The sequence below is a fragment of the Falco cherrug genome, chromosome 7 (genome assembly GCF_023634085.1).
Source record: "Falco cherrug isolate bFalChe1 chromosome 7, bFalChe1.pri, whole genome shotgun sequence".
In the NCBI taxonomy this organism is placed as follows: domain Eukaryota; kingdom Metazoa; phylum Chordata; class Aves; order Falconiformes; family Falconidae; genus Falco; species Falco cherrug.
In genome coordinates, this window is record NC_073703.1 from 52,195,653 (window position 1) to 52,301,007 (window position 105,355).

General features: G+C 45.0%; 4 protein-coding genes across 8 annotated transcripts; 2 read left to right on the forward strand and 2 right to left on the reverse strand.

Moving 5' to 3' along the window:
- The first annotated feature begins 7,134 nt into the window (after positions 1–7,134).
- Positions 7,135–12,059, forward strand: CCDC177 (coiled-coil domain containing 177). Of its 2 annotated transcripts, XM_055715188.1 has the most exons (2): positions 7,135–7,584; positions 7,618–12,059. In XM_055715188.1, the coding sequence occupies exons 1-2, from the start codon at positions 7,135–7,137 to the stop codon at positions 9,073–9,075; spliced, it is 1,908 nt and encodes a 635-aa protein (XP_055571163.1). In that variant the 3' UTR covers positions 9,076–12,059. The 2 variants fall into 2 exon arrangements, with proteins under 2 accessions (XP_055571163.1, XP_005441208.3); XM_005441151.3 differs by having other exon boundaries at positions 7,135–12,059.
- Positions 12,060–30,857: 18,798 nt separating this feature from the next.
- PLEKHD1 (pleckstrin homology and coiled-coil domain containing D1) lies at positions 30,858–66,933 on the reverse strand. Of its 4 annotated transcripts, none has more exons than XM_055715189.1 (13): positions 60,229–66,933; positions 51,720–51,813; positions 50,691–50,780; positions 50,093–50,169; positions 45,777–45,868; positions 42,854–42,906; positions 40,920–41,014; positions 39,882–39,975; positions 38,412–38,590; positions 37,533–37,665; positions 36,161–36,305; positions 34,004–34,153; positions 30,858–33,396 (listed from the first exon to the last, which is right to left on the reverse strand). In XM_055715189.1, the coding sequence occupies exons 1-13, from the start codon at positions 60,375–60,377 to the stop codon at positions 33,236–33,238; spliced, it is 1,512 nt and encodes a 503-aa protein (XP_055571164.1). In that variant the 5' UTR covers positions 60,378–66,933; the 3' UTR covers positions 30,858–33,235. The 4 variants fall into 4 exon arrangements, 2 of the variants coding, with proteins under 2 accessions (XP_055571164.1, XP_055571165.1); XM_055715190.1 differs by having other exon boundaries at positions 33,236–33,396; positions 34,000–34,153; XR_008733048.1 differs by having other exon boundaries at positions 33,263–33,396; positions 34,000–34,167.
- A 1,399-nt stretch (positions 66,934–68,332) lies between these two features.
- On the reverse strand, positions 68,333–95,589 carry SLC39A9 (solute carrier family 39 member 9). The gene is made up of 8 exons (XM_055715191.1): positions 95,432–95,589; positions 95,028–95,145; positions 89,774–89,882; positions 80,190–80,381; positions 77,621–77,689; positions 76,414–76,499; positions 74,452–74,586; positions 68,333–72,729 (listed from the first exon to the last, which is right to left on the reverse strand). Exons 2-8 carry the CDS (start codon positions 95,121–95,123, stop codon positions 72,499–72,501), a joined length of 918 nt encoding a protein of 305 aa, XP_055571166.1. The 5' UTR covers positions 95,124–95,145; positions 95,432–95,589; the 3' UTR covers positions 68,333–72,498.
- A 310-nt stretch (positions 95,590–95,899) lies between these two features.
- ERH (ERH mRNA splicing and mitosis factor) lies at positions 95,900–103,995 on the forward strand. The gene is made up of 4 exons (XM_055715193.1): positions 95,900–96,053; positions 99,661–99,748; positions 100,891–101,011; positions 103,501–103,995. Exons 1-4 carry the CDS (start codon positions 96,051–96,053, stop codon positions 103,601–103,603), a joined length of 315 nt encoding a protein of 104 aa, XP_055571168.1. The 5' UTR covers positions 95,900–96,050; the 3' UTR covers positions 103,604–103,995.
- Positions 103,996–105,355: the final 1,360 nt, after the last annotated feature.

Consider the following 105,355-nt stretch of genomic DNA (forward strand, 5'->3'; position numbering starts at 1 on the left):
CTTCTTGGATTCTCATCTGTTCTTTCCACATGATTTTGCATTGTTTGGCTACATACAGTGATTCTGTATACCTCAAGGAAGCAGTAAATCTTCATTTTCTTTCCTTTCTATAAAAACTCAGCCCTTTTCAAGTTGCAAAGCTGCGTATTAAAACTACTGTCTGCTGACTTTCGTATTTTCAGAGGCAACATCTGGCATAAAAACCAATTGCAAATATGATCAGAGTTAAGAAGATTTCCTTTCAGCAGTCTTGCAGCTGGCTTTATTCCCAGACATCAGCCCGATGATGGAAAAGAAAAATCTATTTGGCACTGTCTCCAGTTGCAGTCCCACTCTTCAGGTAGAACCGTTTCCCTTCCCGGGGAGGTTTCAATGACATGGGATTCAGCTGACAGGATCTGAACTGCACTGGAACTGGTACAGCCTCCGGGGTTCAGGACAGATGCTCTCTGATGCCTAAGGAATTAGGAATCCCAGCTCATGCTGTAGAAGAATAATAGAGTTTATCCCTTCCAAAGTCTAAACATACAGATAGAGGTATAATTTTGAGGAATTTACATGTAATCCTATCATTATGAGTAGCAGGCTTCAGCTGCAGACATTTGCCTGTAATTAAGCAGAATTATTCATAAGGGGGTTTGGCTGTAGTCAAGGCAGACTCAGTAGCTCAGGCTATTGTTAAACAGTGTTAAAACAGCAGGGACAGCTCAGCCCCGGTGACTGCCTCGCTGGCCTACTGTGGTGCGTGATGCGACTCGGCCCGTGTGTTACCGCCCTGCCTCTGTGACTGGGGTATTTGTCTTTCAGTTCTGAATTCAGCAGACAGGTATCATGGGCTTAACGGTTCTTTGCCTTTCTCCTCAGGCCGTCACACACATCAATGCAGGCTGAGTGCAAAGCCCCCATATACTTCTTTTACACTTCATAAGCATGGGTGTACGGCTAACAAAGCGAGGAAGGGTCCAGCTCCCAGCTCTTGACCCCTCCCTCTTGCTCCCCGCTGTGCTTCACTCCTCAATAAGAGCAGAAGCGAACAGCGAATCTCTTTCTTCTGTCTACAAGCTTCTTGGCACAGCACCATCAGGCAAGACCAAATACAATCTAGGAATGGAAAGGTAGCTCATATTTAGACTGGAACACTAAATATTGTACCCTGGAAAACTATGTTTTGGCGTGGATTCTGATAAGGGAAGGAGAAGCAATGTGAGATTTTTGCACTTCTCCTAAAAATACCTAACCAATAAAAAACATGCCATGGTCAAGCTAGAAATCATATAGGAAGAGAAAGAATCTCTTACTATTCAGTTAATAAGCACCTCAGATTAAATAAAACTAAAATAATTTAAAATCTCCAGTCTTAATCTAACATCTTATTCTGTTTGATTACGCTTTGCATTTTACTTCCCCTGAAGAGTGTCACCAGCAATGTCATATTTCCCGCTGTTCTTCAATAGCTTCATGTTGTGATTTCCAGGCTGTGCTAGAATAAATAGCACAGCTTGGAAACTGAAGCGGCATGCAAGACTGATCATTTGCTCAAAACCAACAGTTTTCAAGTAAATGAATGGAACATAATTGCATTTCAACTTCAGCTTGAAAATGTAACCAGTGTTAGCACGTAATCTTCCTGTTTAGTTTACACTCGACGGCACTTGCTTATTAGAGATGATTCTGGGTCACTGCACTATTTGTATATGGATAGTAGCTCATGGAGATGTAGTCTGTAGTTCTGCACAGATCACTCCAACAGCGTACACTGACCTCTCATATAACAAAGACATCCTCACACTCACTTCTGAGTGATGCATCTATTTGTTTACTTCATCTTAAGTTTGCGCTGTCTCTGGGGCCGTATCTATTCTCCGTGATACACCATGTGCAAGGGCTCCATAACTCCCTCATGACCCATGAGCTCTACGTAAGAAGCCAAGCCTGACCAGAAGAACTGAGCACATCAGGTTCAGCAGCTGCATCTCAGGATTTGGTTTGGGCCAAAATATGCCAGCATTCTAATTTCTCCAAAAATAACCACCACCAACAGAAAATCCCCAAAAGCAAGTAACATCTACTCTCACATCTATGCTTGTTTCCAGGGAAATATGCAGTGACAAGGTTTTTTCCCTCATTTTCAAAATTTTCTCTGCCAGCCTAACATAATTTGTTTTCAGAGAGCACTGGTAACTGCACAGGTTTACCCAAACGCAAAGGCTGCTGCAAATGGGCCAAACTTGCACAAAGCCAAGTTGTTCAGCATGACCCCAAGAAAGCATCTGTGCCAGTCCTTAATACAGAGAGCACCAACTGTCTGGACATCCTTCCAGCCAGGGACCAGCGAAACCTTTTTTGTTAATGAGGACCAAGCGGATTTTGTGAGATAGCAAACAGCACACACCATAGTGTTACCCAACAAAATGAACACTAATAACGACTCACTGTCAGCATTGGTCACATGCTGGCCTTAGACGCTGGCTTTAGAGTGAAGGACGTAATATTGCAGTGCAAGTCTGTCCCCAGTGGCTGCCAAACATTTTGCTTCTGGCAGTAGCCCTCTGTATTGCCCCTCACCATATGTCACAGTCTCCAGCTACCTCCTGTGTCCTCATCTTCTCTGCTTCCCTGCTCTGCGCATCTGCCCCAGCCAGAAGCGCTGTTTCCCTAAGGACTCACATGAGGTGGCTGAGGCCCAGCCACAGATGACAGCATTAAGCAGAGCCTGTGGGCTGTGAGCAGTGGGGACGGCACCTCGGCTTTGGGCACTTACTTTGAAGTCGCTCAGGGTGCTGCGCACTCACTGCACTGGAACAGCCTGGCCGAAGGCAGCAGGACAGCTCCTACATCCCAGGGGAGCAGGGAGGCTTTGCCTGCATTGCCCTGGCGGACACTTTGTGGCAGCAAAAGGAGGAAAGCAAATGCTCATCCTGCCGCCCGCAGAAGCGAAAGGCAGGCTGTGCCAGGGCTGTGGGCAGAGCAGAAGCAGGGAGTGACAAAAGCTAAAGGCAAAGCACAGGAAATGGATAAAAGGAGCCAACACTGAAACCTCCCAGAGGAGGGCTTTGGCTTTTGCCAGGCTATTACACCAACATCATTGCACACTGGGTTTCAGTCCTTGGCTACCAGGCAAAGCCCAGCGTGTAAAGTCTCGTGGGACTTTATGTTCAGCTTTAGCTCAGAGCAGGGTGCAGAATCATTCAGGTGGATGGGCTGTGGGACTGTAAGCAAAGGATTATGGCTAGTGGCAAGGGGCTTGTTCAGAGGGAAGGGACCAGGGGTATCATGGGGCTGGGGATCACCAAGACGTTAGGCTGAGTGTCTTGTTGAAGTTCTAGAACAGTGCTTAAACCATCCAGCTGACAGAAGGTTATGATGGAGAGGCTCTGGTGTGTCCTGGGATAGGTGCAGGAGCTGCCTCTGGGAAGGGAAGGGGCACACTCAGGAAAGCACTAGATGTTGTACTCCATGAGCAGCTAGGAAGAGGAGGACACTGTGCCTGGGAGATACCAGCAGCCTGTAGCCTAAAAACTGTCAGAGGGCTCCTTACTCTCCTCTCCCTAGAGCTGTCACCTTTCCCCTATCCCCAGGGGTCAGGAAGGTACAGGAATATTCTGGTGCAAAACCAGGAGGAGTCTGAACAAAAGAGAGTAGGCTAAGAGCTAGAGTAGCTACACAATAGCTAGGTCAGGGTCCTCCCAACAACTGTGTAAACACAGCCTGAGAAATAGAGAGTATAAATTGCAAACTAGGTGGAGGTGGGATTCAACCTGGAGAACAACAGCTATTTAGCAAGGAAGAAATAATTCACCAACTAAGATTCCCTGTGGCAGAGGGGAGAACAGCTCTGGAAAGTCAAACTGCCTTGAGCAAACCTTAGGAAAGCTAGCAAATTAGAGAAGGGGACATGAGGAGGTGTTAGAGAGGAGGAAGGCAATGCACCAGTACCAGAACTGTGCACACAGCTACCCTGTGCCAGGCAGCACAGAGGTAAGCGCTGGGCAGCAGCCCGCTGCTCTGTTCAGGGCAGCAGCTATTGGGAGCCTGACACACTGGAAGGAGGTCAGAAGAAAGGTGATAGCTTGTTGTGCAACTACCGGGGACTGATTTGCGATGACAGTATGTTTTCCTTGGCTCTGAGGGGTTATGGAAACAGTTTACAAACATTTGTAAGGCAGAAACCCAAGCAGGAGGGAGGGCAAATTACTTACTAAAGAAGATAAAACAGAGGAAGGAAAACCCAAAGCTGAAAGTAACATTTTACTAATGAGTTCTAGTAGGTTGTAAAATAGCTCTCACAAGGAGAACAGAGAAAAAACCAGGTATGGGCGGTTTTCAAGTTGGATGGGAAGAAAGTAATTAATAAATGTGCAATGAAGGGCATACAGAAGAATTTGTTGAAGTGATACAAATATTTCCAGTCCCCTCCCCCCAATCTGTAGTCGCAATTTTCCACTGCCCTGCATCTCTTGCTATCACTGACAGCAATGAAAAGAAGGAAAGCATTTATCAAAGCAGGAGCGTAACCTTATAGCACTGCTCCATCTGAGTGCATAGATTTCTAGACATTTCTAACCAACAGAGAATTAGGTTTTACAATTGTGGGGGTGAAAATGACTCACTAGCAGCGATCGTCTTCAGCTCCTTCAGAGATCTCCTCCTGCCCCATCCCAAATCTCCTTTAGTCTTGATGAGGTAGGGATATGACTCCCATGTTTCAACAGCTTGTGTTAATATCACCTCAAGTCATATCCAGCTACTTTTAAAATCTCCCAATAAATCCCCTTCCAATTGCATTTGGGAAACCACTTACAGGACTCCTGAAAAGATCTACAAGGAAACCTGAAAGATCAAGGCCCAAATACAACCCCACTGGAAGCTGAAAGAGCAACCTGCCAAAAGCCCCAAGAAGCCCACATCTTACCTGGAAAATACACTTACTGGCTTAATATTTTCCATGAGCAGCCATGACTTGACAGCTACGGTCCTACAGCTATTATTAATGGTTACCCCCATCAGCCAGTGAGCTGAGCTCCTCAGACAGCAGAGAGCTGTTCTCTGACCTGAGGATTTTTCACATAACTAATTGCCAAGCTTTATAACCATCCCCTGCAGACTATGATGATGATGAATGAATGAGATCAGATTAGTCAATACAGTTTATTGGTGGAGCCTGCCCACTCAGTACAGATACATCACTACTGTGTGCATCCATCAGCACGGGAATAAGCACAATCCAAAGTCCTTGTCTGTACAATATGAAACCACAACCAACCTGCAGATCTTCAGCTTTCTGACAAGGACTCCCTAGGCCTTTCTTGGGTCCTTCTGTTGCTCTGTACACTTGTCCTGGCCCATCCTGGCAATCCTTTGGTGAGTGCCATGTCCTTTCTTGTCAAAGCAAAGCAGATTAAGCTACACCTGCAGAGGTTAAACAAGAAATTGCTGAAAGTAACACAGTGGCTAGTGGTGCATTTGCTACTACTGTCCTCTGCCTGACAAAATCAGAGTTGCTCCACTATGTGGCACAGATGCTCTGCAGCTCCAAAACCGGCAATGATCCCCGCCACCCTTCTTTTTGGTATTTCTAGCACAAGGCATTCTTCAGCCCCACTGAGGTTTGAGCCCAAGATCCCTGTAGAAACGCGTGAATCTATGAAAGTAACTGCAACCAGCATGTTCAAAGTGGGTACCTGAAAAGGTGCACTGTAACATCACTCTAGTCTAGCTCCTTCCCTAGTCAGCCCTGACACATCCCTGCAGCACACAACAGCTTGCATTGGCGCTAAAGGGAACAGGGTTTCACGGCTGGAAACGGCTTTGAACTGAAATTTGAGAACGCAAGTGCTTTCCTTCCCAGCTCTGGCACAAATTCCCCAGGTGGCCCAAGGCAGGCACCTTCATCTCCCAGTGGCTCAGCCTGCCACCCGTAAAACTGGGTTAGCATCCCCTCCTCCTTCTTACACCTCTTTTATCCTTGTTTATATTAACTGTAAATGCAGACGGGCTAGTTTGTGTGCAGGCACAGTGAAAAACAGGGGGCACGACCCAGGCAGCGCCGCTGACATGGGGAAGGTCTGCAGGGAAGGATGCGCGCCCCGACGGGCAGGTGCGGGGAAGGCCGGAGGGATGCGCACACAGGGACGCCTGCAGGGACGGACGCACGCCGGGCGGCCCGGCCGTCTGCCGCCCGCCGCCGCTCCCGTGGCCGCAGCGCCCGGCCCGGCCCCCCGCGGCGGGGGGGACGGAGGGCGGGACCCCCGGCCGGCAGCGGCGCTGCCCCCGGTCCGGCCCGGCCCCGCCGCGGGGCTGCGGGGCGGGTTCCCCCCGCGCCCGCCTCCGCCCGCCCCCCGTGCGGGGCCTGCAGCGGGCAGCGCGGGGCGCCGCAGCCTGCGGGCGGGCACCGTGCCCGCCGCCGCCCCGGAGGTGGGGGTGCCGCGCGGGGACCGGGCTGCGATGGAGGAGCCGCCGCCGCCGCCGCCCACCTGATCGCCGAGGCTGCCGGCACCGAGACAAAGCGCGGGGCTGCCCGCCGCACCGGCCCGGTGAGTGCTGCGGGAGGGGGCGAGTGCTGCAGGGGGCCGGGGCTCCGTCCTGCGCCGCGGGCACCGGTTTGAAGCGGAGGTCCCGGTCCCGCACCCAGCCCTGCCCGACACCCCCATCCTCATTCCCGCGGCCGCCCCCGGCCGCCGCGCCGCCCATCCCGGTGCACGGCAGGCCCCCTCGCTCGGAGCCCGAGCACCCCTACCCCGTCCCAGGATCGCGCCGGGCCCCCCCATTCATTGCCAGACCGGCCCGCGCCCGCTGCCCGCGCATGCCGCAGGGTCTCTGTTCGTACCCCCGGTCACCCCAGACGCCCCCGTCACCCCGGACGCCCCCACGCACAGCCCACGCACCTTAAAGCCTCCCCCCCGCCCCCGGGCCCGAGCGCACGCTCCCGACGCCCCCCCACCGCCCCACCGCCCGCCAGACCCGCCTCACCGCCGCCCCCCTCCCTCCACAGCCGCAGCCCGGCGGCGCTCCCCCCGCCCGGCCACCCCCGGTGCGGCCCCGCCGCCCTGCGCCGGCCCGGGGGACAAAGGGGCCCGTCCGCGCCGCCCGCCGCCCCGCTCACCCGCCGCCGCTCTCTCCCCTGCAGGCCGAGTCATGGTGGAGCCGCCGGCTGAGCCTCCCCCGCAGCCCTGCCCGGCGCCCGGGGGGGCAGCGGCGGCGGCGGCGGGGGCAGAGGCGGCCCGTCCCGGGGAGCAGTCGCCGCTGCTGCACCTGGACCTGTACAACTTCGACTGCGCGGCGGCGGAGGGCAGCCGGTACGTGCTGACCAGCCCGCGGTCGCTGGAAGCCTGCGCCCGCTGCGCCGTGCGGCCGGTGGAGCTGCTGCCGCGGGCGCTGGGGGAGCTGCTGCGGGAGGCCCCCGGGCGCTCCATGCGGGTGGCCGCCGGCCTCTACGAGGCCTACGAGCGGGAGCGCCGCCGCAAGCTGCAGCAGTGCCGGGAGGAGCGGGAGAGGATTATCCGGGAGGAGAAGAGGCGGATCCTCGCGCCCCTCGGCAGCCTGCCGCCCTCGCCCGCCGCCCGCCTCGCCCCCCGCGCTGCCGCCGCCGGGGCACCCGGGCCCCTTGGCGGGGGGAAGGCCGGGGCACCCGGGCCCCATGGCGGGGGGAAGGCCGGGGCACCAGCGGGCACCAAGGCCAAGAGCCACTCCCTGGACTCGCTGCAGAAGCGCCGCGAGGGCAGCTGGGGCAAGACCTCGTCTGAGTCGGGGGCCTCGTCCTCCTACAGCGGGGAGAGCCTGCGGGAGCGGGGGGGCAAGGTGGGCGGCCGGGGCCGGGGGGGGGCTGCCGCCGCTGCCGGCTCCCTGCTGGGGCGCAGCTTCAGCCTGGGCGACCTCAGCCACTCGCCCGAGACGGCCCAGCGGGTGGAGAGGATCGTCAGGGAGGTGAGGAGGAGGAAGGGCCTCTCGGAGGTGCCCAAGAGGGACAAGAAGATCGCGGCGCTGATGATCGCCAAGCACCAGGAGGCCAGCCTCCTGCGGGAGCAGCGGCAGGCGGCCCACCTGCAGTGGGACAGCCAGCGGCGCCTGGCCGAGCAGCGGAAGGAGCAGGAGGAGAAGGAGAAGCAGAGGGCCCTCCTGCAGGGCCAGCGGATGTGGGAGAGCCAGGTGGAGAAGCGCAGGGGGAGGCTGAGCCAGGAGCAGGAGGAAGCCGCCCTGCTGAAGCAGAGGCAGCGCATGGTATGCGAGGAGAGGTGGCGGGAGCAAGCGGAGAAGCAAGAGCGGCTGCGGAGGGAGAGGCTGGAGAGGGCCATCCGAGAGGACAAGCAGAAGAAGCTCCATCAAGAGCACAACCTGAAGGCGAAGGAGGAGGGCAAGAAGGAGCACCGGGAGCGAGAGGAGCAGCTCCTGCAAGAGAAGCTGTCCACAGCCGCGCAGAAGAGACTGAAGAAGGAGGTGCAGCTGCAGAAGCAAAAGAAACTGCTCAACCAAGCGGAGAAGCTGAAGCATGAGGCCTTGCTCAAGGAACTGGCCAAGCAAGAGGCAGAAGAGAAGGAAATGCTGAAGGCCTCCCTGGAGATGAGTTTGACGAAGGCTCAGGAGAACTATGAACAGCTAGTGGAGAAGAGGAACCAGGAGCTGAGGGAGAAGGCCAGGCGGGAGGACATGCAGATTCAGAGAGCCAAACTGGCAGCAGAGAAGAAGGAAAGGGAGCAGAAGGAGCACTTGGAGGCCCTGGCTAGAGAGACAGAGAGAAAGCTCCAGCATGCTGCCCAGGTGGCTGAAGAGGCTGTCCAAGAAAAAGCCCGCAAGGTGGTCCTGAGCCGTCTGGAGAAGGAGAAAGTGCAGAAGATGAACAAGCAAAAGGTGGAACAGTATGAGGACTTGCGGCGCAGGGAGATTCTCCTCTCTATAGAGAGGAAGCTGGAGAGGAGCGAGCAGATCTTCAAGGAGAAGACGACTGTGCTAGAAAATGCCAGGTCTGTCGCTCGGGCGTCTTTCCATGTCCGGGAAAAGGTACGGGAGGAGACGAACATGCGCACCTTTGACAAGATGGCCTTGGAAGCAGAACTGCATGCCCACCTGAATAAGAAATGACAGGTCTTGTCGTGGGTGAGTGGTCGCCCATCATAAAGCATCAGAAAGCTCCTCCACGTTAACATTTAAAAATCAAGAACAACCAACAACCATCCTAATTTTTTATTTGGGGGGAGCAAGGTACCGCACAAAAATGTGGCAGCTATTTCACATACTGTTTAAAAGACGGTTTTGTTCTGGGCGTGTTTTAAGGACTGACCCCAGTCATATTTACAGAGGGGAAGCCAGGTTTTTTTGTCCTCCGCCCCACAAGCACAAGTATTTTCTCAGAGGTCTGCAGAAGTCTGCTTGAAGCCTGTGAGTTACCAAGTGATCGTCTACACCAGAGCTGGCTAGAGCTGCACTCTTTTCAGTTGGAAATGCAGACAACAGAGACTACTGACTGCTAGAGCCTACTGACTAAGAACCAAAACCACCCCAGCTGATTCTGGCTTGAGTGACAGGCAGTTTGGTTTAAGTTACAGGGCTGTATTTTTCAAAGCCACTGCACTTCCATGCCAAAGGCAAGGAGGGCTGGAGTGCAGAATGCCATATGCCCCTGGGTGCCCCTTACCCACTGCTGGTACCGAGCTAGAGAAAGCACAGATTGAGACTTAGTAAGACCATGTAAGTAGACATTATGATCAGAGCAGGGCAGAAGCTGTTAGACCTGCTCACAAACACAATTTTGCTTTTGCTGTTTGCAGCTCTTGCCCCCTCCAGGTTTCCTTGCCTCTACTCCTTTCCAAGTTTCTCTTGCAAATGTCTGTACAATTTCTTCTTTTCTTTTGCAGGAGGGGGAGTAGGAGAGAATTTTGTGGGCAGTCCATGAACTGATGGACACCCACACAACCCACTTATTAAGATATAAATGAATGAACTTATGGAATCTGGCCTTCGTGGCAAATGTGGATCATTTGTAAATGGAAATCTGCAAATACTGCATAGAGAAATTGGCACCCTTGGGAATTCTCAGAACTCAAGGAGACCCTTAACAACCTTATCCAACTTGGCCTGCTTTGAGCAGGAGGTTGGGCCAGGTGTCCTCCAGAGGTCCCTTCCAACCTAATGATTCTATGAGCTGCATCAATGAGATGCTCACCCAGCTCTTATCATTGTCTACTGAGCAGGGCAGCATTTATCTTTCCACTGGTGCTAACAGTTGTATTCTCATATAGGGCACAAGAATGAGTACATGCACAAAATAAGGTACATTACAGATTCTCTTAGATGGGGATCATGGCTTTTTTTTATAACTCAATACCATTTAGAGGGAACTGAGTCCTTCTGCTGTTAGTGCACTGGAAATGTGAAAAGCCTACCTACCCCCATTCAAGTACAGCATTCAAGTAAGGCACTGTTCTGCTCCAGGTGTCCATGTTTACTCTCTGCTGGGTTGGAGTTCCAAGCACACACCCAAACCGGCATTTTCTGTTGGTTTTTTCCGGCTCTGGGCGGCACCAGCTCTTCATTCAGCCATAAGTGACTCCATGCTAGGTTGCTGTGGTGATGGCATCAGTCCTGGAACATGGGGGAGAAGCAGCAAGAACAGCCAGGATCTTGTTTCCTTGAGGGTGTCCCTGACATAAAACACAGTAGAAGAGAAAACCAGAAGGAGATTGACGTGTGGCACAAACATGCAGTCCTGCGTGCATGGGATACTTACCAGAATTTCCCAGGAGGTGACAGCAGGCCAAAAACCTCTTGGAAAGCTTTAAGGAAGGTGTTACATGAACAGCAACAACAACAGTCAACCAAGCACAATCTCGTGCCCTGCATGGCCAGAGACATACAAACAGTGTTGAAAATGAAGCAAGTTGGGATTTTCTTGGGTTTTGATGGAACTTGCTCTTCTTTGAATCATGGTACAATTGGTGCTGTTGAGGGCAGGCAGCATCAAAGTGGGAATTGGGGCACCTGAGCCGTGTTTGCTCCATCGTCGGCTGGTTGTGTAATGCCAGACAAGTCCTTGGGGGCTGGGTTTGCTCCTATTGATATAAATGGAAGCAGAGTCAGGCTTTTGGGATTGCTGGGACTTGTAGGAAATAGTAACACTCATATTGGCAAAAACGTCTTCTCCAAAGACTTCGGACAAATGATGCTAACAAAGCACAAAGTACTTATTTATTAGTTATTTAGTTATTAATTTATTTAAGTAGTTATTAAAATAAAACATATCCATTGGTGAAAAGCACTAATTACCACCAATATCTAAAAATATCAGTAGCTGTGGGAAGGACAGCTGTGTTACTGTTTCCAGCTAGGAGTCTGTCCCCTCACCTTCATCCTCAAAACGGCAATCGGTTTGAGCTGTAAAACCAGTCCTGTTGTAACACCGGACAAGATGCTTGCTAAAAAAAGAGTTGTCTTCATGTGTTTTCCATACTGCTGAGGTCAATGTGTGCCCTTGTCGCTGAAAAGACCTGGAAAAGAGATGTCTGGCAACACTAGAGTTGGGATAAAACCTGCAGTGACTCCAGTATAGCCAACACGTCATCTTGTTTGTAGCCTTTGGGGCTGTAAAGAAAGCCTGCCAGCAGGGATGTGAGGGCTTTTGCTCCCCACGTCATTGCACTGTGGTTGAAATTCACGGCTTGGTCCATTTCATTTAGCAGAGGGCAAACAGGAGAGCTGGAAAATGGAAAGAAAGCAAAATCCATTGGGTGAATGATCAGACACAGTCTCTAGAACAGCAGTTTTCCCGTAAAGGTCTGTTGCAGTTACCTGAAGGCTTTGTCCAAACCTCCCTCTGATGGGGCATTTCCAGGGTAGGCTAAGCATGTTTTACAGCCCAGGAGACATGTCTTGGCCACTGACTGTAATTACACCTAGGGTCCATCTCCTGCTGCTGACTGAGTTTGACATTTTGGGGCTACAGCTGAACTAATCAAAACACTCCTACTTGGTGATAATTGGATTCGCAAAATACTGTTCCTGTACTGTGCAGTGTGCAGCTCAAGTTTTGAATGTGAAATCTAAGAAAAAAATATTTTTTTTCAAAAGACATTAATCTGTGTGTGGATATTTTTTATTTCTGTAGTGTTTCCAGTCCAAAGTCTGTGAAAGTCAATTGAGTTTGTGAGTTGTTTAAAATTGCAGCATGGAAAATTTAAGTCAGTTGGGTGGAGGCATGAGAGGTATTTTTTTGGGTCTACTTATGCTTCTGTTTATTTGAGAAGGAGTTTTACTGTTGGATTTGTGTGGGAACAGAAATTAAACCCTGGGACACATATAAAAAGTATGGCCCTTTTAGATGAAGCTTATTTGGCATTTTCGATACTGAGCTGCAAGCTGAGGAGAACTAAAAATCAAAGCAAGCAACATATTAACCTCACAGCTCAGAAGTAGATCACAGCTTCTTTAGAGCGGAGGAGAGGCTGATGACATTTGGTTAGGTCCTGCAGAAAGATAACTTAGATTGGTCCTCTTCTGGGATTAGAAAACACTTTTTAGACTATCACTGTATTATAAGGTTATAATAAAGACTTTGCTTCTAGGGCACTTGCATGCGTACTGCAGAGTGATCACTAGACCTTGAAATACCTGCACTTTAAAAGCAACAGCAAGCAGCGAAAGCACAGTTACCAGGAAACTTGTGTGACTGATAATGCATTTTAGATCCAGCTAGCATCAAGTTCCCAGGTTTCAGTTCCTTAACACTTGGAGTCTAGCTCCAGGTTTCATGTTGGATTCCACAGATCTGACAAGACAACCCAAAATCTGGATCCAGTGCCACTAAACATTCAAATCTAAAGCCAAACGCTGACATGTGGACACACCTCTAACTCGGCTTGAAAGCCACTGTGCTGCTTACTACTGCCCATTGACCAGGACTACTGCTAGAAGTTGGCCTGGTGAAAACACTCTGAACCTTCACGGGGTTTCTGAAGTTGAGATACTGAAACATTAAGGAGAAAAACTCCAATATCATTTAAATGTTCTAGAAACAATTACAGGACCAAGTCCTGGGATTCATTTTCAGGTAAAATTTCCATCATTATATACTAATGTTTTGCACAGTGAGACATCATCAAGCACACAGTATCAGAAAAGAAGAATCTGTCACACAGTTGGCTATGGCAGAATAAGACAAGTAATTTCAGATGCCCCAGAACTTGTGGCCTGGTTTCCTTGCGCGGGTGCCTTGTGATTCTTACTTCAGTAAAGCCAGGGCTGCAGGATAAGTTCATCTTGTATTGGACATCAGAGAATTCACACAAGGGGGAGAAGCATTGACTGAAGAGCAGTTTCTTTTGCCTAAGCTCTGGATAAATCTTTCACACATTTTGAGTGTTCATGGACTATCCTGTTTATGTGGATTGTCAAGTTTTTAACAGCATCTGAGCTAAAGCTGGAGCCCTTCAGTGCTGGTGAGTGCCAACAATCCCTTCTGCATGCTGCCTCTTCACACAGAATTCATCACTAAAACATGATGTCTCCGTCAAGACTGAATTTGGCAGATGCATTCAAAAGCTATTAGGAGGAGCAGCTGCACCACCACTAGTTATTAATATTTTACAAAGTATTTTTTAACCCAGTTTATCATAAATTCTTTCACTGCGTGGATGAGAGAGGTGGGGATTAGATTTCTTGCCTTGGTTAACTACTGTATTTCTTTTATGATGCTTATGGAGCTCCAGGCTTATTCTGTGCTAAAATTTCTCCTGGTGCCAGGGGAATTCTGTTCACTAAACAAATGCTGAATATGCAGTGCACACAGGTCTCAGAGGGGAGAGTGCATGTCTTTACTAAGCCAAGCCTGGACAGGGAGATGTGGGAGACACAGAATTTGCAATACAAAGTCCATCAACTACTTGTTTTCTGGGAGTTCTGCTAAGAACAGCCCCACAGTCACCTGTGCTAGCTGTCAGCAGGGAAACGACTTGAGGGAAGTGAGGTTTTCTGTTCCCTTACTGACCTCAGAGAGCCAGGCTGATCACATCCTACCTGGGGATGGCTTCTCATCGTCACCAGCTGTTACACCAAAACAAGAGATTTGCTTTCAGCTGTGGGTATTCTTCCTCTGGTGGTGAAATATAATACTTAGAATGCCATTTTGAAAGTCTTGGGGCTTTTAAAAAATCTTTTGTTGTTGTTATTTTTCTTCTTAAAGATGCAGGGAGATACAAGAATGAGATACAAAACTAGTTAGATGTGGCATACTCTGGGTGATGACTGTGCTCTCTTCACACACAGTTCTGCTTTGCAGACCTGGGACATGCTGTTGCTTAGTAGAGCAGCCACCACATCCAGGCGAGCAGAGGTGCTCTGAGAAGGATCTGCCTGTTCTTAGGTCGCACAGGCTCCCTGCAAAACATGCAAGTTTAAGCTCATTTAACGCTTTGCTGAGTCAAGGTCCTAGGGACTTAATTTTGTTAGAACCGGACTTGGCTGTCATAGTTGTAAAAGGCAGCTGTCATAGGCAAAGAGGAAGACACTGGCTTAGCCCAGTCCCTCTGGAAATGAGCCCTGTGGCGTGTGCTTTGCAGCACAGTACAGGCATGATCTAATGTGAGCTGATGGAGCCCTAATACAACTTGTGGGAGTGCAGCCCCACAAGCCCTTGGCAAGCAAGTAGCACCTGCTGTGAAGAGCCAGTATTGAGGCACGGTAAGGAAATCATAATGCTTCTGCTTCTAGGTGGGAGGCAGCTCTGCCCTTCTTTTTGGGAAGATGTTACTAGACAGTGTTTTGAATAGAAAACACTGGGAAGAGGAAAAATTGCAAAACTATTCTATGCAAGATACCTGGAAATACATTCCCATATATGCAGAACAGCCAGCACTGTGGGGAATGCCCGTGTTCGGAGCCTTCATAATGGGATATGCTCCACATCCCACATGCCTCTTAGTGCTAGGGCATAAAAAATTCAGTTCCAGGCTGACTTCTTTGTCCTTAGCCCTTTGTTTGAGCATGGCTCTTTGCTGTGAAATATGACCTTGTTATCCTAAGATTCTAGTCTGAAAGGACCCAAATCATTCTCTGGCAACTTGGCACTGATCTCCTACATCTCTCTCATTCAGCAGGAAATCCCCTGCATTATAAAACCACTCTAGCAGTAAGAAATATCCTGTATTACAAAACCAAACTGCCAGTGCTATTTTGTTCTTATGTGCTTTACACAGCTCCCCACATGTAATCTCAGGACCAGTCTGTGAGGTAAACTAGTTATTGCCCCCAGCCTAGCATGGGAAAACTGAAACAGAAAGAACTGATGTGACTTGCCCCAGGCCATGCTGGCCTCCGTGGTCTAGCTGGAACTCTCACATCCCTGTTCCCAAAGCAGCCCTCTAATTAACCGCTCCTGGTTGCAAGGGAAGCATATTCCTGTGCCCCTGCTGTGGCAGCTCCGCTGGCTCCCACTCTGCAGCTGGTGCTTCTGGAGGATGAAGGTTTTAAAGGTGCCAGCCTCCACTTCTGGGCATTGCCCCCAAACCTCGAAGCACTTTCAAATGGGTAGCCTGAAGGTGAGTGGCCCAGATAAGACTGTGCTGGGATCCTGGGACAGAGGCAGGGTGGGAGGAAGATGCATTAGCAGAAATGGGTAGGAGATATAGATGGAAATGTTAAATGAAAGAGCAGGTGTGAACTGGAGAATCTTTATAGCATTCTAGCTAGCTAGAATCGCTTGTTTCTATGTATGACAGCATACAATAACACTTTCTTTCAGCACGTTAAAGCTACAGGGCCCAGTGCATCCCATTAGTTACCTCCCTAGAGTCAGCAGAGTTATTCCAGAAATAAATACAGCCTAGATATATTAAACTTCATTTATATAAAGACATCATTTATACATACATTATTTATGTAAATCATAGTGGCTTGGGATAGATTATGCTTCCAAGAGCTTGGTGGAAATTTCACCCTGCCTGCCCTGTACCCAGGCAACAGGATGGGAAGGTCACATATCGGTTGGTATTTTTAGGCTGGGCAATGAGTTTGTCAATACCCTGTGCTGCATGCTGTGTTCCTGGGTGTTTGCAAAGCAATGTCTGCTTAAACAGCTCGCCACAGCCGAAGGCAAGAGCAGCTGGCACAGAGGCGCCTTGTCAGACAGCAAGCTAACAGCAGGGAGTAAGAGATTTGGCTCTGCGTCTGTTGGATGCTACTGGGAATGTCTTGGTTTGTAAGAGGGTGATGGGATAATTTCTTTTTTAATCACCTCCAAAGTAAGCTGTGCTATTTTTTTACATTTCTTTCATGATGTATAAAATATGGGAAAATAAATGAGGAAGGGAGCTCATAACACAGATGTGTAGGTAAAGCAGAAAGGCATTTTCTTTTCCCTTCTGAAAAAAGCCCTGAGCATTATGCCAGCATTTGAGGAGTTTGTTAAGTGCCAAGTTGTGTGCATTTTGTTAGACCCTAGGAGGGGGGGCCGCTCTGTTCACAACCTTTGCTACCTGTGCACCTGTGTTCTGTACATGCTGAACAAGACAGGCTTCACGTTTACCTCCCAGTAATAGCTGTTTTCTTCAGACTTAAGGGAAAAGGGATTTCTGCAGCCCTCACCCAGGCATTGTCTAGGAGCCTCTGCACCTTTTTCAGCTCCCACCAGATTCAAGCCATCCTTAATTCCTAGCCAGTTTGGTCCTGAGGCTCCTGCTCCTGTTGCCTGCAGCTAGGTACCTCAGGGTGCAACCAGGTCTCCACTTGTCTGTAGGGGCTTCAAGCCAACCAATTTGCCCTGCTCTTCCTTAAACTGAGGCATGCCCGTGCATGAGCAACTACAGGAACTGCCCGAATCTGGGCTTTGGGCCTTAGGGTGGTATAGATTGATAACCTACGAAAGAACCAAGGTGTTGCGATGTAGCAAAGGGGTGCTACTGTTTGGATTTTAAACAGCAGCACCACTGCTAATTTGCTTCCCTTGCACCGCTTTGCCAGACAGCGTACCTTGAATGGAGTGAGCACTAGCAGCCCCAGAAGAAGTGATTAGGTATTTGCCATCCATGCACAGACAAGTGCTTGGTATGGGAAGCGGTGCCCGTTCTTGCATGAGAGGGAAGCTTTCTTTTCTGCAATTACCATTGCCTGTGCTGTGGGGACAGGCTGGCATCCTGTCTAAGATACGTCCACCCTATCGTGACTGTGGTGACTTCCAGTGAGGTGTGGGTGTAACCGAGCCAGTGTTAAACAGACTAGCTCAGCCAGCACTAGCAGTTTAACTGCAGCAGTGCAGAGCCTGGGATGGGCTAACTGGTCCAGCATTCCCCAGCTTCTTCTTAGGGCCTTTTCAACCCGTCTTGGGCTCTACTGGTAAATTCATAATCAGCTTATATAGGCCTGCATGACATGTCATGACAGGAATTTTAGACATATCTTAACAGCTCTGAGTCACAACATTGCTTTTTCTGCTAGCAGTTTCACCTACCGCTGTGCAGAAGTAAAGCCAGGGAGGATTGTTTCAGTAAACTAGAGCTGACCCATCTGCACTCAGAAAATGCTAGGCAGGTAGGCAAGCTGAGCATCCTTCAGGGCTTTATGTAGCGCTAGAGCTCCTGACATCTTAGGTTTGCTTTAGATACACTCCATATCACTGTGCATGGTAGCTGTCCAACTCGCATCTCTTGGGTGCTGACAGTCCTAATATTTTCCAGGCAGAAGGTACTCTGTCTTGTAACAGAAGTTTTCTGTGATTCCTACAACATTTCAAAAAACCTGCACATACCTCTTTGCAGTCAGGTATTTCGATGCATTTTATTTACAGTTCCACCAAAAGTTGTGCAAGTAGAGGTTCATGAAGGCAGTGATGTTCACACCTAGAGTTACTATCAACTAAGTTTCTCTGATCAGACCATACTGTGCTACTCTATAGATATCTCACAGCTCCTGTAGTCTCTGGGAACCTGCAGATCCCTCCCTGCAAAGACACTGTACTATAATGCAGAAGCCACACGATTCAGTCACAGCCCGTGAGTCCCCAAACTCACAGAAAATGTACAGTGAGCTACCAGGGGAATTTCAGCCGTCTCCTGGAATCTGCAGTGGCCCTTTTCATCTGTCCTGATGCCAGTGCGGTATAAACTTGCATGTTGTATGGTACCTGCTGACCTAGTAATACTGTCTGAATCTTCTCCATGACAACACACTGCAATGTCCTCAGGTACAGGGAGGCATTCTGCAAGCAGGCAAAGCTGGCCAGGGAGTCAGCGTATCAGATGTAAACAGTATAATTTTAGCATACGTCTTGTCTGTGAGGAAGTTGGAGGCACAAATGCAAAGAAACAAAATGTCTCCCCAGAGGAAAGAAAATTCCTGAACATGAGAGAGAAGAAAGAAATGGCACAACAGAAGGTTTAACCTTCAAATCATAGGAAACATGGTTTATAGATCTTATGCAACAGATGTGCATGACCAAACAGCTCCTTTCACACAATGTTTTGGATAACCTCAGGGAATGAAGAATGGTGGAGGGTACTTAGGACCATAGGTAAGAAAGGAACAGTGTTTTCCAACAAGGGTTGGCACTGGCTTGAAAGCTGAGTGGAGAAGTGTGGAAAAGCTGTTCTAGACACCTCCAAAAATGGTGGCTCTCACACCACTACAGCAAAGAAACATGTCCTGAATGCATGGTGGGAGTAAGGAGGGAAAAGAGAATCCAGCTTCATGGAGCTGGAATAAGTGCATGGAGGACTTAAATGAGTGGACAATATAATGAAAATAGGACTGGGACCCTAATAAGAGTCACAATGAATTTTGAATTTTTTAAGGTTTCCTTCCTGTTGAAGGCTCCTCCCTTACAGTAGCAAAGAGAAGCCTTCTGCAGTACCCCAGCCCGGTGGCTTCCTCCACCCCAAGCTTGCCTGGGTGCCTCAAGGGGGCTGGCAGGCAGCACCCCATGACATTAGGAGGGAGTTTGAGCTAGGCTGCCACCCGTTGGGCTCTGGGTCAGCAGCCAAGGGTGCCCAGCAGAGGCTCCTGTGGAGAGGGTGATGAGGAGTGTTTCTTCTAGCGTTTGAATGCAAGCTGGCACTAAAAGGATTTTACCCTGTGTCGGTGCTAGGATGATGAACTACAGAAGAGGTATCTAGCTGAAGGGCACAGGATGAGGAAGCACATTTCTGCTGAAGATAGTTTTAATTCTGTTTCCCCCCCCCACCCCCATTAAATATCAAATTTAATGTCAAAATGCCAGAGGTAGAGACCCACAACATGCCCATAGCCCAGTTCTCGTTAGGGAACCAGCGAGGAGGCTGGCAGTGTCGCACAAAGGCCAGATCCATGCATAGCTTTATCTGTAAGCACCATTTCGATTCAGTCACCAGACCACAGGGCTGCCAGCTGGATTCATGCCTGGTAAAGGTCAATCGCCCAAAGGCAAGCACATGGTGACAACTAGCACAGTCCTGTGTCAGAACAGAGGTGACACCACAGCCAAAGGAAACGTGGGGCTAGGGCTGTTTCCAAGGAGGGCAGGGACCTTCTGAAAGGGAAAGCCAGGTTAAAGGGGAATCATAATCCTCAACTGTGCAGTAACAGTGTGGGAAGAGAGGACTGCTCAAAAGGAAATGGGCCCTCGACTGTCTCACCACTGGCAGGTTGTGTGTGGGCTCATGCCCCCATCTTCTCTGGCAGGGGCAAGAAGCAGACTCTGAACAGAAAGGGGGGGAACAGAAGGCTGGCTGCAGGGATGCAACCTCCTAGGTCAGACCTTGTCAGTCAAAGCTCTCACTTTGATTTCACTTGCAGACAGGACCCTAAATATCACCGGGGGACTGGGCTTCAACCATCAGTGACTTGTACAACCCTGAAACCTGGTCATGCATTCACGTTCTGATGCATTTGCTTGGACATTAAGGCAGGCTTGTGAGGCTTTCCAGCACGCCAGCTGGATGCTCCACAGCCACATCCCAGCCATGACTTTGAAACAGCAGAACAGGTTGTATCTCATCCTTCCCCAGTTCAAGTCAGCAGGATTAGTTGGTTATTCAGGAGTCCGTTCCTCCATCAACAGAGTGGAGGCAAAAAAAGTATAAGTGTTCTTACATATGCCAGCTAGCTGACAGGATCAATATGCAAAGGGACTCCCTGATTTCTGACATGATTAAGCCCTCAGACGACTGTGTGTGTTTTTACCATATGGCTCTATCACTTGATAAATTAGTGCCCTAGATATGCTGGTTGTTTGCCATTCTGCCACCAAATTAATTTAGGAGTGTGGGCACATACAACCGCAGTTTCTGCACTGTTGTCACCATTTCTGAGGTCTCCAGACCTATTGCAAACTGCAGTATTTTTACAGCCCCTCCTACCCCCCCTCGCTGGCACCAGCTACCAAAGGGATTAAACATGGCGTGTTATCTGCTGCAGTGGCTTAATCACTAAGCAAAGTGCTCATCCCCTGACTGCAAGGTCAAGGAATTATCTTCCTGACAGATAATGCAGCCAGGGCTTGGAATGAAATGAGGAGCTGAACTGTCATTGCGAGCCCACAGGCCCCAGCTTTATTGCAGTTTCTGGGAGAGTAATGCCATCAAGATGCTATGGAAGTGCAGCGTGACTTTTCCCATCTGCCCCGAGAGGCCTCTTGATGGCAGGGGAAGATAAACAGATAAACACAAGAAAAATGGTATTCAGACTTGTGCACACATGTCTCCCTCCCATAAACACCCCCTATGCCAAACCTGTCCCTCTAAGAACAAAAGGTTTTGATGGCTGAATATATTTGGCACCACATACTAAAAAGAGAACATTGTGCAGGAAGAGCTTTTAATAGACTGTGAAGAACTAACTGAGCACCAAGTCTGGGCCAGGAAAGTGACCTCGGGGGAAACACATATACCTAGAAATATGGTTTCGGGGGGCATAGGTCCTGTGCATTAGTTTCAGTAGAAGGTGGGATGTCCTGATCCCACGTAAGCTAGCCTGCCAGCCCCGCAGCTCACTGCATACAGAGACAGTCCCACTGGGCTGCAAGAGGGCAACTGAAGGCAGCAGTGAAATAGCTCTTCATTCAAGATTTAAATACAAGGAATCCAGATCTGCTGCCACTGTAAAAGACTAAGGACAACTCCTGACACAGAGAGCTACAAAACCAGATTCTTACTAGGGATTAACACAGGGCATCAACTCCCACAGCTTTGCTGTGAGCACCTTGGGACCTTCTGCACACACCCAGGCAGGACAAGCCACGGTCCCCTGCCTAGTGGCTGCCCAAGATTGGCCCCATTTCATAGATGAGGAAGTCGTAAGCTGTGATTACAGGAAAAGGCTGAGAAGATAAGACTCTCTACCCAAAGCTGGGTGATATGAATAGCTCCCAGCTCCCCAGGTGACTCCTTGGAGGTCACATACATGACAGTAACTGCAGAGGAGGAACCCTCACCTCTTCACCTTAGCCAAGAGGCCAGGTCCCTATGACTCTGGTAGGAATCACACACACACTACATCTTCCTTGTTGCACCTTTCAAAAGCAGCTAAGCAATCAAAGGACATTTTCCCACCTCCCTCTACATCTTGTCTTTTGCAGTCCTGCTGTTCCCTAAAGATCACAGTTATAATAATACATCCGTGAAATACCCACGCCCTGCCAAGTCTGTGTGCCTTACCTGTGAACAGCAAGGGCCACCCGGCAGCCAGAGGCGTTGCTCTCCTCCGTCTTCCCACCAAGAAGCAGCACTGAAGATGAGATGTTAGATGCAACAGAAGCAGCTCCCACCTCAAGGCACTAGATTAGCCCAGGGTCTGCTTGGCAGATTCCACTCTTCTTCAGCTATAAATCAAAATAAAAATGTTTTTATTACTTTCAACTCTGAAACATGAAGGGTCAGGTCATCTTTGAGATCTGTGTCTCTGTTAAACTTTGTAGACTGAGGTCACAACTGTGGGGAGGTGGGAGAGACAGAGCAACTGCTGACACTGCATTTTCTAGGAAACCAAGCTGGATGGGCAGGTTGGTAGTTCAAGCTTTCTAAGCTGAATGCATTGCATATGAAGAGCAAGAGGGAGGCTTCCTGAGATCACATGTGTGCTGTTCATCCTCCCGGGTCAGGGCACAAACATCAATGCCCTTTCCACACACCCACCTCCAACAGCTCCAGCCTAACAACAGAGACAGAGATACTTAAAAAAAATACAGGCAGGACTGGCAGGCAGAATAAGTAACCTGCCTGCCCTGCAAGGGACCTGATAAGCTAGCTGCAAAGAAGGGTCCTTCTTCCCCATCACTTATTTCAGGTAAAAACAACAAAACCCCATAGTGCTCCATGTGGAAAACTGAGTGCTAATAAAGCTTTGGTTTTCCACTCAGCTGCTGCTTCTCAGCTCCCCTCCCTTTCCCACCTACACCTCTCTGCGCCTTTGGGGAAATCTGATAATACGTATATTTCTGCATTGGTCTTAATTAGGAAAAAAGATTGCTCTCTTCATTAAGTGACTCTGAAGAGCAGATATGGGGGAACGTGCATCCGAGAGCTGTCTGCCTTGCAGCCTGCCAGGGGCCTTGTCTCCTCAATGTCTGTTCTACGGCCGCTGTCCCTGCAGCCACCACAACCCAAGCCTCAATGTCACTTTGGCCATAGCAGAAAGCTGGACAACCCCATCACAAAACCCACATTTCTGCTCTGGAGCACAGGTGCAAGAAACCCTTTTAACCACATGGAAATCAAGCACTTTCTACCTCTCCTTTGCGTGCTTCTCTCCACAGGGGTGATGCTTGAGGTTGTGGCTGGGTATGTATACTCCAGGGCTTGTTCTGGTCAAGTTAAAAGCTGCTCCCCAGGAAGGGCAATGGCTACACAAGTCTACCAGGTCAGCTGGGGGATGGCATGAGCTGCCTTCTCCTTCCACAAAACTCCAGCCAGGCACCTCTGCTTAGACTGATTTTCCCATTTCATTGAGCTTCACTTCTCCCTACAAGTAGACTTTATTCATGACTTCCTCTACATTCCATCATGGTCCAGCTGACAGCATGACCACCAAGAAAAGGATCATCTCTTCCAGTGAATTCACTACCCCCCAGCCTCCAAAGGCTACACCCACTAGCCTGGATAACAATACATAGTCCTGAAAAAATGGCCTGTATATGTCTAGATACAAACAGCCCTTGGAAAATGTATGTAATTAAATACAACTCCTTCAGCAGTGAGTGTGAGGAGTCTGGGCCAGCCACTGCTTTCCTTCTTTTCCCTGTTAGTGATGCCAGCTCCATGGAAGGTGGTGTGGCCTGAAAATCCTTCCTGCTGTGTGAGATGGGGTCCCTCACACCAAGCACTTTGGTTCCCCTCCTCCCCCTTGGTCCGGTGCTGCCAGCTGGGTTTGCCAGGTTTCCCCTGGGGACCCCTCTGCCTTTCAGCTCTCCGTGCACAGCCGAGCCACATGCACAGCCAGCCCACATGTTCCCCAGCCAGGTGCTGCTCTGGAGCACCTCCTGGAGGGTTCATGCTGGGGCGTGTTTAGGTGTGTGTTGGTCCAGGCAGAAATAATGCAGACAGGGAAATCCCCAGTAAGTGCCAGAGACAACATGCCGCAGATCCTGCTCCCAAGCCTTTCTTGCCATAGATTAGAATAATGCTAAAATTCACCCAGTGGTAAGTAGGTGACATGTATTCATCTGTGGCAGACAGGAGAAGAGATTAGAGGCCGTAGTGGTCTTTCCTAACTTTAAGCTTTTCAGTAAATCCCTGAAGATTAAGGAGAGAGGAGATTCCATAAAATAAAATCTGATTTGTCTTTGGCACAGCTGTCCATCCAAAGATGAGTACTCACATCCTGCTTATGTTTAATTCACATTTCTCCACACCCAGCCTCCAGAAAGTGAGCTGAAGTTATGACCTCACTACCATCATTAGCACCCGTAACATGGCAGGCTGTGATACCAGGGCCGTAGGGATGGCAAATAGTGACCCATGTCTCCTCAGAAAGGAGAGAAGATTCATTTCTTGTTACCTTGGGAACTCACACGCTTTCACAACAAACATCACCTGGACAGGCAGAGAAAAAGCAGAATATAGTCCTGTCTGATCTACTGTCTCCTGACCTTATACAACATGTCCTCCTTCCTCCATAATTGATGTCTCCTGCTGCAGAAGCAGCCGTGGCTTCTGCTTCTTTGGCTATCCCATTACAGCAGTAAAAAGTGCAAGCAAATTATTCTGCAGAACAATTCAAATGCATTCAGTGCCTTAAATCAGGAAATCTTTCTTTATAACACCACCTCCTCCTTGCTGTGCAGCTACACTGTCCACTGTCTGGGGGACACACAACCTCCTCCTCCAGGTAAAAGGTTACTTGTTTTCTTTTCTGTGACATAAACATCCCCCATGCATTTAAGGGGGATGCATTTCCAGGGCTTTTAGGATGTAGTTGTATTTTGTTAAATCATGCAGATAAGAAAGTGGGGAGGAGATTTCTGGCTTGCCAGCTGTCTGACCTGGCTTATTCACATGATGTTAGCACTAGGAAATGCACTGGTTTTATAGCCTTCGTGATTTGACACTATTTATCAGGAGAAAGGTAACAGCAAGGAAAAGGGCCCATCAGGCTTTCTATACACTAACTTTAAAACCCACAGCAGCTCTGAACCCCATGCCCCAGCCCCTGCCCTGGGACAGGCTGCTTGCCCCCTTCACTGGCACTGCTCTGCACATGGGAGCTGCATGCCCTGCCATGCCCACAGGGAGCTGCCACCACTGACCCTCATCCAGGGGAGCCGGACAGATGCTCAGCTCCATGCCTTGAGCAGGTCGCTGAAAGACTTGGAAAAACTGAGGCTGCAACTGACCTGGCTTCTGCAGGGTGGAGGAGCAGAATTGTTTCTCCGTGCAGGATTAACAGGCTGTCCTTGCTGGGGCTGTTTGCTCACATGCAGCTTTCTCTGTGGGTCTGGCAGTGGCAGCTACAGTAAAGACTCCAGGGTGACCTTCAGTTATAAAGCACACCATGTTTCACCTGAAAGTAAAGCTTTCTGGTCTGCTCTCTGCCTATGAGGAAAGAAAATCAAAGGAAAAAAACAGAAAATATTTCTGAGCATACTGTTTTTGGGCAAATTATTTTCAGGCAGAACAAGAAAAAATAAAAAAGACCTCATTATGAAATACTTCTTTCAATAGAAGACATATATTTGAGATCTGCATTTAATACATGTCATCATTTTATGTATGTGTGTATATATATGCATGCATCTGCACATATATACATACCTGTGTGTGAATACATTGAGGGGGGTGAGGTGAGTTGGATTCCATGCTCGTTAGCAGCTTGCAAGGGACACACGATGCCAGCCGACTTTCTGAAGTACAGGAACCCTGAGCCTCCCAGCAAAGACTCAGGCTGGTTTGGCAGAGGCACCAGTTCCTCAGCCTGCCCCTTACGCCTGTGAAACACACCTGGACAAGAGCTGGGACGTGCACCCTGAAAGGGCCCACACTGCAGGGGCGAGGCAAGGGGGGACCAGGCGCCTCCTGCCCACCTTTGCATTTGCAGGGCTTGGCCCAAAGCCACGTATGAAGTGGGCTGTGGAGCAGGGAAGGAAGGTGCCTGGTTAACAGCCCCGGGTGTTTGCTGCCCATCTCTATGCATTTTCTGCATGAAACACTCAAGTCTGAAAGACTTTGCAAGTAGGATGAATAATATTTTCTAGACAGAACGCCAGTGTTATGAAAAAAGCATGAGCAGCTACTTTCATCTGCAGCCCAGGTCTCACCTCCTTTGCCCTCTCCAAGGGGAGCGGCTCCCCAGCTCCACCATGGCACCCCCCTGCCTGGGTGGCACCGTCCTCCCACCGCTCCCAGTGCAGCGGAGCCTGCCAGGGCGATGCTATTTTCCACGCCAGTGAGATAGCCACAATCAGCCAAAGATGAACAAAGGCCAGCTGAGGGAGCAGGCTGGAGGGGAAGGTGGGGAGAAGCCAGGGAGAAGCCAGCTTGCCCTTCACAATTCTGCTCAGAGCTGGGGAGAGCTGGATGGGCAGGGAGGGAGAGGGAGGGGATGTTCCTCATGCTCGGACCCTCTTCGAGTACAGGCAGGAACAAAACTCCTGACACAGGGAATGCACCAGAACCAGAACAAGAACAAACAAGAACCAACGTCTTTCAGGTCTGCTCCCTCCTGTCTGGCCAAGGAGAGACGATCAGGAAGCTTTATTCCTCTGCAGTCTGCTAGCTGCAACAGCTATTCTTTGCTTCCCTGCTAGGTCTGCTCATTCCTTCCAATTCAGCTGGAAAGCAACTGCTTTCCCTTCTCCTTCTCTCCTGTCCTCACCTGGGAACGAAGCACAGGCAGCCCCCCGCCAGGCAGCCCCTGCGGCCTCCCAGCACTGACCTGGGACCGAAGGGGTGGGTAGAGCAGAGCGCTACACGGGCAGGGACAGGGAGATGCTCTTCTCCCTTCAGGGAATGAACGAAGTACCTTCCACACCTGCTCCCAAAGGCCTTTCCTAAGGCTGGCTCATTAAATCCCCTCCCTCCACTCTGCTGCTGAAAGGTCAGCGGCACAGGCCTGCCCTGCTGGGATCCAAGTGGCCAGAGGCAGTGTGGGCGCTGGGATGCAGGAGCAGCTCAAGCAGTGGGTATGGGTTTCTCTGCTCCTGCGTGGCAGCACAGGGCTGCAAGCTGAGCTCCTGCCTGCTTGCAGGGGGGAGCCAAAGGTTCCCATGACATTGAGCCCCTGTGAGTTTGGCTGGAGAGGTGTCATGAACGTCTTTTGCTGCATACAGGTCTGGGGGTGCTCGATGTTGCCACAACCCCCCTGCTGCTTTTGAATAAGGCTGTTACTCAGCAGCAGTTAGTCACAGCTGGAGGGATTTTCTTTGTAGTGAGCAGCCACCAAACCTAATCCCATGGCCAGCATCAGGAGCCAGCCACAAGCTAAAAGGAGAACATAGATTTAGCGGACACACTCCCTCAGCATCAATCAAAGCAAGCGGCTAAAGTCTCCTCCAAACAAATCCATTTTCCCTTAGTGCAGGGCTGGCTTCAGACTTTGAATACAGTGTGTCCTGCCACTTCTCCTCACCCAGGCTTTGCACAATTGCTTATTTTACCCGTCTACGGTATCTTTGAATGACTGGGACTTTTCTGTCCTCATTTTGGAGCCCACGTTCCCCCTACATAGAGAGGAAAGCTGGCTCTGCCTACACATTGTTTCTCTCAATCTAGATAAATTCTGCATTAAACCACACCTGTTCTTTATTTGTGGGCAAGGAGAAACTACAAGAGACATTTAGGAGCAGGAGCAAAAAAAAAGTGTGTCTGGCTTCACTGCTATTCCCCACATCCCCTCATGGGTCAGAACATTTGTCTGAAGTACTGCACGCTCGATCAAAGGGGGATCTAGAGGGCTGCTGCTGCAGGCTAGAGAAGTTTCTGAACATCCAGATCAACTGAGAATTGCAGGAATTTCCAGCTTCTGCCAGTCAACCTGTAGATATCCAAAACCTTTCCAGTACCAAATACTGATTTTTGCCCCTCTGAGCAGCTGCTGCATACACACAGCTACCCGCAAAGGAGGACAACTGTAAGCCACGTCCCCACATCACCTAACTAGGCCATGCCAGTGCTAGCTCAGCTGCGTTTTCTCACTGTGTCTTGCTCAGCAGCAGTAAGCTGGGGAGAGGAAAAGGGGGCCTTAGCTGCAGACCCTTCTCTGAGCACCTGGGACTGGACTCCAGTTGGGACCCAGGGTGCTTTTTGCTTACTGAGAAATAGGACACTATTTTTTAAGCACACCAACCCACTATCAGTAGTGCTCTAGTTTTTAGTCACACCTGCTGCACTCCTACTTTTCAGTCTCATTCCTGGTAAAGTCTCCTCACCTTGTCCTCACCTGCAACAAGCATGAGTGTTGTGCTGCCAGCAGAATTAGGAAAGCAAAGGAGGAATGAACTCATTGGCTGTTCCCAAGTAAGCTGCAACCCATTCTCTCTGGCAATCTTTGCAGCAAGCCTGCTCCTCTCTTGCTACGAAAGCCACAGCATTCCCACTTTCTTGCCAAGTCATTTTAAGTCTCCTCACAGTCTCACATGCCACTGAAATGAGTGCACCTAAAAGCACAGCCTACCTCTGTCACCCAGGGTCCTTGAGTGCTTGTGAACCATCCCAAAGACGGAACTCCACCATGCGTACTGTTTTCCTGTTTGTGCCTGTGCTTTCAGCAGTGGCTCTAACGCAAGCCTCCAGCCATACTTCCATCAAGGCTGAAAGAGCCAGCACCTTTTTTGAACTGGGCTTAATCCCATTGCACCAAGTCAGTTTTCTCACACCCACCATAAACAGCTCATTTTCAAGCCCCCTAATTAAAATGGACATGCTAAAAATATTTACTTCTATTTTGCAGAGCTTAGGGGGAAAAAAAAAAGCCAACAAAAAACAGAACCCATTTTCCTCATGCCAGAGGAGCAGGGGCTGGCATCTCCTGCAGGCAGCTGCTGACATACAGAGGAAAATGGGGGCTTTCTCCTGCCCCCAGAATTAATGATGAAGAAAACAATGGTAGCAGCAGCTCTAGGACGGGACCTGTTCCTCTGCTCTTGGATGGTTTCCACAGAGAGGTTTGAGGCAGGGGTGCAGTCAAGAAGAACTCAAGGGTAAGCAGAGTTCACGTATTTTAAGCAATGCAAAGTTTGCACTTTTCATGATCATAAAATAAGAACACATGACCCTGCCGAGTTATTTATTGCAACACCTCTGAGTTAGCAAAAGGTGCCTTTGCTACCCTCACAAAGTGGCCTTTATGATTTTTCTTCCTCTGAAATGCCAGATCTGCCAACATGGGGGGGGAATAAAAAAATATGTTGGTTTCAGCAGTACAGCACGTCCTACACTTCGTACTGGTGGCCAATACAAGCAGAAAGAGCTCAGACACCTGAGTGAGTACTCGGTTGGATCTTTATCCATTTTGGCTTTGGAGTTAAACCTGCAGCAGGAAGTAAATGCTACTTAATATAGAAGAAGAGACGTGATCTCAGTGGGCAGAGAGGTACTGCAGGTTGTCAACAGAGCACACGTGGCTGCCAAGCTCATGGTCCCACCTGGCCCCGCTTATGGTGACTGTCACCCCCACAGGACACCTCTGGCCCAGCTCTCAGGTGGCTGACTACAGCCAGTTCCTCAGGCTTGGTCATTTCTCTCATTTGTGGCCATGCTCAAGCTAGGTGGATAACAAATTGTGCATGGACTAGGTGAAAAACTACAGAATTGTCCTTGCACCAAGAGCATCAGGTAGAAAATGCTAAAAATAACAGCATCCTTCACAGTCACAGCAGCACAAAGAAGCACTAAGTGTCCAGGCAAGCCCCAGGACCAGCCTGAAGCTAAACCCTGGAAAAAAAAACTTTCAGAGCACGGCCACCTTCCTGGGAGCAACTTCTTACTAGACACAACGTGAGCCATCTTCTGTCCCTCTAGCAACAACGAGTAACTGCATTGAAAAGTATTCAAAACAGACTATTTCTGTGAAAAACCAACATCTTATTTCCAGAGAGAGACCCTGTTACACTAATGTCCTAAGTGGAAAACCTCCCTACCACCTTGAGCTAAAAAAAAAAAAAAAAAGAAAAAAAAAAGCTATACTCTCTAGCTGAAAATTCTACCAGCCTCTGTCACTTGTATTCTGTGCCCAGCAGTGCATAGCACGCAACCATTTCTCCTTCGTTATTGACTTCTGACCCCGAGGGCAGTTTCCATTTCTTGTCCACTTTCCCTCGTTCAGAAGCAGCACGCGTGGAGCAGCCAGGCTGCAGCTGCCTCCCGTTCCCTGCCATTTACCTCTGTGCAGGAGCAAAGCCTTGGGGCAGCGAGCACCAGGGGAGCGCAGAAGCCCTGTCCTTCAACAGGAATCACTCTTCTACACCAGGGACTGAAGCAGCCTGGAGGCTTCGTGCAGCTTATGTAGAGGATGAAATTAACCTTTAAATTAACCTTAGCGGGAGGCACCGTTCACATTGTGAGAAGTAGGCAAGGCGACACAGAAGAGAATCAGCAGGTTCACACCTGCCAATGTCTGCAAAGGAAACCGTATTTGAAAGTGTCTCTGAAGGGGACAACAGGGAAAGTCTCGATGGGGAAGAGAAGGTCCCAGATGATAGCCAGCAGGTGGAGGTGATGGAAGAATGGCCACAATCCAGCTGTTCTGAAGCTTCTGAAGAAAAATCTTAGAGCTGCAAACCATCCTATATCTTCTCCTATCCTTGGACACAGGGAAACGATTTAGGGAACTCTCCTGAGCGGAGGGGGTTCTCATCTCGTTCCTGGTTCTCCCAGTAGGAGAAAGTGATCTAACCCAGGATTACTAGTGGAGATTATTTGAACAGAGGTAGCAACCTATCTGTAAGCCACCGTCCTGTTACTGTATTGCATTAAAAATACAGACATAACATTGAAATCAGTAAATCTGTGTCCTTCAAACAGAATAAGGAGACAGTCGCTATGGTGCATAGACGCAGCTTTGTGCTGACTCTGTCAGGGAGTTTACAGGGTAGTAGATCCCTCTGCAGGACTGGCATCTGCAGCAAGGAACCATCGATGCTCCCCGCCAGCCTGCCTTGCTGGTTACACAGAGAGCTGTTCACACAGGCTTCAGGTAAGCAAGTGGGAGATTCCTTCATTAGATTTGATACATCTTGGCTTTAACTATACACACATTTTACAAGTGGAAGTGGGTAGCAAGGGTGAAAGCATTTTTACATACAGCCAGTCCTTTTGAGAGGTGATGTTAAGCATGTAACACAACAGCTCGATGAAGCAGATGAAGTGGGCTGGCAGTAAATGAGCATGTCACAATGATTTTCCTTAATTCCTGCAGAGGCAATTTACCATCATTTCTGTCGACAGTGTATCAGGAACACACAGGAATTCACTCTAGTGTCAGCATAACTTTTATTTATTTATTGCTGTCAATATGCATGGTAAAGGAAGAACCTGATGCGGCTACCTCCTGAGTACAATACTTCTGTAAAGTCTGATATTGTGGCTTTTGGTGGTAATAGATCAAAGGTGCTGCATTCACAAGCCACAGGGTGATTTTCCTAAATGCCTGAATTACAGATATGCTCCCTGGCTGTCCTTTCTTCTGTTCCTTCCAGCATCACATAATATAGACCTTGTAACTGGAAAACAGCCAGACATGATGTGAGGACAGTGTAAGGCGGAAAAACAGCTCTGTATTGCTTTCTTACAGCTTTTCAGTCTTGTAGGAGCAATAATTCATTTGTGGCTTTCTAGGACGCAAGCACATGGGGAAAATACATAGAAGGATCAGGCATGCTAAGGAGGGATGCAAATTTTCTTTTTCTGTTGCATCACCTGTCATCACAAAAATGTCAGCCTTCAGTGCTGGACCCTCCCATTGCCCAGTAGAAAGATACTGGCCAGTAACTGCCTGAAATGAAAAATACAGGCTGTGCCTTTGGTGCTTTTCCTCTGATCACACCAGAGTGACTCTGTCCTAGACCATCACACCCTCCCAGTACGCTCCTCCACCCAGCATCAACATTTCTTCTCTGGCTGGCAAGCCAAGGCTCTCTTCCCAGCCTCATCCCTGACTTCTCCCTAGAAACAGCACTGAATTGGTAGGGAATGACTTCAGTGGCCAGAAGCCAAAGCCTGGGACTAAGCAGTGTCACAGTCTGTGTGGAACAAGTAAGCAGGACTCTTATCTCTTATTATGGACTTACTATGTATGTCACCGGACATACATAATACTAGGGGTACTGATGAGAGGTACACCCCTGAAAACCCCGGTAAATCTGTGCTTCAGACCCCCTGAGCCTTAACTGTACCTCTGCTGCTAACTTCATTCATCTTTGTATTGTTTATTCCTTTGTTTCCCAATTCATACCACGGGGATAACAGCATCACTCTGAGTGTGCTGGTCATGCTCTGCCAGCACCAGGCAGTGCTGTTACTATGGAGTGGGTAGTTACTATAGAGTGGGTAATTATTAGCCAGCTGCTTGCTTAAAATTGGTGGGAGAGGATGCAAAGCTTCCACAACAAAGAGATTCCTCTCCTGAAACATACAGGGTGACCACACACAGAGCAAATCCTCCCCTGCAATAAACACATGGTAAGAAGCTGGGAGGGGACAAAGGCAACCCGAAACCCACCTCTGAATAAGCTGTCCACAGCACCTCTCCCAGTCCAGCCTTGATTTGCCAGAGGTCCCACTCTGGCCAAGATAGCCTGTACTGGTAGAAAGCAGTACAAAGCCTTGGATACAGGCTATTCTCTGCAGCACATAGAGAGATGACCACATTCACAGCCTTGACAGCTTACTGCTGATAATGTCTAATTCTCCAAGTGGTAGGGGGTTTTGCTGCTGGAAACTCACCCACCTGCCCTCCAGCTTGCTTTATGGAGGTGATGAGGAAGCTGTCAGAGCCAAGTCAAAGGCTCCTCCATACTGAATCTGCGTATAGATAACACCTTCTGCAGCACGTAGCTCTGTTCCTCCCAGCAATGACACAGCCAGATGCCCCAATACAAAAAATGTGCAAAGGTGGCCCCAGGGCATTCTGCCCACAGTCAGCACAATGCAGCCCTCCCTCCAGCTTGCACTGATGCCACTGAATTACCTATAAGCTCTTCTCTGCACATGACCCTCCTTGGAGCCAAACCCACAGCATCCTCAGGTTGTCTTCACCTTCTGTTGCTACTGTTTACTTGAAATGATGTAGCATCAAGAGGTTGCTTTGTGTTTCATATTATTGTCTGTGCTTGGGAGGCTGGGACTGCTCTGGTCTTCAGGAAATGTGCCAGGAAACACATCCCACCGAAGCACTGACTGACTGGGGTGGGCAGCAAAACATTTCCTAGAAGAGGTCAGGCAGAACAGGGTAAACTGTGCCCAGTTGGGGAGGTTACACTAGCTGGAGCAAAGTGGGATAAAGGGCTTTCTCAGAAGCACTTGTGTTTGGCAGACAGACTACACAGGAAAGGAAAGGAAAGGTGCTTCCTAAGCTACTGTCTGTGGTTCACTTTAACACCGACTGTGGCATCTTGGCAAAACGTGGCTTAACATAAGCAGCTGAAGCAAACAGATCTGGAGTGATCAGTAGAGAAGGTCTGCCAGGCTACAGGGAGCATCCAAACAAAAGCAAAGCCATTGAGGGAGTTGCCTATACACAGCTTTCCCCCACTTTCCCTATCAAAGGGCAAATCTCCCTTATGACCCTAGAGCCCGATGGCATAACTTTTGCGGAGCTGAATGGCAAGTTGAGATCAGAAGTCCCCTCCCAACAAGAGTCACTTTTCATCACCCGAAGCAGAATCCTTTTGTGACCTCATGATCTGATAGAGAGTTTCCCTGAAGTGCTGGTCCCGGCTTAGTCTTTTGGCTGCTTCTTTCAGTTCCTCAATGTTTTCAGCTTCTGCATGTGAGAAGATGAAGGAGTGGGACTGCTTCACTGAAAAAAAGAGCAGCACAGAAAGGTCAGCATCCTTTGTCAGGGACACAAACTGAAGAAGCTTCACTAGAGCACACAAGCCACGCGATCAACATGACTGAGAGCTTGGCGAGGGATGAGCTAACCATTGCACTCTAACAGCTTCACCTTACTGTTTTCAGAGGAGGAAAATGCTGACAGCATGGAAACACTTTTTTTTTTTTCCTTTACAGGTGCCTCTGATTTAAGGTTCTATGTAGAACCTGATCTAACCTTGCAGGTAGCCACTCCAAGCACTGGATTGGATTGAGCAATGTCCAGGTGTCCCTTCCAACACCACTCAGTCTGTAACTAAGCATTCAGATGAAGTCAGCTTTGAGCATGTTTTTTTAGGGGCCTGGAACCATCACATCAGTTAACTTTCAACATACATGAAGAGACAGGCAACCAGTATGCAGACTCAGTGCCTGCTCTCTGGGTAAGGAAGCTCCACGTTTCTCTGTAGCTCCATTCTGCCATTAGGGAGTATGAAATACGCAACAAATTTGCAGACCTTACTGCTCTGTCAGCCCCATCTGCACGTGTTTGCTACTGCAGGATATAGAACAAGAAGCTGACAGATACCTACAGTCATTCCATGAAGCACTGGTTCTCCGGCGGTGGAAGCGGCAGCTCTTTATGCGACGAGTGGCAGCCTTGTGGATGTACACAGAGTTCTTCATGATCACGGGCATCTTGGCCTCTAGTTCGGCATTGCGGATGCACTCTTCAAAGAACTCTGAGAAGACACCACTGTGAGCAGTGATGGGAGAGTCACTTCAAGCAATGAGCCAGTCACAAGGGACTGCACTCGCTGAGCCAGGTAATGACATTCAACACCTCCCTAGATCCTCATGAAGAACGATCCATGAAGCTCCCGAGTATCATCAGAATGAACAAGTTCAAAGTGACAAAAGTCTCTAGGCCCCAACAAATGCGTGCTCAAATTATAGAAAGAACTGCAACTATCCATTCACCATCAACCATTCCTACAACTGCTTATGATTCAGCTGCCAAAAGCCTCTGATATTATGATAAAACTTATCAACTCTCTTGCAGCAGAAGGGTCTGAAGCCTTACTTATTGCACTTTCTTTGAGGGACTCCTAAAACCAGTCAAGTCTAACTGTGGAAAGGGAGGCACTGGCAGCACTGGCACAGGCACACACCCAGGCCATAGATGGCCAGGGGGTTCTAAGAGTATAGTAAATACTAGCACGATCATATACACACATACATTACAGGGTCCATGCAAAGCCCTGCATCCAAACTCTGACAACTATTCTGTCCCGGTCTGCCACATGAGCTGCTTTTCCTTGCTCATTTCCCCATAAGAGGTCTAACCAGCGTATCTTCTGCCATTCCAGTCTTGCTGTCCTCCTGCCTGCCACTGGTCCCTTGCTGTTCAGAGGGCTCATGTGCCCCAGCTCTTACATGAAAGGGCAGGGCAGAGCTTCAGGAGTCACGTGGAAGGGCTGAGGCAATCTGTGCTGGGACTGACACTAAAGGAAACAGTGCTTCCCTCACTTTCTCCAGTGTTTTGCTTGTCAATACATTTTTGATCTTTTGAAGAAAACATACCCCAAAATCTAAGATTGGAAATGAGTGCCAGGAGAAATTCAGTGCCAGAGGTTACTCACTTATGCCCTGTGCAGGTAGCTCAGCTCTGGTTGAAAGCCGAGCTTAACATAGCCACCTTAGCTCTGTTTTCTTACCATGGCTCTGAGCCAGCAGGATGAAGTTCAGAATCATGCCCTTTTCTCTCAGTTTAGAAGTCTGATATAGAAACTACTGAATAATACTTATTTTATTTACATATATAAATATATATTTATCATTTATATATATAAACTATGTATACATGTGTTTATACTTGAATATGTAACAGTGCTCAGAATGCTGCAGGACTTTTTTAAGCTTTTCTATATTGGCCCAATACATCCACCTGTCACTGAAATGAAGCCTTAACTGTACAGATACAGCGTCTTCACAACAGCTTCCCACTGCACTATACTTGAGGATGGAAAACAAGCAAGATACTTCACAAAGTTTAAGCTGCTAATGTAAGTTCCCAAACATGAGAAGTCAGATGCTAGGGCAATGCCTCATCTCCTAAATAAAATTTAAAAAAAAGAAAAAAAAAAAAAAAGAAAAAGGGCAAGCGCAGGAACAGAGATAAGCTGTGAAGAATCCGAGTCTTACACCTGGCCTGCAGACTGCAGTTGTCTCAGCACAACAGTGCTGGGCTGATGCAGTGATTCACCTCTGAGTAAGGATCCAAACTTCACCTCCTGGGTCACCTACCAGCACGTTGCTACAGCAACCACAGTCCCCCTTAAACTGATGATATTCTTGTAACCAAGGCTGAAAAAATACTGTCTTGAGGGGAGTCAGAGGACTTTTTATAACTCAGACCTAGTCAGTCTTTACAGCTCTGCCACAGCTCCCCTGTCTGACATTTTGGAAAGCATTTGGTCATGTCTGACCAAACACCTAGGTTTGTCTTCCACCCAACAGGGAAGGCTGGGATAATTTTGCTCTCCTTTGAGGGCAGAATACCAGATGCCTGCATCGTACATTCTGGCTCCTCAAAAGAGAGGTGTGGTCAAGGTACAAGGAGTTGGGAGAGCACATTACATGCAGGCTTTGCTAATTTGGGAACTTCTTTTTGTGTCTGGGAGAATGGATAGAAGTATTTCCTCTCTCAGACCTTGCTCATCAGTAAGGGGGATGGATAACTGACTTACTTCTCAAGTTACTGACATCTGCTTTCATCTTCTCCTCTTTCTCCTTGTTGCAATCCAGAGAACTCAAGCCTTGCTCCAAGCTCTGCAATGCTTCCTCAGCTTCTCTCAGTCTCTTCTCCAGATCCATGCGCACCTTCACCTCAGCCTGAGGAAAAGAATAAGCATTGCTGGAAACCAGCTTGCATCTCAAAAACCATCCTGCTAACTCACAAGACCTGTGAGGGACCCACCAAGCAGATGAAAATGAAAAGAGGAAAGTAAGGAAAACCAACAGAAATATTATAAGACAACATAAAAGTTGTTCCTCATGTCTTCAGACAGAATAAATAAAATAAGTCCAGCTTATTTTAGTAATTCTCCTTTTCTCTGACTTTCATTTTCACAGCTTCCCTCTCATTGTATGAACCATGTGGAATCAGAGATGGCATTTCAACACATGAATTTGTGCTTATGCAGCTACTTCCAGCTGAGCAGGAACAGGACATCTTTCCAGCTGAGATGGATTTGAAATAAAGGCAGTCAATTCCAGCAAAGGGGCATACAGTACTCAGTTTCAGAAACAAAACACAAGAAAAGTTAGAAATATAGGAGAATATCAGTAGTAGCTTAGCAAATGAGAATAACTAGTACAGATTAGGTCAATGTAGCTTTAGTTTGGCCAAGTAGAAGGTTACAGGATAAGAAAATCTTGGAGGTGCAGGAAAAAGAAGAATTGGAGTATTTTTTGGATAAAATATTTGTAGAAAGAGGTTGAATGTCAAGCAGCCAATAGTAAGCATAACCTTTACATCATTTGGCTTAAAATAAAATAGCATACTTTGTCTGATTACCTTTGTGTCGATTAAGATATCTTCCATTACTGGGATGACAAAGGAGGGCTGGTACCTCATCTGCATTCCTCTGCTTTTGAACCCAAGTTCATGCAGAGGTTCCTGAAGATTTACAACCCTTAAGATTGATTCTGTGAGCATAAGTAAGGAGGGAAGATTTCTGCTCAGTTCTGCAATAACCACATTAGCATTTCTTTGGAATAATCTTTGCTCTTCATTGTGTCTACTTTCCTCTTATACTCTTTTCCCTGCTCCCTCAATCTTTAGATGTTGCTTTCACAGTAGCATATGAAAAGGCTTTTACTGAATGGGTTAATCAGGCCTCAGAGTGAGAAAATAAATAGTTGTGCTACACAGATGCAACACAGCAACTTCACACTTTACACACACACATGACGTGAAGCATAGCAAGTGAAGATTTACGACCACAAAATGAGAAGAAAATAAAAGCAAGTCTCCCTCTTGTTAGGGGATGAGCTGAAAAGGAAAATGAGAGAAGTCTGGGCCCAGGGACAGCACTAGGTGACATACGCAGGGGTTACCTTGAGGTCTCTCTCAGTCTGCTGCTTCTCTGCCGTCAGCTCCGAGAGCGAGTTCTGCAGCGCTTGTGACTGGGCAGAGTAAAATTCCCGCTCCTCCTCCAGTGCTCGGGACCGCTCCTCATTCTCCTTCATCCTGGTGCACAGCAAAGGAAGACAACCATCCCCACCCCACACAACCCACAGGAAGGAAGGGGCTCAGTATCGTGCTGGGGCTGGCTTAACTCCCTGGCTGCCCTCGGCGAAGACGCGCTAACAGGAGCACCGTCTGCGTGTCACTTCAGTAACACAGGCATTACTGGAGAGAGCCAGGTGAACAGTTCTCAAATGGAACATTCTCAACCCCTAGGTAAGGTCCAGGAGCACCAAACACTTCTTATGGACAAGTCCCTGACCATGAAATGGAATCAGGTGCCTAAGTCCCGATTTGAAAGGAGCAGACCCAAGCAGCAGCAAGGAGTTTGGCTGCCCTGCATCAGTCTGTCCCTTCTGAAGTGTTTATAAGCTGGCCTCCTGCCATGGAACCAGATAAGCTTCCAGACAGGTCTTGTGTGGGCAACAAAAAAGCAAGTCAGCAGATAGTCATGTTATTTGGCACCACTAAGCCTGAGCAGGGCAGAAGCATCCTCTTCCCTTTACCACGCCCAAGGATGGAAATTATAAAGGATCTTGCCACTCTGCAGTTCTCAGGATAAACACAGGAACAGTTTTGAGGTGATCCTAATTTTAAGCCTGGAAATATTTAGCCATACCCTTTCTGATTGCCTCCCACCTGTGAGGGGGGAAACTACCTCTTTTCCTACCATCCTTTTCACAGTGGATCACATCTTGTCCCACATCCCTTTCTCTGACACCACTGTAAGAGCCCCTGCCCCATTTCACCTTTTCTCTGCCAGGAGTTTCTCCTCCAGAAGTTGCTGCATCTTCTCTTCAATCTGTTGCAGGCTGCAGTGCAGTCCCTGGATGGGACTTTGCTCCTTGCTGGGGCTGGTTGGAGGTGGGAGCTGGCTCTCATTTTCTTCCAGCATCTCCAGCATTTGCTGCTTTTCCTGAGAGAGCTCCTTGAAGAAGGGCAGAGATTATGAGTATCAGCCAAATCTAACATTTCTGCTCCTGTTCCTGCCTGGGTCCTCCCTATTGAGTCCCTCCATCCTTACATCCACATGCCTCATTCAGGTTAAAACCAGGAATATCTGGTTTTTATTTTGTACCTGCCCCATGAGGAGCAAATCTCCACCCCAGCCTTTGCTATGCAAGGGGGTGAAAACCCGCAGGCTAGTAAGGACTCAGCTCAGGGGCTGGAGCATCGTGCTTCCCTAGTGCATTGCTGATGCAGGCAGCTTCCCTGCCTTCCATCCTTGCCTTGCTCCTCAGTGTGAACTAGAGGCACCCCCTCTGCGGTGCATCCAGCTGCGGGGCAATAAGACATATCGTGCTGTTTTCTGTTAAGTGTCGCATCTGGTGTGCAACTAGGGCATGAATGGTCTTTCCCCAGCTTTCCAGCTCCTTCTTTGTACCCATCACCGTGGGCATGAGGAAAGCTCAAAGGAATATCAGCAACAGACTTTTGGACAAACTTGCAGTGGCTGACATGAACATTAAGGATGACATCGAGGCTTCAAAAAGCCAGCTGTGTGGAAATTTCACAAACAATATACATTTAGAAAAGCCACTTTCCACCAAACCACCAGAGTGATATCAAGTAAAGAAAGGGTTTAATACATCAACACTCCATTTCCTCAGTTCCCATGTGGTACATGATTCCCTGGGAACCATGCTCCCTTCTGTGAACAATGAATGCTGCTCCGGTTTCCACCAGGACTCAAGGAGTTGCAGCTAAAAAAAAAATAATCAGGAAGCTATCACAGACTTATAGCCATGTTGGCTGGAAGGACCCTCTGGCAGGCTCTAGTCCAGCCTCCTGTTGTCTGGCTGGTCTGTCAACACAGCAAGATATGGTCAGCTGTGGCTTTCTGCAGTTGAGTTATGAAAAACTTCCCAGATGGAGGTTCCTCTGACTCTCCCACTCCCCGCCTACCTGTCTGGTGAAAAATCTCTCCCTAGTGATCAATCTGAGCTTCCCAAACTGCCGCTTGTGGTTGTTGTCCTACATCACGTCACCTGGTACTGCTGAGAAAACGTTGGTTCTGCTGGGTTCCGTATCACTCCTAGTCCTTTTCTGGAGGGGATTTTGGCCTTTGTTTCAGCTACCGAATGAACTTATTCATCTGCACAGGACTTAACTCTGGCAGTAGCGGATCTTAGATGCATTCCACAGGACAGCACTGCTTTCAGCCCTGTCAGTTCTCATGGATCGCTCCCAAAATGCTGTCACTCAGAGTGGTCACTCACCTCTAGGGTTTTCTGTAAAGACTGTGTCAGGCTTCGCAACTCTTTCTTTTCTTCCTCCACTCCTTTAAGGGAGCGGGCTGTGATCTCTAGCTCCCTAAAGAAGCAAAAAGGGTGATAGCTATTGCAGGGGAACACTATCCCCACAGACCGCACTCAGACCGTGCAGGCTGTGGATGCCTTAGCGCAGGACCTGTGACCAGTGGTTAGTACTGGCAGCCCTGGAGAGTCAAGAGCTTGCCAGGAAGCATCACGCCTTGAACACACTACGGACGTCCAGGAACTTAACTGTGCCGCCTAATCAAGAAACCAAACCCAACAGTTAGTGCACTTCTCTAGCAAGGGCAGGGCCACAGTTGCAACTGGAAGAGCCCAGACAGGGGAGTCATATCTAAGCAGATGTAGGTCTATGAAAACAAAAATGGCTTGCAAAATCCCACTGGATTTTCTGAGATGTTATTTAGGGAGAGAGAAAGAAAAGGAAAGAAAAAAAAAAAAGACAACGACAATAGTAAAACATGCCCTTTCATCACACAGAGCAAAGCACTTGGATCCTTCCCTTTCTGAACACTTTTGCTGTTCATATTTCACATAGTGTAACTCTTAAAATGACAAAATTATTCTCCATGAGACAACATCATCCACCCAGTATCATTCAGCTGACGGTGGAAAACCAGATTCACATGTCTGGAGCCCACATAGCTGGTCAAACTAATTTTCTCTCTGAAATCCTCTAGCACCTGTCCATTGTCGTGCTACTGTAACTGATCTGGGGTTCGCTCACATTCCAGCCCTTTGAAAATGAAGTTGCTAAAGCCCTGAATACAAGATAAAATAAGCTGTATTCTGCTTCTCGCACAAGTGATAGCAAATGCAGGTAAACATACCTCAGCTGTTCCTGTTTTGGTCAATATAGCCATTTATCTCCCTCCTACACGCACAAAATAGGTGGATTTTGCAAACTGTGGATTTTCCACCACCATAGCTGCCTGGCATAGGAGTTTGCAGCCTTTCCCTGCCCTGCACAGCTTGCTGCCTTACCGTTTGATCTGCTCCTGCTCCAGCCGCAGCTCCCGTACCACCTCTTCAAACTGGTGCTTCTCTGCTTCCAAGACCTGGTTCAGACGCTCAAGTTCCTGGGCCAAAAGAGAAGACAGGAATGTACTCTGCTGACACAGGCTTCCCTGTTAACAGTGCCTGGGACTTTTAACCTGAGCTTCCACCACACTTTTGTCCAGGGGCAATTAGGAGGGTCTGAAGGGTGTCTGTGGATTTCCAGATATCCAGAAGTACCAGCCAGATTACCAGGCACCTGGAAATCCCGGACATGTTCCCTGCACAGATCAGCTCTGCCGTGCATATACAGAAGGTCCAAAGGTCCCTGGGAAAGCTGGACTCAACGTGCAGGTACCATTTCCAGGCACCCAGATGTACAGATACAGAAAACCTAGACAGGAACATGACAGCCCCAGCACTGCTGTGCCTGAAGTGTGACATTTCTGCTAGCTCAGCCTGGCTTCCCACCCCTACTGGGACAGGAAAACGTGAACTGCACGGTTACAGCTTCATTAGTCTGTTACTATCTTTGTGTTAATAAAATCATGCTTAAAGAGCACCGAATACCACAAGCTACCCTCAAGCAGTGAAACCATCGTACTGAGACCTACTGCAGATGGAGACAGGAACAAAGTACAGCAAGAGTCCTGCCCCCGCTCAGGTCACAAAACAGCACTGACACCAGATAAATTCAGAAGACGACTCCTGCTCCACGGTGCAGATACACTGTTCGAGTTGCTTTCCCAACATATTGGTCTGAAGCCTTCAGACTCCCAGCCAGCCAGACCGCCACAGCTCAGTGAGCTATACACTCATTCCTTCATCAGCACCAAACTCCTTCAGACTAACCTGGCCCCATCTGCTCTTTGTGAGCAATGAAGATACCGTGCATGGCTTTGTAAGAGCAGAGATTTGTTCCGGGAGTCCTGGACTTTAGAAAAGGGCATTTGCCTCCACAGGGCTGTGAGGTGCGCAGCAGGCTACCTCACCAGAAAAGGATGTCTCCCTGCAAAGGCAGAAGTAGCTTAGCCCTAAAGGAGTGTCCAAGCCACATGGCTTTCCAGAAAGGTACACCAGAAAAACATTGGCCTGAGAAGCCTAGGTCAGCATTGCCATCTTTTGCTAAAGAAAGGTGACAGTAATTTTGGATTAACTGGAAAAAAGAGCATGCAGAAGTTTGTAATGCGATGGTCTACACCCATGCAGGCTTTCCTAGTATATAATAGGACAACCCATTTGCAAAGTTGTCTTGCAATAACTTTATGATGGCGCTATAAAAACTGGTATAGATTTGGTGTAAATATGAGAACAAGCTACTTTTATTATATTAAGCAAATAAGTTAGGAATAGTTTGGAAAACAATAGCAAACTTGATAAATTAAGGTGCAATAGTAACATCTAAGGGCATGCTGTCTTGAGTTTTCCCTAATGCGATGTTTATTATTCTCCTCATCAATATTGTGCCCAAAGAGCAAACTACATTGCTTTTTGCTGCTCCTTGTTTCTCACAATGGTATCTCTACACTAGAACAAACGTCTGTTTCCACAGTTAGAAAGCAAATAAGCAGACAAGTTGATGGCCACAGTCTTCCTGAATCTGCCAAATAACAAGTGTATAATTCAATCCAGTGAATATGTATTTAGTCTGATCTTCTACCCTGGAGACAAACACAAGCATGCTGCATGGGAAGTGCCTGGGAAGGGGGACAGGGATACACCCCCAGGACCCACCCCATGGCATGGCTCTTAGATTCCTCTCTTCATCCACAGGGCCCAGATTCCCACTCCCAAGAGGCTGGAGACTCTTGACTCCACAGCCTCCCTCCCTGAACCCTGACATGCCTTCAAACCAACAAATCCCAACCTCCCACTCCTGCCACATGGAAGCTGAAGAAAATTGGCTTGTGATGAACACTCACCTCCTTTTGCTCCCTCTGCAGACACAGCTCTTCTGTTTCTTCCATTAGCTTATCTGCAAACACACACAGAGAAAGGCCAAATGCGGACAAAAGCAATTTATATCCTGGGGATATTTATTAGCATGAAACACTGACTGTTTGAAGCTTGAAAATACAGTGTTCCCTACTGCTTCGTGTGTATCTGTCCAGAAGTCTCCAAAGGCTGAGATGACACTAATGGGGTGTTCTGTAATTTCCCTTCTGCCAAATAGCTTCATAAACTATACCACTGTATTGCTGTGTACTCCTTCTAAGGTTTCATCTCAATGTTCTTAAAGAGCATTGATGAACTAACCTTCACAACCCTCGAGCCGAGTGAGGAGAATATTCTTCTCTCTGCTTCACACATGAGGAAGCAATGGCACAGAAAGGTTAAGTGGGTGCACGGGGTCGCACCCTGTGCTGCAGCAGTGAGTTCTCCTGCAGCTCAGTGCCCCATCCCTACCTGCCTAGCTCATTGCCCTCTCCTTCAGCCCCCGGGGCATCGCTGCTGGCCCCCCACTGTCACTTTGGGATGTCCCAGCCAAGCTCAGAAATCAATCCCCTAACTTAGCCACAAAAAACTTTCAGCTGTTAAGAATGGTTCCCCCCAACATCAGTTGCTCTTGTCTACTGAGGACACATGCCCGCCAGAGACTCTGCTCTGCTCTTCACACTGTGACCTGATGCACCTACCCTGTGCTATGTTCTAGCCTTAAGCAGAGGCTCTGCCTTAGGCAGCATTTAGTCATGCTTACAGGAAACTAGACAGAAACAAATTCTTCACAGTTAAGCCTGGGGTTTAGCTCTCGGCTCTGCCACCCAGCTGCAGTGCGAGCAGGGGGCAGGTTCGCTGTAGCACTGTGTAGTTAAGACTTCCACGTATCTGACAAGGAGGATGCTACTGGTTTCCTTTGTACTGGGACCTGAAGAGATTACTGCTGCTGGCAGAGTTACCACTGCTAGGAGGAATGCAGACCCCTACCTCCTGCCTAGAGCAGGACTCCTGGTGCCAGAGCAATTATTTAGCAATTGTATTGCTAAAGCTCTGCTGACCACCACTGCTGCCTTTCCCTCCTGCTATCGCCCTCTTCCTCCTTGCCAGGACCCAGCAGAGCTGCACTGCAATTACATAGAGGCTCTCCCACCTTCCCTTTTCTGCTCCTCCTTGCAGGGGCCAAGCCCAGGGCTTGATGGGCTTCTGCAAAGTCCCTGCCTTAGAGAGAAACCTGGGGGTTAGCATCAGGGATAAGCTGGGTGAGGGGCAGCTGGAATGTAACTTGTGAGGGTTCAGGGAATTCCCCAGAGCAGTGTTTGCTTCCTCCAGAGAGCCTTGACCTGCTGCCCGGAGCAGCGCCTGACCTCAGAGCTTAGCTACGGGACGGACGCAGGTCACTGAAGGTAAGACTAGTGAGGCAGTTCTATATACTGCCTCAGCAGTTATGTAGGAAGAAAGAGGCAACTGCTGTCAAAAGAAAGTAACCAGCTGTGACAATTGACGAGCTCTGAATGTTTTTGTCATGGACCAAAGAACTTAATGAAATATATATTTTATATTCCAAATGTCTCCTGTTTGCTACAGAACATATATTCCTCTATTTCTCCATCATCTTGTCTTTTATCACACTGTGGCCCTCTTTAGTCTCTTAGGCTCTTTAGTCTGCTCTCATAGCTGCAAGATAACATTTTGACAAAACTTTCCTGTTTCTAATTTTCCTCCTGTCTCTCCAGGTCCTCCTCTCAGCACTGCCCATTATCCCTTTGTCAGGTGTGGGACCATCCCTCCCTCCCTGCCTCACACACAAGCCCATCCATCAGCTCACATGTGTGAGTGGCAATTAGATGGCCAGAACGAACATGCCTCGATACTTGAATTATGATCACTGTTACATGTGAGACCACATACTGAGATCACCCCTTGATCAGCACAGATGCAGAAATGCAAAAGGCTCTTCAAGATCCCTCAGCAGCTTGATGATTAGGACTAGATACTACGAGCCCCTGCTGAAGGTGTCACTAACCTGAAGCACCCAAAGTTGCTGCTAGCTTGTCTGAAGCAGATGACTGTCCAGACAAGTCACTGGGCTCACACCTGACTAGCAGCCCCCAGGTCAGAAGGAGTCTTACAGCTTGGGGAATGCTCTAAATTAAGAGACATCTGGGTTAAAAAAGCTGCTCTCCATTGGTTCTTGCTATGGGCAATGTGGGGAAGAGGCAGCTGGACCTTCCAAGCCAGAGCACCCAAGGTACTGCCATCCAAAGGCTGGTTTCCAAGTAGGGGGTTGGACTGCAGAACCTCCAGATGTCTCTTCCAACCTAAATTATCCTATGTTCACCTGGAGCAGCTGCTCTCCAGGATCCATGAAGAGAGCAATGACAAGTTAGCCACTGCCATTAGACACCTCAAACAAGCCCATGTAAATGCTCTCACTTCCAATATGAACAGCGTGAGGAAATGCAGACAATGACCAAGTAAGACACAAAAAAAGCAGCTAGAGAAGGAAAACCTGTGCATGAGAAGCTGTGATCAGCTTCAAATGCCAGTCCTGTGTGATTCAGAGACACAAAGGTATTGGCTGTTAGCCTGGTGAGGAGCTGAAATCAGCACATCCAGACTTCTCAGGGACAGCAGCTGTCTGTGCAGTCCAGCCATCGGGAGCTGCAGGACTGCAGCATGCTGGCCAAAGCATGTTCTTCCTTCCATGCTCCACACAGACATCCAGATCCTTAATGTGTTTTGACTCCCTTCAAACCTCAATTTCTGCTGTTGACTACTCAAAAACTTCATCCAGTAAAAGTCAACAGCAAAAATCTGTAGCTGCTTCGCTCAACCACACTGACAACTCCAGAAAAGCAAAATGGCTATTTTGGGGCTTCAAAGCTTTTGGAAGTAAGCATTTCCTACCTAAGTATTCCTGTTTCTCCTTGGCCAGCTGCAGTCCTTGGGCTTCCAGGCTCTCGATCATGGCTTCTCCCAGCTGGGCATTCTTCCAGGTCCTAGGGAGAGCAGACACAAAGCAGACCGTAAGAGAGCTAAGGGTCCCACAGAGTGAGGCAGGGAACTCAGCCTAGCAGTCTACAGAAGGAATTCAAACACACAAACTCTCATCAGTTAGGACAGTGAGTCTTTAGATTTTTGTCCACAAATGAACTGGAGAAATTTCCTTGACATTCAGTAATTTTTTTCTTTTCCTTTCTTTCTTTCTTTTTTTTTTTTTTTTTAATACAGGAGCTGTACGTCAACACCGCACAGCTATTCAAACTTTTTTTTCCAGTGTTTTGGAGATTTCTGCACTGAGCTTAGTCTTAAGGGCTCTCCAGAGCAACCCAGCACATGCACAGCCTCCAACTGCAACAGGATCCCGACACATGGATCCCGACAGACTTCAGAATTTCCCACTGCCAGCGACATTGCCCTCTGCAGCCTTTCTAGTATTTTGCTGCTGTAGCCACTCTTCCCCTTCAAACATTAACTGGTTATTGACTCCTTCCCACAGCCTTCTATCTTCAGCCTTTCTGGTATCCATCACCCATCCTGGAACCAGTCATTCCCTCCTCTGCCAAACTTGTAAGCCACTAGGATTTACTGTCTGGCCCCACACTGTGAGTTAAGTGTCTTTCCCTGTAAAAACAATGAAGAAACAGAGATAAAACCCAGGCAAGGTGCTGGCAAATTGGGAAAGTTAAAGAAAGCAGGCGTATTCAAAGAATACCTTGTGCTATTGCAGGACCATTGGTCAGAGGATCTCAAGGTCTCTTGAACACATTAATTAAAGCTGTGAAAAAGGCCTGTGGAGCAGATGCCCATTACTGATTGAGCTGATGGACGGGGTGGGCTTTAATACAGATACTAAATACCAAGTACAAGGACACACAAATCAAAAACAGAACCAGAAATGGAGTTTGCTGCTCACTTCCATTCATGTTCCATTAGGAAAAAAATACTTACATAAAATGCATATGTAAAATTCATGCCAGTCTATTTATATAGATGCACATACAGGAACAGCAATTGCTGCCCAGCAATTTTGCCATCTTTGTTAAATCCTAAGGGAGCATATTAACATTAAATAACTATAAGCCTTCCTGTACCAGGCCTCTTTGTGAGTCATTTGAAATTGTAGCTTTTGGGAAACTGTTAAGTTAGCAACATCTTATAAAACAATTTCAAGGCAACCTGTACTTCGCCTCTTACAAAAGCCAGACAAATTATTAAAAACACATCACTGCAGGGACCAGGCAACAAACAGCTCCAGCAGCCCAAGCACTGCCTTGTGCTCTTTGCAGACAGCTGGGTTTCTTTCCAGCTAATGAGCATCTAGGATATTTCTAAAGTGCAGAGGAAATTAGAACGATAATTAAAAAGGTGATGTTTTGCCCACAGGTAGACATCTTAATCCTGAGTGAGAACATGTGGGTGTGAATGTATTTTTCCACTAACATTCTCTGATACAGGATGAATCTAATGCCAGAGAAACCAACAGCAAACAGCTCAAGGTGGGGCAGGGGGGCACTTCATGGTCCACAGGATGTATGTACTGTGTTACTTGGGTTTTTTTCCCCATTGCCCACCAAGTCTACTTTTAACCAGTGCAAGGAATGCTGCTATGGATATAGAGAGTGTATGTGTACCCCTTTCCTCCCCGCCCACCACCAGCAGCAAAAGCCTCTCTGGGTGGAAAAAGAGCCTGGCCAGCTGGGAGTCAGGGCTCTGCTATTTCCAAAAAGCTTTCAAGATCTGGGAAGTGTGATAAGTCCAAGCCACAACATGTTAGAAGGGTGGAGAGGCCATCAGCTCCCCCTCCACAGTGGATAAGTGGTTTCCCTATCAAGCCACAGAAGGCTTGGAATAGAGTGAAGGGCTGAAGACATCACTGCGCAGACTGTGATGGTGGAGGTAACAAGCAGTTGTGCAGGCACACACACACCACCTAACCCCAGATTTAAAGAAGCAGTAGACAAAATTGAAACAAAGGAAAGAGGATAGAGGATGCTTCCCATGCTGGTTCAGTTTCCCCTCTTTCCCTTATTTAACAAAACCTCAGTCTATGAGGTTGTGGGGTTTTGGATGTTTTGGATTTTGTAGGTTTTGTGGGGTTTTTGAGGATGGTTTTGTTGTTTGGTTTTTTTTTCCTTTGGTTGGTTTTAAATAATTAAAGAGGCTGTAGGATGATCACAATAAACTCTAAGTGCTGCAGTTCCATCAGCAGCACAACCCCCATCTAGAAACAACAGGGCACTAAAGCAGCTTACCTAGAAGATTTCAGCTGTGTACTTCTAGCTTTCCTGTTTGTTGCAGATCAATTTACTGGCCCACGCTGTGCCTTTCTGGCTGCTACCTAGCTCCCAGCCTGACCCTGCTGACATAAATCACACAACCTGTGCTTTTCCTCACACACAGGCTTATCATCAGCACTGATTCGGCCGGCACTGATGCTGCATTGCTCCCCTCCTCTGATGCAAGAACAGAAGCAGGAAGGGAAGGGAAGGGGTCTCAGGCAGATTTCAGCTAGGTGCACGTAGTCTGCTGTACGATAGTAGCCACTGTCTAGCTCCTGTTTTAAACACTGGTGCTGGAATATAGAAGCAAGGACTAAAGAAAATGCTGGCTCTGTGAAGCAGCCACACAGGGCTTGTTTGTGAGACCTCTCCTAAGCTATGCAGCTACACTCCTTCCCTCCCATACACACCTGAAAGATTAATTTGGCCCCCAGATTATTGTCCTCGGCAATAGTCGAGTGAATTGGTGAAGATGAGTGCAGACCTGTGCTATTGAACAAAAAACTTTGAATTACCTAAGGGCTAAATCTGGGTCCCTCCTCCACTGCAGTGTCCAAGCCTGCTTGTGCCGAGTGGGTGACAGGACTCTGCCTTGGGTCTTGTGTCCCCTGGGGCTCATGAAGCATTAATGGACAGCTTTGTGTTGCAGTTCATGCAGTACCATGGAGCCAACAGCTTGCTCCAGCACCGAAGCAGCAGTGCAGAGCTTGGCTTGGGCTGATGCACCATATCACTGCATTCCCCTTTCATTGCAAATGGACATTTTCAGCCTTGCAGCATTGGAATCAGCTGAGATACTGCCTTTACCATGCACACACTGGTATCACAAATTAAACTTGTCTGAAAGAGCGGCTTTTGTCCCTACAGTCGCAAGAGACCACATAAACACACGGTAGTGCAGAAGGAAGGGCAGAGCAAAGCCTCATTGCTTCAAGCCTTGTAGCTGAATAGTAGGCTCTGCTCTACAGGCCCTGGAAGTTCCTACCTGGCTTGGGAAAATCAAATCCCTGTTTAAGTGTTACCTCTTCCTGCACCCGCTGAGAGGAACCTGCTGTGGTTTTGCAGGACAGCTGCTCACTGTACTGTCAGGCTCCTGTGTGCTGAGGGATTGCAGAGCTGGTGTCCGACAGACTGCTAACCCCTCCAGAGCTGTCAGCGGGCTGTGAACGCAGTGTTTTACACATGCAGTGATCAAATCCTCTCACCCCTGTAAGTGGGCTGGAAATGCTTTGCTAACACCTCTTCCCCGGGGATTTAGCCTGGCTCCGTATTTCAGAATTAAACTGTCTTGAGAGGCCAAGCCTCGCTGCAGCACGGCCTGAGCGCCCAGGCAGAAGGGATGCACACGCCACAGCCACACGATTGCTGCAGGGCCGTTACTGACATCTCGGCATGACCAGTACTGCTCAGGGGAGCAGAGAGGGGCTGGTGAGGTCCCTGCTCAGCAGCAGCACATAGATCCACATGGGCAGCTGCTCACTAGCTTTGTGCGTGGCCTGTTCTGCTCTTACCTTACCCCAAATTCATGTATTTGCAGTGTAGGGAGGTATTCTGACCCCCACCTTTGTCAAGCCCACACACTTTGCTTCCCAGACAAAATGGACCAGGAGACCTCCTGTTCAGTCCCAGGTCCCACCTCTCTGAGGCAAGAGAGGACAGCAGATGCCACTTGGTGTGTCAGCATTTGACAGATAGCAGCCCGGGATTGTTAACAAAGAGTCATACCATATACAGCACCGCACACCAGGGTAGGAAGCTTTGTGTTAGCTTTAGGGCATTTGCATTTAGGGAAAGAATTGGTCCAGGAGGCAAGTGAAGGTCTTGCTAGTCTTGGAGAGCTTGTCTGCCTCCCCATAGTCCTTCTAGCCAGGCTTCTGCCTCTTTATCCTTTACACATCTATGGAGCAGATCAAAGAGAATAAGGAATAGAAAGAAGCTTACACTTTTCCAGACTCCTGTAGCATCTCCAGCCACTGAGCCTGCTCAAACTCTGATTCAGCTGCTAGAACAATGTTACCCTAGAAGAGGGGAGGGAAGGGGAAAAAAAACTGGGATTAGAGAAGCTGGTGCCTCACACCTCTGTGTACTGGAGGCACAAACTGGACACAGCTAGCACAGCTATGGCAAGAGGAGAGCCCACTGCAGGCTGCCACCTCCGCAGGAGGCACCGTGTGGGAGCAAACATGACCCAAGCCTACCACACATTGGAAAAAGATGTGCACAACAAGCAGTCATGGTAGGAATAAAATGATAGGGCAACGTGAGTTCTAGGGCTCCTGAATACCTTCTACTGGTCTGTTAGTGTCATAAGACCTGCTGCCAGAACAAACAAGTATCCTTGTTGGTTGTCAAAGCAGGAACAGCAGCAAAGCCTTGAGAGGTCTCGGGATGCTAAGACACCCTCTCTCAGGATAGTCTGCCCAGAGACGGTGGGCATAACCTGGTGGGGTGGGGAGGACTGCCAATCCAGCTCTGCTCATCAGCAGTAAAATGTTTTGTGGTGTTTGGGTTTTTCTGAGAGGAAAAGAAGTCTACTTACATGGAAGTCTTCATGTGAGATCCTTATGGCATAAGGCATGTTGGGCTCTTCTCTGGGCTCCACGATGCAGCCTCCCAGGGGTATGACACCCTGGGGATAAACCAGAGTGCTCCAATCAGTCAGCAAAGTCAAATATAACCATTACCCAACGAGGAGCTGAGCTTTCACCCTTGGTCACTTGTGGACTCCTGCCCTGCCTTGGCTATCCCAGGAGGGGCAATACAAACAGTTCCTGAAAAGCAGCAGGACTACCACCACCACCAGGAGAACACCAAGTGGTGTCTGAAATGGGGTAAATGTGACTCTTCTGCATTCAGCCTGGAGGGCAGGCTGCTAGCTGGAACATGGAAGTTGGACCCCTTATTAAAGAAGAGATAGTCTCCCAACAGGGCAGACATTGGAGATTCACTGTCTGGTACCATGAGGGAAGTTGTGCATCCATGAAAGTCACCACCAGTAGGTCAACACCCTACATGTGCTGCATGGGGGTGGATGGGTGGCCAGCTGCCCCTAACCAGGCTGGCTGAAGTCAGCACCTTTGGAAGTACACACGCTTCATCAGCCTCCAGTGAGCAGAGGATAAAAGCAGACTTGGAGTACAGGGTCCCCCCTGTGAGAGCTCTTGGCAGCAGAGCTATGGAGGCTGCTTCTCATGGCTGAGGGCACCTGGGTTAGCAGGGGCTGGCTGTAACAGCTTACAAGTGCAAGTACAGGTTAGGAACAAGCAGCAACCAATGCTGTTAGCCCCACCACTGGCTTTGCCAACAGTATTCTCATAGCCACGAGGTTAGTTGATTTAGAAGATCATGGAAAAAAGGGAATCCATATACTAACAGGTAAAAAAAAAAATATTAATGTACCTTCTGAATCATTAAGGAGCCTGAAGAGGTACTGGAATTGTTCTTGTTCTTACTTGAGGCTTCCCTGGATCTGTGCAGTTTGTGACCTACCTCTTCTTCACTTGCTGGGCCCCTGGAGGCGGGGAGCTAGGAACAGAATAATGCCCTCTCCCATGCAAACACTGCTCACCTTGGGGTGGATATTGAAGTATTTATTGCTTTCAAAATTTCTCTTCTCACTCTCAGCATAATAGAGCAGGAAACTTTCCTTAATGATGAAGAACCTTTAAGAGAAATGAAATAAGTTCTGCTAGTACAGAGGCTGCGGTTCACAGCACAAGAATATCTCCACCCAACTAAAGCTGCTCTCTGAGCAGCAGAGTTTAGGATTAGAGGGGAATAGTAAGGTGAGGTGCCTCACTTCTGGTCATAGCCGAGAGCTAGAACTTGGCACTCGGATTTAAGCACAAGTGCTTTGTGCTTGCAGTTTACCATAGCACGCACACACCAGTGTGGAAGGCAAACTATAGCACCATTTACTCACGGGGGAATGGGATGGTGAGTCTGTGTCCAAGCACAGCCAAAGCCTTCAGCATCTTGACCTGTGCATGCTCCACCTAGTCCAAGTGTTGGATTCAATGTTTTGGAAAGAGAGCAGCTTCTTTTTTTAAGGGTCCCTCTCACATGGGCAGCAGCTACAAGCTTTTTTTTGCAGTCCCTCTTTCCTCGCATCTCAGCATAAGCCAGAAGGCAAGTGTTTCCACTGTAACACCAAGTCATATGGCAGGGAGAGTCACAGGCTGGCATCCCCAAAGGACTCTCAAGGCAAAAAATTGGCCACGAGAACACTCAGAAGCAGAAATAAAATTTAGAGGTATTGTTAAGCAGAGTTCTTGGCAAAGTCTCCTGTCAATGACCTTTGTAAATACAAAGGAAATTTAATATTGTTTTTCATACATGCATCACACTAAAATGTGCCTTGTTCTGCTCAGTTAACCTATGGTATGCTCTGATGAACACTGCATAGTAGCCACAAAATACCACAGCTTCTGTAAAACATGCCTTTAATTTACTGGAGCTTGTCCTCAAAACCGTGATTAAAGGAGTGCCACTTTTAGCTTATTTGCAAGTTCAAAATGCCCCTGGGAGAGTCCCTCTTCTCTTCAAAAATTAAGGTCGCACTACCCTGCAGGCAGTGGTACAGAAGAGAGAGATCTGTTACAGCTTAAACTCGGCCTGAATCTCTGCAGCACTCAAAGATACTGAAGAGCAGCTGAAAAAATGGGGACAAGTTTAGTAGGGAAGTTTCAAAGGAGTAAATGACAACGAAAATATATTGCACTGCTCTGTACATGTTTTCTGATATGAGAAAAGAGGGATTTGGAAAGAAAGTGAAAGGCAATAAGCTAAAAATTAATAAAGAATGCCTTTTTACACTGCACAAAACACTGCTGTGTGTATAATTTTCACGTGGTCTCAAGGACCACAGCTCATGAAGAATCTGGAAAGGATAAGGCATTTCTGTGAGGAATGAGAACACACCAGGGAAACCTTCCTGCTTCTGGGCAGAAAGCCTCCACTGAAAGGGATCAGGAAGAGCCTTTCCTGGGCAGCACTTTCCAGTTGTGCAACCTGGGGATTCCTGCACCCTCCTCTGAAGCCACTGTTAGCGGTGGGCTACAGGCTGAGAGGTCTGATCTGCAGGAGCAATTGTAATACCTCCACCCCAGCCCTCTCCTGGAGCAGAGAGCCTGTCAGATGGAGCCAAGCGCTGCCTCCAGCACAGACGAGCACAGCAATTTGGTAACCAGCTTGGTTCCTAAAGCTAAAAAAAAAAAAAAAGGAGTCAAAAAGCTGGCGGAGAATTATCCTTATAATAATACAATAATATATATCATTATAATATATTATATTAGTCATCATCATCATTATTATACTTGGCAGAAAGCTTTACCGCTTCCACCAGCTCCTACTTCTTTCTTTTCTGCTGTGCCTCTGGCAACACAGATGAAATTGCCATGTGCCATAGAAACATGAGCCGTGGGCTCACAGAGGGGCCAAAAAACACAGAACAAAGCTAAACTTCTGAGTGCCTGCAGCAAGTCTGAGCTCTGGACCTACTATGTGCCTGCTCCAAAATGCTTAAAATTGACAGTCATTGAACATGTGCGTATTTACATCCAGAAATCTTTAGAATGTACAAACACCAGCGGCCACTATTGTGCACCAAATTTTTTCTTCTCCTTTCCCACTCCTCTGTACTTGTTCAAGTTGACATCAGAGGTGGGGAGAAGCAGCCAGCTTGCTTCCTCAGCAGGACACTGTCTTCCCATTTGATACTCCAGGAACATCATGGTTGACTGCCTAACCTTGCCTCTTGTTCCTGACCACAGCCTGGCAAAACCTCTCTAAGCAGAACAGCATGACTCGATGCAAAAATCAGTCTTCTGCACTGGGGTCATTTAGTTGCTAGAGGACAAAAAGGTGCTCATTTGCACTGCAGCCTGTCCAGAAAGCTATCCGAGTAGGAATGGTTCACCTTCTACCTTCCACCCAGGGGACCATCTCCCTTCCAGCCTGAGCTCGTGTCCCAGTGCACCTCCCAGAGGAGCTGCATCTAACGTCCCCTCAGCTGGCAAAACAATGCTGACCCCACTGTGGTGGCTGCTCATGCCCTCTCTGTATGATTCTAAGAGGTACCTAAGATGGATAGGGAGATGGACAGTCCATGGGCCCAACTTGCTTCCCCTGTGACGGGAGCCTCCATCCTAAATCACCAGCATCACAGGTCAGGGATCAGAACAGTTTCCTCATGACAGTAGTCAGGGATGGGAAGAAGCAGAGAAGGTGAGGGGCTGTACTATCACACAGCTTTGAGACACTAGCCCATTTACCAGATGTATTAGGGACACCTCTGTGGGACACGTTAACTGATAGAGTGGATTCATCAAGGTCTCACCTCTGTGTGAAACAAGGATTGATATATTTTCAGATACATTTGCCTTAATGGCAAAGGCAGCTGTGGCTGCAGCAGGCTGACCCTGGCCAAGGCAAACATCAGAGACCTCCACAGAGCAGACAGGTCTTGTTTCTGGTTCCTCCCATCCACATCACTTCTGTGAGTAGCAGCCTTGTGCTGTTTCACTTTTCCTCCCACCTCTGATCATTGACTCTGTAAAAAAGTTTCCTTCGGAGTAGATGCATCTTCACTTTGTGTCTCTAATGCTTAGTTCAACAAGGACTTTTTTTTTTTTTTTTTTAAGAGGGATGTGTTACTTCATCTGCACAATAAATACAGAAATAACATCTTTAAAGAACAATCCTGCCTGGTCTATGGCCTAGGCTTGGTCCAGTGGGCCAGAGTGAACCAGATACTGTGGGCACAAATATGAAACTAAGGAAAAAACACACACCACATGAAATGGAGAAAGTCTATTTGTCAATTTTAACAGCCTTTTCAGTCTGAACATCCTTAAGAAACATTTGTAGGACAGGTAAAGATACTGATCTTTAGCTACATGAGATTTTTAATCTAAATGTTAACACCCAGTTAAAGCCAGGCTTTAGTTTGTTTCGTACATACATTTTTGTCTGCTCAGTTCTCTTGATAATCCCCATATTATAGATTACACTGCAGTCGAAAACAAACCAAAACAAAAACAAGAACAAAGCACAGCACGGATCTCTGAGAATTGATGTGCCTCTGGCAGATTAATGAAATTTTAGATCCCTGACCTCACAGATATGGAGAGAATCTGTGGGGGTTTGGAATGAAAAATGTACAAAATAAGAATTGAAAAAATAACAACAAAACTCCACAGCAAATAATGAAGGAAAACCATTGAAAATCTAGTTAGCTGATGGACATAACATATTTATGCTCAGCTCATATTCCCTCATCTATTCTTACCTGGAAGGCAAGGCCTAAACAGCCAAGATCACTGCTTTCACTTTGACTTTCAGTACAAAGTCTCCATGCTACAAGACAAGGGTATTTGATGCAGCACAGTGGAAAGAGGGATGAAGTGAAGGAGTAGAGAAGAGTTGCGAGACTCAAAAGCAAGTTGAAGTTCGAAGCAGCAGCCAGATGAGTAAGAGCAGAAAGGGAAAAAATGGCCAAGGGAAAATGGAGAGAGACACCCAGTTAGGACTGGGACGGTGGGGCTGGACACATATCTGAAATTAGGCACAGATGGGCCAGCAGAAGAAAAAGGGAGTGCTGGAAAAACAGGGAAAGACTTTGAATCCAAACAAGAACCTAAAAAAGAAGAGATTTAAAAACAGAGCGGCATTCAAAGAGCCTGGGGAGAAGCACTGAGGATGAGAGAGGTGAGAAGACCTGGTACAACTACACACCCTCCACGTGCAGCACCAGTAATACAAGAGCCATTCATGCGTCAACTCCTTTGGGTCACCCATCCCCTGTCACTAGATCCTGCACTAAGAAACCACTGAAACCACACTGTAATTAAATGGAAAGAGCAGAGGAACAGCTAGAGAATGACTTGGATGGAAAGCCAGAGATGTGATCTGCCAGGATTAGACACAACAGGTTTATACTGGAGAGGTAGAGATACCTCTGTGTCACAGAGGGCTAAGGAAATTAAAACTAACTAAAACTTTGTAAAAGTTTTTGAAGTGACAATAGCCCATATTAAGTATTTACACCGTAAAACTGCAGCAGTCTCACTGGTCCTTCCTTCCAACAGTGGTTTTCTGGGCACCAGTCCAGGAGCACAGGCAGCAAATCCCAGCTGCTAGGTGAGCTCACTTCTCTCTCCTTGGGGACAGCTCAGGAAAACAACGGGCAAATGCTCTTTATCAGCATGTCAGCTCAGAGACTGCAGTACCTGTCCCTTACTCGTCCTCTCCTGACAGCTCCAGGCTTGCCTGCCTGTCTCCTGCCCCAGCACCTAGCAGTTGGTCTCCAGCCGGGCAGGAGTGGGAAGAGGTGGATGCTTCCTGACAGTGACCAAGTGGGAAGCTCACAAGGTCAAGAAGGAAGCACACGGTCTGCTCGACTCGCAGCTCTCGCTGCCCCTGTGCCACACACACCGCCCTGCAGCTGCGTGCTCTCGAGTTCTTTCAGAGTGGAAAAACAGTCCTAACCAATTATCCTTTCCATCTGTCCTGTGACCACATCCAGTGACCACTGGTAGCCACTCTGCTGGAAAACAACATTACGTGCGTGCTTTGCAGTGCCACAGCCAGGACTGGTCCAAGAAAGAAGTTTCTCTCAACTGGGCTGTTTCCCTCCTTCCAGCAGCAACCTGGCATCTCTGATGCATTTACTCTGAGGTATAAGCATATTTTGTGGGTTGTTTTTTTTCTACTTTATTCAGTTCCTCATGTTCCACCTTGCTTTTCTGGCTCTGGCTGACCACTGAGCAGATGGCCTCCTTGAACTGTCCCACTTCACCCCAAAGTCTCACACCTGAATGGTCACAGTCAGCTTAGAGCCTGGCATTTCTATATGGGGCTGGGATTGTTCTCAGTAGAGAAGGATGTGTCACTTCCTACCTGCAAAGCTACAGCGCTCCCTCCACGCCACATCCAGGGCAGGTACGTACCTTGTCCGCTTCACTCCAGACTCTGTGTGAGGCTGATGCTGTTACCAGTACAACTTTTGTAGTAGGGAAGAAACTAAACTGTTGTTAATTAGAAGGAAAAACGGGGTGCAGTTTGGTGGCCAGAAGAGCACCGTAAGTCAAGGACTAAGAACATGACTTTCCAAAGCCACTCCAGCAGTGACCCAAGCTTAGACTGGTCAAAACCTCTAGTAAACTCAGAAGCGTCTCTCTTGGAAGTATATCACTTTACAAGGGAAAAAAATTCACATTAGAAATAGAACTTCTTCTCTTGGAGGGATAGGAGCTAGGATGCTGCTAATGGCATTTCGAAATCAAGCTCTATAAGGCAGCATGCTCAGACGCCAGCCCTGACAGGTCCAGCCATGCTGGTCCAGTGCCAGCAGCCCCTAGCCCACCCTCGGTCAGTACAGCGCACAAATGCTTCGGCTGCAGGACAGACCATGGCGTGGGCCAGGCAAAGGGCTGAAAGTGCTCCAGACAACTGCATCGTGGCAAGTCTTGCTGTTCTCACAGCTGCCATCAGATGCCAGCCCTGACTAAAACAAGGCTATGCCATCCCTCTCTGCTCCCTGCAAAACTCGACTGCTGAGAAATCCCCAAACCTGGGATTTCAATCACCAAAGCACCGTGCCTGGATTTTTTATCTAGATTCATTATCCAGCCAGCCTCCATCCTTCCCTTAAACACTTGCTTTTTTTTCCTCAGTGTCTGCAGCAGCACTGTTGTTACAGCCAAATGAATGGGACCAAGCCAGTAACTATTATGAATCTCTTAACAGCCACGCAGACCCATCTGCATGTCTGATGGCCTGATGTGATCAACCCTCCTGTTACATGCTGTTTTCTCTCCCGTAGCTTGGAAAGGCTTTCCTCAGAACAGGGAGTAGTACTATGGTCCAGTTCAAGACTTCAGTACAAAATCTACATTGCTTAGAGATCAGATCCTCAACTGTATCTAGCAATAGTCAGTTATTTCTCTTAGTTTAACTGGACTGGGAAACATCTTTTCATAAACTCATGCACTTGACCAGCTACATCTTGCTGTACATAGCAGGTAGGTGAGGGGGAATGGATGAATTGCTCCTTATCCCCCCATAATGATTGACAAAAAGAGTCTTGCATGTGAAAAATCTTCACAGCAAATCTCTCTTGTGATTAAAAAAATATCTTACCACTCCTTCTGTTCCAGTCTCTTTACTCCAGAAATCCCTTCCTTCCAAACCCTACAGATTCCCTGTGGTCACCCAGGACCCTCAGCTGCCACGCTTGCAGCTATCCTTCCACATCATCCCTGCCCCACGGTCACTTCCCCAGCTCTTCCCACCTACTATCACTAAAATATTTACCACTTGCTGAAGACGGGGATGACTTCTAGGAATAGAACAGCACTAAATAAATAATGACAGAGAGCGCAGAGATGGGCCATTTGCCTGCAAGAAATTTTTATTAGGAAGCAGAAAGCCTTTTAAGAAAATCCACTCCAATGCAAATTACTTTCCCCTTCGTTATTGTGTCCACTTCTTTTCCGTACCAGTCATGTGAATTTCCAGACATAATTCATTTAAATATCAAAGTTTGGGAGCTAAGTAGGTAGTAACAGGTTTTTTTGAGGGGGGAGGCCATGGAGAAATACAGAATAAAACCTGCACACAGGTCAAAGATTGCTACAAAGAAAACTGCTTTCCAAGCAACGTTTAGCTATTTTTCAGGACATGCCACTTTCATGGGTTTAAATTGGACAGCACTGTGTTTACTACACATAGCAAAACCAGGAACACTGGGGTTAGAAATGAATTTGTTGTGTTGTGTCTACATTGCAGACTGCAGCAAAAAGGTACCCACAAAAGGGAAGTACCAGAGGTAGCCAACAGACATTGCTTGTGTGCAAGTTAATTTATTCTTCCAAAAAGCCTTGAGACACGCTGTGCTACAAAGGCTACAAAACCGACTTTCAGGCTTCCTGTGCTGCCTTTTGTTTATGACTCATTTGTGCCTTTCCCCAGTGGAAGGGTAAAGGAGAAAACAGTATCACTTTGCTTTCCTGGCAGACTTCTTCACCTACAGATATCAAACTAGTAAAGGTGGGTAAGTGCTGCTACCCTTTTATAGATCATGACAACAAATCCTGACTCACAAAACATATCTCTGGCAGTAGTAGGGTGAAAATGCAAGCTTCTCAGCTGCTAGTCTTCTAGCTGAATCATTTGCCAATGATTTCTATCAGCAGTGACATTAATCTGCCATCCAGAAATGCTGGAAGGCTTAATCCATTGGATCACGTATCCCCCAGTGAGCAATGAAAAAGAGCTGTACCATGCTTCTGTGCAAGTACCCATGCATAAACAGTCGTGCCTCATCATTTGACATCCAGCAGAAAACTCTTCTGTGAGATTCAGCGATTCACATAAAGAAACTACAACTTTAAACCTCAAACCGACCCATTACTTCAGCATTACAGAGTATACTTCTATCCTTGGTAAAAGGTTATAGCAGATGCTTTTCCGCCCCAAATTTCCTGGCTGCCAATACACAACACACAGCAGCTTACAACTCCCTAGCACCAGATGGGAGAGAATTCAGAGCCACCTTCTCCCCAGGGAAGAGAGCCTGCATTTGCTGTTCCAAGCGTGCCATCACTGTCCAGCAGCACAGCAGTACTGATGCTGGTCCACAACTCCCTGCAGGTCATACACATGCACACACGCAGTCCCACATGCAGTCAGTTCAGCCTAGCCATCTCACACCCGTAGGGCTCAAAGAGCTTTAACAAGTACTAACGAACAAACTCAAGCAGTTTAGGGGCCAAATATATGAGCCAACTCTTCTTCTTTCATGAAATGATCCTAAGGCAATTATCCAGGAGGGGCAGCTAGTCCCTCTGGCCACCCTGAAGCACATGTAGCACGGGGTCTGAGGGGATAAAGAAGAACAATGAGGTGCCACGTATGTAAAGCGAACTCAGCGCAGCAGGGAAGCTCTGCCTGAAGTCTCACCCCTAGTCTCTGCCTGGCTAGCTGCACTTGAAGAGCCAAGCCCTCAGGCTCTAACTTACCCCAGCACCCTTAGGCTTTTTACTTCACCTGAGCATCCCGCAGCAACTGCAGCTTACCTCCTGGACCATTTGGCTGACTGCCTCCCGAAGGGTCTCTTCCAGAGTACACCATACAGCTGCACTTTGGTGCTGATGTCCAGAGCATCTGAGTCTGCCTGCTCCATGGATGGAGAAGGGGATACAGAACTGGATTTTGAAGCGAACATGATAGATGGACCTGGTTCTAACTCTCCCCCTCTGCGTGGCAGCTCAGGGAATCCGATTAAATGCAATGAACCAGAAGGACGTAACCAGGCATTCCAAGCGGCAGACGGAGAGACTGGGCTATTTTGAATCAATAACTTGACTGCTCAGCACTCAGTCAATAATTCTCTCCCTGATGCACAGATGATGAGAGTTTCCTCGTTGCACATTACTTCCTGATGCATTACAGACAGCACACATCCCAGCTCAAGGGAGGAAAAAAAAAGGGGAAAAAAAAAAAAAAAAAAAAAAGTGAAGAGAGCCAGAGATCAGGAACACAGAGAGGCAGAAAGAGCTCAGAGAGAAAGCTCCCAGCAATAACATAAGCCAAAATATCTTTGCACCAGAGCCAGCTTGGAAGGTTATTTCACTCAACGTTGCGGCACCTCCGGCACAAATCAGGGCGAGATGGATGTTTTAACATAGAGCATCTCTCCCTCTGACACATACCCCCAAAATCTTGCACTTGGAGACAGGTTCTTCTCATTTGTCCCAAAAAAAGGGGAGCAGAGCAGGTGGGAGCCAGCAAGTTCAATTAGTTCCCCTCTGCCATCAGGAGGTTTTTGCTGTGCCAGCCTGGCACTGCCCACCCGAGTTCACAGGGCTGCTGGGTTTGCACTGGGCAGTGTCCGTGCTGCATGCCTTGCTCAGCCTTAAAGGGCCACGGCTGATCACATTCTGCCTCCATGCCTTACTGCACCTTGGAGATGTGGCAAGCACAGCCTCTGCCTTGCCTCTTAGGTACAAGCTCCTTCTTGGCCACAGCACAGAGACAAGAATATATCACACAGTTTGGGCAAGTCTCCGTTCATCTCCTGTTTAGCAGTCCCACAACAAGCTTTTTTTTTCTGGTTCCCTAAGTCCTTGTTCCTCTCTTGAGACCATTCCTCCCTACACAGTCCTCCAAAAGAACCCTGTCTACTGTAATGCCCACAGGAAAGGACATTAGCATCTTACTGCTCCTTCCCGCATTGTGCCTTCCCTCCAGGATTAGGATTTGGGGAAGAACTGCCTGTATTGTCCCTGGTAAAGCATCTGGAGTTTTGGGGTATCACGTCACCAATACAGACACATACATTGTATGAGGCATCTGCTCCTGTTTTAACCTGTGCCGTCCTGTGTGTATTGATTTTGATGCTATAATTGCTCAGCGTCAGCCCTTCCCAATGCAGTTACTCGGAAGTGACACTGCAGACACATGGTCCTTTCCCATTCCTGGAGATCAGAAGCCTGGGACGTGCCAGAGGCTGGATCCCAGCACTGGACACACGCTCACTGGGCCTTACACGGTCACAGGCACTTGCAAAGCATCTCGAACAGAGGAAACACAGACAGCCTGCCTCAAGCTCCCAGGCTGCACTTGATATTAAAGAAATGATAGATGCAGGCCCCTGACAAAAGTCACAACTGATTGCTAGATAAGAGAGTCAGCAAACTCAGTGCTTTCTCACTTTCACTCTGGACCTGGCTTTGACTGGCCTTTTGGTCCCAGACAGGATGCGTCCCAAGCAGCATCAAAGCCCATCTCAGAGTGACATTAAGGGAGAGGGTGGAGAACAGGGGAGAGCAGCAGATACTACCACCATCTCACCTGAGCCTCAGCTCCTGTATACAGCACTGCATTGCAGAAAAGTATTAATGCTGTACTGACCATGCCACACACCGCATTGAGAAGAAAACCCTACTCATAACCAGAAGAGGGAAAAGTTTCCCTGGAATTATGTTGCACAACGAGGAAAAAGGATTCTGAGCTCAACAGTATCACCTGAATTTACAGACGTGCAGTGAAAAGCCACAGAGCTCCTGTGTAAGGATGACTCAGTGGCCCTGCTATTGTACTGCACCAGAGAGGCAAAGATCTAATAGTAGTTACCTGTGGTGAGGAAAAGCAGATTTTCATCCTTTGCTTCTTTACTTAGTTTTATCTTGCAGAGACCAAGAGCTCCCCTGGAGCTGCCCACTCTAAAGAATTTGCTGTGGCTACTCAGTCCTTTGCTTGTCCTAGAGGTGTCCAGATGAAACAATATCTCATTTTTTTATTGTTTGAAGCTAGAGACAGCTGCCTAACCAGCTGCACCACTCAGGCAGCCCCAGCTGCCCAGATCCCAGTCCCAGGTCTGAGGCTGTGGGAGGGTGCAGTGGCCATGGGAGCACTCCTCATCACGGAGGGCAGCTGCACCCCTATGCACAGGGGCAGGGAAGAACAAATCTTTCCCCAAGAAGGTTTTATTGCAATGTTCAGAGCTGGTAAGCTTGCTGCTTAGCATGCACACCACCTGTGTCTCTGTTTACCTTTCCTAGAGCATTTTACAACATTATTCAACTCAATCCCAAATGTGCCAGCAGCAGTAGAGGGTTACCAAGGACATGGTTTGATCAGGTGACACAGGTCAGCAACGATGGCTTAGCCAGCTCTGCTGGAAGCTTTTTGCACAGAAAACATCAAAGTCAAGTCGAGGACTACCCATGAGACACATACACACGCCACATTGAGTAGCATGGGCTACATAAAAGGCCAGCTCAGCATTAATGACCTCCTTGCCCTTTGCAACCCATGGTGCCTGAACACTCTAATGTAGCAAACAGATCAGAGACAAAGTTTAGAGCATTTATTCTGGGGGTCAGCACCCATTGCTCATTGTCCTGTTAATTTTGAGCATAGCAAGAGCGTTGTTGCCTTTGTAACAATGGTGTGGAAGCAAAGGTCAGTGCACCAGGAACAGTTTCCATCCCTGGCAAAGTCCCTGCCTGACTTAAGCATGTAACTTGAGTTCTCTCAGCCACAGTTCCTCACCTATGACACTGCTAAATCCAGAACATCACAGGAATATACGCACCCACGCAGTAGTTTCGGTACAACGGCCAGCAAAAAAAAAACCCACCAAACTTCTGCAAAAGAGAAGGATTTGTTAGTTTCCTTGGCAGAATAATGGAGGAGAGAAATGTAATACCTCTACATATTAACACAGGTAAACACCTGGAGCACCATCAACACTTTCAAGATCTGACAAAACGGTCCAGCAAGAAGCAGGTGAGACCCAGGCCTGTTGGCTGCCCACTATGGAGAAGCACACTCCTTAGCCGTTCCAACACCAGTTAGTACATCTGAACTCTCACTACAAGTTTCTAAAACAGCCTTAGGTGCAGGACTACTTTCCACAAGGTGTTTCTCAACTGTGGAAGTTTACATATTGATTGCAGTCCACTTTCTTTTTTTTTTACCCACTTTGTTCCCTCTGGTCAAAAGAGGGAAAGAAGCCATAGGCTCAACTTTAAAGCAATAAATACATACCCAGAAAAATGGGATTTCACTAAAACATGTTTTTATTTAGTCTAAAGTCCATAAAATGCCCAGCATACACACAGAGACCATAGTTGCTCTTGCACACAGATTCAGTGCTCCCTTTATCCCTGCCATTATTATGAACATTGAAGGCAAAGCCTTAAGGAAGTAAGGACACTATCATTAGGACTTAATTCAGGAGTGGAAACCGCAGGGACCACAGCACTGATGTTCTTCACACCCTTCACCTATACACTGCTATACTCCTCAGCTCTAATTTGCAGCAGGCTCCTCTCCGAATTTCCTTTTCCTGGCCCTGCTCACAGCCATCAGGGCAAAATCGGGCTCCTGCTGTGCATATGAACAGAACAGGAGCAAGACATACTTCTCACCTCCTTCCTATCAGCATTCTCAAGTGGCTACCTAAATAGAGGCACAAAGATCTGCTGGTGCCATCTATCACTGCAGGAGACCACGACAGCTCTACTGCAAACACTCTATGTTCAGGAGGGCCACCAGCCAGATGGAAGAGAAACTGCCTGGCAAGGAAGGACAGTGACAACACAAAATATAGCAGGCTAAGAGGGCTATCTCCTCCCTCCCCCATCCCCATTTACCCTCCAGCAAGCCGTGCTGCCACACGGCTTTGTACACGAGGCCTCTTTCATACCCTCTTTCATACTGATGAAGCCCAGGCTGCAGGGACAAGCACAGAAAAAACTCCCAGGCAGACCCATTGCTTTGCCCTCCATGTGCACCAAATCACGGTCACGTGAAGCATCTGCACAGAGCAGACACCAGGAGCACGAAGTTTTGTTCAGTTTCAGTCGTCCCTCAGTTTCTCAGTCAGAAAGAAAAGTGAACATGGGAAATCCATTGCCGTCCTAAAACATGGACTTGTTCTGCTTATAGCTTCACCCTCCAGAGGCAACGAGAGCTTGACTAAGGTGTTACAGTAAGAGTCGTTCAGATTAGTACTAAAGGCTTGTAAGCAGATTTTAGCAGCTCTCTTCAGCCCACTATAACCACAAGTACCTCATTTGAAGTGTTTCTTCAGACTGCAGAAGCCCATTAACTCCCAGATTCCAATTAACTACAATCATATATTATAAAGCAATTACCACTTCAGACACTGGATGGGCATACAGATAGAGAACGAGCCTTTCCCCCCATTCTATTTATTCCACCTCTGTTGTAAATTTTCTCAATACTATATAGCTGTGGTGTCAGTCAGCATGATACAGCTTACTTTTAATTAGCTCTACAAGTTTTCTGAATGAGGCATTTTTCTTAAACCCCCCCTCCACCGTAAGGGTTTGTTAATCTCTAAACATCTCAGACAAGAGGGAGAAGTGCTGTGATAAGGAGGGTGGAATGCTGTGCAATTCTGCCTGCAGGGGTACTTGGATAAGGCTTGCCCAGATCCATACAAGAATGGCTTAATTTGTAAAGTGGAACAATAGATGACAGCTCCTATCTTCTCGCTGCTGTGCTCATCTCTAATGAGCCTCTGACAAAAATGCTGATGAACAGGTTTTTTCTTTAACAAACGAAGGAAGACTCTACAGCCATCATCAGGAAAGCTGCAACTCTACAGCTTCTCAATATTCAAGTTTTTGGTGGTAACTCTTGTAATAAATGTGGCAAAAACACTTCCTTGCATCTCCTGAAGGATTTACAACAGACCGCAGTGGTTAAGCCTCCAGCTATTGAGGGGGCATTTTTATAAAACACATGAAAAAAATGCTAATATACTGCATAATGCTTCACCATTAAAACTGAACTTTACTTGCCAAAAACCCAAGAACCTACCTGGCAAAATACCGGCTTCCCATCCTTACTGCACTGCATCTGCCTGTACTAGCCATAATAGCAACCCTGTCATTTGTTTCAGTTCTCCTACTGACTTTACGTCAATCAAATTCTCTTGTGATTAAGCCAACATAATGAGATTACACTTTTTCCTAAACACTCAAGTCCTATGAGGTACAAGAGACATCAAAAGCAAGCAATTAGCTGAGAAGATTGTATATTGCTTGAGTGAAATAGCTAAAACGCTGTGTCACGGGATCTTAGGTAAGTCTGTAGATAGCAATTGCAGGAGAAAGACCTAAACCGTTTTCTTTATGGAATTGCTTATAGTCACCATCAAGCTTATCTCTTAAATAGATAGATGAAGTTCGGGAATGTATACATCACCCATCCTGTAGCAGCATCATTCCCCTTTCTCTTTTCTGAGAACATTATGTCTAAAACCCAATCCCACTTTCAGGGCAGCTGGAGAGTATGGAAAGCAAGAATATCTATAAACTGTGTCAAGTCAGCAGCTATAGGAGGGATCTCATCAATGTATACAAACACCTGAAAGGAGGGTGCAGAGGATGAAGTCAGACTCTTTGGCGATGCCCAGTGACAGGACAAGAGGCATTGAAACACAGATTCCCTCTGAACACTTACTGCGAGTGTTACTGAGCACTGGCATAAGCTGCCCAGAGAGATTGCGGAGTCTTCCACTGTGGAGATATAAAAAAAAACATCTGGACACAGTCCTGGGCAACTGGTTCTAGGTGGCCCTAGTAAGGGTGTTTCTGGACCAGATGATCTCGAGGTCCCCTCCAGCCTCCACCACCCTGCAATCAGTGCTCGCAGCTGCACTCAATTCCTGCCCTCCCACCACGCACTACAGAATCCAGCACACTACCAGGTGCCATCCTCAAATCAGGGAGGTGAAGGCAAGTCCTCACCTACCTACCTGCAAGCTGCTTAAGGCCTTGCCTCATTCTCTTAAGATTGCTTTTAAAGCATTAACACTCCCTGAACTGCTCCGCTGACAGCTTTATCTGGTATGGTCAAGTGATAGTTTCACCGCTTGCAAAACCCAGATCTACACACAGATCTGAAAAGCCTACCCAGGTGCTTCCTTAGGGACTGCCTTGTGACAGGGAGTCGACTTCCTAGTTATTCCACAGATTCGAACTCTGCTTTTCATCCTTGCCCTAAATCCTGGTAGTAGTCATAGGATACTGCAGTGGTAATAACTTTCCTCTGCAAACCCCCAAAAGCACACACACAACAGGACACGCTTTGGTAAGAGACAAGCACTTTTCTGGTTTTTGCACAGCATTTGCTCCTTCAATTTATCCATTCGTTTGTGCCCTATGTGTTAAATCTAGTCCCAATCAAGTCTTGTAAATTAAGATTTTTACTGAAAAGTGTCTAACTGTGGCCATTCTTCTTGAAGTGTCTAACTGTGGCCATTCTTCTTGAAGTTGCATCTTCTAAAAAAAATAATTCAGTGTTTTGTATGAAAAGTTTGCTCCTTCTACAATCACAGCGCACAGCGCAACTCACTGGATTTTTCTGAGAAACTTTTAATAAAATCCGTAAACCCTAAAAATATGGCCCAGTGTCTTAGTGGGGAAAAAACCCCACAACTGTCCTGCAAATTATTGCACAGAAAAGAAAACAGAACTAATTTTCAAAGCTCTCCTCATATTCCCTCCCGGAGCACCTCTTGGAGACCACTACGAAAATTTAATTTCCAAGTATTCTTTGTAAGTCAAAATTGTCAGAGGCAAACAAAACCCCTCCAGAGAAATTTAGGACCCTGAGAGTACAATTTTTCTTCACAGCAAGAACAGAATTCACTCCCACTTAGTTACCACCCCCACTGGCATTAGAGAGAAAACTTAGTGTGGCTTAACACCAATTTTCATTTAATCATACACTGCAGGAAGAAGGTAAGCTGCCTTCCAGAAAAAAAACAATTAGTGAAGACAGAGCAATCCCGAAGAGCTCTGAACAGGTAAGCAGTAGGATTCATAGGGCAGCCACAACAAAAGTTGAGCTGTGACTTTGTGCCTGAAAACAGCGAGAAGATGGGAGCAAAAACAAGCGTACCAACTAAGAACAGGGGCAAGAAAGATTATTTCACCAGCAGTTTTCCCCCATAACTGCAAGAACAAAAAGCAGGTTAGGTTTTTCTTCACATCCTTGCACACATATTTAAAGTTGACTTTTAATCCAAATCACACAGAGGCACATACGTACGGTAAAGGATACTTTGTCAACTCTCAAAAAAGAATGGAGGGACTTTGTGTTTGCATTTTAGGTTTGGGGCTGACTAGTGAAATTGTTTTCACTCAGTCCTGTGCTCTCAATTGATTTTAGCTTTGTCCCATCCTCCAGCCTTTTAACAGTGGCCTGGAGCAATCTTGAGCCGATCACTTCCCTATGGCACTCCAAAGAGGTCTCTGCCTCCTAAGCTTCAGCGGTTTCCCTGAGGGTGGGGGAAGAGGTAGCTTCAGTGCAATGCCAACTCCTAAACACTCTGTGGGAGACAGAAATTATCAAACGCCCCTCTCAAGCAGAGCTGTCAAACCATTTCTGTGTTTGTACCTCTGAACTCATTCATACCCATGTCCAAAACAACCTGCTAGACTGCCTCCCAACACGCAGTTTCACACTTCAGGTTTCCAGGAGGTGCTCACACATTATGAGGAAAAGCAGCAAATACACTTGTAAAAATAAAATGTACTGTCTGCACCGCTTGCATCCCATTTAAGACACTCATTTCGCTTTGTCAGAGCTGTCACAAAACCCCATGCAGTAAATGACAAGCCAACTCCAAAGCACTGCACCTAGTAAAAATTTAATATAATAAAACAAATTGAAACCGGCAACATTATTTTAACCATTCACAATTAAAGTGGAAAAATTATAAGGCAGCCATTCATGGAATGATTTTGTGTACAAATGGTTTGGAAAAAAGACATTAAAATTACAGTTCCATACTTGGAGTCAGGTAAACAGCAATGACCACGCAATGTTTTTCCCTGGAAAGCCAGGGCTGCTAAGAAATGTAATAAAAGGACAGTAAGAAATTTTTTTTAATTTATTTTTCAAAGAAGTTTGAGGTGAACAGTAATCTGAACCTCATCATAAAGAATCTGAAATCCATCATAAACTTCCCCACTATACCACAACCACTTCTCCTCTTTCCATCCCCAAAAGAATACGAATGCACTTTCCTGCTCTTCTTCCCAAATCCCAGCACAGAACGGGAAGGGAGCAAGAGGAGCACTTATTCCACAGCACCTCTTTCATTCTGCATACAGCTGATACCACAGGGACACATCTGCTACTGTCAAAAGCTCCTTGAGGGCTCTGAACTAGTTCCTGAATAAACTCAGTACTTTTCCTGGGTCTCTTGGATAACATTATCCTTTAACACAATCCACCTGGAAACAGTTCTTTGAAGTCAACAGCAGGTTTCTGTGTTTAACACCTAGCCATCTGACATGCCTCAACTATCAAAAATTCCTAACTTGCTGTGACAGCTCTGCCATCCTCACTGAAGTGAATGTCAGTGCAGCTTCTGCATCTGTCATGGAGCGCTGAAAAACAAGTATTTCCCTTCTTTACACAAGGAACAGCAAAAGAATTATAACAGCAGGGGAAGTACCTGGGCACACCAGGATCAACAGAAACAGCTTTAGTCCAACTCCTGTTGCCCATTAAGAAATCATTAACTGAAAAAACAGCCGATGAGAAGATTATAGATTTCCTAGAGGTATACAGAAGGACAGGGGGACATGCCTGGCGCTTGGTTAAAGCATTACCTGCTAGACCTGCTGCCACCTACCTCACAGTAGAAAACACAGGCAGAGATGGCTACTAGAGAGAGTAAGAGGAATCTGTTTGCACCAAGGTCCCCTGAGGAGTAGAAAATGATACCAGATGGCCCTGACTACATGCAGTGCTTGGATTTACTGTGACAGATGGGGAGATAGGTAAAAAAAGGGGCTATGATAAAATGGACCATTTTATTTAACTGATTAAAAAAAACTCTGCTTCAAGAAAATAATCCACCATGTGGAACTAACAATTTGGAAAGGCTTGACCATTTAATATTTTATATGCTCTTTGTCGCATAACGAGAAGCTGTGCAGTTTCATCTACAGAAGTTGAAATAAAAGTTCAACAGAGTTAAGAGGCAGCCAAGGAAAAAATGATGTTGCTAGTTCTAAATGGGTAGGGGAAAAAAACCCACCCACCATCACAGAAAACCTATCACTTAACCTAATGCCAAAATGAAAAGTACTCTTACCAGAATTTTTGTGCCAATTTTAAGTTGCCAATGTTTTCATTTAAAATCCCTCACCTACTGCTGTAACTTGGCCTCGTGAACCATTGAGTATTACTATTTCTGGTGGCTGCCCCAGAAACTGGAAACATGATCTGAGGGACAGGAGAAAAAAAAAAAAAAAGATGACCTCTCAGAAGTGACACCTCTTACCTTAATATGCCAGAGGTTACGTCAGCAGTGACTAGGCCGTCTGCCACATCTTCATCAATACACACTGATCCACATATGAAGGTCCTACCCACATGCTCCAATGCTGGAACAAAAGGCACGAAATGGAACCCTACCTACATACCTCCCTAAACTGTTGTTATTATACACAAGATGAGGCTCAAGTGGAACACAGTCAGGATGCCAGCCTAACTAGTGGCGTGGAGTGCAAGTGACAGACCACAGTTTAAAGAAAAAACCTTACTGTTTTATAAAATGTAAGCATCTGGTGCTGCACTAACCTGTCTCCTGCTTCTGCTGCAGATCTTGCAAACTCTTCAGCTTTTGGAAACAGTCACACAGAAAGATTAAGCAAAGTAAAACAGTGAGATTATCAAGGAAGAAGGTAGAGGGAAATCAGGAAGAGCACTGGGAGCTCTGGTGTGTTCCCCGTGTATTTTTCGCAGGTGTTGGCAACCTGTATCACTGAAGTTTTCAAACAGGTAACTTACTAGTTGCATGTGTATGTTGTAAAAAAAAAAAAAAAAAAAAGACTTAAAAACATGCAGGAGAGGATCTCATCCATATCTGATTTTGCAGTGCCTCGTCAGAAGAGAATTAACTATCGAAGGCCTAATGTAAGAAAAATGCTTGCTTAGGCCTGATACACTAACTCTACCTGAAAATACTGTCTTGTGGAAAAAGATGACTTCTAATAATTTTGCATTGATTATATGTAATGAAACACACAAACAAATGAGCACTTCTGGGGATCATACTAGGCTCGATCCTGGGACACAACTGTATCGTTACAAGGCCAACAACACAATCACTATCCAAGAGCCAGGCCATACCCATTGCCAAACAAACACTGCAGACAAACAGAACTACAAAAATGTAAAGAAGTTAAAAGGCACAATGGCCTATGTAGTATAAGCAATATATGGCATGAAAAATAGACACACTCATTCAAATGGAAGCAAGAAGCACTTTAGTTAAGGTATTTCAAGCCTTGAAAATCCACTTGATTAAAAAAAAATATTTGGCAATGTTATCTTTAAAAAGTGCAGACAGTATAGCTTAAAAAGGGTACAGCATTAAAAAGTTTTCCCCTAAAGAAAGAATTTTGTATTGAGTCTCTGCACATCAAGCATTCCTGACTTTTCAATGCACTACAGTTAAGAGTATAGTAATAATTTTGCATAACAGAAATTATGCCTGACAAGAGAAGGCTGTGCCTAGAAAAGGGAGGGATCTTTTATCACTCTTCTGCGGTGAAAGGCATCAGCAGTTAGTAGTAAGTCCTCCAGCAGATTGACCAAAACTGATGCTTCTCAGTAAGAGGCAAATGCCCAATTCCCAAAGGAAAAGCACAATGCCCAACAGCTTCACTGGGACCCACCAGGTTGGGTTTTTTTGAGTCTTTTGTTCAGAATTTCTTTAGAAACACAGTACTCCATCTGTAGCATAAATATTTAACTAAACATCTTGTTTGGTTAACCTTAATACCTTTTATTTAATGGAACCTCCACACACAACTCCCAACTGGATTCAGTAGTTCAGACTTTTGAAAATGAACTAGTAATGTTCTCTGGTCCCCCAACAGCTGTCTCAACCGGATTTCTACTCCTCAGAGCCCCAAACGGCTTGATTTCAAAGGACACTATGGGTGCCTCTCTCAACAGTAGCAGCAGTGTAATCACAGTACCCAATACTGAATTCCTGCTAACATTTTTGGTGCCTACACTTTACTGACTTGGCAGAAGACCATCTTCCAAGAAATATTGCCATTTTAAAATTTATTAACAATTGCATAAACAGCCAAAATGCTATTCTCCTTGCTTCTATCCTTTGTCTTAAATAATGGAACACAGTGCAAAATTCATTTGCACTTTCTTAACCAGCTGATTTCCTACTCTAATCCTACACTTCTGTCTACATAACTTCTTTCCTATCAGCGATACTTCTGTGACAATAGCAGTGTTGTCCAGAGTTCCAAGTGTAGCCCATTTTTGCAACACAACTAGCGACAAACACTACAAGGATCAGTCACATCATCAGGACAACACAGAACTGATGGGGGAGAGCCCCCTTCTTCATTAATAAGTCTTCAACCTCTTGCAAGGCAGCCATCCTTCAGTTTTGCTCTCAGCTGTGAAAGCTGAATTGCAGGATACTTTGGTGTTTGCAATTTCATGACCAGTCGTTATGTTCTTCCCTGCTCACTCTTCTTAAACTCCAAATTCCATCTTCCCTGAGAATAGGGCCAGAAGTAACAATTAAAATAGCAAATGTCTTCAGAAAAGTTACATAGAATTTACATCCGGCTGCCAAAGTACGTTTTGCTACACTAAAAACCATCCTGGTATTCCTCATTTTGCAATCAAGGTTCCCTCTGAACTCCATAAAGTGGATGGGATGGATGATGGGTAAGAGATAATGATAAACTGAGCAGCCAACATTTACTGCTCACATCAAATCGAGGATAACTCTGAAATCTGAGCATTTAGTGATGGTGTCCAATGGACAAAACTAGAGGAATAAGGCATCCTAATACTAGGGCTGCAACCTCCAGACGACTGAGTCCTTTTCCTCCAGTTGATTCAGGTTTGTGGCTATGAGCAATTCCTCCTACTTCTGGGAGGACATGAACTGTGGCAACATAAAGAAAAGTCCCAGCAGAAAACAGCATAGCAACTCCGGTGGCATTGACTTCTGAAAGGGCTTCTTTGCTGCTCTGAAATAGAAAAAAAAATAAAAATTGAAAAAGCAAAAAATAAGGATAAGCAGAAGTTCTTCAATCAGTAATAAAAAAAATCCCTAAGTGTCCAGACAGTAGGATTTCTGTCAACTCTCATTCTCTCACAATGACAATGCTTTAATGTGTTGTTTTGTGTCTTGCACCTTATGTGTAGCAACTGGCATTCTAAAGCTGATGTGGGGGGCAGAAAAACACCTCTCATCCTAGTTAGTTCACTTCAGACTTCCAGGAACCCTTACAGAAGAAAGAAGTCAGCCCATGCAAAAGCACCTTGTTTGTGCATCTCATAGCAACACAAAAAACATCAAAATGACAGAATGTGCTTTGAAAAAATAAAGTTCAGATTACAAGGCCAGAAATTTTAGGTAGAACACTCAAGACTGACTTTTTCCCTTTTTGTAAACAGAGTTCAAATAAGATGTTAGCCTTTAAATACCTGGTCCCCTGCTGGTCAGAACGAGATTTGCTAAATTTAAGTTCCAAATCATGATTCATTCAACGCTTGATTTGTATGTGCAAGTAAACACCCAAACCTTTCCCAGAATTTCCATGCAAACTTCATAAAGAAACACATCTTCTGGATGAAAACTGAGCACCCTGTCACATTCATAGGAGGATTAAGATCATGCTACAAATCAGTAAACGCAATGAAATTGAAACCCACTCATTGGTTTCAAAATCCTTTTTGAACAATTTCCAGCTCAAGTGTGATGTTAGTTCTCTGGTATACTCGCAGGTTATTTTTGCAAAGAGCGGAGATACATCTTCTGCTCTGGCACTACAAAACCACTGTGACAGCCCTTATGCCTTATCAATTCTCTGTTCTTTTTGAAGTGCAAAATGCAAAACCAACTCTTAGTGAGCCTACATCAAAAGAATGCTCTAACAGCACTCATTTCTGTTTACAAACTCAACCCTTTCTGCTGTCTCCTGTACTGCAATATTAAATATAACTCCTTTCCAGCCGGTAAAGGAATTAGCCCAAATGATTTACTTTATCTTTCCTCTCATGCCTTCAGCCTCACGAGATCACATTAGATTCTTTGCACCAGCACAGCCCACTGCAGTCAGCAATACAGGAGTGTCATAGGAAATGCTATGAGAAGCAAGAAACATTGAATTTGGACAGTTTATAAACTCATGTGCCATGACTCATTTCAGAGGCCATTTGTTGAATGGAGCCAAGAGAAGACTATGCTTTAAGGAGTATGAGAGGCAAAAAGGCCGTTCTAGCTGAGGATTCAGCTTCTGACACAGCATGAAAAAGACTTTGAACATATAGGACCAATGCTGGGATGGTGGGGGAAACAAACAAAGATTATTTTCTACCCACATATTAAAGTGTTGCATGCAGCAACACTGAAAATTGCTTAGTTATCTAGTCATCAGATAAAAGCTGGTATATCAGTAAATTGTTCTCAGCAGGGAGCAGCAGAAAGAAGAAAAGAGAAAACAGCCATCTAAAAAAAAAAGCTACACAAAATTACAGAGTTGTATCACTGGTTCTGATGGTAAGCATGGGTTATTTTTTTGTTTCACACATTTGTATTGCTACCTTTTATCCACTTTTTTTTAATCTCCATTCTGCTAAATTTTTGAAGCCGTTTGGAATTATGTTCTATGACACTTGTATGATATTCCTTTCCCCAAACTCCACCACTAAGCTACATTTCAGGCAGAACAAAATCTTAGACCTACCTTGCTTAGCCCTAAGTATGTCACCATTGACATAACAGGTGCTGCTAACGCAAAGACGAGCAAGTGTTTCCTAATTCGATTCCGTTCCAGCCCAGCATGCATCAGGAAGGAAACCAGGCCAAAGGCAGCTGGTGCCTGCAAAAAATAATATTTGCTGGTAATACAATACCTTATAAAATCCCCTGAAATCTGAGATAAAGTTGAAATACAACTTACTACATTGAAATGCACTGGATTGGAAGAAATTCAGGGAGAGTACTAGTATGTTCAGTTAACTCAAATTAACAGAATTCTGCAGATTGCCCTACCTTAACAGTACCTAATGGAAACTCATGTTCTGGCCATCAGAGTACACATATTTGAGCAGTCATTATAAATATGAAATGTTCATTCTGATGAATCATTGCTATAATGTCTACATCTCAATTAACAGGTAATTTCTTTTTTTGTTCTGATAATACTACACATTCTTCGATGGACAGTTTCTTTATGTACAGCAGAAAAATTCTACAATTAACACAGACCAGGAAAAATTCCCAAAGATAACTGTCAGCCTCCACATGAACTAAGACTTAAGAGTTCTTTTGATTAGTACATCATTCAGTTTCATTTCTGTTCCCACTGGGAAGCAAACAAATACTCCCTTCTTCTCCTTCTGCTAGCATCTAGTTTCTTATCCACAAGCCATAGCTGTCCTGCTACTCACAGAATTTACTCTATTTTCACTCACAAAGACAACAGCAGTCCACCCTGACATTTTGGAGATAAAACAAGCTAAAATATATTGAGCATTTTTTATACACAGAATCTTTTTTTTTAACCTAGAAGAAAACCACGATAATCTTGATAATCTTTTATAGGAGAATTGTCCTCTTCTAAAATTGCAGAATTTCAGAAATAATTTAATTTTGAACATTAAGAATAATAAAAGCAAGTTTCACTTGGCAATAGCCATAAACTAAGCTTCACAGCAAGACACAACACTGACATTGCCACTAACATTTGAAGAGGGTTATGTAAACCACAATTTCTTGTATCAACAGTGAAGAAAAGACACACTAGATTGGGATTTCCTAACATTGTGAACTATGCAAACAATATTTTGGATGAGTGCATGACTAACTACTGTAATATATGCACGTGCTACTGTAAGTCAATTATGCATCTGCACACATACGCTTAGAACCTATATAGCTAATAGATACCTTTGCACAAATATCGAAGACAAAAAAGATCTTCCCAACTTCAAAAGCCTTTTTTTGCCTGTTACCATCAGAAAAGCGTTTAAGTTTTTCCTGCAGAAATGGCATATGACTGATGTTGAAGCTACTACAGTAACAGGTAACCAGCTGTAATTTAGTACACTGACATTAAGTTGTTTCAAAAGACCAATCCTTTAAACACTAAAACCCTTTGTAACAAATACCCTTCCCATTTTCTTAACATCACAGAAACAAAAAACTGTTGTAATAAACATAAAAACTGCTTTTCCTCCTTGAACACACTGCATGTACCTTCGTGCTTCACCCTCTAGAACTTCTCTGAATACATCTCTTAAAGCAGTAAGAATTTTGAGGGTTTACGTTTAATTTTTTTTTTTTTTTTTTTTTTTAAAAAACACAGCTTCAGAAAAAGTCAGTGTGAAGCTGCCACATTTCATCTTGAGCTATTCTTCTCTCTCTACTTTTGGGAGAACTTTCCCAACCATTGCAACCAAGGCAGGCAGGACAGAGTGAGAATTCTCTCTCTCATTTGTACCCTACTCTGATTTAGCATCCATCATTTGCTATTCTGTCATACATCATGCCAGTGGTCCTTGAACATGTACTACCAACCTGTTCATTTCAATGGTGTTACACATTTCCATATTACATCACTACGGAAACTTAAGATCTTTATTACTTTCCGTATGCTTGAGGTCTTTTAAAGAAAAAAGCATGAATTTTCTGTATGACGACTTACCTTGTGCAACATAATGGCAACAAACACTATCAACTGGACACTAGTCTGAGAAGTAGAAGCTGCTGCACCCAATGCAACACCATCAGCTGAAACAGGAGCACAAATTCCTGGATCATTCTTCCACACCAGTTTCAGCTTTCCCACCCCCTCAACAGCTGACAGCCGAAAACATGCTGATTTGAGAAGTCCTGTTACTAAAAAGTGCCATCAACAATACCAACCCAGCACAAATTTGTTTATTAAGCCACAGTCATTTCAGGACATGAGACAAACCCTCAACAGGAGCTGTCTCATATTTCTCCCCAAACCATACTGAGAATCTATTCAGTATTGACACTTTCTGACAAATTAGAACCAGGTAACAAGTTTAATTATTTTAGTCTTCTGTAGAAGTGTCGTCTTGTCTAAAATAAGAAATCTGGTTTAGATTCTAAGCATTAAAAGATTTTTAATTATTATCCTTTAAATGAATTTTCTAACATGAATACTACTGTAAATACTTTTTTACCATTTAACATAAATATACTGTCTAAATGAAAAAGTAAACAGATATGTTAATCATTAATATATAGTCACTTTTAGTGATGAAATATTTTTGATCTCATGACTCTGACAACCTTCAGCAGGAGAGATTTAAAAGCATCATATTTACACTACACATGTACAGTGAAGAATTACAACATGAACACAGGTTGACTGCAACACATGCACAACTTTTTCAGTCCTTGCAAGTCAGCCCAAATACATTTCAGTCAAATCTTAGCATTCCAGCCTATAATATCCTTTTTCCCCACAGTATATTATTTTTCTTAAACTTAATTTTTTAAAAACGCACAGGTCATCTGCCGAGCAAACCCAAAGGTGTTTCATACCACTTATCAAATGTGTTAACATGCATTGAAATTTAGCAGCTAAAACAGCCAGCAAAGGAACTGAAGAAGCAGAGAGGGAGCGTCACACAATTTTTCAGATGGGGTGGGGAAAAGTAGTGAAAATACTGTACCCAAATAAAACTCCATGGAACATTCTGAGCACTGGAGTATGTTTTCCCCAGTAAGTTTTTGGGAAGACCCTTAGTTCTCCCTGGCCTGTTTTTTTGTAAAAAGCCACTTTCAGAAACAAAACTCCAGTGTTTCTAGCACATCTGAAGATGAGCCATACAGCAATGCAAGTCCTTGTCAAGTGCTAACAATAAGTCCCATGTTACCTGCAGCATGGACTACTAGTCCCAGTGTTGTGGTGATTTTGGAGTTGCCTGATCTTGCAGCTTCTGGATCTGAAACAGTCATTAGAAAAATTTGGATAAAGAGAAAAAATACAGTAATTATGCTGGAAGAAACACTCTAAGTATCACTACACCTCTCTAGCAGGTGCTTACACAGTTACATTTAAAACTAGCACCTTTTGTATTTCTGCACTAGATTCTCTGCAGTCTGATACCCAACGCCTTCAAATCACCAAAGTTCTTCCAAAAATCAAGTGAACAGAATCATAGACACCTCTTTGCAATTTACAGAATCATTGATATAGGCAGAAGCAGTTGTTTTTCTTAACCCCCTGAACCAAACGTTAAAGTTCTGTGCTACCAAGGGGAAGAAAAGCTAGTTTTGCATGCCCAGAATCCAGAGGTGCTCCAAGAGTCAGGATGATTATCCCCACATAGCCCAATGTTGGCATTTTCCCTCAGGTGACAGTCTGGGGCAGGCTCTTTCGCACTGATTCTCTGGCAGTTCCTAGTAAGCAATAAATTCTACCTTCATGGCAGCAGTTGCAAAGATCTCCCTTCAACGTTACACACCACAGAGAAGAAACACAGCCAGCACTGCTTAAGATCCCTGTTTCAACTGCAATTGTATGACTGCTCCTCCTCTGAGGACATTACAGGATAGCTCACAACATGACACAACAGGGCAATATCCACCACTACAGCGTGGTGGATCACACAATCAGCAGTGAAACTGTTATAAAAAATCACTGCAATGAACAGCGAACAGGGCAGGTAAGTCCTACACAAGTACAGAAACATCTTGTAACTCAACTGTTTAATTCCACATAGCTGAACAGCCATTATTTGATTATTCTAGTGGTCTAAGTGGTCAGTGAGCTGACTGCAAGCACAATTACACAGCTATTTTAGTAAGTCTGCACTGCCACCAAAATTAAAAGTCCAGTCCTGTTCCTTTCCTCCTGCCTGTCCCCCCACCCTCCAGTCTCTCTTTTCATGCCCAGGCACCCAGCAAGTTGCCCAGCAAGTCAGATCAGGAAAGCGAGCTGGCTAAAATCTAATGTATTCTCTCTTGTCTGATTGATCTTCTGAATCAAGGGAAGCCTATTTGAACAATTAATTGCCCAAGCTGCATTTGGATGACTGCAATAGTGTACTCACATCAAACAGGAGATAATCACAAAGAACATTTCCTTTAGATTTGTTTTGGATTTACCAGAACTAAACACACCCAAAGAGAGTCCCATTTGATTTCACATCTCTGTTATGGCCTACAGTATTTTTCTAGTTTAGACAAAGTAAAATCTAGCCATTTGGGAGATACTAAAACTACCAGACGCTGGTTCAAATGAGAAAAATGGTTTTTTCTTTGGTAGTTTTAAATAACATTACAAAAACACTACTACATTTCATGTGACAGAGGTACAGACTAGATAAAAACTTTTCCTTAATATTCCATTTCATAGTAACTCTAACACCATAATAGACCATAGTCTATTTTTCCCTGGTATTTGCTCTGATCAGAGATCTAGGAAAAGATCATAACCCCTAGGAACCAAGAATTCTCCTGGCAGTTGCTCACCTGCATCCCCTCATCACCCTCACTGCCGCTGTTCCCTTTAAGCTCTGAAAATCAGCTAGCCATGGCTGTGGCTCCCTTTACACTTCCCCAGCAACAGAAAGGTGACTGCTCCTGCACTGGCTTACTTATCCCACCACACCAATTCCATCCAAGCATTTGCATAGCTGCACTGTAAACTGCCAAGGATCCAACCAAAACATAGCCCCTCTCCTTTTTGCATGTTTTACTTTTCCTTCAAGATCAATTCCTTAATTTTTGAGGGCCAAACTCTACCAGATGAAATTATGTGGGAGAAAACGAGCAGCCAAAGGCACTAAGATACCTTTCCAGACAACAAAACACCTTTGGTGCATTTCAAGCTACAGCTTGAGCATGAAGCCACAGGTAGGAAACAAAGGTAACTGTAGGCATTTTTATAGTTTTGCAAAGAAGTTGCAAAATCTTTGGTCTACGCAGGAAGTGTTTTGAAGTAAGTGAGGTTCTAAACTAGCATGGGAATCCAGGCGTTCAGTTACAGTAAAGGGCCAGAGCTTACATCTAGTCATTTCTGCAGTCTTAGTTAAGACACTTTCGTTCTTTGCAATTTTTACCTACATGTATGACAATTAAGCAGGAAAAACAAAGATAAGACTAACCTGAAGCTTTTTCGAAAGCCAAAGAAATCCCCTATGTGTGATACTGTAAAAAAGACAGTAACTCAAGTGTCAAGTCACCCTCAACCCCCACACCCCATGTGCTCATACAGTTATTTCATGTTAGCAAAACAAGCTCTCAGATTAAGCCTAATTCCAGGATAGCTTTCCAGCACAAGCATTTCACACAGGCCTTGCTTTATGTTTGTAAAGCACCTACTGTAACTCCGGACATGACTGGTCAAATTAAATCCCAGTAGCATTTAAAAAAATTGCTATTTTTTGCTATAAAATTAAGACTAACTAGTAAGTCTAATTGAAGTGAATCTTTACTTACCATCTGTAGAGTGCACATGAGAGCTGCCTATCTGATCCACCAACAGCATGAAGACAAAACCGAGGACAAGGGATACACCAATGTAGGCATGCAATCTGGAATGATCATGGCCATACTCATGTGCAACTGGGATTTCTGCTACCTTCTCAGACTCAATCACACGCTGCATCTCACTCGCCGGGTGATGCTTCCCTGCAGCAGGCAAGCAAACAGATTAGGAGACAGGGGACTAAACATGGCATGGTCACTTTTCTCCTCCTTTACCAGAAGAGTTCCTCATGCTCTCTTGGACAAAAATCCTCATTTAAGGTCTTAGACCATTTTCTTAGGGAAGCACACATTTGTCTGGCTGGCCTCTCCAGCGTGCCAGAAAAGCTGTGGTGTGGAGAAGCAATGAAAGCATTAATACTTAATAAGCCAGGCTATTGTGTTTAAATGCTGAATTTAAAATACAAATTGATTGACAAAAAATGCTGAATAATTCCTTTTTCTAACTGAAGTTGTCAGTTTTGTCAGTATTCAGATATGCTGTCAAGCACTTCAGTCATCATCTTTGTTTAAGTGAGAAAATACAGGATGAGGAGATAAAACAGGTTCCATCCACTAAGAGATCTAATGCAATCTTTACAAAGATTAACTTTTTATCTCAAAGCATCAGTCTCTAGTTATAAACAAGTTAGCATTGATACACTCCATTAATATGGACAGGAAAAACAGTTAAGTCAGCACACTATCCTACAGATGTCAGTACCATCCTAGAAACCCAAAGTCCAGGCCCTGGGGTTGAATGTTGTGTGGTTGTTTCCTTTCCCTACACAAGAATTAATTGCATGCTGCACCCCCAGCCCCCCTCAAAGACATCTACTTTATCTTACTGAGCTACCCTGAAATGAGGTAAGCTCCAAAGACCAAAAATCTAAGAAGGGGAAAGATTATGACTGGACAACTGTTTAATTAAGTTTCCATGGTATAAAATCATTTATTTAGTGCACAGATCATAATTTACAAACATCTTCAAGTATTTCATAGGTTAGTAACAGCAACAAAAGTCTCTACCTACAATGACTTCTAGAAAGCAGAGATGCAATATAACTGTAACATTAAAGTTTTACAGCTTGCCATTTGCCCAGCATGTGTAATCTGTATCACAAGCAAATACCACACACAAAATTCCTCCCAATTTCAAAAGAAATTTACATCAGTCTCACTCTGAATTTACACAGGCTTAAAAAGAAAGAAGTTTTTTTTAGCACATGCATTTAACATTTCCAGTAGTCTTTGGCCTAATGACTCCTGAAACAGATCTGTGAGATCGTCCAACCTTGTTCATGACCACAGGAAATTACTGCTTCTGCAATCCCATCTGACACATAGGGCAAATAACATCCAGAAGTACAGAGGATTTTCAGTACTAAGGCCAATCTTTGGCCAATACATTTATGTGAAAGATTTAATAAAGTTGGTTTTTTTAAATCAAAATTCTAGGTATTGTTTCCAGCTGGTAAGCAAAGAATCATGTCCAAACCTTCCTTCACCAACAGCATGCAGAAATAAACTGTTAAAAAGGTACAAGCAAAGATCACGAACAGGGAATTTTGAATTAAGTTCCTAGCTACTATACAGAGCACAGTAAACATCTGACCTCTTGGTTTCAGACTCTGTCCTCATCAGACTCATCTATATAATTTTTTTATTATTATTTATTTCCCTTTACAGCCTCTGGCAGAGACAAGACACCGGGCTAGAAAGCTCTTTTGTTGATGCAGAAGAGGCTCCTTGGCATACTTGTTATTACAAACAGTTGTACTTCCACAGCAGGCAAGGCAGTTTACACACAGTAGGTATTACTCAAATGTTTTCAGTGGGAGAACAGACATAGTAAACCTACTTCCAATTCTGTCACCCCAGACGGGACCCTAGCCTCCAGTGTCTGATCCTCTCATCTCCAGACACCCAACAGCCAGCAGCAAATGAGTTTGCCTGGGATGTCTGGAGCAGGAGGCATTGAAAGGTGAGTGTTAAAATTCCCTGAACAGATTTGGTGAAACTATTGCAGTGGGTTCAAGTCCCTCCCCTGCTGCAGTTTGCTTACAGGCATGCAGCCCCATCAGCAAAAGGCACACACAGAAGGGAGTCCGAGTCCCTCTTATTAATTGAAAACAATGGGAAAACACTCCTAGCATAGAGAAGGGGATGCTCTTAACTGAGGTACTGGAAAATTGGAAAAAGATTGTTGGTACAGTCAGCTTGACAAAAAAACATGCAGTTATGTTATGTCAGGAAGACTGGCCATTCGCAACAAAAGCTGGTAGTCCAGCACAATGGTGGCCACTCTAAGGGACTTCTGACCAGCAGAAATTAGCCTTTTTGCGATACTGTGTGGGATAATTGGGCTTGGGAGCAGAAACATCCAGTCTGATGGCACAGGAGGGACGAGACATAGCTGAAGGTAATGCTTGCTTTCGCAGATTCCAATGCCCCCCAAAAGTCCACCCCACTTTATATGCCAACCAACCAATCCGTCACTTGCTCTCTTTCTTCACCTCCTACCTCTGCTTTACCAGCAGCTGGACTCTACCCTAAGATTTCTAGTGTTTTGCCTAATCCTGCCACATTACTGCAGGGAGGTGGAGGCAACCCCCCTCTGCCACCGTTACATGCGTTTACTAACACCAGCAGTTTAGCTTTATGGATAAGTAAAATGCTGAGAACAGGGGAAGAGACCAAGAGATACGCTCAGGTTTTTTGTAATGAATGCACTGGATATAACCCAAGCTGGGGGGACACCCAGATACTTCTGAGGGAATTGTTCCAGCCAGATGAACAAGATAAAATAATTAATAAGGATGCAGAACTAGCACCACAAGACAGAGGACAGAGAAATCCCTGGCTGGTGAATAATCCAAACTGGGATTATAATAATGCAGAAGATAGAATCGCATGCCAAACAACACTCTGGAATTTAGCACAAGCCATCAGGGCATGTGATGAGTTAGGAGTAAATTGGACAATTGTGCAAGAAATGCAGAAAGCACCTAGACAAACACCCCAGTGATTATTAGGGATGGCTTCAAGCAGCTTTGTTGCAATTTTAACATTATGGGGGAATGAACCCACAGAATTTTAACAACATGCTAGCCATCAGTGTTTTTGTGGATTGAACAGCCCGACATACAGAAATATTTCAAAGAATGTATGCCAGGCTAGCAAGGGGAAGCTTTACAGGAAAATTTTAAGTGTGGCTGTATTTCATAGAACAGTTTGGGTTGGAAGGGAGCTTTAAAGGTCATCTAGTTCCAACCACCTTGCCATAGGCAGGGACACCTTCCACTAGACCATGTTACTTGAAGCCCCATCCAATTTGGCCTGAACACTTACAGGGATGGGGCATCTACAACTTCACTGGCCAACTTGTGCCAGTGCCTCACCACCCTCATGGTAAAGATTTGTGCATCATGGGCAAGAGGAGAAACAGAATCATGAGCAAGTGAAAGAAAGAAAGAGAACAAAAGAACAAGAAGCTAATATACTGGCAGCAGCTTTAGCAACAAACTTGAAAGTGAAAGGTATAGGAAGGCCAAGCCCAGGATTCGAGCTGAGGCCAGGCAACACAGAAAGAAGGACAGAGAAAGCAAAGGAAGAGAGTGTTATTACTGTGGGGATTCAGGACACGTACAGTAGGAATGTCCCCTTTGGCCATGAGGTCTCACTAGAGAAGGGAACTGCCAATGCAGAGTTAACCTGAGAAAGTAACTCACAATGACAGGAGGCAGGCAACCTTGAAATCCTTGGGGAACTAGAAGGACTAAGAATTTTTGCTATGTGGGAAACTCAACTAGATCACCAAGGACCTACAGTAGGTAGAGGGCAGAGAATTTGAATTTTTAGTGGATATGGGAGCTATACGATCTCTTCTAAATTTTATCTCAAAAAGGATCTAAAACTGAAGGCAAGATTCTAATACACAAAGTCACAAGAGGAGGGGGAAAGAGTTTAAGTAAGCCTCTATTAGTAACAACAGGAAACAAAAGCATACAAGGAAGATTTGTATTGGCAGAAGAATCTCCAGCCTGTTTGCTAGGAAGAGATCTTTTACAAGCCCTAGATGTAGAATTACACTTATCGCCTGAAGGAATGAGTGTAACTACCAAATGCCCAAACACTGCAATAAGAATACCAGAGCTGTTAAAATCTATGCCCATGAAGTTACGGAGCAAAACTGGTACCAATGTTGGATTACTAATCTCAGCTCAACCTGTAATTGTCAAAACAAAGGGAAGAGCTCTACCAGCCACAAAACAGTACCCTATTCCCCTACAAAAGCAGATAGACCGATATCCGGCCCAAGAGATTTTAGAAGTATTTTGCTATATAATACTCCCACACTTCCTGTAGAAAAGAAAAAGTTCAATGAAAATGGTGATCCAGAATACGGTTTTGTACAAGATTTGCAGGCAATTAATCAACATGTAGTGGCTCCTCACCCAGTACTGGCCCTTTCACAGTACTTTCACAAATACGTCGTTGGGCAAAACTGATCTAACTGCCACTTTCTTTAGCATCCCACTCAGTGAAAGTAGTCAGCCCTTAATCAGCTTTACATGGAAAGGACAACAGCTGACATGGACATGTCACCCCCAAGGGTTCACAGGGTCTCCTCTAACTTTTTCACAGAACCAAAGGGAAGGTAACTTTCCTTGATTACACAGAACTCTGAGAAAAGTCTTGTTGTAAGTCAGATAAAGTTTATGATTTAGTCTTCAGAAATGTTAATAGCAGATGTTGCACATTTCATTGTACCAATAGCAACAGCTGCTGGCTGACAGTGTCACACAGCCTTACAGAAAAGGTTAACGCAACTTGTGAAAGTATCATCCCAGTGCTGACAGCCATCCCTCAGCTCACCATGACAGTATCAGCCCCAATTTCAACTCCACAAATAAAAGACGAGTTGATTGCACAAATTTCTAAAATTAGACTGTATGTGATCAAATACAGGCCACCAATGAGTGTTATTTAATCCATCATGGTCTCTTAAAAGATTAGAACTACTGATGCAAACTAGTATCTCTACAATCAAACCCGTTTACCATTCCTAAGCGCATCCTATGCAGGATGGTTACAGAGGCAAACCCTCACCTCTCCAAAACAAACGTGAATGAAGATGTGACTGGTATCTTGGGGACAAGTTCGAAAGCCTTAAATAGTATAGATGCTGAAGTACTTTTGAGTAAACGAAGCACAACAACACATGATATAAACAAATTGAACACACACTGCAATTCTCACTAGCACTGGGGACTAATCAATCGCACCTGATATACTGTCTCAATCGGAAAAAAGTTAATGAAAGGTACTATCAGGTAACTGCAGATGTATTTGGTACAGTCCAAAATAATGTTTCTCTAGCTGTATCCAAGCTCAACTGTGGATGCAATCTATAGTAGCAACAATTACAAGAGAAAGTGAAGAGGGCATCTTACCCACTGAAATTCAAAAGGCGATCTGGGAAAATGCAACCGAATTAAAAAAATAATCCAATCCTGGTGGTATTTAGTCAGTTTTACTTCTGATCCCATCAACAACAAGGCCACAGGTTTTGTTTTAACAATACACAATGCTTCAGTATGCACCATATGGCCAATCATTGCATTAGGATTAAATCACAATGGATCTATACTCTCTCCATTAGAAGACAGACTGAGGGCCCCACGAAATGGAAACAAATGGGCAACTGTAGATGTTAACACATGCGTTGTACAGGAACAACAAGGATTTATTTGTAAGAGTAACACCATCAGAGCTTAAGACGTTGAACAAAATGTTTGCCACTGAGGTACATCCCAATGAATGCCCTGAAAAGGTAGTTGTATATACTGGGAAAGGATGTGTTAGTATGAGAACTCTGTAATTTTATATTAGCAAATAGCATTACTGTTGATGCCAGATATCATTCAATTATTTGTGTCTGCAACTTCACTATAAGTATGGGGTACAATTTCAATTATTCAGCTCCCATCACATCAATTGTTACAATTATATATATTAATTCAAGATTTATTGCCCACCCCCATGGGAATGAATCTTACATTGGTAAAGAAACAACATGATGATTTGTATTAATTGTTAAAATGTACACAGAATAATGGCCAAAAAACTAATTACTGCCAACCACAATACAAAAGTAGTACACTGTATACTCAAAAAAGTGAAAAAGGATGGAGAACATCATTGGTGGAAAACCGTCCTGGAATGGTCACCAGCCACAACAGGGATTTACAATCACATATTGCACCCAGTAGCGATTAAGTTTAACCTCGTTACACTTATTATAAAATCACGAAGAACATTAGTGTGCCTTGAAGTGACTTTGAGAACTCTGTTCGATGTGTTAGCAGGAATGCTTAAGAGAATCAAAAGGACAACACTTAAGGAACATTGGACTGAAATTGTCTGGAGTTAATTGCTTAGCATCAGTAGCTAAATTTGCTGAAGCCTTAGGCTGCAAGCTGGGAACTTTGACCCAGATGTGTTGAACTTTTACCTAATCCCATAAAAGAGGGCCTCAAGAGTTGGTTTGAGCTGGAAAATATGGAAGCTACAACCATCTGCAGAAACCACAACCTCAGAGGAAAGAGAAAAAAATGGACCGCCCAGAGACAACAAAGAGACCCAATGAAGAACCAACTGGAAGACCCCAGATGTTGATATAATTATATATTAGTCCAGTGTGTCACATGAGGAATGGGAAACTCAGACTGTAAGGGGTATAACTGCCCAGGAATTTCCTTGTTCAGGGTCCTTCTGCAGAGGCACCCAGCCTGAGCTGTTTCTACTGCTGTGCCACTCAAATTACCTTATTAAAGCCCGAGACTCTGCTACAGGATACCTAGGGTGGAGAAGCTTCTTTAACAATTTACTAAAAAAAACACAAATAAATAATGGCAACAGAATGGAGCACAGCATACATGAGGGCTTTCCCAACATCTGTTGCTTAAGTGACAGAAGTAAAACTTTTGTCATTTTGGGGACTCTTGGTTGGCAACTACTCTTCAGAAGTTCTAGACATTAACAGCAAAATCTTGACTTACTCCAGCAAGTCATCAATCTTCTTGCTGGAGTATTCATACATCTTGGATGAGACAACTGTACATCCATCCCACAGTACAAAATGTTCTCACAATGCCATGACTACAGACATAGCACATCAGAATAGGCTCGGTAGCCCTTGAAAGATTTCACAAATGTATCTGCTGAGCAACACTGATCAATAAAATAACTTCAGACCACAAAAGATTGTTGCATCTATATTAAAAGGTTAACTTCTGATCATCTCAAGTGATAAAACATAGTGGGTAATTCAGGGCAATCTTTCTGACAACGGTTATGCAGTCTCATCAGTTAAAGGACTGAAGCTGCCAAAGGGATTTTATTTGCTGGTTATACTCAAACCAAGGTTTCACTACACACATACATTGTTTACGACCAAGTAGTAATCATGATATGCTATTTGCTCTCAGCCTACAAGGTCAAAAATTAGAAGTTATTTATTCTGTGGCCTGTGGGAAAATACAGAAGTTATAGTAAATGACTTTTGTATCAATCACAAACACCTGTTTTGATAACAAGCAACCAGTCCCAGAGTTAAATTACACTTGGAACTGGGAAAACAAAGTCCCCTGATTTTTTTTCCAGTTGTAGGAATGTATCTCGACATTTCCTTAGGTGCCTTTGTAGGTTTAATTATGTAAACGGATGGATTTAAAAAACAAAATGCACTGAAAGCTGTTAAAATTCTCATAATTTTAAGCTTAACTTTGAATATCCTACTATTGTAAGAAAAATACAGATTTAAATACAAAAAATATTTTTAATACCACCTATGAATATTGCCTCTTTGCAATACTAACAATAAAATAAATATCTTTATAGATAGACTGGCTTTAGACATGATACTGTGAGTTTGGAACCGAGTTTTAATTCCTACACAGAACCAATTCTTTTCTCCTCTATAAATACTTCTGACACTACCACTGCAGTAATGGGAAGGGACTTTTTTCCTGCACATACTAAGCTTTGTTACAGAGCACACAGCTCTAAACAGCAGGCTGTAGATTTTATACATGAACAGTATACCCCATTTAGTGAAAAAAAAAAACCCAAACCACCCAAACATTTATAGCAATTGTACTTACTGTTAGCCATACCATTACAAGAAAAATGTAATCTACTTGGAATTAAAATTGAATTGAGAGCAAATCCACAACTACAGCTCATTAGAGACATCCTACATCAGAGTGCATAAATTACAGTACAGTATAAAAGCATAATCAGAGGTTCTTTCACTTCTTGATAACGGATGATTCTATATATTATCTTCAGTTTAGTTTAAATCTAAGCAGAAACATTTATTTAGTGGAAACTAAATGAGGATCAATTAAAAAAACAGAACTAGAAAGAAATTTAGATGTGTCAAAACAAGAAAAAATTGTAGTACACAAAAAGCAGAGTATTACAATTATATCTTAATACCAGATTAGCAACAGCAGTTCATCAGACACTTACAAAGCTCTCTACAGCCTCAACTTTATAGTCCTTTCTCCTGTTACCGCTAAGTTGTTGCTGTTTACCTTCAGACAAATTTCTGAATCAGCATACAGGAAAAAGCTTATACACACAATAGTAACATAATAGTAATGTAATAGCACAAGACTCCAAGCTAAAGCAAGATTTAAAGTGCACTCCAAATAGAGATAACGAGCCCTGAATACTTGAAATAATGTCATAAACTCAAATTGAAGTTTACTAAGACTTTGGGGCATAAGATGGAGGGATGCGAGTGTGGAGCACAAGACAAAATCGCTGTTAGCGTTGAGCTATTTGTTAGAGGTTATGAAGTTTTGAAGACTGCTGATGGGAGACTAGAATCTGATGCTTAAATTTGGAGCCACGCACAGATATCTACATGTGATGGACAGTACCACCCAAGCAAGAAATGCTTCCTACTCTGGGAATTAGCCCTATATAACCGTAATTTTCAGCCAGTATATTAAGATAACTTAACTCCAAAACACTCTTCTGTTTTAAAGGAGGAAATTCTTATCAGGGCAAGTACATATACATCTATAAAACACTCCCTGCAATCACTTTAACAAAAAGCGATCTAAACTACAAAGAGCAACAGCAAACAGTCCATAATATCATTCTCCACCAAAGGTATCCCTAACCCCCTTTGAAGTGCCAGTGAAAGTTAAACTTTAACTCTCCCCAGAATAAGGAATGCTAGACATGACCTGGCATAAAAGGCTGTAGTTCCATAAACAGTACAGTACCTGGACCCGCAAATGACTGGATCGCTCAGCAAGAGTCATCCATGCACAGCCTGACCACATCCCTCTGTTAAATCACCATAAACTTGCAACATCATGGCCTATGGTGCTTTTGTGACTACGCAGGCTTTGTGTCATGCTGCTGTGAAACCTTTCCACCATTCTCATTTTAAAATCCCTAGAAGCAAGCCCCAGTATATCATAACACCATGACCTAAGTTATCTTGAACAAGGCCATCTGGGTTTAGTTCTTACCCTCCAAAATGTCTTCATAAAGTGCATGTACTCCTTCTGGTACAATGACAGCCAAGGCAGTTCCACACAGCAGCCCAGCACCCAGAACAGTCACCAACTTTAATCTCTCCTGCAAGAAAGTACAAAACAAGTATTAGTAAAAATGCTTTCTTTACTCTCCCTTATTAACAGACAGGAGGGAAGGGGAAAGGAGAATGATCCACAAAACCTTTTGCCGATTTTTAAAGAGCCCCAGTTGTATAGTCCCTATATTTATAACAATTAACTTTCTGAAAAGTGAACATACCCAGCACCTGATGCAATCAACTGAAGCAGGAAATAAAATTAAAAGATGACCTATGTGACTGTTAACATCAGACAAGAAATGAAATGTAACATACTTGAAAACAGCAAGAATCGCTAAATTTGGCACTAATGATTATTGGAGTCTAATTCATCATCCAGGGCCTCAAACTGCAAGGCCTGCAGAGACAAAGAAAAACTGAAAGTGCCTGAATTTTGAAGCATGTTTGCAGCTCTACAGTTTATCTCCATTCTATGTTTGTTTTCAAACACATCTTTCTTACTAGAAATGATAATTAAACATGCAAGTTCCCTAAAATCTCTGCTAGGTGTAGCACCACACAGGATAAATTTTCCATTCCCCAAAATAAACAATCGAAATAATAAAAGAAAATACAAGAAAGAAAAACACATCTACAGATACAAATACATTGGTCAAGGAAGAGTGTAAACTGTTAAGTCAGCTATATTTGTGTAACAGAAAAGGCTAAGCAAAGTTTTAGGACTACAGAATGAGAGAAGGAAGATTGTAGAGGAAAGAGCAGCATGAGCTCTAGTTTCACCTACAGGTTTAGAGACACAGAAGAAATGAAGTTAAGCTGTTACAAGACTGTTACATGACAGATGAACTGTATTTCAGTCTCTCAGTCAAACAGCCACTCTTGTGCAGAAGGTTGTTCTAAGAACTGCCATACTTTAATGGGTTTCTATTTAATAGGGTATCACTGAAGAACACTTTCTTTAAAAACATAAAACTGTAGCTAAAAGTAATTTAAGAGAAAGATACTTTTTCTTCTACTTGAAATACTTGATTTGTGTTCCATGTATTAAAAAAAAATAATAATGTGCCAGGTGAAGTTTTAGAACTGCAGTATCACAGCACTTGCAGAATATCAGGTAGCTATGAAATAGGGCAGAAGGGACTGAATCCCCAAAATAGTTCCAAATCCAGAATTATAATAAATTATTTAAAAAGGCTTACTCAAATGATAGTTTGAATGAGGGAACTGAACCAAACTGATAATGGTGAAAATACACATTCATGTCAGTCTTTTTTTTAATCTGATTAGAAGATGCATAAAAAGAATAATACTGTTCTGCATTTACAACCATTCCTAAGCCTTCCAGTAGGATTTTAAAAGGCATTAAAGTCTGTAAAGGCATTTAGGGCAATATGAAACAATATTCCACTCTCCATGTAATTACAGACCATGGCAATCCCCTTTCTCCTCTGCAAAGACAGGTTTTAAACTAGAGTTGTTACATCAGTATTGCAAATTTGCAATTAAACTCTAGCATAAATACATGAACTTCATGTTTTTATAGTAAAGAAAAAGAATTTAATTTTTCATATTCCAGCAAGAACTTCTCCAAGATTACAACAAACCACACAAAGTGTTTGTAAGTACTTGCTACTATTAGTAAGCATTACCCTCCTAGTTATAGTCTAGTCTTGGGCAAAAAGCTTAGAGAGATATCACTCCTCCCAAACTGACTAAATTATGTTTTACCAATGCAAGAACAGTTTATTATTACTTTTTGCTTCCTTGTGACTACTACATTGACAGGCTAAAGTCAAAGCCATGTACTGAAAATCCAATTATATAAACATCTAATACTAAAATACAACAACTTGCAGAGGCTGTGTCTCATTATTTCTGTTACCATACCACATGGAGCAACCACAGGAGTTTAGATCCTCCCAACAACTGCGTAGCACACATTTTATGGCAGAACCATCATCATCTTCCATGCACAATGAGATGTCTGGGTGCTACCAAAATATTAACATTAGCTACTGAGCACCTGGAGACAGAGCTCAGTGTTTGACTAACAGGAAACCACTTGTTGCATATCCTTATTATGCCATCTGTTCTCCTTCATGCACTGTAATGACAGAAGTTGTTCAGTCTCACCGAAATAGGCAATGCTCACACAGAACATCTAGAGAGATGCAAACCCAACTTTCTGAAAGCAAGCCAGATGTGACCATAAGGGAACAATACAGCATTACTGGGGAAAATACAAACAGTAATATGCAAGAGATTAACACCTGTAAAATTTCCACAAACATGCACTGCATACTGGCATATGTGACAATTATACTTGGCAAATTGTTACACAGTGGCAATCTACATGAAAAGATAATCTTCAACACCCATGGTTCATAATGCTGTTTTGCAAAAATTCAGTATCTTACAAGGAAAAACAAGATCTATACTGCAGCACTGTCACCTCTTTTACATACATCTATAAACACAGGGAAGACTGTCAGAAGTAATACTGTTCTGCTTGCTTTTATTTGGGCATCTGTGAATTTTAGAGATCCATAAAATAATACACACTAAAAAGTTACTATTTCAAGAGAAGTCTCCACCTCCTTTTCAGTACAAAATACTTAAACACAGTGAACACAGTGATCTAGTAACTGCAGCCTACCCAGACAGGCAGAAGTCATTAGTTTTACCCAAGAAATCAAACCATTTCAGTTACAAAAACAATTGTGTGTCTCTTGTTAAAAACAACAGCAACACAGGAAATAGTGCTAAAAAACGCACAGGAAAAATCTTGAATTTCTCAGTTAGTAAGCTGTTCCACTGCTCAGTGTTGGACTTAAATGGCATGGCATCGAAACTCTTAGTTGGATCCACAAAAACTCACACCTACTTCCAGCAGCAAGCAGTCCCAGTCCAGTCAACAGTGCCTGCGCCTGTTACGCAAGCAAAACATTAAAACTGCTAGAACACGGTTTTTTTTATATTTGTTGCATTTAGACTACAACTTAAGAGGTAGCCTCACAAACTGGTATAGTGTTGTTTCCAGCCCAAAGTTAGCACAACAGAGTACTATTAGTACTATCAGTAAGTTAGAATTAAGCTGAAAGGGTATGTCTGTACCTTTTTACCACCTATGTTTAGCCACACCTGGCTTTTCTGGATTTTTAGACTTTAAAGAATATCCACATCTAATTAAAAGAATAGAAACTAGCATGAAATTGGAACACAACCAATAGGTTTCATGACAAAAAAATCATCTGAAGGAATGTATTAACAATAATGAATAATTTTATTGTTCTCTGGCATCTGGGGTATATTATGTAAAGCATTCATTTTTGTTTTCTGCTTAACCATAAGTAGCCAGTGGGAGAAGGCATTTTTCCTAAGGCCATCTGCAAAACTTTCTGCAAACCATATAATGCACAGTCCAGACAGTCATTTCAGTTTGAAATTGTCCTTGTTGCAGAGCCCTAAGCAATCATTTCAAACAAAACAATTTTAACTTCTAATCAAACACTTCCAGGATTAGCTATTTACACATAATTTGCAAAGATTCTGCTCCTCTTTAAGCATAGCACGCGGATACTTAAAAGTATCCAGTTTAAATCAAGTGTAAAACTTGAGTCAAGTAATTCTGAGAGTTTAAGATATCATAATAAACTGGATTGCACATGTGCATGCTGTTGGTAGAACACTGCACACACAAAAGGCTAATACATACAGAGCAGAGTGCTCTTTTGGATCCACAACAGATCTGTAGCTGTTGGGAGCCCCAAAAGGTTTAGAGCCCACTGATTCAACTATGTAATTTATATTGTTGAGTATCTATTAATTTTAATTATGTACTATATAACTTACAAATAACATAAAACCCATAAACACAGACCAAGAACTCTGCCTTCAAACAACACTGAATATAAAGTCAGAGACAACAGGTGACTATCACACACATATATAAGGAAATGCAAAATTAAATAAAAAAAGACCGTATTAGCATGCTACGCAGTGTCCTCAGAAAACCTGCAAGAAAATCATTTTTAGTTTTCAGGGCAAAAGTGAGTTTTGAAGAGTGAGACAGTGGAAGCAACAGCACTGAAGACATATAAGGAAGGTCTATCAAAGCATCAGACAAAGCACTTGCAAAACAGAACTATGCTAATGTTTATGTAAAGACTTCAGAATATATTGTGAGGTTTCAGTTCATTTAGCTGAACTGTACTGTTACCCAAAACAGACTTTGCTTCATCACTCCCAAAGCCTCCTTGTAATAATGGGACCAAAGCACAGGTGCAACTATCTGAGACTTAATGAAAGAACAAGTCACATCTCTCTTCCAGCACTTCCCTTTCAAAAGCAGCACTGCTCCCAGTAGAAACAGGAAACCTTTCATAACGGAGCTCTTGCTACCTTAGAAAATTAAACTCACTACACCACACCTCTAAGGAATAATCATCATTTAGAAAGAAAAAAACCTTGGATATCAGAGAACATTAGGAGACTTCCAAAGACTGTAACAACCACCTTAATTATTTCTTAGAAACACCACACCCAAAAACATTTACCTCTGAACTCTTGTACTGCTTGGAAATTCATTCAATATATGGAAGACTCCCTCTCTCTTAATACCTTAAATACCCAAGATATTTTTCCAAAATACTTGGCGCTACATGAGGTAGTAACATAACTTGAAGTTGCATTGCAATCAAAGGGCTAAGGTTTAATTTTCAGCAGCACAAGCTGTGAACTGAACTGTGAACCAAAACAAAGTTTCCTGGGAACCTTCTCAGAATTAGTTTCAAAAGCCCTAATTTGAGTAGCCAACAGTCACATAATAACAGTTAATCTCAGGCTTCAGTAGTTTCTGACATAAGCGTCTAAAATAACCATGACCAGCTCCTATCATTTCTTTCCCCTACATGCTGAGACTTTGCTTCACCTGTAGCAGATACTAGGCTCAATCTGGCTCATTTAAATGACTTTTATACGCACTGCAGAACAAGCATAGTTTTACACTGTTATTTTGAATGAAAATTAATACCGCATTTGCAACTCCTTTAAAGATCTTTCAAAAGTTACATCGTCACGCCAACATCATTGCCTTACTTGCAAGGGGAGGACACTAACTCCTCCTGGTAGCTCTCTCCACCTAGTTTCTCCCTTAGCAACCAGCGAGTAGTTTGGCGACGCTGTCTTACCTCGGAAAAATTAACTGCCAAGGGGATAATTCCTGCCACATAGCAGGCGACCAGCATGGCCAGAGACAGCAGGCAGATGGAACGGAAGTCATCCATTTCGCTGCTTTCTGTCCGGTCCCTTAAAGTGAAATTCAACAGCAACTTTTCCACCTCGCCCCGCACGCCTTAACCCGTGCAGACACCGAGCTCCCAGGAAAGGCTTTCAGCCATGTCTCTCTTGCCCGGTGGCTCCGGCCGGCTCGGCCCCCAGCGGCGGCCCCTCCGGGCCCGGCGTGCGGCAGCCGCTATCCCGCCGGCGCCGCCCCGGAGCGCTGCAGGGTGCGGGCAGGGAGCACCAGCGCGGCCAGGGGCACAGGTAGGGAGACACCTGCGCGGCTAAGGGGAGGGGGCGGCCCAGCCCTCACCTCAGGCAGCGGGACCTTCCCCCTTCCCCCGCACCCCACTGCCCCCAGGGAGAGGCGGAGGGACGCAGCGGGTGCCGAGGCGGCTCCTCGTGGAGAGGCAGCCTGAAGCGGGCCGCGGGGAGAAGGCGCAGGGAACCTGCAGGACCGGTGCGCACCCCCCTCACCCGCCTGCCCCCACCGCTGCCTCGGAGGCCAAGTGGCACCTCCACAGCCCAGCGCTTCCCCTTCCGGGGCGCGCTGCCCCCGCCCTCGCTCGCGTGGCCCCTGCACGCTTGCCCGACTTCAAGATGGCGAGCGAAGCCGCTGCCGCCCAGCGCCCCGCGCGGGCCGGAATAGGGAGTAGCGGTTCCCTCATCAAAGATGGCCGCGTAGCGCCTCCCGCGCGCCCCGCCTCCTCCAGCCTGGCGCGCGCCGCCGCTCCCGGCATTCTCAGCGCCAGCCGTGTGGCGCCCGCCCGCTCGGGCCCCGGCCTGGGCTTGCGTGCGCATGCGCGAGCGGCACTCTGGCGCCGCGAGCTCTATGGTCGGCCGTTAGCGCAGCGTTTCCGCCGGGCGCGGGGGTTTGTGGGGGATCGTCGCGCGCCTCTTCTCCGCGGCAGTGCTGAGGAGCGGGAGCTGTGATGGTGAGCGGGCGGGCCGGGGCCGGGGCCGGCGGCTCCTCGTACCCGGCTTGGGTGGCGCGGCGGCGCCTGGGCTGCTCTCCCCTCCCCCTGGGGCAAGAGCGGCTGCCGGCGCTGCTGGCGGGAAGGTGTGGCGGGCAGCGGGAAAGGCCGCGGCCGCCACTCTGGGCCCCGGTGGGCGGCAGCACGTGCTGGTGCGCTAGCGGCTTCGCGAAGTGGCGTCCCGCCGCCGGAGCCCTCCCGGTATAAAGGCCGGTGGCCCTCGGGGAGGGAGGTGGGGAGGAGGCTTCTGGCCCTGGCGCAGAGCAGGCTGCCCCGGAGTTTCAGCCCCTCCTCAGGCCCTTGGGAACGCAGCTCTTCCTCGGCAGCGCTGGCTCGCGAATCGAGCCTGCTTACCTTAAATGGCTGATTTGCGTTAATTGGCTCTGTTTCTGCCCGTGCTGCTTTCTCTGCTCCTCCCCGGTGCTTGGAGGAGGGAAAGGTGGTAGCTTCTGCTTGTGGGCTGTTTGAATGGCACGCTGAAGCACAAAGGCCTACCAGTCACAGTAGTTTTTGCATTCATTTAATAAATTTGAATATCCTGAAACAAGTTGTTGCCCAGCGGTGGAAGGACAGCTTAACTGCATCTGGGTTTGCAGCAAAGCTCTGCATCTGTCTGGCACTTGCTCAAAAACAGCTTCAGCTAGAATGAGCAACTACAAACCCTGTCCCTGTTGTCCAAAGTCAAAGGTGACACTTTAACCACTTTTTTCTAGTTAGCAGAAATAACTAAAACTCATTTAGGTGTGTAAAGTATGCTGCTTGGTTTTGCATCACTGCACATCTTATTCTTACTATACTTCCTCTTTTATTAGGTGGTTTGTTGGTAGGGTTTTTTTTTACTTTGTTGTTTAATAGTCTACAGTTGGAAGCCTCTTTGGGCAGGTGCTGCCTAGCTCCTAAATCCTGCTGGTTTGGCTGTCTGCACTGCCTTAACCATTTTTACAGAGTTGTGCTTTCAGTAATTGGAGCACTTTCTAAAGCACCCTCTAGAAGTTCAAATTCGGATGTAATGTAAGCTATGTGGTATCTCATTCAGTGTCCTGCTTAATAGCAGCCAGTATGACCGTGCTTTTAAAGAAAATGCAAGAAACCCCAACATATGTATCAGAATAATAAGAGTCTGTATTGGGCTCTTTCAGATAACGTGCTCCTAACCCATGAAGGTTTATAGATCTTCCCTTGTTTTGGTTTTCTTTTTCCTAGCAACAAGATTTTACCTGTAGGAAAACATAATAGTTATTAATTACACAGATTTTTTGCCCGGTCACCTAGGCACATATTCAGTAGGACAGGTAGTAGTTGGAGAAAACTTCTCTCAGGCTTCTGAACTTGTCACTTTTTTGAATTATGTGGTAGGAGAGGAGGAGCAATTTTATCAAATCAATCAATTTCCTTTTTTCCCTTAAGGTAAAATAATGGGAAATTCCCAAAGAAATATTTGAGATGTGATACATTAATTCTACAATACGTGTTGTCCCAATGGCATTAATTTTAATAATTTCCAGGCCAGTATCTGATATGGATATCGTGAAGTGTCTGAAGTGATCAACAGTTTAAAGTCATGAGTCCAAATAATTTCTACGGTGAAGTTCTGAAAGAACTGGCTTACATGTCTGGCTGCTGTTTTTTTCTATAATCTGATTATTGAGATAATTTCAGAATGTATACATTCATTTAGCACTCAAAGAATGGGAGGAATAGCCTGGGTATTTATAGGCCAGAAAGCGTAAAATGATTCCCCAGCAAGACATTGAGACACCAAAGACAGAGCTCACCTAATTGTGATACAGTTCCGTAACTCCTGGTCAATTCACTTTTATGTACGCTTTGCTACATTTTGTCAATCAAATAGAGCTTTTTCTTAATACTGAATTTAGTTGAAAGAGAGAAATATGTATATGTAATCAGACACCACAGATTCAGTTTGCAAGACATTCTGAAGCTAAACCAACAGGTTTTTTTTTAGAACACAGTGACAACTGGCCAGTATATCTCGTCTGTTGTTAATAAGAAATCCTTAGTCAAATGCTCATGGGAAGTCAGAGTTGCAAGTGCTGGAACCCAGCCTTGTCATCAGCGACCAGCAAATAAAAACGGTAGTGCTGAGAAAAGTATTTTATAATAAGTTTGGCAGTCATTTGGACTCCCTGGTAAGATGTGCCTGTTCAAGTACAATGCGCTTAGGAACAGCCAGATACCAGCCACCCTTGGGGAATTCCTTTAAAATCTAGCATCCTCTGGTATATGTGAAAGTAGACTTAAATGGTGTAGTCTCTTTTGTATGATATTTGTTACAGGGTGTAGCTCTAACTTCCCCACTTTTTCCATTTCTGATGGGAAAAGTTTTGCTGCTTCTGTTTTTCCATAATTTTCCTCAACTTCTCTGTATCTCCCTCTACCACATTATTTGGAACAGAATTTACAGAACTGAAAACTGTATGCCAGGCATGGGAACGCTTATCAGTCATGGTACAAAAATCTGTACTGTTTTCTTGTATGTTCCTTGTCAATCTTAATATTTGCCATTTTTCTATTCTGTCATTGCATTTGATGAACTCCAAACTGGTATATTCATTGATACGTCCGAAGTGTGGGTCAGGATTTTTCTAGCAGCAGCTGATTAACTGAAGCCCAGTAATATACATGGGTATTTGTTTCCAGTGTGTCTTACTCTGCAGTTGCCACCATGAATATTAACGTTGTACGCTCACCTCATATATTAGCATTGAAAATGTTGGATCCTATTAGCAGCACTGGAAATGGTGTTTTGTTGTGTGCTTGCAAACTTTCTGTGCCATGTAACCTGTTAATTAGATCACAGATTGCATGTACTTAAAAAATCTTGCTTGTTGTTTGCTCAAATTACTTGCTGTAGCCAAGTGAAAAATATTACAGAAATAATGCAAGCCACAGACTGAACAATTATCAAAGCCTTGACTGCAGAAGAACAAGCTTACAGAATCTGACATTTGGAACAGTTATCTGTGCCATAATTACTGTTTCAGTAGAGTCACTGAAGTATGAGAAATCAGTGCATCTGTTTTGCAAGAAATAATCTTGAACACTCAGTGCATATTTGTTGTATAATTCGTGTTCCCTTGACGTTAAATAAATAACTCAAAATAGCTATTACTGTTAAAATCTTTAAGGTGAGACTGACATGAAGTTGTTGGACTCCCTCCTTGCTCTTTAATTTACTAACAGCTTGCATTTGGAATAAAATAAGTAAATGCACTGATGGCGTAGCTTTTATGTATTTTTATTGGTTTGCTTTTGTGTTTAAATAGAAACTGTTATTTCCATGGTATTTTTTTCAACACAGTAGCTGCTTTATTGCTAATTCAAAGTGACGTAAGGATTGGTAGGACTGACTGGAAACAAAAATTATTAACACAGTTTATATGAATAGTAAATGCTGTTGGGAAGATGTCTGTCTCTTTGACTGCTAGTGCAGCATTTTAATATTACTCATCTTTTTAGTGCTTCATTCAAATAATTTAAAAAAAAAAACCACAAAGATTTTGCAAGTAAGCAGTTTTCTTTATGTTTCTTTTGTTTTGTTTTTCAGTCTCACACAATTCTACTTGTCCAGCCTACCAAGAGGCCAGAAGGCAGAACATACGCTGATTATGAATCGGTGAATGAGTGCATGGAAGGTGGGTGCAGATATGGTAGCGAAAACTGTTGTTAAAACCCCATTTTTGACATATTCCCAAGCTTACTCAGTAAGAAATTAAGTTGCTGCTCATGTTTTCCCAAGGTAATAAAAAAAATAAATTCAAAGGTGTCTCATGCTTTTAATTTACTAATGTTGCAGCAAACTGAAAAATAGTTATTGTTTCTAAAACTTCCTTTATATATTGAATGTCTCTTTTTGATTTATTTAGATTGAGCCACATTCACTTCATGAGAGTAGGCAATGTTCTTGGTGGGACCATGCAGCAGCCTTGCCTGAATCCATTTCCTTGCAGGATCAGAGCCTACCTCTCACTAATTTTTGCGCTAGCCATGTAAAGGAAAGATTGCTACTGGAAGTAATATATAAAATAAAAGTATGTGTATTACTTATACATAATTTGCAGCCTTGTGGCATGTGTGCCAGAGAAAAAAGTCCTGCATGACTTTGAGACACATAGTAAGCTTGGAAAGAAGACTGAAATACTGCAGCTGTATGATTTAAATGTGAAAGTTCACTTAACATTAAAAATTCTAATTCCAGGAAGTTTTGCGAGGCAAACAAAAGCCTAATGAAGACCATGCAAAGCCTCTGTGCTCACTTTAACTTTATGTTCTCCTCAAATGCATCCGAATTATATATGAGCTAGCTTAAATAAAACTCATCTAAATTCATACATAGGCTTGGGCTGTCAACTCTTACCTCAGTAGCCCTTAGAATTATCTTTCTTAGGAGATTTGAGTAGCTTTATTTGACACCAGTTCTTCTCTTTCTTAGGTGTTTGTGCAGTAGGAATATATGTTGCAATTGCTGTCCTTAAATTATTGAAGGAATTTCAGGTTTCCATGGGAGCTTACTGCATGGAAAGTTACGTCTTTGACAGAACTAAAACTTTTTCCTTTAGATGATGATAGTGCTTCTTTCCATGCATCTTACCAGATTTTACAATATGACATTTCAATGCAAATAGTTCTGTAGAATCGGAATTACGAAGTTTATGTCTCTGTCTTCATGGTAGTAATTGCTTACCTTTCCAGATATGTGGCTCAATGGCTGGAGAAGTTTCGACAGGTAGAGTTGTTGTTTTTTTAATAGTGCATTGATAATCTTGTTTCTCCGTAGGAGTCTGTAAAATGTATGAAGAGCATCTGAAGAGAATGAATCCCAACAGTCCATCCATTACATATGATATCAGCCAATTGTTTGACTTCATCGATGACTTGGCAGACCTCAGCTGTCTTGTGTAAGTTCAGTTGTACAAGTCCATTTTAGTGACTTGGAGAAGCCGGAAGTCTTCCATGTAAATGCTTACATGTTTTATGTGAGATCCAGTAAGGTTCGGAGTGGTTTTTGCAATAACTGTTTGTAAGGCAGCAGTATTGCTGCTGGTATGCCATGTTGCCCACTCCACTTAACTTCATTGGAATAAAGTAGCTCTGAAGAAAGCTTAGAAACTGACTTGGATTTTAGACACATTGAAGCTCCCAGCATTTCAGATACTGAAGTCCAACAGTTTAATACAGCTATATATTTTAATGCTAGAATCTGTTTACATTGGGGCTGTATCTGCCTCTGTGCAGTTGGTCTAATTCTTAAGGAGGCAGAACGATTACGGAATTTTATTTAGCTGAGGGCTGTACTAATGGTATGGTAGAAGCTGATAGAAGTGCATTGCAGCCAGCTGTTTATTTTGATTAAGATACAGCAGGATGGAAGTTTCTGTAAATCCTAGTTAAGTGGTTGAGGAACAGATCGATCCTCCAGTGAGCCCTAGCTAATTGTTGTAAGTGTTCTTGTGAATAAATTATCTCCAGTTCTCATCTGTATGTTAAAGTTTGGGCAAGCAAAGATGGTCTTGTATACTTTCCATTCTGACTGCACTGTGAAATCAAATGTTAAATTTCACTACTCAGAATATAACTGAACATTGTAACTAAATCAGTTAGTCCATCCCATGAGTACTTTTTGTACCATAAATTACACAAGGAATGGTTTGATACAACAGTGGTATCAACTTTGCAGAAATTCTGTAGGAATACGGGTACAAACCTTATATTCAAATAACAGAAGACACAGTATTTGGCTTTTGAGTCTCAGAATGCCAGAAGCTCTTTTTAAGCCAGTGAGTATCTGGCATGGACATTTCTGCAGCTCTGCTGCTCTGTCTGAAATCCAAGTGCAACTACTTGTGTAGCTGCACAAAGGCTATTGCCTTTGCCAGTTAATTCCAGTTTAAAATAAAAAGCTAGTCAAAAAAACCCTGAGCATCACATGACTTTCCTTTGCATTCTGATTTACATACAGAATCTGTGTTACTGATAGTGACTTATTACAAATGCCATTTACCAAAGTTTTCAGTGGAATAAGTGAAACAGGATTACAGTGCCTGCTGAGTTACTTTGTCCCTAGACATTCTGCCATGTTTGATCTTCAGGTGTCGTGCTGGACTGATGCAGTTTGCAAGATACTTTGGTTTAGTTTATCTAACAGACTGAAGCTAGCTACTTGCTTTAGGAAGCAGCACCTGTTTTCTAGTACAGTCTTGTGCCTGCCTTTATTAGGCTTGTAAACCCTGCGTCGTGCCAAATTCTCCTTCAGCTTATAGTTTTCCACCAGATGGCACACATAGCACGTAGTGTACCAGATCTGTCTTGTGTTCACAGAGATTCCTGAGGTACTTGCTCTCTGGTCTTGCAGCATAGTATTATGAATCAATTGGGGCATGAGCAGAAATCCTGAAACTAACATTTCTTATGCTGCACCAGAACTACTACTGTATCAATATAAACCAAAACTCTTTCTGTGGCCTTGAACCAGTCATGCTGGGATTTAAATAATGAGGCTTTCTTAGAAATAGCTTGCTTAGGGTTTTTTCCTTAGGTAAGAACCGTAAATTGTTGTGGATTGAGTTAACTGGATTTTTACTTAGCTTCTTACCAATGACAATCTCACCTTTCTTATCTGATGAGAAATACGTGTACAAAGATTTAAAGACTGACCAGGACTTCCATTAATTCTTGAAGCATGCACTGAAAGTGCCATCTTAAATCAAAAAAGCACTCAAATTTTAATAACTAAGGGGAAAAGGAGGGCATGAATCTACACCGATAACTTCATGCAATTTGCTTTCATTTGTCAGTCTAATTCTGCTTCAGTTGAACAGTATCTTGAGTAACTGAGTTCTTTGGCCCTGGAAAGAAATCTTGCTAGTGGACTACTTTTATCAGCTAGCCCTGAATAGCAAGGAAAATTGAGTCTGTGGGTTCTTGTTTTCAGTTTGCTTTTTATGAAGTGTCCTTGTTTGTTAGATGTAAGCTCACCTTCACTGCCAGCTGGCAAGAATACTTTGTCATCCATCTATGATTGTCCCTTAGCTCCTGGAAAATTGTGCTTTTATTCATTTTCTAAAAATTCCAGACAGAAGTGGAACACTTACATAAACACTTGCTTGAAGTAGTGTTGAAAAAGTGTTCGGCTCATTAAGACAAATCAGATTAGTTCCAACAGGAAACATTCTTCTTCATTCTGAGCTCCAGAATATTGAGGTCCTCCATTTGTTGTCTGAATTAAAATGCAAACACACTGATCTGGACATTCAGTAGTCCTTGGAGCATCTGGTTTTATTTCAGGTTCTTACTGCTGGGTAACTGCTTCTCAGGGAACAGGATAAATCTGTAAACACACTACAGGACAGAGTAATATTACCTTAATTTTTTTTTTTCCCCTTTCTAGTTACCGTGCTGATACTCAGACGTACCAACCGTACAATAAAGACTGGATAAAGGAGAAGATCTATGTCCTCCTCCGCAGGCAGGCCCAGCAAGCAAGCAAATAATGGAGACACCATCATCACATGGGTTTGGGGGAGGGCTTGGACAACAGGTGTGTACAGAGTGTAGTAGTGAACGTTTTGTATTATAGTCATCCTGTTGCCATCTTGTTAAACTCTTTAGTCAGGCCTGAATGTATTGTTAGCGGTGGAAGGATTTTGTTGGATTTGACTTTTTTTCAGTGTAAATGGAGAAGAAAGCGAAACATCTTCAGCAGAGTTTTAATTTGGTTTTTTTCTTCTGGTTAGCTGATGGTCCTACCTTATTTGAACCCCGGGGGCTGTTCACATTGTACTTTGCCACATTCACTGTATGTGCCCTCCAGTGGGGTATCCAACATTCAGTTATGACCTTGAGACTGTCTTAATGGGGAATAAAAAACTACCCTTTAGTTAAACTTGAGTGCTGAATTTTGTGGGTTTTGCCAAACAACAAATTAAATCATCTTGCCTGTTTGTCAAGGAACAGCTTGGAAGGTTACGAGGACTGAACCAACAGTTGTTTGCAATGTTACAGCACGGCTCAAGCTCTGGCCTGCCAAGTTAACTTCTCTGACCTAGTCTTGAGTACTGTCTTTCCTGGGGATCTTTGGGAAACAGCAACCCTCTTGCACTCTAAACTTGATCTTTCTACAAGGCAGGGTTCAGGTAAGTGTCTCTGCTCTGAGATAGGTGATAGGTAGGAGCAGGCTGAATGTATCACAGACCCTGTGAATCAGTCTACTTCCAGCCTTCCCCCGAGAAGGGAATAGTCATCAAAACTATTTGCGCTGCCTATCTGCCCCAAACTGCATTTTCTCTTTACAAAGGCTAAGGATGTGCCTGTTTGCACATGCTGTAAAGTTGTATCTGCCCCTGGGTACCTTGCACACTGATTTGTAATTCTGCTGTTCTGAAAAAGGTTGTTTTCAAGGACATAGTAGACCAAAAAATAACAGCAGGTAGAAAAGCTAGGCTGGCTTGATACTTTGTGCCTTGGTGTTAGTCCAGAGTTCACCTACTATAAGTATGGATTTGAGTCTTGGACTGTGCAGGTATACTCAACCAGGACCAGTTCCAGGATTAACAGAGGAATTCTCTCCAGTGCACTTAACTTACTAATGCACATCAATAGTTTCTGATGCACCTCACAGCAAATGGATTGGCTTGAAAGAATCTGAGGTCAAATTGTCTGTCTATAGTAAAGCTTTAATGAAAATAGCTTCACTTAAGTGATAAGTAATAGAGTCTGAAGAATTAGAATCAAATTACTGAAGACTTAGAATTTCTTAGAAAGGTATTGGGAGAGAGTGTTAAAATTTTTTTTCTCAACACAAATACGAACTATTTCGTTCGGCTAGGAGATTAGACCTACTAGCTCTACAGTTCTAGTGACCAGGAATCAGTTCAATCTGCTAACATCAAAACATGCTTCCTTTATTATAAAGTGATACTCAAAACATAGTAGGTCAGAAGTACATTAATCCACCTAAGGTTATTTAAATCTGCAAATACTTCTGTATGGAAGTTTTATATCCAAATGCAGCTTGACACAGCAAGTAAAATTTGTAAAATTCATTATTATCCCGTATAACAACATTCAGTTTTTATATAAACAATGTTATTTAAACAGCTTGTATAGCAAGTAGTAAAATAACATTCTTTCCTAACATGTTTGAAGTTAACTTCTGGCAAATGTTTACCATTTTTTGGATAAAAATTGCAGTATTCTCATGATGGATCATTCAGGGTGCTAAGTAGGATGCAGTTTTTCAGTCT

What these genes read in the sequence shown, in the direction of transcription:
- CCDC177 (XM_005441151.3), top strand. Translation starts at nt 7,135, where the DNA reads ATGGTGGAGCCGCCGGCTGAGCCTCCCCCGCAGCCCTGCCCGGCGCCC.
- PLEKHD1 (XM_055715189.1), bottom strand. Translation starts at nt 60,377, where the DNA reads ATGTTCGCTTCAAAATCCAGTTCTGTATCCCCTTCTCCATCCATGGAG. An exon ending in TCTCACATGAAGACTTCCAT is followed by an intron (nt 50,170 to 50,690) that starts GTAAGTAGACTT and finishes CCCCTCTTCTAG; the next exon opens with GGTAACATTGTTCTAGCAGC. An exon ending in AAACTCCTGGCAGAGAAAAG is followed by an intron (nt 37,666 to 38,411) that starts GTGAAATGGGGC and finishes GCTGTGCACCAG; the next exon opens with GATGAAGGAGAATGAGGAGC.
- SLC39A9 (XM_055715191.1), bottom strand. Translation starts at nt 95,123, where the DNA reads ATGGATGACTTCCGTTCCATCTGCCTGCTGTCTCTGGCCATGCTGGTC. An exon ending in TGGCAGTTAATTTTTCCGAG is followed by an intron (nt 89,883 to 95,027) that starts GTAAGACAGCGT and finishes ACTTTCTTGCAG; the next exon opens with GAGAGATTAAAGTTGGTGAC. An exon ending in CATACTTAGGGCTAAGCAAG is followed by an intron (nt 72,730 to 74,451) that starts GTAGGTCTAAGA and finishes TTTCTATTTCAG; the next exon opens with AGCAGCAAAGAAGCCCTTTC.
- ERH (XM_055715193.1), top strand. An exon ending in GGTGAATGAGTGCATGGAAG is followed by an intron (nt 99,749 to 100,890) that starts GTGGGTGCAGAT and finishes GTTTCTCCGTAG; the next exon opens with GAGTCTGTAAAATGTATGAA. An exon ending in GCAGACCTCAGCTGTCTTGT is followed by an intron (nt 101,012 to 103,500) that starts GTAAGTTCAGTT and finishes TCCCCTTTCTAG; the next exon opens with TTACCGTGCTGATACTCAGA.